The sequence below is a fragment of the Euprymna scolopes genome, chromosome 32, assembly GCF_053919585.1.
Source record: "Euprymna scolopes isolate OS-2025 chromosome 32, ASM5391958v1, whole genome shotgun sequence".
Taxonomy (NCBI): domain Eukaryota; kingdom Metazoa; phylum Mollusca; class Cephalopoda; order Sepiida; family Sepiolidae; genus Euprymna; species Euprymna scolopes.
Window position 1 is genome coordinate 93,673,439 of NC_136513.1, and position 121,896 is coordinate 93,795,334.

At 34.6% G+C, this 121,896-nt stretch overlaps 2 protein-coding genes across 2 annotated transcripts; one reads left to right on the forward strand and one right to left on the reverse strand.

Annotated features, from left to right (window-relative positions):
* Positions 1-25,840: 25,840 nt before the first annotated feature.
* LOC145256501 (26S proteasome regulatory subunit 10B) lies at positions 25,841-59,994 on the reverse strand. Its single transcript, XM_080115466.1, has 11 exons — positions 59,663-59,994; positions 51,888-51,967; positions 47,879-47,918; positions 46,565-46,685; positions 43,759-43,873; positions 40,185-40,334; positions 35,657-35,842; positions 34,794-34,914; positions 31,094-31,174; positions 27,825-27,896; positions 25,841-26,040 (listed from the first exon to the last, which is right to left on the reverse strand). The coding sequence occupies exons 1-11, from the start codon at positions 59,760-59,762 to the stop codon at positions 25,922-25,924; spliced, it is 1,185 nt and encodes a 394-aa protein (XP_079971592.1). The 5' UTR covers positions 59,763-59,994; the 3' UTR covers positions 25,841-25,921.
* A 9,003-nt stretch (positions 59,995-68,997) lies between these two features.
* LOC145256503 (uncharacterized) lies at positions 68,998-119,368 on the forward strand. The gene is made up of 4 exons (XM_080115467.1): positions 68,998-69,448; positions 78,273-78,521; positions 97,577-97,784; positions 104,344-119,368. The coding sequence occupies exons 1-4, from the start codon at positions 69,323-69,325 to the stop codon at positions 104,964-104,966; spliced, it is 1,206 nt and encodes a 401-aa protein (XP_079971593.1). The 5' UTR covers positions 68,998-69,322; the 3' UTR covers positions 104,967-119,368.
* The last annotated feature ends 2,528 nt before the right edge of the window (positions 119,369-121,896 follow it).

A 121,896-nucleotide genomic window follows, 5' to 3' on the forward strand; every position in this document is an offset into this window, starting at 1 on the left:
ATATTAGTTGGATTCTTCGGATTACTTTTCCTATCTTGACTGTTTTTGTTTTTTTTTTTACGACATTTGCGTCCGGGTAACCTCTGACCTTCTTAAGGTGTATCTTGTCGAACTCGGGAATCTTTCTGTGGAACTCGAGAATATGCATGGAATTCCGAAAGCAGAGACCTGTCGCGTAATGGATAAAGTACTAGGTAATTCAGTTGTAAGTTACACTCTACTGGAGGCTAAAACTTCAATCCTCGGTGTGGGCAACACCTAAACTACACTTTCAAATTAGTTAAGGTTTCTACTCAGTCATGACTGACTGAACAAGAAGATTCTACTCCCGTGGATTAAATAAATGGTTTCGTTTAAAATTCTGTGCAAATCCTCAAGTTCGACAGAAAGATTCCCGAATTCAGCGAGATACCTCTGAAGAAGGTCGGAGGTTACATAGACCGAAACGTTGTGAAAATCACACTTAACATGAAAATAGTAGTTTCTAATAATCCAAATAATAATACGGAGAATCAATCCTCATCTAAAAATACGGAAACAGAAAAACGCTATTGATGACAATATTTAAGAATCCGACTGGCTGTACTTTATTATGTAGAATAGGAAGAGGAAGTGAAGAAAGATAGAAGGTATTAGTTAGATTAGTTGGATTATTCGGATTACTGCTGTTGTCATTGCTGTTGCTTCTATCACTATGGAGGTTCCAAAAGTATCGCCTCCTATTTTTAACTCAAAAAGTTGAACATCTACGAAAACGGGCTTGGCACCATAAAAATGAGCGATGCTTTGTTCTCCAGAATTCATTTTACTGTCTACTCACCACCATTCTCAAGACAATTTTAGCAACGATGAGCGAGAGCCTTGATGGCTCTGTCGTAAAAGTCAGCGCCTATCGAAGCAGTCCATATTTTCACGGCTACGATTACAGTGTTATTGTCGGGGAAATGTTGCCCACGTATCACAATCAGTGGTCCGAACAAGTGGAAGTCTGATGGTGTCAGGTTGAGACTATACGGTGGGCGAGACAGCATCGTTCAGCTGAAATTTGTCACGCATTCCTGGTCTTCAAACGTGTGTGTGGCTTTGTTGTGTTGCAAACAGAATGTTTCCATTTTCTCCGGGCCTTCAGCTTTGTCAACATGTCAACGTTACGGTTAGAGTTGACAGTCAACCCTGATTCTAAAAAAATCCAGTAGGTTGACATCTTTCCTGTCCCATGAGATGGTGCACATCACTTTGCATGAAGACGTCTTCCTCTTCAACTTTTTGCTTGGGAGCTTGAGTAGTGCCATTCCATTGACTGTCATTTGGATTTCGGCCCATAGTGATCATGCGGTCCAATAATCCGTCACTGGCTTTTTTTACAAAGGGGTTACCACATATCAACGCCCGGGGGCTACTCGATGATGATGATGATGATGATGATGATGATGATGATGATGATGATGGTGATGACGACGACAATAATAAATAATAAAAGGGAAACACTACTCCATTTTAGGACGTACTTGGCTCTTATACAGATAGACGTTTGCATCGGCACTGCTGGAGCAGTAGAATGATCCAACAATTTTCCCAGCGATATTTGCAACGGATTTGATGCATGTGCTTCATTTCAGATCAAGAGTGAAAGTCAAACTAAGAAACTTGTCAAAATATACACCATCCTGAAGGTGAGAGCCGTTCAATTCAATTAGGGCTAGATGTGGCTCAGGTGTGGCTCAGGTGTGGCTCAGGTATGGGTCAGGTGTGGCTCAGAGCGTTGATGATGGAAAGAGAGAAGTTTGGTTTTTTCATGCATCAAAATTAACCAGCCACCTTTTTCCACATTGCATCATGTGCTCAAGATCAAAAGAGGGAGCATCAGAGAGACCTTGGCCGTTTCTGGTCTTTGAAGTGTTGCCATAGATCGTAGTATCGTCTGCATAAATGTTTACGAATGATCTAAGAATGGGATTCAACAAATCCTGACAAACGTCGGGGGTCCTTTTGGTTTTGCGTGAACATTTGTGGAACCTACCTTGCACACAATTTGCTGTACCCTACGGATGACAACATAATTTTCAGTGCACTGACGTCCACATTGAACTCTACATGCATTTTATTCTCCATTATCCGCCGATCAGCGCGGATAAATTAATTGAGGTACACAATGTTTTCTGTGGTAGTGGAGGTGGATGGACGTCGAAGGCACGCTTTGTCATTCACATCTTTGTCGCCATATTGAAATCGACGAAACCATCTTCTAACTGACATTAACTGCATCGGTTTTGTAAGCATTCAATAAGCGTCAGTGAATACTGATCGGTTCAATTTTTCTGCATGAAAGAACTTCAATGAAATATCTCTGCTTCCGGGGCACGTCTATGACAGGATCGGAGTTGCTTTCTTAGAGTCGAGTCTCACACCATCAATATCTGAGAGATGAAACTTTCAGGTGATGAATGCATAAATTCAGTCATCATAACAATGCCATTTTCAATCCCATTTGATCCATTCGGGCAGAATAAAAAAATATGAGGCCTTACTTTTGAAATGACCTTTGTATATCAATTATTATTTTATTAAAATGTGACCAATTCAAAAGTATTTCAAAGGGGTACAATTGTAACGTGTTACATTTTGCCCAATGTTGTATATGCAATGTTTCGCGCAACGAAACAAAGGAAAGAAATCCGACACAAGTTTTTTTTTTAGTTGAAAGAAAGGCACTTATTACTGGTCGTTCCCACACCAAGCCGCCTGACACATATTTTCCAAGCCAGCGACAATATAGTTGTCTGAAAATCTTGTTAAAAGTTTGGAAGAAAAATGTGTCTTTCATATATGTCCATTTTTTTCTCTGGCGTCACGCTCGACCCACAGCTTAGTCATTTGCATACATGTTGGTGGTTTCATTACACAATTTCTTTTTAAGAACCTGAATATGCTAAGAAATCGGCTGTTTTTTTAGAACGTTTCAGCCGATGCAATCTCCAACCTTCTTGAGGTGGTTATTTGTTTAACTTGAGAATTTGTACACAGTTTTTTTAACCATATTCTTTTATTTAATCCACAAAGGTATGCTGTTCTCATTCTGTCAGCCATGTCGAAGTAAAAATTTAAAGTAATTTTGAATCATATTCTTGCTATCGTGTGTACTAAGCATTAAATCTTTCACTCCCGGAAGAGTGAACTGATTATCATGTAGCAATTTTATCCGTTGCGTCACAAGTCCATGTGCACAATTGTAACATAATTTTGTAAATCTTGAATCTGTTCTTGTAATGTTATCTTTCAGTGGAAGACTTTCTTACAAAGTTATAGCACAGCGGATAAAAGCGCTAAGTATACTCAGTCTTCTGAGGGTTGAAAGTTTAATGCTCAGTGCTGACGACAATAAGAATACAGTTGCGAATTATTTAAGTTCTGCTTGATCATGACTGAAGGGAGCAAAAACAAGTTACGTTCGTGGATTAAATAGGGTTCCATTCGAAATTCTGTACGGATTACTAGATACGACATAATTATTTCCGTGTTCAACAAGAAGCAACCAAAGAAGGTCTAAGGTTACATTGGCCGAAAAGTTGTAAGAATAGCGTCCAAACAAAAGCTGTAAGAATAGCAGCAGTTCAAATAATCTAAATTATGCAAATGAGAAATATTTATCTAAAAATAATTCCAAACATTTTTTTTGTCTTCGCACATTTTTTTTTTTTTTTTTTTAATTTTGTCACGGCAATTTACTAGAATAAGATTGAAAAATAAAACTGACACCAATATTTTGATCCCAAACTTTTGATAAAATTGTCTCTGAGATGGGTATATTTGCTGACGACACCATGCTCTATAACATGAGGGGGAAACGAATGAACACGTAACCAAGACAATGGCGGAAACCCTAGAGAAAGTCTGTAGTGGAATGGTAAGGTTCAATGCTGCCAAAACTAAGCTCATTTGTTTAATAATTACAAGAAACCTTCTCAACCACCACTTGCAATGCTAAAGATACGCTACCTGAAAGTACTTCATTACAACTCCTTGGCTTAACGTTCCCATGAAACACGAGTTGGAACAGATGCATCGAGAGCATTGCCAAGAAGGTGGGCTCTCTATACCGTGCTAGAAAGTTACTTACACCTGAAAGTATCCTGTACCTCTACAAGGCCACCATTCGCCCACGTATGGAGTATTGTTGTCATATTTAGGCTGGTGCATCTGCTGCTAGTCTCTTGCTCCTGGACAGGGTTCAAAAGAGAGTCGCCAATCTGATAGATCTTGAACTGTCATCTAAGCTTCAATCTCTGTCATATCGACGAAATGTTGCATCTTTCTGTTCCACAAGTATTTTAATGGTGGATACTCCAACGAACTACAAGCCCTTGAATCCCCTCGACGTAAATACCCCCGACAAACCCCCGGCAAGCAGTAAAGTCCACCCCTACTCAGTAGAGGTCCCTACTCTAATAGTTTCTTTCCCAGAACTGCTACATTTTGGAATTCCCTTCCGGGTCCCTGCTTCCTCAACTGTACTGACATGCAGAAGTTCAAGTGTTATGTAAACAGACATCTTGTTGCTCAACCCCCTACATAGTATCCCTACAATTTATGCCCCTGATAGGGGTCCCTTACATCAAAGTGGCATTGTGCCATGTTTGGGGTAAAAATGTAATAAATAAAAAAGTAAATAAAATAAAACGTCCACATCAAATGCATTATAAAACTTATCTTTTTCGTTTTCCATAATTGGTGAAAGTATTGTGCCATTTTGATAATAAGCTCTGTTATAAATTAAGGTGTTGGCATATAATTATTAAATAATTGTGCCATTTTTTATAATAAAACCTATTATGAATATGGGTTTTGCATAGCATATAATCGTGCCATTTTGATAATAAAATCTGTTATGAATATGGGTGTTGGCATATAACAATTTAAGAATTTTGCCATTTTGAAAATAATCTCTGCTTTAAATAGGGGTGTTGGTATATAACTGTTTAAGAATTGTGCCATTTTGGTAAAAAAAAACTGTTATGAATAAAGGTGTTGACATATCATAACTATTAAAAAATTGTGTCATTTTGAGAAGAAAAAAATGTTATGAATAAAGATATTAGAATATCATAAATATTAAAGAAGTGTGGCATTTTGATAATAGACCTTGTTATGAATAGGGGTGTTGGCATATCATTTCTACACATGGTTTTATCTTCATTCTTTTTAACACCGTTGGTCGTCTATTGATTTGTATCGGTGTATCTTCTGTTAATTCAAGACGAATAAAATTCATGCATGCAAACACCAGAAAACTCGTTGGTGATTTAAAGGTTTTATTGGGGAGAGAAGATTGGTAGAGAGACCAAAAAATTAAATCTCAGCAGCGACACTGCTGTTTTTTAACGGGGGGCGGTTACAGCGTTGACGACCGCGACTCTCCAAATTGTAGATTCATGGTAATCTCGGGAAGACAAGTAAAGACAGTAGTTTTCTGCTGCATTTCGTTTTGATTCAGGGGTTAAACTCGCCCCCAGATACCAACATGGAAATTTCTAAGACTCGGCATGGTACAACACCTAGCCTTTTCAAATGGTCACCCATCCGATACTGGCCAGACTCATTGTTGCTTAACTTCAAGCAAAAAGGCCCGACAAATAAAATTAACGGTATGTTCTTTAGGAGCACGTTTGAAATAAATGTTTTTGTTTAAAGTAAAACTGCACCATCGTATTTGACTTTTTAATTTTAAAATTAAATTCGAGCTATTATATAAAAACATAATTAATATTAAATCCACGCTAGGTTCTCTACAGTGCAATGTAGGCTATAATATATTGTGGACTAAGATGAAGCTTCCACCCAGTGCACCACGATGAGTCCCCAATTAGAGCATGGCAATCAATCGATTTGATTGAAAAATGGCTATTTCGATGACAATAAAAATATGGGAGTGTGAAACATTCGCTGATCATAATTCAATCCCGGGCAACATCGAGTCTCCCTGCTAGTCCTTTATAAAAATAATCTAAAATTAATTCCTTCCAACGTATTTTTCTTACTTCAAAATTGGTCGTCGAAAGGACAGTCTTGAAAAGATTCACTTGATTGAGGCATTGTTTAGCACGTCTGCTCTCTCGGCTTTCTCTGATGCAAACTGTTCACATCTCTGTGTCCAACATTCAGCACAATTTTCTACTAATAAGCCAACCCCTGCTTCCTAGCGTGTTTTGTCTTGGGAACTGACTCTTGACCCTATCGCCTCACTCGCTGAGTGCACTGGGTCTTTTTCCGTTCGCCGCCAGAACGTCTTGATGTCTTAATGAAATGCTCTCGAAATTTATGCTAGCTGACTTAATGTCTACCTATCGACGTATGGCCCTAATATATAAAAGTAATCCCTTTGAGGATATTATGCCCGAAGACGAATATACGTGCATATGTGTGTAGTACGTGAATGACAGAAAATAGTGGAAACAGTGAGGATGCCCCGAACTGACTTGACGTCGATAATTTATTTTCAGGGTAACAGCACATAGAACGATACAAATTATATCAATCAATCTTAGTCCAATATTGATTGAGTTTGTGTGTCATGGCTATCACAGGCGAACGTAATAAATCGTCATCTTAATTTACCCGGGTTGAAAGTCATCCATTTGATGGTATCTGCTAGTTTCTGTTTCGTCCCGTCCTCGCGTCTTCATCCGAGAAATTACATAAGAGGTAAGAAAAAAAGAGTTAACTCTCTTGATCATAGTTTTAACAAACCTATTCATCTCTTATTGTTGTCCAACGTTTGTTTCCATAATATTTCAACTTTATTTATTCTTATGAAAGACCACTTGTGTAGTTAATAACCTATCACTTGTAACGCAATATAAGCAGACGTATACGTTATATTTTTAAACAGAAACGGAGGCAGGAGTTTCCACAATTAGAAATGTTATTATATCCACTGTTTTTTTCGACTTAGATTTTTGAAAATGCATACGAGTCGTATTTGAAAGATACTGAAAACTCCAAAGTAATAAATAAATAAATAAATAAATAATAATATTATTAATAATAATAATAATAATAATAATAATAATAATAATAATAATAATAATAATAATAATAATAATAATAATCTGTACTATTAAAAAAATGCTCCGCCGAGGTTGCTCCAGTTGTCTTCAAACTTTACAACAAATGCTTTAACGAATCTTACGTTCTTGATTGCTGGAAAACTGCTTCTGTGGTACCAGTTTTCAAATATTCTGGCGAAAAAACTGACCGATTAAATTATCGCCCCATTAGCCTCCTCCCACTTTTCGCCAAAATATTTAAGTCCATAATTAATCAAGCTCGTCCATCACCTTACAGATGCTAAGCTTCTGTCCGACCAAAATATGAATTTAGGCAAGCCCTTTCCACAGAAGATATCCTAACTGTAATCTCTGAACGTATATACCATTCACTGGACAAAGCAGGGGAAGGTAGAGCGGTAGCCCTAGATATATCTAAGGCTTTTGACAGGGTATGGCACGATGGTCTTCTCAGGAAAATCAGATCATATGATATCACTGGACAAATACTTAACATAATTAAATCCTTCTTAAGTAAGAGAAGAATACAGGTTGTCCTCGACGGTCGTACATCTAAACAATATGATATAAATGCTGGAGTGCCTCAGGGGTCTCTCCTTGGGCCTTTATTATTCCTAATATTCATAAATGATCTCCCTGATAAAATTGTCTCCGAGATGGGCATATTTTCTGACGGCACCACGCTATATAATAGGCACAAGGGGAAAAGACCTCTATAGCGGAATGGGGGCATAAATGGATGGTCACATTCAATGCTGCCAAGACTAAGCTTGTTTCCTTCAATAGTTACAAGAAACCTTCTCTACCACCAATAGCAATGGCCAATGCTAGCGAGAGATCGATAGTGGGCGGCTGTTGCAAATGTTATCAGAAGAGGTGGAGAGCACTGGAAAACTGGGGAGACTTGTTGTTACTCAGCTTCCAGAGAATACCGCAGGCTGTTTTCAAGGAGAGATCCTTTGTGATCTGTGTGAAAGCTCATTGTGAGTCAATAATAATAATAATAATAATAATAATAATAATAATAATAATCACGAGAGATAATAATAATAATAATAATCACGAGAGATAATAATAATAATAATAATCACGAGAGATAATAATAATAATAATAATCACGAGAGATAATAATAATAATAATAATCACGAGAGATAATAATAATAATAATAATCACGAGAGATAATAATAATAATAATAATCACGAGAGATAATAATAATAATAATAATCACGAGAGATAATAATAATAATAATAATCACGAGAGATAATAATAATAATAATAATCACGAGAGATAATAATAATAATAATAATCACGAGAGATAATAATAATAATAATAATAATAATAATAATAATAATAATAATAATAATAATACTAATAATAATAATAATAATAATAATAATAATAATAATACTAATAATAATAATAATAATAATAAATAATAATAATAATAATAATAATAATAATAATACTAATAATAATAATAATAATAATAATAATAATAATAATAATAATAATAATACTAATAATAATAATAATAATAATAATAAATAATAATAATAATAATAATAATAATAATAATAATAACAATAATAATAATAATAATAATAATAATAATAATAATAATAATACTAATAATAATAATAATAATAATAATAATAATAATAATAAATAATAATAATAATAATAATAATAATAATAATAATAATAACAATAATAATAATAATAATAATAATAATAATAATAATAATAATAATAATAATAATCACGAGAGATAATAATGACTAAAACAGCCACAAAAGGTAATCGATATTTCATGATTGAGAAAACAGCTGTAAGTGCAAAATTCGGTCATATTGCCCTTTACAAAATAACTGCTTAACAAAAGGAATCATTCAGTAGACACAATACTTACACATGAAAACAAGATAAACAAAACATTATGGATCTGTGGTAGAATTAAAGGCCAATGTTATCATAATCACATTAATTACAAATAGACAAATACAAAACATGGCTATCGAATTATTATTCGGATCCTAAAGAAAGCCGGAAAATGTGGATAGTTTATCGGTTCGTATATATTATGTTTGAGCGAGAAACTAGAAATATCAAATTCAAGGATGACAAAAAAAATACTAAATCATAGAAGCAAACTAGCAACAAACAGTGTACACAGAAAAAACTTTACGATAACTAATAAATTAAAAAGAATAATAAACGGTTAAATTTAAAACTAATGCACGTAAAAATTAAATCAAAAGTAAAAGTAATTAAAGCAAAGGTTTGTGTAGAGTTAAAATTATAAATCAAAAATAAATCTACAATAGGGATAGTTAACATTAAAAACTATGTGGCACATAAATTTAGTTTCCACGTGTTAGAATAACTTCATTTGACCCACTTCAAAATGAGGGGCACAAAAATCTCTATTAAACAAAAATAATAACGCCAATTAGCTTACCAAAACAAAGGAGTAATAAAACTAACGACTCTGATTGGTATGTAACTGGAGCTAGTCTATAATATAAAGGACAAAAATCTGTTTAAATGTATGTATGTATGTATGTATGTATGTATGTATGTATGTATGTATGTATGTATGTATGTATATTTGTTTGTATGTCTCGCAAAAACTTTTGACAGAGGTGACGGATTTTCACGAGATTGGTATCATTTTGAAGCTCGACCCTTCGACAAATATCGAAAAATTGACCCAAAACATTAATTTCTTCACCCTCAACTGGACACTTTCTTACAGGGAGGGGTAACAAAAATCGTTCCTTCATGACAATTTAGCCAAACATGCATGCGCAAAAAAAGTTATTTCTTGAATTAGTTTAAATATTAGAAAAACGACCTAATTTCGCTCACGCGGTCATAGCCCAGTCGGTATGGTAGCAGCATCGTTACCTTAAGATTCCACTTCTAGCCTAGATATCAGATACATATTTTAATATTGAAAACAGGGTTATTTATGCCATTTTTTTCGTTCGTTTTTTTTTTTTTCATTTTTTTTTCCATACGTTCGCTGTTTTCTTTTTTTTGTTTTTGTTTTTCGATTTTTTTAAGAAGTTTTAACAGCATTAGCTTATTCTTTATTTTGCATCACGTTCGCTGTTTTTTTTTATATATAACATTTAAACAGGATCATTACGTTCGCTTATTCATTATTTTCCATTTTGTTTTGATTTACCCCACACCCACACACACCTCCAAACACCCGGGCAACGCCAGGTACCCTCGCTAGTTACATATGAAAAATAACTGTAAAATATATAACATTCATTACCTTAATGATTTTCCTTAGAATTGAAACATAAACGTTTCGATGTAGCTTACTTGGCATGAGTATATATTAATATCACTAAATGGGTAAATAGATAAGTCAGTCGGAGTTTTTACATAAAACCAATAGATATTTGATTCTAACTAGCCAGCTATCTGTGTGCTTTTTCAGTGTGTGTTGTTTACATAAATGTAATAAATTTCAATCTAATTCATCGATTACATATTTTATCCAGGCCGATATTTCTTTCGGCAGCATACCTTACACGAGATTCGCAGTTTATTTTCATCTGATAAGTAACATCTACGATGACCAACTGTTATCGCTTCGTGTTGCAAACGGCTGTTCATTTATAATTAATCTAGTTGCGTAGTTATGTACATATTTCGCTTAATTTTAATTGATATTTTCTTCTCTGTTTATCATGAATAAAACTGTGTGAATTACTATTTTATTTTCGTTAATAATATTCATACTAACATTGTATTATTAAGTTAACAGATTAAAAAATATTTCTTACGCCGTGTCTGCGTTTTTTTTTTTGTTGTTGTTGTTGTTGTTGTTTATTTTATTTTATTTTATTTTTATTTTTATTTTTTGTTTTGTTTTGATTTTTTGCCTCGGTGCGTACGTTGCACATAAAACAACAAACAAAATTACTAAGATTTCGTATTCCAACGTATATTGCTTTCTTTCATTTTTCATCAACCGATCCTATCTCTCCGATTTATTAAAACAAATTATAACTTCATTAACACACAGACAACACACATACAAAACATTCACTCTGACTACAGCTGGGTGCTTGCCCAAAATTCGCTTTATATTTCAAAAAAAAAAAATGAATCAGTTTTGGTCCAGAATTTCCCTATATTTAAAAAAAAAAAAAGAAAGAAAAATATTTATGGTATACATACCTGTGATGAAAACTGATTAAATAGTTTTATTTTAATAAAGAAAATAATTTTTTAAGCGAATTTCAGTTTTTCCAATATCCTCCTACTCCGCTTCCATGTCAAGAACGGCTTTCTAAAATTTCGTGACTTTAAATTATTTTGGGTTCTCTCCCTTGTCCCCTCAGCTTGTTTTCAAAACGGTATCGCGTCGGTTAGATATAGAATTTGCTTAACTTATTTAAAAGTGAATGCACTTGATCAATTTAGCTGATGTTTGGAATATGATATTTTCCTTTCGTCACGGGTACGTACATAAACACAGATTATTTGTTAGCCATCATTCAATTCCGGCCAACGTCGGGTCTCCTTGCTCGTTTAAAAATAAAAATGCTTGATGAATTTACCGAATTTTTTGTGTACTATATTTGCTTTTCCGTTACGTTACGGTATTTTTCTTTATTTTTTTTTTTTTTTTTTTTTTGTTATGTGGGGAATTTCTGGACAAGCACGGACCACTTATTGTGCGTGTGTGTGTGTGTGTGTGTGTGTGTGTGTGTGTGTGTGTGTGTGTGTGTGTGTGTGTGTGTGTGTGTGTGTGTGCGTGCGTGCGTGCGTGTGTGTGTGTGTGCGTGCGTGCGTGCGTGTGTGTGTGTGCGTGCGTGCGTGCGTGTGTGTGTGTGTGTGTGTGTGTGTGTGTGTGTGTGTGTGTGTGTGTGCGTGCGCGCGCTCGCGCATGTGCCCTTCATTCCATATGTGCGTGTTACGTTAACAGTTAACCAGACGCATTATTTCTACCTTGATTTCGACGATGGGGAGAGAAGGATGGAGAGGGAAGAAAAGCCCTTACACCGTCTGCGACGACTGTGCGTCACCTGTGTATGTCTACCAAGACTTAGTATTGCTGCAACGATTGATGCATTTTGAGGCGCTTTCATTTGCTCGTGTGTTCATTATCTGCTTTAATTGCTTTTGTTTCCTTTCCAGATTTGCACAAAAAAATTAAACTTCATCACAATAAAACCAAAAAGTCAATCGAACGACAATTGTTTTCTATGCATGTATGTGCGTATACATGTATGTGTGTGTGCATGTATTGGTGTATGCATGTATTTATGTATGTGTGTATTTGTGTTTGCATGTATTTGTGTGTGCATGTATTTGCGTATACATGTATATGCGTATACATATATGTGCGTATACATGTATGTGCGTATGCATGTATGTGTGTGTGCATGTATTTGTGTATGCATGTATGTGTGTGCATGTATTTGCGTATACATGTATGTGCGTATACATGTATGTGTGTGTGCATGTATTGGTGTATGCATGTATTTATGTATGTGTGTATTTGTGTTTGCATGTATTTGTGTGTGCATGTATTTGCGTATACATGTATATGCGTATACATATATGTGCGTATACATGTATGTGCGTATACATGTATGTGTGTGTGCATGTATTTGTGTATGCATGTATGTGTGTGCATGTATTTGCGTATACATGTATGTGCGTATACATGTATGTGTGTGTGCATGTATTGGTGTATGCATGTATTTATGTATGTGTGTATTTGTGTTTGCATGTATTTTTGTGTGCGTGTATTTGCGTATACATGTATATGCGTATACATATATGTGCGTATACATGTATGTGCGTATGCATGTATGTGTGTGTGCATGTATTTGTGTATGCATGTATTTGTGTGCATGTATTTGCGTATACATGTATGTGCGTATACATGTATGTGCGTATGCATGGTGTGTTTGTGCATGTATTTGTGTATGCATGTATTTGCGTATACATGTATGTGCGTATACATGTATGTGCGTATGCATGTATTTGTGTATGCATGTGTGTGTGTGCGCATGCAGAATTGAAACATAAACGTTTCGATGTAGCTTACTTGGCATAAGTATATATTAATATCACTAAATAGGTAAATAGATACATAGATAAGTCAGTCGGATATTTTACATGAGATTAATAGATATTTGATTCTAACTAGCCGTGCAGCGAACTTTTTCAGGACAGGTGCACAAGTGAAAAAAGAAACGGCAAAAATATAGTATTGAATGTGAATTAGTGGAGCACAGGCCTATAATACATTCCTCTGAAAAGGGCACTTTTAAAACAGGATTAAAAGGGGCAGGTGTATGGGCACCCTAGCACCCCCTCTGCACGTCTCTGTGTGCATGTATGTGTAATGACATGCCAGTGGCATTCACCATAAGCGGGTTGAACCGGCTTCCCATGTAGGAGGAAGTTTCATGGGAATATTAAGTTCACAAGCGGTCTCCAATCGGGTGTATATTCCGTTTAAAGGAGATGAGGACGTTAAGATTATGCAGTTCTTGCAAAGAGGTGTTGATATATATGTTTGCATTTTTTCTTTCACAATATTTTATTTTGTCTTACATAAAGGTTCCAATCAAAATTAACTGTCTCTGATGAGTTGTTTGGTGTCCATACGCCATTCAACTGTAACAGAGCGCAGACGCGTGTATGGCGGCTATATGCAAATACCGAGCCGCGTGCGAAATGACGTCACGGTGAGGAAAAAAAAAATTATAAAAGGAGAAAGAGCACGTTAGAGACGTGGGTGACGTCACAGCTGTAATGAGAAGTCATGCATGGCAGGAGAATGAGGAATAAAGAAAGGTCTTTTCCTCTTTCCAATTATTTGTCTCCTTTGCAACTGAGTCAGCAACGTGTGGGCCTCGGGTGTCTACATATTAACACATGTGTAACGTTACACAACGAAACACATGTGTAACGTTACACAACGAAACACAAGTAAAACATAATAAAACATTATGAAAAAATATAGGCATATATATCTTTTGTTTTTGGAATACAAACTACTGGTATATATATACTAGCAGGGAGAACCGACGTTGCCCGGGATTGAATAATGATCAACGAATATTTCACACTCCTATATTTTAATTGTCATTGAAATCCGTGAAATCGCCCGCGAGGAAGCTTCACATGCTTCCATGCAGTAACTTAGTCCAAAATATATGTTATTCTACATTGCACTCTAGAGAACCTACTGTTTCTTTTATAAATTATTTTATATAAACTTCTTTCCGGTTAATGAAAAGAAACAGTAAAACATTTACGTGTGGAGTTTGTGCTTACTGACCAACTTATGCAAGAAAAAAAAACGTAAATTTTTAAGTCTTATAAAATTCTTTGCAGTTAATGAAAAAAATAAAAAAAAAATTACGTGCAGAGTTTCAACCTACAGATCAGGTCATGCAAAAAAAAAAGATACGTTATCAACTTATCCCCAGTAGAATTTTCATGGCCTGTTGTTCTATCTTTGTTGCTAAGCGACGATGTGGAAAAAATGGTTTTACCGATGATAGATAAATTAAAATAACGGTTTCGATTATCAGTAATTATCGCAGGTATTCTGATGTATATAGTATATGCACTAAGATGCACAGCATGCAACAAATCCTACATAGGCGCCACCAAAAATTTCAGCAATAGAGTGGCATTACATAAGAGCAACATGAAAATTGCAGATAACAGAACCTCTATGTTTCAAAACACGTACACACATGCAGTGGAAACAGCTTCAAAATAATGCCAATCTTCCAAACAGACAATTATTTTTATTTACTTACACAGCAAAAAAACTTCATAACAAGATCCACTCCTGAACTAAACAGAGCCTAATATCAACACACAAAAACATGAAATGCTGAAATGCAAGGCACACTCGCATGCACATCCATATACATATACACACCCACACATAAATCAGAACCGACACATTAAAACACGCGCGTGCGCGCATACAACCACACACAGACACAACACCCCTATTTCTAATACAACACACTGAACAATACCAACCCTACTTAAGCTCGAAACCAACAACACTAGGAAACACCTAGAACCATAGTGTAATATCTATTCCAACACTTGGCTCCCCCTTCAGTCAGTGGAGGAGAAATCTCTCATGACTGAGATAACTATCATCCCTTCTATCATCCCCCTTCCATACCTATACCCCTCCAATTGGCTCCTCCCCTCTGGGGAACGAGATCTTCCCCACACTAGTAACCGATCCTGGGTCTGGCCATACCCACATGGGGAGACAAATAAATAGAAACATTAAAAAATCCCCTATACATATTTATAAATACACCCCTCTATCTAAACAAACATAATATAAAGAATACCCGAACAGTCTAAGACTGAAACGAAAAATCACAATACTAAAATCTAAGAATCCAAAAACTAAATATCAAAATTGAATGAAAGCACCCCTACCCTTATTTCAGAAGAGCTGGTTCTCCTCCCCCCCCTCCTCCTCACACATACATATTAGTAACGACCTTGGATCACAGTTACCTTCCTAGGGAAGCAAATAACTTCATAATACTATAAAACAGTACACACATTCTTCAAACCAATAAAAGAAAACACACACACATCCTACCCTAAAGGAAAAGAAAAAACACAAGCAGAAAGAGAGAGTGAGAGAGAGAAACACAAGACAGGAGTGACCACAATGCAAGAAAACAGTAATAAAAATTGAACATTCCAATGAATAATAGACACTTACACGTTTCCACCTTTTGGAAACATTTCAAATGAACTACGAAAATGCTATTTTTACATCTCCAACACATTTTGAAAATAATTTCTGACGAGGACGCTTCACAGAACTTCTGAAATGCGTTAAAAATGATTTCAATGATTTAAAAACATTATTACAATGATCTAAACATAATTCTCAACGAAAAACCAAGACACGGAATAAAAAATACACATTGTTGGTGACCACCCCCTTATTTAAATATATATATATATATATATATATATATATATATATATATATATATATATATATATATATGAGGAGTACATTGTAGTTTACTTGAAGCATTGTGCGGAATCTGAAAGGAGTTGTGCTTGAGGCTATGAAAATGCAGTCTAGTAAAAAAAAACACTGTTAGGTACAAAACAAGGTAGGTAAAACAAATTATTATAATATCGAAAGATTTCAATAATTTTCAATCATAAAATATTTATTTATCAACATACTGTGTCGAACCAGGATGAAAATGCGGTGTTAAAGTTACGATTAGTTGGCCTTAGAGAAGACATTTTGTGACAACAGTAGCGAGATGCCGAAGACATCGATTAGAATAGCCAGAGTATAAAAACCCATATCTGCAAAGAGATTGAATTCGGGGTCTCATTTTGTTAATATGTTGGGCGAACGGAAGTTAGTCGCACCATATAAGCATTAGTGGCGGTTATAAGAACTATGCAACTAAGTAAGGGCAACAATTCGCCATATGGTTATTATTAATCTGAAAGTTGCTAGCGGATTGTGTTTGTGTGTGCGAGCTTCTGCTGATACCAGAATTTTGCGAATCTGTTTCCTACAATACTCCCCTCCAGACAGTCAGAGACTAAAATAAAGGGTAAACAAAGGTGAACAATTCGGCATGACGTAGCACATGTTTTTCACAAAGAAAAACGAAAAATTAGGTGTTAAAGTCTGCATATTTGTGAGACAAATGCCACTACGAGTTATGAATAGAGCAAGTTCTGGTGAAGGAGCAGAATCATGAACGGGTCGGATAATAGACTCTGAATCAGAAAAACTGGTTGCATTAGGTGTGAAATCTGATGAGTCTCGTTTGTCAATGCTGTTGGCGGTTGATAACAACGTATTTATCAGAGCGTTCTAACACTAAATATGAATACAGATGAAAACAAACTTTGCGGATTGATGATCAGGCAGATAATTGCAAGGTGTGTGTGTGTGTGTGTGTGTGTGTGTGTGTGTGTGTGTGTGTGTGTGTGTGTGTTAAATTGCACTAACCCCATTTGACTTTAACCGGCTTCCTCGAAAGGAGAGGAGATGACGACGTTAGTTTTTTTTGGGGGGTGGGGGGAGTGCAACTCTTGCAGGGAGGTGTCGACGTCCTCCTGCATACAGCGCCTGAAATTCCCAAATTGGTCACCCATTTTAGATATGACCAGACTCAACGTTGCTTAACTTCAGTGATCTGATGGGAACAGGTGAGTCAACGTGATTATGCCGTATACTAGTTGAGGTATACAGTATTCGTTACATTGTGAGTTTCAGATGAGCTGCATAACTGGGGATGGTGGCAGGTATGGATTGGATGGATCGGTCATCCATCAAAACTCGCCGGGTAAGCAAAGAGGAGTTCACAAAACCCATTTTAGCTTGTGTAGCATTCAAGTCTTCTTGATTTTTCTTTTTCAAAATTTTCGAGGTACACCGCATTTTCAGGGGAAGGAAAAAGAAAAAATATGTAGAATCACTTGGTGTAGGTATGTTTATACTGGAGCCAGAAATAGCAGTTTCGCAGTCAAACAGGTTCGCATTTTCGTTTAATAATTTCTGAAATATGGATGGGTATTTGTGTTAGTTATTATTAAATATTCAAGCATTTATCGATAAAAAAAATTATATTATGTATTTCACTTTGGCGCAATTATAATTATTTAATTATTTATGCATATTATATTTACTTCTGTATTGTTTTAGTAATAAAATCTAAGGGAAATAACTACTGTGGCAAATTTCGGAATTAAGTAGAGTTATTTCCCCTGTGTGATATTCTATACATGTTATAAAACTGTCATTTCCGTATTTCTTGTCCCCCCCCCCTGTTTTATTTCTCTTCTTTTTTTTTGTTCTGTGCCGATAAGTGCAGGAAAAAAAAGAAAGAAAGCAGATCAAGAAGAAGAAGGTTTAAATTTACAGTAAAACCCCGAGATACGGTGGCCCTAGGATACGGTTTTTTATGGTTACGACGTAGAATGCGATGTTTTTCCGGTCCCTGTTTACGGTATTTGCCCCGCCTTACAGTGTTATTTATAATGTTATTTGATTATATGCATGTGCATTATATACTGTACTGTATTTTGTTACTAATTTTTTATGCCGTATCCCGGGGTTCTACTGCATGTGTCATACTCTTCAACTATTTGTCTCTGCAGTTTAACGTCTGGGTATCTTAGCCAAGTCTGGAATTAGTCGTCAAAACTTTAGAATTTCTATTAAATTATAGAAGTTATTTAGTTCTCTCCCACCACAAGAAATGTGACACAAGAGGCGGAAAGTAGGATTGACACATCATCAGCGCCCCTGTAGAGGAGCACTCTAACCAGCAAAAAGTCCCCGGGCACCCCCGTCGGCACTTCCCGATAAGGGTGCCTCAGGCGATTACCAATAAACTAACCCCTTCTCAAAGAGAGAAGGCAAAGCCTGGAAGGGTGGACCTCCTAGAACTGCATACTGCAATCATCAGGAACATGTCATTACAAGAATCTCTGTTGATTTTGGGAGTTGAAGCTAAAAAGTTTTATCCGTTTTGTGTATTCTGTACAAGTAGCTTTTATTTTTAAGAAGTGTTAGGCTGTATAAAACTCAGAATTAACGCCACTGTGGAGTGGTTTGTGGAATTGTGGATCACTATCCGTGTTAGCTTATGTGAAGGCAGACATATAAAAGAAACAATTTTTTTTTATGCAAATGCACAATGGCGTGAATGGATTTATAGGATTCATGGCGGAGTTACCAATTTGTAGGTCCTGACTGTGGAATCACTAACTTGTAAGGGTGTTAGTCGTCGTTTAACAATTCATAATCAATTTTTAGGACCGAGGTTGCAGATGTCACAATGTTATTGAAGTCGAAAGTAGTAGGGTATCCAAGGGACCGTTAAAGGTAAATTTAACGAGATCGCCGATTAATAGAAAGGTTTCATTAATTCACATCCTTATATAAAGAAAAAAATATATAATCCAGAAAATAACGACACTGGACAAAAAACTCGAAATCATTGTATCAACATGAAACAAACAACATTTATTTACGTGTCAAAAATATTAGTTCAAATTGTTCCAACATAAGTGTTTTCTTGTGTGAGATGTTCATAATTCAAGATTAGCCAAATAAGGATTTCGTGTGAATAGCACGAGGTTTGAAATTACTGATTTTTATGATCAGAGTGTCATACATGGCTTGGAATTAATGCGATTATTTTTTAGGAAAACAGTCCGTATTCTTGCACGTGAAAGCGTGTGTTTGTGTTCATCTTGTAAGAACAGTAGGTCGAAATAAAATTGTTTGAAAAGGAAGAATTAAATTCCCATTCGATGTGGTAACTTTCCATGATGAGAATTAAGGTTCGTGTGCATGATGCATGCAAAGTCATGTTGGGTGATTTAAGGTCTCAAGGATGGAGTTTCATCGACATGTGTCGGACTGGAAAAATCTGAAGAGAAACTGAGTTGATGGCAGCGGTGAAGGTTACTTGTAGAACTGCATCCTGGACTGTTTGTCACGCATGGCTTGGAATTAATGGGATTATTTTTTAGGAAAACAGTCCGTATTCTTGAACGTGAAAGCGTGTGTTGTGTTTGTAACAGTAGGTCGAAATAAAATAACAGTCCATAATCGGTCCTATATCCGATGGTGAGGCCCCAGCTTGCGGGCTTTGGGGAGTATGGAGCCACCCTTTAATTGCCATTGCTCCCAGGTCCACTCTGACCCGGACTGGTAGTATCTGTTAGGGTCCCAACTATGGATTAAATAGAAACCGACTTTAAAAAAAAAAACAACAAAAAAAAAGCAAATATACTCTATTAAAAAATTATTCTTCAAAATAACTGGATTCGGCATTAAATAACCTGAAAAGGCTTGATATGCCGTAAAACAAAAACAACCAACAGTCCACAATTATAAGAGGGAAAGTGTGCCCGTGTTTGTGTCCATCATATAAGGGCACTAATTCGAAATAACATTGCTTAAAAAGATTTCAATTCCCGTTCGATGTGGTAATCTTCCATGATGGGTGTTGAAGAGAAAAACCGGTTGGATTTTTGTTAGTAAAATCAAGACGGGGGATTTTAATGTCACCCTTTTGACGGAGTTTCATCAACACATGTTGGACTGGGAAAATCTGAAGAGAAACTGATTTGATTTTTGGCGGCAAATCTTTATATATAGATGTTCTCAAAAGTTCCAGTCAGTTTGTTGTTTGTATCAAAAATTATCTACTCGATCAAATTTCATAATTTTTTAGATATATTATTATTATTTTCGCGGTGACAATTATCTATGAAATATTGTTTTTAATTAAAAGGACGCATTTAAAAAATTACTGCTGTAGTTTTTCTGCAAATAAGCACCATTATTTTCATTGGCAGTTTTGCACCGTCTTTAATATTCCCTTACGAAGATTAGAATCAAGATGTGTAAACAACTAACATTATGACAATGCAGTTTTGTAGAAAAAATTCTTGCGTTTTCAAAAGAAATCAGATCTAAGGGAGATAACTCACAAAGGCTTCATTCCCTTGAATTATGCATACGCACATAAGTAAAACGCATAATGATAACCAAATATTTTATCGCTAATGATTTTATTATCTTCAATCTATATCCCCCAATGTTTGCAAAGGACTTGCCCGGAGCTGCAATCTGCAAAAGGATTTTTTTTTTTTTTTCATTTGTTTTTTTGGGGTTTTTTTTTGGGGGGGGGGTCAAATTGTATTCCTCTTCGTTATTGTGGCGATATTCCAAAATTGAAATATTGAATTTCAAGTGAAACCAATGGTATCTAATGAATTGTCATGTCGCAGTAATTTAAATATCCAAAAATTACGAAAAACAATTAAATAAAAAAATTATTTATTAATGAAATTAGTTTTTGGAAGATTTCAAGTGTGTATATAAATTAATACTATCAAGTCAGAGGAAATTACTTGGTCTGTCTTGTTACAATTAATGGTGGATGTTACGCGATCATCTATTTGTATAAAATACATGTTTTATGTAATACTGCAGTAATCTATATAATTATAAAACTCAAATGACCTTGTAACGCGTGTTGTAACCCAACATCCGGTTTACGACTTCCGGTTACGCATGCATACATAAATAATCAATGCAACAATAAAACGTATTGTTTTACTGTGTACGTTTTCAGCATCCCAATTGTTCGTTTTTTTTTTTTGTTGTTGTTGTTTTACGTTAAATTATCCAAATAAACAATTGTTAATACTTTCTGCATTTTTTACATCGTTCATTTCCGTATTACGTTTAAGTTTAACGCAATTTTCTTACAAATAAATCTACTTTAACCTGTTAATAACCATAAGAGGATTTTACAACGACGATTTAACCACCACCTTCCCTTTTTATTTATGCTCCATTTTTTAATACACCTTTCTTAAAAAGCATTCATACATTTTCTTCTACACTACCAACATAAATAATCCTGAAAATATGTTTTCTTTAATTTGCATTACAAATAAATAATTAATGCGACAATAAAACATTGTTTTACTGTGTACATTTTCAGCATCCCAATTGTTTTTTTTTTGTGTGTTTAAATTAAAAGATATATCAAAATTTGAATTTAACTTTAAGTATTATGGTATCTGTTCAGTGCACATTTACCTATAAGTATGGCAAACCACTTATAATTCAATGGCTGTAAGTTTTTTTGTTTTTTTTTTCAAAAATAAACAATTATAAACAGAACGACTCATAGAAATCTATCTATATTCTTTTTCATTTTAATATATTTTCATAGAAATTTTTCTGTTATGTCAACAAAAAACTATTTTCTTTACATCACAAGTGTCACGCTCATACATTAATTCCATAGCTAATATAACATACTGACCTAACGGGTCACGGGTAGTCTAGTATTTAACTAATTGTGACATGACAGGTAGATAATGTAGGACCTACAGAGGAGTTGCCAATTTGTTGGACCTGACCGTGGAGTCACTAACTTGTAAGAGTGTGAGTTGGCAGTCACCAATTCATAATCGGGATCTATCAATTTTTAGGACTGAGGTTGCAGGTGCTGAAATTTCTTGAAGTCGAAAGTAGTAGGGTATCAAGGGACCGTTAAAGGTAAATTTAACTAGATCGCCGATTAGTAGAAGGGTATCACCAGATCACATCCTCACATACATCAAAATAAAAATAGAAATAACTCTGGAAAATAACGACACTCGACAAAGAACTCGAAATCACTGTATTAATATGAAATAACATTTATTTACGTGTTCGGAATATAAGTTCAAATCGTTCCAACGTGTTTTCTTGTAATGAGAGTTTGTTATGCAGGATTAGCTAAATGAGGATTTTGTGAAAATAGTACGGAGTTTAAAATTACTGATTTTTATGTGCCCAGAGTGTCACACGCGACTTGATATAAATGTGATTTTTTTCTGAGAGAAAAATGAACAGTCCACAATCATGAGGGCTAAAGCGTACATGTGTTCACCACATAAAAAAACAGTAGTTTGAAATGACATTGTTTAAAATGGAGAATTAAGCTACTCTCATTGAATATGGTAACTTTTCACGATGGATCTTGAAGAGAAAAAAACGGTTAATTTATGTCTGTATCACACGCAAAATTTATGATGAGCGTTTTACATCTCACGTACGGCACAATCACGTTGACACACCGGTTCTTGCCAGATCACCAAAGTTAAGCAACTGAGCCTGGGTGACCATTTGGGAAGGCTATGTGTTGTATGTACCTTCTGGGAAGGTTGGACATGGGGCCAGCACCCTCACCCTGTAAAAAGAACTCCTTGCTACAAAAGCATCTACAAAAAGTTGTAGATGGCCTATGCCCCTCCAGGGGCTCCAGGGCTATGGATGGATGGATGGTTTTGCATCTCAAGGACAGAGTTGCCTTCAGTACGTGCTGTGGTTGAAAGTTTGGAGGGAAAACTGATTAAATGGATTTTTTCTGGGTATTCTCGGCATTGCTGTTTTACTTCTAAATAGATGAAGTCCAGTGTATATAATGATCACGGGCAGCGGTGAGGGTTACTTGTAGAACTGCATCCTGGACTGTTTGAATTTTGGTGGCCAAATTCTCGTATTGCAATGTTCTTGAAAGTTCCAACCTGTTTGCTGTATCTCTACGTACAGAAACGTAAGTTCCTTTTTTTTTTTTTTTTTTTTCCCCCCCCCCCATGCATGCAAGTGGCTTAATCATGACGTGTCTTTGCGCATTCTGATACACGTGGGTGTTGAAAACAGTGATTGCTATGAAAATGGATTTGTTCTAGCCGTATGTAACGGCCGCTACAAAATCATTGTTTATTGTTGAAACAGATAAAAATAATAAGCAGTTGTTTTTTTAAATGAAAACTCACATTTTTCGGGTGTCGGATTTTGTTACAATAACGGAGAACCTTTTAAAATAAATAAATGAACAGAAAAAACACAAAAAGCAAAACTAAACTCGCTTTGGTATGTCTCACTGCATTACTTTTTCATCGTGTTTGTATTCAAGGTAGCAGTAAACCTTTTTTTTTTCTGTTTACCAAACGAGGACTTCCTCATAGTCACTTCAACTCCATCCTGGTAGAAATCATGGTACTTTACATAATCAGGCTTAACTACTTTTGTTTTTCCAGAAATGTGAACCATACAAGAGGTGTTGTGGTTTCTTTAAAAGTTTGTAATGGGTCAAGAAATGTGCAGTCCTAATTTAACAAGATTACCCATCGAGACGTAGACAGCTGGCTCTCAGCATGAGGCTAATTTGCACTAGGATTTGCTTACACTTTTTTTTTTTTTTTTAATTTTTTTCTGACCAAACAAGATGCATTGCCACTGAAGTTTAAGGGGTTGCTGTGATAGGGTCCAGATTTATAAGAGCAATTTCTAGTCTCAGCAATGAATGCTAAAAACACAGGCCAAACTACCAGCTCCATATTTGTCTTCAGCGTTGTAATCCATGACTTGAGTTTGGCTGTCTTTGCAATTCTTTCAGCCAATGAATGCAATTGCAACCATCAACTTAGAGATGAATTTCTCCTACGGCCGTCAAAGAAGGTGTCAAAACCAGCAAAGTTTTCTCTTCAGAAAAATTTGCATGATCTAAGTGGTGCTGTATCATGCACAATTGATGTGCTTTGGATTTAGTCCGAGGCAGATGCGTAAGATGTGTTGCAGGTGGTACATGTTGAAGCGTATGGGTGTGTGAAGAGCTCTTTTATGCAGTGGTGTTGTGCACGTGTACAGTATATCGTCAATTTTGTTACGAGTTAAATCTCTTGTCAAGAGCACAATCTACAGGTAATACTAAGTACATAATGAAGAATTATTAAAGATTTCTACCCAGTCATGGCTGACGGAATAGGGACCACCCAAGAAATAGACCAACCTTTAAAATGTAATATCTTCTTAGATACGAGGTTCCATGCTGCAATTATAACCCACTTGAGATTTTGTAAAAGTAATATTCATACTAGATGAGGCAGGGCCTTATGGTCAATTTTTTTATGTCCATAGATAAACAGTTGATAATCTTGAGTGGTCTTACAGTATTATTTACACTTTTCAAAATAAAAAACATGTTTTAAATGCAAGATGTGATTTTGTTTGGAAGGAAAATTCATTTTGTTACAGCAACGACTGAGGTACACAATCGACACGTAGGCTAGCATTGAAATTCAGCTTCGAATCTACATGAAGACAAGCAGATGACTATGGCCTGTGCAATGAACATAGACGTACAATTATATTTGTAATCTTTAGTCTTTACCTTGTTAAATTAGTTTTTGTGGGCAACATAACCGCAGTAGATTGGAAATCAGAATTTATGATTAATTTTTGGTTTTAAATTAATTTTTTTTTTTAATTTTTGATATTCATTTCTATTTCATCTTTAAGTTAAAAAAATAAAATTTAAAATTGTTGAAAATAAACATGAATTATGTTTCATACCCATGGCACAATGGATAAAAGTACTAAACTATAAGTGACAGTCTTCTGGGTGTTGATGGTTCAATTCTCAGTACAGTATTTATATAATTAAGAATTAAAACTTCTTGTTTAAAAAAAAAAACAAAAAAAAACTATCTTTGCGCAGATTTTTTTTTCTTTTTAACAAATAATTAAGACGTTTTTTCATTAAGTATTTAAGCTTTTAAACAGTAAAGGCATAGTGCTGAACTGACATCTCTTTATTTTGCCAACATGTTGAAAAGGGAGATAATTACTTTAATGACAACCTTCTTCATAAGGTTAGAACACCAGCTAAATGTAAATTTTTTATGCTTTTGTTTAGGTGTGTATGCAATTACTGGGATTGATGTGCAATATTTTGGATTTGGATGTTCTTTCTCTAATGAAGGTTGTTTTAAAAGTAAGTTTCTGAAGTAATAGTGTTTTTGAAAATGAAGTCACAATTAATTTCTAAACTCAGTCATGTGATGGAATCAGCACAGTCTACTAACATGGGTTTCAAAAAAGATTTTTGTTCAACAACTCTTCACAGTTTAACAAGATGCACCTGAAGAAGATCAGAGTGACATCAGCCAAAAAGGTTGCGAGAATAACAATTCAAGATGAGAATAGCATTCAAATGATGCATTACCGAAATTTATTTTTTATTTTTGCATGAAAAAAATAAAATAAAAAAACTGATATTGTCTCAGAAAAGTAAAAACCAAATAAAATCTTTAAACCCCAAAAAATCTTTAAATCGAAAAAAAAAAAAAATCTTGAAACCAAACAAAATCTCACACAAAAAAATGGTAAAGTGTTTTATTGATTCAAACAGAAATGAAGCGAAATGGTGTTGAGCCAAAGAAAACAGATTATCGGCAAAAGTTTACAAAGGTTTGTAATCCAATTTGGATTCCAAAACTTTGTTTTCAGCCACCTTTCGAACAGCTTTCATGAAATCTTCTTCAATGACGGCATCTCGTTCAGCTCGGATGGTAAACATGCCTGGAAAAGAAATAAATTCATGTACAAAAATAAATTTAGAAACTTCAACCGAAAATTAAACATTTTAAAGTATAAATAATCGTTATATGTATCGATAGGGAAATGAACGAAAAATCAAAATGTAAGAAATTAAATTATTTGATGCTTGTGCAGTTTAGTGATATTTTACACCAACGCATTTCAGGTGAAAACATTATGTACTTACATGTACATATTCAAAAAAAAATTTTTTTTTTTTTTTTTTTTTTTTACACGGGAATCACTACTTATCAAGGCCTGGAGGCCACTCGAGGATAGATAAGGGTTAATGGGTATACATTAGTCAATGTGATTATAGCATAGTAACCATAAGTAGTGGGAATTTTGTAAATTGGATTACTTAGGGGGACGGTTCATCAAGAACTTGTTTACGTTGGACTTGAAGACAATCAGATTTTATTCAGCTGGAAATCAGGCAAACAGAAGAGAGTTCCACAAGCGTGCAGTTCTAAGAAAGAAATTTTATCGCGGAATCTACATTTAGGTTTAGGTACGGATAAAGAGTGTGAGAAATTATTGATAATGGTTTTCGCTAGACGAGTGTTTTTTGTGAAAGTTTGGCGAGGGGGGACTATAGATTGAAGCTCAGACGAGCACTTGCCGTGAAAATAACAATAAAGCAGAGACAGGCTTGCAACATCTCTTCTGCAGGGAAGAGAAAAGGCACCCTCCATTAGGCTACAAAGTCTATTTTGAATGATGTCAAGGCAGGATAAGCTGCTTCCAGCAGCTTCTGCCCAAATCCAATGTAAACAAGTTCCTGTTGAGCCATTCCCATAAATAAAATTTTACCCAATTTACACCATTAACAATTACTAAACTACCACTTTACATTCATTAACCCCTATCCTCAAGTGGCCTTAGGGCCTTGATAAGTGTTGAATCCCTTGTAAAAAAAAACAAATCATATTCATAAGCAAATTTTAAATTTTCACTATTCACCAATAAGAAGCATTGCCACGATACATTCGAAGTAGGTAGGAACGTTATAACAACCTAGCGAAATAATCAGACAAAAACAAATTGAAAAAGTGCTTCCCATTAACTTGTCTCCTCATGAGGGCAACTTAGACACAAGGTCGATTTCTAATGTGGGTTGGTTGTTGGTTGGTTGTTTTACAGCATAGCAACCCTTTTTGGGTTATTTAATGCTGAATCCAAAGATTTTGAAGAAAAATTTTTTAATAGAATATATTTGTTGTTTTCAAGTCGGTTTCTATTTAACCCATAGTTGGGACCCTAACAGGTACTAATACTCCGGGTCAGAGTGGACCTGGGAGCAATAGTAATTAAAGGGTGGCTCCACACTCCCCAGAGCCCGCAAGCTAGGGCCTCACCACTGGATATAGTTTTAAGTCATATCGAGGACCTTCTAATGTGGGAGAACATCCAGCTCACAAAAATGGGGAACTTTAAATCGGGACAAAAATTAATATTGCCTCAGTCTATAAGGATTTCTTTTTCATGAAACGAGGATAAAAGTGATACCGAATCAATTTAACGTCTTATCAATTTTTGGACTAATTTCTTACATCCACTGTCAACATTGCTAACATTATTTTCGACTTTTCATTTTATTGGATTTGTGATGATTTTAACTGTTTCTATAGCCAATAATAAGCATGAAACTAAAATATAAAGGATAATTGTGAGAAAGACAATACTTTGAAATTGAAATGTTTGTTCAAATAAATGAGCTTATATAAATGCATGGTTTCGGATGTCATGGAAAAACTTATACATACCAGCTTCAGTACACACATTTCGTAAATCAGCTCCATTGAAATCATCAGAAAGTTTTACGATAGCTTCCCAATCTAAAAGAAAAAAAAACGTTTAATCAAATTGAAAAACAAATCGGTTTCAGATTTGCACGATAAGAAAAGATAAATTTGTATAGTTGTGCATTTAAGTTGAATTTTCTCCACATGTAACAGAAAGAATTTAAAAATAAAAAAGCAAAATAATTTAAAAGAGAATACACTAATTAATTGGCTTTTTCATGGCATATCGATTCTGTAAGGTCATTTAATGCCACGAAAGTTTATCGTGAATTCTTATGTGTAGGTTATTTGCAGCAGTATTTATTTTTAACATAATGCTAAGAATATTTGGGAGGTAAAAATTTTTGTTGTGTTTTTCAAATTTTTTGTAAAGTCTTGCAACTTTCAGAAAATTGAATAAATTGTCTCGAACGTTGTTAAAAAGATTCATTTTGTTTAGTTTATTGTATCTTTATTTTTTCATCGTATCTTTATTTGGTTTGTTGGGAGATCTTTACAGGCACTGAGTGCATGTTCAACAGTGATATGTCACTGATATGCTATGCATATTAGAGCTTCTTGTCCTTCAGGAAATATGAATGGCTGATTCATATTCTTACTAATATAATCTCCACCCACGCGTCTTTTGTGTCCTGGTTGCCATTCATTTTTGATAAACGTTATGAAATGTAGTTTATTTCTTGGAAAAAGATCCCACATGCCTTGCCGTTTAGTTGATATTTAGTTTCCAATTTTTGTTTCATTTACGAACATTGTACACAGTGCCTTTAATAAGTTTCCAGACTTTTTCATATGGGCACTTTTATTGATAATACACACATGAAACTCTAGTCTCCTTAGAAGTAATCTCCTCCGGCTGCAATGCACTTGTACCATTCCAATGCCTTCTGGAAGACCCAATAGAAGTCATCTTGTGTGAACATGCCAATGACTCTCGTCACAGCCTCTTTTATCTCCTCAGTTGTCTCATAATAACAGCCTTTAAGGTTTTCCTTGAGCTTAGTTAATAACCAAAAGTCACAGGGAGCAAGATCTGGACTATATGGAGGGTGGGGAACCGTCTTGATGCCCATCTTGGTCAAATAGTCTGTGACCTCTAAGTACCCTTGGGACAAACTTTGCACAAATTTTCTGTATCTTCAGTTCTTTCTGAATAATTGTGTGTACAGTTCCCACACTGACATCAAATTGTGCACTTATTGTTTCTATAGACACACAATGGTCCTTATCCATGAAATTCTTTATTTGGCCAATCAACTCTGTTGTTCTGATTTCCTTACTCCTTCCATACCTCTCATCATCCCTCGTAGACTTCTTGCCTTCCTTGAATCTCTTATGCCACTCAAAAATGCTTGATACATGCAAGATGGTCCAAAAACAGTCTGAAGCATTACATACGTTTCTGTGGCATTTTTTCCAAGTTTAAAACAGAATTTTTTTGCACATTGTTTTTCTAATATATCCTCACATCCAGATTGCATTTTTGAAATTCACCAGCTGTGACAATCAGGCTTTAGTAGAGTGTATTGCAATTCCTGCTGTAGCTGTTCATTTGAACCTGAAATCATAAAAATTGGTCAGTCATCCATAAGGTGTATAGCAATAATACTGAATTTTCGAAAGTCTACTCCAATTTCAAATGCCTGTACAAAAAGTCTGGAAACTTATTAAAGGCACCTTGTATCTCCCTATCTTATTGAAGGCACCTCGTACAATGTTTATAATGTGCTGGTTTTTTAAAACAGCAGATAAATAAAAAAATATGCCACGACTGACGGCATTTTCTAATTGTCAGAATTTGTAGCGATTTAGAATTTCAAAATACAAGAATGAAATTTGTTGGTAAATAGTTGCACGATGCTGCGTAGTTGGCATGCTTAATTGCAATACATGCACATGACAAGTCTGAGATGGGAAGTATATCTGGCTTGGGGCTTGACTATACAGAATTTGATTTCTCCACTTAGAAAATTGATTGCTGTGATTGTGGGCCACTTAAGACTTTACAAAAATTATGCTCCCTTTGTTACAGCCGTGACCAAGCCCATGGTTGGTTTTGAAATCACACACCAAATTCAGGCAAAGACAATGAGCAGACAATCACAGCCTGTGCAGTGAATGCAGATAAATGTGACTTCACAATTGAACATCTCAAAATAAACATTTTGAAATGGTAGCTATGTGACACTTACGTCACCCGCGCGTCGTCCAGTGGTGGAATGACCCCGGTTGTCGGCTCTGATGTTTCCTCAGCGATGATGTCACGGCCGGTTTCCTAAAACAGACTTATCATGCAGAAACAATCGAAGGGACCAAGTCAATAAGCGTTTCTTTTTGTTTAAACTTCTTTGTATTCAATCAGGGTACAATCGCAGTTAGCTGTTTAGTTAGGGACTGGCCACTTGTTAACTGCGAGGTTTTCTCCTCTCTCTCTCCGACAGACAACTCAATTATCTACGTGACAGGGACAGTCGATGGGGGAATCTACGTTCGTCGGACCCAAGGAAGCAAGGCTCTCTCTCTTACTCTCTCAAGGCTCGCTGCTTATATTGTGGGGGCGTGGACTGGGTCTCTTCCCGTTTCAGGTCGTTGGCCAATCAGAATTAAGGGATCACTGTCCGTCAAATCTTCGCCAGGCGGTATATACCCAAAAAAGGAGCTGCCTTTCTTTCTCTGTTGGCATTCGGTTGTTCCCTAATGGAATTTGACAGGACATAAAAACAGAAATGCCTAACTTAATTATTTTTGAGAGGACATAAAAACTGCTGAATCCGATTCCACAAAGGCCACGCGCCTTTTCAATAGGGTCACGTGTCGCCCCGCTGTTCGGCGACTGTTTGCCCCTGTAGATCGGAATTTCATTGGTATCCTCGCCACCCACGGGCTGTCATGGCCAATTTAACGTCATCACGTTCTTCCACCATAAGCTACGATCTTATCTTTTTTTTCTCTTCTTTTCGTCGTTTACAGCTGCCTGTTTTCCCTTTCTTTTTCCACGGGTTCACCGCTACTCTTGGCCTTTTGGTCAGGATCAAAGTGCAGCATCTGTTCTTCGGATGCCGCACTTCCATTTCTTGTTCTCTTTCGGTGGAGGAGAAATCCTTCACGACTGGGACAATTCTTATTTTTGTACCCTTGAGCGTCTCTCAGCTATATCCGGAACTAAAAAACTTTTCATGATACAGAATTCAAAAAAAAAATATCCACAACAAAAAAATATAAATTCGTACCAATTTCGCCTTGTTTTGCAATTGGTTGTGCATGGATTTTTAGAATTTCAAGACGAGCCTGTTCATTTGGTAATGGAATTTCTGAAAAAAAATAAAATAATAATTTAGAGTTTAAAAATATAGATAGATGGAAATCATTATCATCATGGTTTTTAATCACTCCTGAAGAGAGAGCCCCATCCATCCTGGTTGCCTTCCACCTTATGGGGGTCTGTCATGCAGGAGTTGTGCCACACTAGGTACTGTGGATTGGTGACGCTATTTACCCATAACTACATTACCACGTACAAGTGCTTGGTATTCCAAAATGGTCACCCGTCCAGTACTGACCAGATCAATGCTGTTTAACTTCAGTACCATACTTTGGAGTAATTGTGCGAATTTGCTAAAAGTGCTGTTTTGGCAACCATGCATATAAAGAGAACTATTTTTAGTTGGTGCAATTACCCCAAAGTATAGTACTCTAATGGGAATTGGTGTGTCAATGTGATTATGACGTATATGATGGCGGAAATATTCATCTCAAATCAACATTAATAGAATCAAACATCACGGAATTTGGCCTGTCTGCTTTTTGCTATTATTATCTGGTATCTTGGGTGATTCAATGATCAGTGATCGACTCAAATCCAAAATCAAACGTGCAATCTGTTGTTTTGTATGGCTCTCGATGTATTTCATCAATGAAGAAAACTGGCAGAAGACTATTAGACACAGAGAGGAAAATGTGTTGGACTTCGGCTTTGACCAGATTCAACTATGTCTGAAATACCAATATTCACAACCGTGATTGCAAGAATTATGAGTGAATGGAAAAAGTTCATGAAACTTCTGCCATTACTAACCAGCAACGTGTTACCACTGTCGACCAAGGGAAGAGTCTATGAGGCATGTGTATGCGATGCGATGATGTACGGAAGTGAAACCTAAACAGTGAGAGTTGAGGACATATGCTGCATGGAGAGAAATGATACGAAAATGATATGATGAATGTGTAATAAGAATCTTAGACAGGCTTAGATCTGATAACCTCAGAGGCAGATTACTGGACAGTATAATGAATCTGATTCGGGAATTTAATGTGAGAAGATATGAGAAATTACTTAAAAATGATAAACAAAGCTCTAATCTTTCTCCTCCCCCCCCCCCCCGCTACTTACAAGACGTAAATTATATAACATGAATACAAATGGTTTACCTTCGTTTGTGTTCGCTTGAGCCTGCTTTGATTTCAGAACGAAAAGACCTTAGTCCAGAGGGCCCATTGTTGAGTGAATGTTGAAAGATATGGATATATTTTATACAGAATTAATAGTTTGTGACATGCAAGTGTTGGAGCCTTCTTGAAGTTGAGGATAACATAGAAAATGTGCTGCACACAAACAACAATGTTATATATGAGGGCCCTGCAGAATAGTCTTTTAGAACTAAAGGCTAGATTTCTAGTGTTTCCATGAAACTGCAGGTATCGATGGACGATCAAATTAATGCGTGTAATGTTATTGAAATAGCAAATATTTTCATAAAAGAATGTTAGAAATAAGCTTATGAAAATGATTTGAAACGATAACAGAAAAAGGTCACAATAATAAAGTAATTTGGAATATAGGTTAAACAAAATGAAATTGTTACAAATAGTTTCAATAGATTTGTCAGAATAATATTTACAATAACAAAAAAATTGATCTTTTGACGCAAGGCTGATGAAAACAAACAGTTTTGTTATATCTAGAATTTTGCAGACAGGCAGTAAGGGAGTCCAAGAGGCAAGCAGTTGAATTCAAGCTACTGAAGAGCTCACAAGAAAATTATCGTTTGAGTTCTGGCAGCTTAGAAGGGACACGTTCATAAAGATGTAGAAATCTAGAGACGTTGCCAAACTCCAAGGAAAGCATGGATGCATGAAAATAAATAAAATACAACCTGTTGTCATGTTTTGCCTTTTGTCTATGAGAAAGTCTAACGTGTAACAAACGCACACACACACACACAGAGGAGACAAATAGAAGTATTTTATACAGTGAAGAGAACAGATTTTACATCACAGAAACACATATGGACGTCCGTATACACACACACATGCACACACACACTAGATGATGCTGCCGTAACATACAGACATGCCACATATACATTTAAAGAAACCAGTGACGTCTTGTATACAAAGACGTTATGCAACGTATACGTTTGGTGCCATACGTAGGCATTAACATCCCACTATACTACAACATGAAAAATGAATTCCATACAGGCCTTGGGATGAGACGTTGATACCCGACACCAAGATCTCAAGACAGAGAAATTTCACCATGATATAGCCTTTAATAATCGTGTATGGTGGCGGAAAAGATCTCGACTTCACTGTATGGGATAACCTTTATCTGAACATCAATTTTTTTTTTTTTTTTTTTTAACATTCAGAAGAAATCTCTTGTTGTGCTTTAACAGAAGCTTGGTAGTGGTGGGATTTCAGATAACTTGCTTGTTCAGAGTCTCAGGTTGTTTGACCATGTACAGCATGCCATCTTGTGCATCAACTCAATAGCATAAATGGACACCCCAGGCGTGCATAGAAGATCAAGGAGAATTTGGCTTCAGTACGTAGAAAGTGACTAGATTGCTTGCAATATGGTTGGTATGAACCCTATGGATCAGGTTGCATAGTGAGCATTAAACATTGCTTAGTAGTGCTCATCTTGGAGTCCGAGAGACTCTCAGCATTTTAAGTTCTTTATATTTTCAAATATTTATTCATAGTGCTTGATTTGATACTTTAATAGCAGAAAATTGTTTGGTTTTTAGCTTTGCAGAACATGATTGAGTTTTACAAAAGAAAAAAAAAATAACATCAATGTTGTTTGATGCAAGAAGTTGGTATCTTCAGACAGCCTAATCTGGTAGTATCAGTTAACATGACTGGTGTCAACCCTTTGGATTGGACCACATATAGAGCATGGTGTCGCCCGTCCTGCAATCAGAGACGTTCACAGCACTTTAAATACTAAAACCAGATGAGTTTAAGAGTAATAACAATATGGAGGAGCCACAGCAATAAGCACCCGAAACCTATTCAATAGTAAACATAAGATGTATGCAAATTTAGGCGCTAACATGACTAGAGGTAGCAGTATAAAAAGACGTTTATTTTGTGCATGCGAGGTTGCTGTCAGTTGGAAAGAGGACGAAAAGAAAAAATATGATGACCGATTGGCAAAGAACAAATTGAGTGCTAGAAGAGAAAAAAAAACATTTCGTCAGAAAAGAAACACAAGCACAACTTCAACGTTGTTTATTCTGAATTCTCAAGAATTTACATGACTAAACTAGGGATTAATTCCAGGAAAAAAATACCACTCGGTTACAAAAAAAGACTATACACAATCTTTCAGAGAGATATCAGCCACATTGGTGGGCCTCCATCCAGGTAGCTGGCTAACTGCATGCATGGCAGATCTTGCTCGAAATTGCCAAGAAACTCTTGCACGAAATCAACTGCAGAGCTTCCATGCTATGTAATCTTTACAGTAGTTCCCTCCAGGCTAACTTAGGTCAACTTCTTCCCCAGCTTTTTTTTTTTTTTTTAAATCTCAATATACCTTTATGGAACTATTCAAGTATACCATAGCAAACGCAGAAGAAAATGACAACATTTTAAAGAACAAGGGAAAACAATAATCATAGATTTGAAAAAATGAGTTACCAATTTTCCTATCAAGACGACCAGGGCGTAATAAAGCCGGATCAAGTGTATCAGGTCTGTTGGTTGCCATGATTATTTTCACTTGGCCAAGTGCATCAAATCCATCCATTTGATTCAATAACTGAAAAAATAAAAAAAATCCATTGATGATTGTGGTTTTGCAGAGAAAAAACATTGTTTGTTTTAACAAGTCAGAAATCAAATGAACGAGAGAAAAAAAATATTTGGATAAAAAGCAAGCATTCTCCCTTCAAGGCCAAGGGAAATAACTTTTCTTTTTTTTTTTTTGATTGATATGACTAAACTTTTATATATTAAAATGTCACATTTGGAAATCTTGTACTCATGAATCTGAATTTCTTTTGATCATTTACATTTTTTTTTTTTTTTACAAAGTAGTCACCACTTATCAAAGGCATTTCCAACTAGGCTACAAAGTCTATTTTGAACTCTGTCAAGGCAGGAACAAATGTGGCAACAGTACTCCATCCTTGGATGTACTTAGCTCTAATATAAGTAGAGAATTGCATCAGCAGTGAGATATCTACTGGAGTGGTAGAACGATCCCACCATTTTTCCAGCGACCTCAGCAATGGATTTGATGTACCTGTTTCATTTCAAATCAGGAGTAAAAGGTCAGACCAAGAAGCTTGTGACAACATGGAGCTTTCTCAAGACAAGAGGCATTCATTTTAATTTCATTTTCTTCCATTAATTATCTTCTGCCTTTTATTGCTATTTACCCTTCCTCCCACAATTTAAACAGTTCACACGCAGATTAAAAGTGTGTACGCTGACAAGTGCGGCAACAAGAATCTTCATAATGTAGAGATGAATAAAGCAGCGATGAAATATAACTGTACCTCCATTAGAGTTCTTTGAATTTCTCTGTCAGCTGAAGTTCCCTCTGAGAAACGCCGACCACCAATTGCATCAATCTCATCCATAAACAAAATACACGGCTCGTGGTCACGGGCATAGGCAAACATTTCACGGATAAGACGAGCACTTTCACCAATATATTTGTCAACAATGGCACTCGACACAACCTGGAGAACAAGATGATCACATTTTAACAATGAAAAATAATTTTCTCAAACAATTTGGAATTAAAAAAAAAAAAAAAAAGAATTTACAAAATAATAAGTGTATAGGAATGTGAAAGGAGGGGCTCTTAAATATAATATTTTAATTAAAAAAAAAAAAAAAAACAGGACTTGGGTGCCATCAGCAAGAAGCGAGATCAAAAGCAAAACTTTGTAAGCAAAAACAAAGAAAAAATGTGTGCTGGGCACAAATTCGCATGACTTAAGTTATTAAGCGAAAGTGTTATCGATGGGACCACAAGGACACAGATGTTATTACAGTAAAAATTTAGCTTTTTAAAACAGAAGAATGTAACAATGGTTTTCAAACCATGTTGAAAGCAAGATTTTCATCCAACACCTCTTCAAACAAAACATTTCTACACAAAATAATTGCAATTTTTTCCAATTTTTCGACATTATGTGTCCGAGAGATTGCTCCTTCTAACAATACCACATCTATGCCTATACGGTGTTGATAACAAAAGTTTCTAGCAGACTTACAAACACACAGACGTTTGAGATTTATATAACAGATATTTTCAATCGTTTTTTTTTTTGGGGGGGGGGGGACATTGGCGCCGTGCTATCACCTGAACTTAAATGATAGGGTTGCTTTTTTTTTTTTAAATTAGAGGACAGGGACCACAAATGAGAAATGACAGCTGATAAATTGGAAGGCGCCAAAGACGTAGTAGGAAGTGATTTCACTGAAATCAAAGATGGATGGTATGTTTTATCCAAAAACAGATACAAATCAGAAATCTGCAAACGTAAACTCCACAATTTATTTGCTTGTATATCTCAACAAATTCTGTAATTTGTTGTCAAAACTTGGGGATCTCTGTTAAATTCTTAACTATTCTATGTTGGCACCAATTTCATTTATATTTTATTTATTTAATTTTTATTTAATAATTTTATTTTATTTATATTTAATAATTTTATGCTAATTTTCTAATGAACTCTCATCAGCATGGATTAAAAAGAACACCTTTAAAATATTTACATTGAATCTTAAGAGATATTAATTGCTCTCCAGAAATGCATCTTTTATTTTTGATTGGTGTATGATACTAGGATAAATATACGATATGCCAAAAAAATTAATAAAACTAAAGGTTCTAGATGACAAAATTTCAAAAATTGCAGGAATGTATATTTTTACTAGTATATCCCTCTCCTAAAAAAAAACAAAACAAAAAAAACACAGGAATCCCTGAGAGGATGGTATCCTAATCATAGAACCGACACTACATTACCTTATCCCCAAAATGCCTGGGAGGATGGTCTCATGACAGCAGAACAAATACTACACTGGCATCCGTAATGGAGTATCGAAAGATAATACGATAGTACAATCAATAGAAGTAATAGCATAGTTTCGGCTTCAGAGAAACACATACCAAATCAATATCTATTATATAAAGAGTAGTTGGGTTTTTTCTTTTTGTTTTTCAATTTCTTATTTCGTTCTAACTAGTGATGGGCATTCTACCAGATACGAGACCTTCGCCTGCTTTTGTATACATTCCAACCAAGAGATCTTTTTAAGATTTTAAGCATCCCTTTTAGTGCGATTACTTCAATTTATCTTACACTTGGTTCACTGGGTATATTTGGCAGATAGTTTTTGAAATTATTTTTTCACAAGTGATTGCTCCTCTAATTACTCGAATGATGAAGATCTTCGTAAGATTCCAATTTCTTTTCATGTCACGCATAAAATGTTGGTATTTCATTATCATTTCCCTCTCAGCTCTTCTTAACCCAGCATGATTGAGGACACTAACTTCTAAGACTGTTTTTTTTTCTCTCCTTGTCCCATATCAAAATATCAGGTTTAATAGCTCCATTTTCTAGGTACGTAACTGTTGGAATTGCATACTAATAATGGTGTACGATTTATTTCTGGTATATGTTCGCAAGAGTTGTTGCAACATTTGTTATTCAACTTTTTAACTGGTTTCATTTTACTTCAGTTGAAGTTCTCAGAAATCAAGGGACCCCTTCCTAGGGAATAGTGTGTATGTATGTTCAGTTAAAATTTTTAAAACTACAAAAGTTGACAGTCTTAATCAGTGTTGCACTGGATGAATAATATCCAAAATTTAGAAAAAATTATTAATAGCTCTTTTACCTTAAATTGGCACAGATTTTATCACGGTGTCAGTTTTCCAACCATTTTCATGTACTAAAGGCAAGTAACTGATTTCTTCTTTATCTCTAAATGATTTTTTTTTTTTTTTTTTTTTTTTTACAAAGGTGGCCACCACTTATAAAGGCCCGGAAGCCACTCAGGGATAAGGGTTATTGTAAGTACAGTACGTTAGTGTGGATATTTAAAGTGTCTACTTAAGGGGTCGGTTCATCAGGAATTTGTTTACGTTGGACTTGAAGACATCCAAGTTGTAGTCAGGAGGGAAGCAGGCAGACGGAACAGAGTTCCACAGGCATGCAGTTCTAAGAAAGAAGCTTTGTTCATGGAATCTACGTTTTGATTTAGGCATAGATAAAGAGTGGGGAAAGTTTTTGACAGTGGATTCAGCTAGACGGGTGTTTTTTGTAAAAGATAGACGAGGGGGGACCAGAGATTGGAGTTCAGACGAGCACCTGCCATGGAAATAACGATAAAACAAAGATAGGCTTACAACGTCTCTTCTGTGGGAGAGAGGTTGCAGGGAAGAGAAAAGGGCATCCCCCACTAAGCCACGAAGTCTCTTACTCCTTGGGAAATCAAAATAAAGGAGAGTTGTCTGTATGTGTATATGTCAACATCAGGTAGCCCTGCTAGTTAATATTAGATGAATATGGTTTACCAAAGAAACTGATTTATCATTTTGGTTAACTTTGGCCAAACATATTGTTTCATTTACAGTTCCTTTGGTCAATACTTATAACTTACCTGACATTAATGATTTAGCATTGGACAATGTACATAATTTGTCTATGAAATGGTAAAATTTTGTTTTAGATATACAACTGGAGATTTTTACCAGTTTTGTTCATCGGAAAACACATTTACAACTTTATCTACATAAATAAAACTGCGTGCGTGTGCTTCACTCTTAAACTACTGGCCACATAACACTGAAATTAATAGGAAATAGTAATCATACGCAAGGATGGTTTATAATGAGTAAAATCTTTGTTTGGATGAATAATGCATACAGAAATATGTCAGCAAGTTGAAATGCAAAATGTTCATTTCAACTGGCTGACATTTTTCTATTATTTTTGTGCATGCGCAAATTCATTCATAGCTTGAAGTGGTTTGATTTTAAATCTTTCTTATCTATCTGACGATAGCTTAAACAATAGGGAGCACAGTTTTTGAGATCAGTACTTTATATTAGATACAATATAATATTCAATAGAGAATTGGCTCTGTGATAATAAATAGAAAATCTGCATGAATTAAAATATATTTAAGCATATTTTACATTTGAGCAAGGCCGGGCGTCCCTTGCTAGTGTTTTGACAAAATTACAGCCTATTTCAGTATGCTTTTTTGATCACAGATGTAACTCCACTTTCAAATTATCGATGTTAAAAGAGATTCATCTGAATAAATTTGAATATTCAATATAGTTTAAAAAACAGGCTCCTTCAGTCTTTGACAGACTATGGATATCCATGAAGTGGTGCCTACATGTGACATCTTTTGTGGCAGGAGGTGCACAATCTCCAACTACACCTCTCCTGAGTCGACATTGTTAAATATCCGTGGCAAGTGAAGTGTATTTACAGGACGACTGGAAACAAATGCCAAGATAAGTGGAGAGCACATACAGTGCCTAGAATTCCCAAATGGTCACCCATCTGGTATTAACCAGGCACGTGTATATATATATATATATATATATATATATATATATATACAAAAAACATTTTTTTCATCAATCAATACACTACCTTTTTTTTTATATTGAAAGTATTGATTGCTATGTTTTAAAGAGAGGAAGACATTTGATGAAATAAGTCTTCTACCTCCCTTTCCCTATAAAGTATAATACATATTTCTAGGGAAGGGGAAAATAGAGATCAGATGAGGCAAGATGTGATGGCGAGAAGAGGAGGAAAGAAGAAATAAAAAGAGGAAGAAAAATAAAATTTAAAAAAAAAAAAAAAAAAAAAAGTGAAATAAAATCCAGAGAAATAGGAGAAAAATAAGGACACAGAGCGATTTTTCTTATTATCATATAAAAAAAAAAAAAAAAAATTTTGTTAAAATACTGATCACTAACATCCCCGGGTTTTGAATGTTAATTTTTTTCCTATAAAGTTATTTTTAAATTTAACTCACTTTTAAGAAGTTAGCATCAAGCTGGCTAGCCACTGCTCGTGCTAAAAGAGTTTTGCCTGTTCCTGGAGGTCCGTAAAGTAAGCAACCTTTTGGTGGAGTGATTCCAACACGTTGGAACAATTCAGGATTCATAAGTGGCAATTCAATAACCTTAAAGACAATAAAACAAAATATGCTCAGTGATATTTTTAAATAATGTCAAGAAAAAAATGGTCAAAATTTAAATTTCATTAAAATACAGCTATAATAAAAAAGAGATTGAAGTTAATAAAAACATTGAGTTAAAATTTGTAAATTTATAACATTGTATCTTGTAAAAAAAATGTAAATTCGTAAAATTATATATTGTAAAAACTGGGGTGCAACTTTACTCGTGTGTCTTTGAACAAATAAATTTCAAATAAAAATATGTACTTACGTGTCATACTGAAATTAGTATGAATTCCAAAAATTCCAAAAAATGGTTCAATAGAAAAATAATTATAAGTAAAAACAAAATTTTTCGAAGTTGCTAAATTAACCCTTTAGAAAATCAAAATTAGAGATAACCATACTTCACAGATGACATTATCTTTCAGGTTGACCATCTTGCTTCTTCTCAATAATACTGCACACTTTTTTCGAAAATCAGCTCTAGCTCATCTTCTGGACCAATTTTCATAATTTTTTAATTTATACTAATTACGACATGACACGTAAGTATGTAATAATATTTTTCCTTAAAATGCCTTTGTTTGAAATTACACAATTGGGTCGGACGACACACTAAAGTTGCACCAAAAATTGTAAGCTTGTAAAATTACATATTGTAAAAAATTGTATAATCTTTCAAATTCTTGGTCCAAATGGGTTAAATTATACTGTGCAACTTTAAACTAACACTATATTTATTCATAAACTCAACATACACATGAATTATTGATCACAACAAGTACAATTATTTATTCTACTTTTATTTCATTCAAAAATACATTAAACTACGACATGTCTTTTAAGAAATTCTTGTATAATGAAAAAAATTAACTTCTTTAATGTCGATATTATACTTATTATATAAAAATCATGAATAATAATTTCATAAAGAGATTTATATTTCTAATTTACATAAGCACAGATACATATAAATTAGATACACATGCTGAAAAAAAAAGTCACATTTTTTCTGAATGATCAGAGCGATCGATGTTAAGAAACATTAGACTGACTACATCAACAGAGTAAAAAGCCACAAAAAAAAAAAAAAAAAAAAAAAATGCATAAATTACTTAAAGGTAGGGTGACTTGCTCAATTAATTATCAATTAGGGCTAATAAATATTTTTCAAACATAACTCAATCCCAAACTAAAGTATATTTTAGAATGCATTTTGTGTTATTGAAGTATATAGAAGAGACAGTGCTTCTATAATATGGAACACAGGTAAAAAAAAAAAATAAATAAATAAATAAAAATCATATTTCAGACAAAAACTTTTTGATATACTTATGTATCATGCGAAAATAAGTATGCTCGCCAAAAAATAGAAAAAATTAAAAGTCAATTTTTATATTTTGCCGATCCACCATCTTGGTTAAATGATAGACCGACTTATCTCCCCCTGATTTACAGGATTTCCACTCGTATCAATGGTGGAGGAAAATACAAAAAAACGGATTTATACGTTTAATCAAAATTTTACTCAATAATTTTCCATAATTTTTGGTGTAGATCCCTATTTTTACCTGATACATAAGTATATCAAAGTATTTAAGGGGACGGAGAGGGAGGGGGTCATTTGTAGAAATGCGATTTTTGCCTGTGTCACCAAAAAGACTTAGGGGAAATAAATGTCGATTAATTCACATTTATTTGTATTATTTAGATTCTTCAGACAACTGTTCTCATCTTGAGTTATTTTCATAACGTTTCAACTTTTTTTTAGATGTATCTTGTCAAATTCAGCAATCTTTCTGTCAAACTCAATAATTTGCAGGGGACATTTTATTTAATCCACTTTCCGTCAGATGGTTAAAAGTAATTCATAATTGTATTTTGAATGCTGCCCATACTGAAAATTGAACCTTCAACCCCCAGAAGAGTAACTTTTATAATTGAATTATTACAAACTACTCTATCCACTGTGCCATGAATCCTTTCGGACAATTCTAGTATGTAAACTTATATTGTTTTTTAAGTATACAATCTTACAACTTACACATCAATTATTATTACTACATATTTCACAGACACATTTTTTTTTTTTCGAAATTCTATGCAGATTCTAAAGTCTAACAAGATACATTTGAAGAAGATCAGCACTTACATCGACTGAAACGTTGTGAAAATCACACTCAAGATGAGAACAGTAGTTCGAAGAATCCAAATGACATGGATAATCAATCCTCATCTCAAAAAAATTCAGAAACATAATTCACATTTAGTATAATAGATTAAAACCTCCAATAAAACATTGAAATACTGAAATGTTTTTATAGCAAAAATATTACATTTATATAATAATGCCAAACAATTTTGCAAAATTATTTTTCAGTGATTTTTAATACATGTCATGCCACTTCATGGTCGTATGTAAAGATGAAATGTTTCGACTTATTTTAAAATGAATTGTACCAAAACAAAATGGTCATTCCATCGATTAAAACAATTTTAAATAAGATTTTTAAAATTTTATTTTTATTGAATTGAAGAATATTTAGCTGACAAGAAGATAAAGAATAATTGTTTTAAAAAAAACATTGAGTTGATACAATTTTAAATAAAGAAAAATAAAATTCATTAATTTATGATTTAGCTGATAATCATTTTTATGAAAAAAGTCACTTTTTTATTGTTAATAGTATTCACCTTGACAGACTATTATTATTTCAAAATGAATATTATTGTATTATTTGAAATATTTGGACTACTGTTCTCATCCTGAGTGACATTTGTACAATGTTCCAGCCGATGTAACTTCTGATCTTTGTGTGTATTTTGTTGAACTTGGGAATCTGCACAAAATTTGGAACAGAATACTTTATTTTATCAACAGAGGTAGGATATTCTCGTTCTGTCAGCTATGAACGAGTTTAAAGTAATTTGCAATTGCATACAAAACATCACCCACACTAAAGATTGAACCTTCAACCTCCAGAAGAGTGTCACTTACAAATGAATTTTACCTTGTACTTTATTCATTATGCCACAGGTACTTGAAATTCAATGCAGATTCCTGACTTCGACAAGAGATATTTGAAAAAGATCAGATTAAAATCGACCAAAATTTTGTGAAAATAAGACTCGAAATGAGAACAGTAGTTTGAATCATCCAAATAATCCAATTATCAATCATCATCTCAAAACATCAGAAACGTAAAATAAAAAAATATCATTAACAGTGAATTATATAGATTGATGAAGAAATCAGCATGGAATTTCTATGTTTTCAATAATCTTGCTGCGGTGAAATAATTTTTTTATTGAAACTGTATAAACTTTTATAATTTTACATTTTTACATTAAATTGGGATTTAAAACAAAAATAATAAATGCCATAAATTGTGGAGAATTTGTGTAGAAAACTAAGGAAATTTACCTCTCGAAGTTCTCGAATTTGTTCTCCAAGTCCACCAATTTGATTATAACTGACTTCTCCCGGATCCTCAACGGACATATTATAAACCAAGGGATCAACTTCTCGTGGAAGGTATCTGCAAATTTCAATTAGAAAAATGAGTGCTTATTTTGAATTATACCTGATTAAAAAAACATATACAGAAAAATCTTTATGGCGTATGTACTTATCATGGAATGAAGATGTCATATTCCAAAAATTACATAAATAGATCAAGTAGGTTTTTTATTTTATTTTAATTAAGAAAATCAAATTTCAAGATTTTTAGTGATTAAAAAGTTGTTATATAAAAGTGAAAGTGTGTGTGTGTGTGTACTTTTTTTGTATGTCCGGCAAAGGCTTCTTTTGGAGGGCTCGGAGGGAGGGGGGGCTACCATTTCTTACAACTTTTTATATACTCCCTAGATTATAATATCTCTGATTTAAAAAAGGAGGTTGTGTCTATCTTTTATTTGAGCGACTTTTATGTTACAAAAATTTGCGCTATTTCTTCCTCTCACGTGTTTGTTCGTGTTTTTTGTATATAAAAGTGAAACTACAGAAGCAAAGTCATGTTCTCGGCCTTTCGTGCCATGACGTCCAGAAAGCAATGAGCTTTGATCAATCTGGGGGAAAACCCCTCATATCAGACAATTGCTATTCATTTGGACACTCCCTTTTTTATGGGGAGCTGGTTTTCCCCAACATCTTGGGGAAACAAACAAATACGCAGAAAGCTTCAAGCTTAACTGGCCCTGCATGATTTAATTTCTCTATGGCGTGATGTTTGAGCTAGAAAAGCAGACGTTCTTTTATGCAACTGCATTTTTTAATCGTTTAATTTGAACATTTTCACTTCCTCTGCCCTCTTAGCGTAGCGGTAACATGTCACTTTTTTTTTTGCGACTTCACCTCAAGGCTTCGGGTTCGAGCCTACCTGCCTACCAAAACTTTTTTTTTCCCAACACACACACCAACAAACACCAAGGCAACGCCAGGCACCCCCGCTAGTTTTTAAGAAAAGCAAAATCTCTGTAGTAAAATTGACTTGTTATCCTTGAATTTTGGCAAAATTTAAAACAATATGGTTCATCTCGGCTTACTCTGCCTCCTTCATAAAATTTAATTTTCTTGATTAAAAATACTTGATCAATGTATGTGATTTTTAGAATATGACAATTTTGTTCTGTGATGAGTACATACAACGAAGATTGTATTTTTGATTTTTTAAAATTAAGTGTAATCTCTATATAAATAAAATGAACTCATTTTTTCCCCCGTCTCATTTTGACATTAATAGGATTAAAAATCAAGATATTTCATGCAAATATAATATGCACAAACGGCAGAACAATATCTGAGGTGTGTTATAGGCTTATTATTTCTCAAATTCCTTGATAATCTTAGATTTCTATACTTTTTCTGCTGAGAAGTCACGGCCAAAATTGGTTAAGATCAATGGAAGTGGTAAAATATTTTCTCTCTAATAAATTCCTCCTCCCCCTGCCACCACTTAACACCATTTGGGGATCGTTCACAAGGAACAGTTGAGAAGAGAACACCGGGTTGGCTTCGTAGTTCTTTCATGTGAAGTTATTTAAAATCACTAAACTAAGCTGCAGTGCTCTGTGGCGTAGTGGTTAGCGTGCTGGACAATTCACATTATATTTTCACGTTCGCGCCGACCTACCGTAGTCGTTTTTTTTTGTTTTGTTTTTTTCCTAAACAACTGGAATGGACTTTTCTTGGTGGTCGAACTGTTAACGTTGCAGATGTTTTTTTTTTTGTTTTTTTTTTCACACTTTATTTTCCTACTTTTACTCATGACTCCGGGTTTGATCCTTCCTACTTACCTACCATAACATTTTTTAAAACTCCCCCCACCCCATCCCGGAAACAAACACTCGGGCAACGCCGGGTACCCCCGCTAGTTTTAAATAAGCACTAAAAATGTTCATCTGTCAAGTGTCTACAAGTGAAATGCTTGAGGTCAACAAAATACAAAACTGTAGCTAGGAATTACGTTACTTAGATTTTCTTAAAGTCTCCATTGTTTCTGGGTTTATTCTTGCAAAACCAATTTCTCATTTTGGTTTGTTGGTTTTTATTGTGGATCATTGCAGCATGTTCTTAAGAATAAAATCAAATTCTTTCCCCAAAAATACTTTGTGTCAGAATTATTTTAAAATGGCTGCTATTCATATAGATGTTCAATAAGGGAGAGGGAGGGAGTCAGGAGAGGAAGCCTAAAAGCTGAAGTCAAGAATTCCGTCTATCTTGCTCATATGCATTCATTTGATCTCTGTCCACTTGTTCTGTTAAAAAATATATTTTATATGATGATCTGTTCTGCTTGTGAAGTGATAAAACTTCTCAAATGCATTTGTGAAGTTAGGTTGTATAAGGATGTTAACTTTGGTCAAAATTGGACTACTCCTTCTTTAATCATATTTTTTTTTATTTTTATCGAAGGCATTCCGAAGCCTATTTAAGAAACATCCCAGACACATGAAGTACATTTGTGTGAAATTTCAAATAAATCAGCCCAGCCGTTTTGGAGTCCATAGGGACAAACTGACATACACACACAAAGTGCCTTTTATATATTTAAGTAGAGATATTAGAAATAACTATTTTTTTCATAATGTAAAACAGACGATTGCAAAACTAACACTTCAAATTAGATGACAATATAGATTTTAAAAATCAAAACTAAAACTTGGATGAAAGACGTTATCTTGAGGAGATTTTTTGCGCAGAAGAAATTAAATAAAACTTTTGACTTTACCGCATGATGGTAAGTGTTGTCATATCAAGCGCCACTCGAGTACCAGGTCTCAACTTGGTTTTATCAAGCTGCCGTCGGCATCCAACCACATATCTTGGGCCATTTGTGGCTTTCACAATAACTAAACAAAATAAAAAAGAATTTTGAGATAACATTAAAAGACGACTGCACAAATCATAAGTCCGTTAAATCGGTATACATACACCAAATGTGAAGCAAAGAAATGTGTGGGATGAGCCAAAACAAAGAATTACAGCGAGATCTTTGTGAATTTGAAAACACGCGAATGCAAACATGATCTTTGTCTCCTTAAGGCATACTACCAGATATCGCAGGATATTGAGCGACTCTTTGGCATAAGACGACAAGTGTGCCAGGCTAATTAGTATTGATCATTGTTGCGGCATTCATCCCGGGTTGATTGAGCCAGCTCTTTCTAACAATTTCACCACGTCCCAAACACTGGCTGACTACATACACCAATTCAAGGCTGCTTCAGTAATGAGTGCAAGCCATTTGCGGTTTCAGAGACGGACCCTGTAAAAGTGAGGGCCCAGAATTAGTTCAGCATTCTGCTTCACTGTTTTGAGCCAGGTTTTCAGTTGGTCGTCGCAACGTTTCTTCCAGCCTGGTAGTGGTGCTGGGTTGATGACATCATGGATGAAGTCACCAGTGACAGGTTAACCAGTGACAGGTTAATTGTTGACAAGAACAAGGGTGTTGGTCGCTAGCATCAGTATTTTAAAAAGATCAACAAAAGAATTTCCTCTCCGGAAAGCCAATTTTCACTGCCAACCCTGTCTGGTGTGATGTACACCTGATCACTACAGCTGAAATCTCTTTGGCATTGCAAGCAATGCAGTCATGCAAGGTAACAGGTCTTGATGACATTAGAATCAAGGTGTGATGTTCCCAACTCTGGGATCCTTCTGTATGGCTAATGCAACTGTTCAACCAAATGATCATAAAAAAAGATCCTAGTTGATTGGAAGCGCAATGTCACAGTGCCAATCTTTAAGAGGAAACGCAGTGTCACTGAATACAGCAAATACAGATCAGTTCGACTTCCTTCACACATCATGAAAATTTTTTAGTGATTCATTGACCGCAGAATATGGACGATTTTCATGGTGACAAAAAATCAGTGCAGTTTTGTTAAGCGCAGCACCACAGGTGTCAGCCATGCAGAGAGGCAGTTTTTATCCCAACCCAAGTGCATGTTTTTTGAAAAACTGACCTTGTGCCTAACTATCCCCTTGAGCAGACAAATAAATAGAAACAGAAATATCAGATTCAAAAAGAAAAATAACTTACATTTTTCTTCAGTTAACTGTTTGAGAACTTCTCCAACAATCTAAAAATTAAAAGAAAAAAAAGCGAGGTAAATAGGCAGCAACAATACCTAAGATTACGTAATTGTGTTTATCAAATATGAACTTTTTTTTTTTTTTTTTTTTACAAAGTCATCACCACTTATCAAGGCCAAGAAGTCACTCGAGGATAAGGGCTAAAGAGTGTACAGTAGACAATTGGACAATATAGTAATCATTAGTAATGGAAATTCGGTAAATTTGTTAACTTATATGGAACGGCTCATCAAAAACTTGTTTACGTTAGACTTGAAGACAACCATATTGTAGTCAGCTGGAAAGCAGGAAAACGGAAGACAATTCCATAGGTGTGCAGTTCTAAGAAAGAAGCTTTGTTCATGGAATCTACGTTTAGGTTTAGGCACAGATAAAGAGTGGGAAAAATTATTGATAGTGTTTTCTGCTAGACGGGTGTTTCTTGTGAAAGTTTGGCGAGGGTGGACCACAGATCGGAGCTCAGTCGAGCACTTGCGATGAAAATAACGATAAAGCAGAGACAAACTCGCAACATCTCTTCTGTGAGGAAGAGGTCGCAGGGAAGAGAAAAGGACATCTCCTACAAGGCTACAAAGTCTATTTTGAACTCTATCAAGGCAGGATAAGTCTTTTCTAGCAGCTCCTGCCCAAATGTGGCAACAGTACTTCATCCTTGGACGTACTTGGCTCACATATAGATAGAGAATTGCATCAGCAGTGAGATATCTACTGGATCAATAGAAGGATGACACCATTTTTTCCAGCGGCCTTGGCAACAGATTTAATGTATATGTTCCATTTCATTTCAGAATTTATTTAATTACGTTCTCTACTTTTTTAGAGCTTACGGTTCACGTGGATTCAGAAATCCAGAAAGAAATGCAAATTCTTAACACTTTCTCTAATGACAAGATTCATTCAACAGAAATCAGAAACAATAGGCAGGCTGCAACAATACACAAGATAATATAATTGTATTTATCGAATAAAAAAAATCTTAATCCTTTCAAAATTTACCTAATTATGTTCTCTACCTTTTTAGAGTTTCTAGCAAGTTCACACTGATCCAAAATCTTAGAAAGAAATGCAAATTTTTAACTCTTTCTCCAGTCATGAAATTGATTCAACACAAGTCAATCGGAAACATTCACGAAAGTTTCTTTTTTTAATAGGTTAAAATAGTTTGCTTAAAGCATTATTTAATGTGTATATGAGAAGAAATTTAATTTCATAGAAGGCAGAACAATGCAAAGGTGTGACAGATAAACTGACACAACATAAGATATAATGGTGGAGTCATCTATAAAGTTTTACTTTTATTGATTCAATTCATGTGTATATGTATAAACATACGTATATGCAGGGTTTTTTGGGGTTTTTTGTACAATATTATACATGTAGGATGTTTTTACTAGCATCACATGTTTAGGTAGTGTGTTCGTGATGTTATATTTCGGGATGCCTTCCTTTCGTCAGGTGTGTTATAAGCTTCATGGAAGGTTTTATCATAGATGGAGCAGGTCCGCAGCAATTGAAAATTAATTTTTTTAATCTGCTTCAAATGCATAATTTATTAATATCGGACATTTATTACTCAATATTATTTGCAATTTTTTTATATTAATATTAACCGTAATTATCTTTGTTTTTAGCCTTTGTTTTTTTTGCTTTGTTTTTTCTTCGTGTGGTTCTCCTAGGATCGTCTTTTATATTTTTTACTATTCTTATTTTTTTGTACTAACAAGTCAGTGCTTATCAAGACCCAAGAGCCACTTGAGGATATAAGAATTAATGAATTTATGTGGTTGATGATGAAACAACACCTTGACGATTGGTAATGAGGGTTGAGACTGTGTAGAATTTGATTATCTAAGAGGGCAGATAAACTAGAATTTGTTAACATTGGACTTGAAAACAACCACGTAATCAGCTGGGAATTATATCATTATGGTAGTATGTTCCACAGATGGGTAGTTTTTGGAAACAAACTTTGTTCATGGAAGTTCCATTTAGTTTTAAGTATACAAAAAAAAAAAGAAAAGACAGTGGTTGTAGCTAGATGTTTTACAGGGAGGAGATCTAAAGACTGGAGTTCATTTGTGCATCTACCGTAAAAAAAAACAATAGAGGCAGAAAAGAGTACTCTGTGAGGCACTTCCTCAATATGGACTGGAGCATCTTCCACTAGTCTTTCCCTCTTAGACATTGTCCAAAATAGAGTCTCAAATTTAATATGTCCCGCACTATTGACAAAACTCCAGCTCAGACAAGTAGTGAAGCCACTTCATTTAAGGAAATAACAATAACAAAAGGTGAATATAGCAAGGATAGGAGACCCCCTTAGTTTTGAAAAGACCAATTCTATAGTAAAGGGCAAAACAATAAGTAGAGAGTTCCACATTTCTGCGATTCTTGGAAAGAAAATACAATAGAAATCTGTATTACAATGAGATATCAGAATATTGCTAGGGACCACTAGACTAACGCGTCAAACAAGCCAAAACAAAGGAAGCAGGAATAGATCAAACAATTTTGAAGAACGCAATATGTATTAATATAAGAGATTAAGACAAGCAGTATAACGTCAGTGAAAGATGTTGCGGTGAAGAAGAAAGGGTAGGGCTCAATAAAATAACATACGTTTTTGCTTCAAGAACTCTCAAGTAGGGCAAAGATTCACTAGCACACATAGGACAAAATTACTCTTTACATAGTCTGATAATATGTTGTTTTTTTTGTTTTTTTTTACAAGTACTTTGATGCAATGTGCTTTAATAAACTCGCAGCACTTGTGCCCCTCAACATACACCCAATAAGCAGCAAAACCCCACCCCTATACTGTTGATGTATCTAGATGCCAGAAAGCCTTCAATTCTAATAGTTTCTTTCCATAGACTGCTGGAATTTACTATTCCCACCCTGTTTCCTGCTTCCCTGACTGTATTAACATGCAGAAGTTTAAATGTAATGTGAACAATCTAGCAGCTTAACTCCACTCAATCCTCTGCTAGACATGATCCCAAATAATAACCCTTGACATCCAAGTGGCAATATGCCTTGAGGTGAAAATAAATAATTCAAAAATAAATAAATAAAAAATACCAGACAAGTCAAGAATTGCGTTAAAAGCAAGATACTTTCCGAAGCAATAGAAAGATCCAGCCATCTTTACAGCAACCTCAGCAGCAGATGTAAATCTCCCATTTCACGTCTGGAGTAAAAGTTAGTCTGAGAAGCTTATCGAAGCAGGGGACTTATACAAAGTTAGAACAATTCATTTCAATTAGATGATTAAAATTAGGATTAGAGCATTGAAGGGAAACAATGAAAGGAGAGATTAAAAAATAATCAGCCACGAAGAATATTTACAATAGAATTGCAAAACAAAATTCTTTTTCATGCCTTTCAACTTTTACCTATCTATTCTACTTGTTCCTTCTTTAGTTAATCCTTATGTTAAGCTACTATGAATTGGGGATCATGCCTACAGGAACAATCTAAGTAGTGAGTTGAGCAGCAAGATGTTTGTTAACTTTGAATTTCTTCATCTTAATACAGCAGGAAACAGGAAGAGATTTACAAAGTGTAGCAGTTCAAAGCAAGAAACTTTAAGGGTAAAAGGCTCTATGGCATCCAAGAACCTCTACAGTAAAAACACAAAATTATGCTACTTATCAGATTAGTTAGGGTTATTTACGTCGAAGGAACACCAACGCTATAACTTCATCATAACACATTCCATTAAAGTACTTGTAAAACAAGCAGAGATGCATATTGTAGCAATGGGATAGGGGTTAAAGCTTGCAGAGGCAATTAGATTGGAGACTTTTTTCTTAAAGAACATGGTTTCTTCGAAACCAGTGAAAAGGTTGAAAGGTTTTGGGGGGGGGAAAAAAAAAATCATAGAGGATCTTTTTTGGCGTGCAAGACAAGAGACGGGCATTTTGTGATAATGTTTCACAAAATCAAATATTTACCTGGCCAACACTTTGCAGAGCTTTCAAATCATTTTCGGATTTTTCATATTGTTTTGTCAGCTCTTTCAATTCTTCTCTTGCTGGAAACAAAAATGTTTGTTTTTTTAATAAACAGAATGAATAAAATTAAATGGAAAATCAATTTCTATTTTGGATAAAAAAAATCATTAAAAAAAAAAAAAATTTGAAAGAAATAAATCTGCTGATATAATGGATATCAGCACATCTGTGCCCTTCTTCCTTACTAGATTATGATTGGCTGATAAAGCCATAAATACCGACTGGTGGAGCCACCTGGGTCGGACGTTGAAATGTACACCACAAACCTCACGCTAATAATACCACTCGTTCAATGAGGTAACCCACCAGATAATTGCACAAAACTGTAGCAAAAGCCACTCAGTGAATATATCCTTTTCTCAGCACATATCTGTACATATTGTTAAATTTATGTGAGTACCTTAACTAGTATATATACAAGTTAAAATATATTTTGAAATGTAGATCTAGCTTGATTCGTGCACAGCATATATCTTAGATAGGAGAGTTCATGTTAAGGTTATGAGGTGTTCAATTTTGGTTTAAGACATGTTTTAGGATGGGTTAACTTATAATTCTAAATATATTTATACTACCTAAAGTACCTATCTATGGGAGGTAATTCAAGAACCTAGATTGAATTAATTTGATAAGCATGGGATGGTTTTGATTGCAGCTATGAAATTGTAAGCAATATAGCAACACACATGCAAGAAAAGAAGGCAGGAGTTCACAGGTAAATAATTTCATAGGGTGTCATGAAACCCTTTAATATGTAACAATATTAACACTTAAAATAGATAATTCCTCTATATTTGATTTTTTTTTTTAAGTGCCTATTCTCAACTATGGACTATTTTTTCCTATTTATTTATTAGGAGGCCACCTAGCATGGCCTAGTTGTAAAATACGCTTAAATATGATATTTTAATTTATCGCAGATTCCGTATTATTATAGAGCCAATTCTAATACTTACTATATTGTACCAAATATATAGTAGTGATTTCAAGTTTTAAAAAACATACGACTTGCGTGCCATCAGCTAGAATTGGAACCAAAATATTTAGTGCTCCAGTATCATTCATTACCATCCAAGTCCATATATATATATATATATATATATATATATATATTGTGCCAGTTGGCACAGTTTAATATTCAAATTTAAAATCGTTAAATACAATTTAGGCGCGCAGTGCAATTGATTGTTTCAGCGCGTTAAAAAAATGAAAAATGACACTCACGCAAATTCCGGCGTGACCTTTATATACCAAAGGTGCGGACCTAGTTGAAAGCACCCCATGTGATGTCTTCCGTCCAATGGAATTCCTCCTAGGACATATTTTAAAACTGATTTTCTAGAGCTCGTTTGGAGCCGATCAAATCATATATAAACATGCACAGACACAAAATCTATCTCTTTAGTCTCTTAGCTTTTCGAGCATTCTTTCGTCTCTTTAAACTCTTCCGACTCATTCAACGCTTTCTCATTAGGACTTGCCACGCGTGCAAACATCAATTATTTCATTTCCACTGCTCCGCGCATTAATACTCTCTTTTAACAGACGAACATTAATATTGTCTCTGTTACATATTTGAACATTCAAAGAACACAAAAAAAAGAGACTCTCCATCTTTCATATGAACTCAAAAAAAAAAAAGAACTCTGAAATATTGAGAACTATGTTTTGCTTGTTATTGTTTGTTATTTCTATTCTGGAAATAAACCTCCGTTTGTGTTGCACATAAGATTTCTTATTTTTATTTTTATTATTTGTGGAGGAAGTCAGTTCCCAAAAAAAGGCCAGGCGACCCCCACAATATATAACTTGAAAAATAATGCTGTTAAAAGGTATACATGTATATTTGCACTTGCATAGAAGTAACATGTTTAGTCAACTTATGCCTGCCAAGTTCTACGTGTTTTTCAATTTTGATCCCTTAGCAGCTATTTTTACTGGTTAAAAACTGAATCACATTTGTTCTATGAGTCCAAAATGCCCTATAGATATCAAGTTTCAAGTCTGTAAACCCAAAACTGACAGTAGTTTGGTAGAGACCTTTCCACAGACAGACATGGTCATTTTTATATATATACTAGCAGGCCATTCAGCATTGTCTAGTCATAAAATATGTATAAATATATTTTACTTTATTCAGATTTTCTATTTATTATTATAGAGCAAATTCTCTATTGATTATTATATCGTACTCAATATATATTGTAATGATTTTAAAAGTTTTAAAATTAAAAAAATGACTTTGGTGTCATCAGCTGGAATCAAAACCAAAACGTTCAGTGCTCCAACTTTAGTTGTTATTTAGTGCTTCAACCATCATCTAAGTTACCACAATGAATATAAAAGGCTAAAAATTAAGCAACTTAAGGCTAAAAATTAAGCAACTTAAGGCTAAAAACGTGTATGCATGCTCTTAAGTTGTTCAATTTACTCTTGCCAGGGTCAACTGTTATTTTTTTTTCACTTTTGACTCTTTTGCAGCTACTTTTAGAAGCTAAAAACCAAATTGAAAGTGTTCCCAGGATCCAAATACCCTACATATCAAATTTCAAATCTATAGATCAAATATTCAGAGGAGTTTGGTAGCAAATTTCCGCATACACACCAGCACAGTCATTTAATGTTATATATATATATATATATATATATATATATATATATATATATATATATATTCATGTGCTAGAACGTTTTCATCCTAAATTCTACACAATTATGCAGAATGTAGAAACTGCATAAATAGAATTCAGCATAATAGTGAAATGAAACCAATCATTTAATAAGAAACCATAAAAATGAATGTAATTAATGAACACTCGTTTTTTCTAAGGTATATGTAAATTAGTTAATCTTCATGTAGTTGCTCACATGTAGATGACTGAGTATATCAAGTTTGTTTTAATAATTTTCAAATAAAAAAGTAGGCTTTTAATATCAATGTTAAAGCAAGAAAAAAACTCAACTTTATGTAGATTTATTAAAAATTATAGCAATTCTTTTTAAAATAAATATTCTGTCTTCTTACCAGTGTGACCTGTATTTATGTTATAGTACTAAGTTAACTTGGATAATATACAACTGGACTTCATTTTTATTTTTGTGGAAAACGTATGAATATCGATGAAAATTATATTTATTTCACCTAACTCACAATAATCAAAACATTCGACAAAGATATGTTCTCTTGCCCAAGCTTTTTGATTACACCATCGACTGATCAAATTGAACACATTGGCTAACTTTCATGGTGTAACACCAAGTCATGATCGACAAATACAGGATCTCATTTACAAAGGGTGTGCAATAAGTAATGCCCCTGACCCACTTCCCATAGCAGTAGAGCAACAAAACTTGGCACAGTTATTAGTCTTTCTCTACATAGGAACCACCCAGAGTTATGCATTTCTTCCATCGGTTGATGCAGCTCTGGAGACCGTTTTTGTAGAACACCCCAGGTTAGTCCTTCAACCATGACGTGACTTCAGAAATCAAGGCTGCATCATCTGAGAAACGCTTTCCTTTCAAAAACAACTTCATGGCTGGGAAGAGGTGAAAGTCAGAGGGTGCAAGGTCAGGAGAGTAAGGAGGATGGGGAAGGATTTCTTAACCACACCCCCGTGATTCTGATCTGGCGACATGTGAGTTGTGTACCAGAGCGTTGTCCTGCAAGAGGAGGGTACCTTTGCTGATCTTGCCCCTCCTCTTGATTTTGATAGCTTCTCTTAATTTCCTCAAAAGTGAAGCATAATAGGCTCCTGTAATTGTGGTACCCTTTGCCAGGAAATCTGTCATCACTACTCCGTCCTGGTCCCAGAAGACTGTGAGCATGACCTTGCTAGCGGAGGGCTGCACCCTTGCCTTCTTTGGAGACGGTGAGTCCAAGTGCTTCCACTGAATTGACTGGGCTTTGATCTCTGGATCATAATGATGGACCCAGGTTTCATCCTGTGTAATCAGTCTTTTGAAAAACTTCGACTCATCTTCTTGGCACATCTCCAAATTCATCCTCGAGCACTCGACGCGTTCTCGCTTCTGGAATGATGTGAGCAACCTGGGAATCCATCTGGCAGACACCTTATGCATATGCAAATGGTCATGAATGATAGTTTCCACAGACCCTGTACTAATCTTGACATCTTGTGCTATTTGGCGAATAGTAATGTGCCGATCTTCCAAAATGGCAGCCTCAACTTGACGGGCAAATGCCTCATCAATGGCAGAAGGGGCGGGGGGGGGGGAACAGGTCTGGGAGCTGTTTCCACAGACTTCCGGCCATGTTTGAATTCACGATGCCAGCGTTTTACAAGATCATATGATGAGGCATTATCACCATAAGTTTCTTTCATTTCATCAAACGTCTCCTGTGGTGTACGTCCTTTCAAATACAAAAACCGGATCACTGTTCGACATTCAATAGGCTCCATTTCACCCCTGACTCAGTTCAAACACCTGTAAAACAGAAACCACAATTAGTTCAGAGCTGTAATTTACAACATAACCCGTAGACATATAAATCATTGCACATGCACAATTTCAGCTAGATCCGACAACTGGAAGTTGGTCATGGGCATTACTTATTGCACGCCCTTCGTACACTGATAATATTGCCATATTGGGTGAAACCTTTGCTATAATTCAATTGGCCATTTATAAGTTGCAATCTTATGTTTCAAAGATTGGCATGAAGATAAATGCCAATAAAACAAAATTACTAACAGCAAATACACTTTCAATGAAAAACAACCAGCCGTCCTCGATAAAGAAACCCTAGAAGACCTTGATCTGTTCAAATATCTTGGCTCCATTATCATCGCAACAGGTCAAAGGGAGAAAGACATCTGCAACTGCATCAGCTTCGATTGCGGTTTTGGCCTAGAAAAGAAATAAGACTGAACACTAAAGTTAGGATCTACCAGGCCAGTGTCTGCACCATTCTTTATGGCTGCGAGATTTGGCCTATATGGACAAGTGACCTAGACAAACTGAAGGTATTTAACCATTACTGGCTATACTGCATCCTCTATGTCTGCTGACAACAGTTTATCTCCAACACTATGGTTTGTGCTAACTGCAAGAGGCACTTCGTCAAATCTCTCCTTGCCAAACACCTTTGTTGCTTCAGCCACACACTTCAACACCCAGGTGACTTCATCCGTGAACTCATCGATCCAACACCACCACCAGGCTGAAAGAAACATTGTGGTGACCAACTCAACATCTGGACCTGGCTCAGAACAGTGAAGCAGAATGCTGAACTGATTCTGGGCCCTCATCCAAGAATAGCTTATACTCATAAAAGAAGCGGTCTTGGATTGCCATGCTTGGTCAACCAGTGTTCGGGATGTGGTAAACTTGTTGAAAAGAGCCGATCCAACCGATCCAGGGTGAATGTCACAACCATTACCATGACTAATAATCAAAGAATTTTTCAATAAAAAATCAGTTCTTAATTTATGTTTAGAATCAGTCTTTGGTGTTTTTTTACGTTGGTGATCTTTGAAACCAACGCATTTCGGTTGAAAACATTATGTACTTATATGTTACTAGCTTGGGTGCCCAGGGTGTTTGGAGGTGTGTGTTGAGCAAAAATAAATAAATAAAAAGTGGTAGTAGGTAGGCAAACTCGAACCCATACCACGAAGGAAAATTAAAAATGGCGTCTGACTCTCTCTTTGACACGATAAGTTTGGGAAAAGGAGTTAAAAATTTAAAAAAGACAAAATACTGTTAAAAACCCACTGAATATATGTCAGCCTATGCCGCGGTAACATATATTGAGCGAGTTTCTAGCAGTATTTTGTCTAGTTTTTTATTTTTAATTCCTTTTCCCAAACTAACAGTGCCACAGAGAGGTTCGGGCGCCATTTTTAATTTTTCAGTACATCAGTAAACACTATGTTTTTTGGGCTGAATAAACATGTTACATTAAATAAAAGCATTAAAAAATTATCCAGTTAGGTAGAAAAGTAACTTATCTTGCCTTATGTTAACATTTATTTGTTATATATCTTTTTTGACAACTTTTTCGAATCTATGTGTACAGTAATACAAACCCAAATAAGTTAAGATAACAAAATCTTATCCAGATAGGTGGAAAAGCAACTGATCTTGTCTTTGGTAACGTATTATTTGGTGCTAATGCACTTACTGATCCGCGCTATTTTTTAAATCGTATTTCCAAGTTTAATTAAAGTTTTATACGTTTTTTGTTCAATTGTAAGGTTAAGGTATAGAATAGGTACAAAACACCCTCCCTATGTTAAGAATGGCTTTTTAAATAAAAATGTTATTATTTCAGCACGGATCAATAAGTACCGTATATTTGTTTTGTTGTTGTTTTTCCCACTTTTTCGTACCTGTCTATTGTAAAACAAACACAAAGATTAATTTTTTTACAACGTGCCCCCAGCGTATTATAAACATCCCAACCTCCCCATGGCTTTCGGAATAAACACCCCCCAACCTCGAAAGCCGTTTTTAACGTGGGGAGGTTGAGGGTGGATTCTGAAAGCCGTTTTTATCATGGGGTGGTTGGGGGTGTTTATACTACGCCGCTGGGGTAGGTCGTAAAAACATACCATTAATTCCGATAAGAACAGGAGGAATGATTTCGTTTTTGGATTGAAACTGGTATTTTTGTAAAAATCACTCCAGTCTCTAGACCGTTTTACCTCCTACGCATTTTGGACCATTAAAAGCAAACCTGTTATTCAAATCCATCGCTCCAGACTTAGGGTTAATGAAGGACATATTACCTTGACGTCAATCGTTCATTGAGGACTCAAAAATAAATCGTAATTATGCATTTATTGTAGAGCGTGTTGAAATAATATTATTTAGAAAGCTATTTTTAACATGGGGAGAGTGTTTTGTAACTATTCTGTACTTTCATCTAACAATTTAAAAAAGATATCGTAAAACTTGGAAATACTATTTTAAAAAATAATGCGGTACATAAGCATCAAATAAATAAATAAAATTTAGGGTTGTTGTACACAGATTCGAAAAAGTTGTCAAAAAACAAATATATAACAAATAAATATTATCAAAGGCAAGATAAGTTACTTTTCTACCAAACAGGATACATTTTGTGTTTTTATTCAATGTAACATGTTTATTCAGCTCGAAAAAACATACAGTGTTTATCGATGTATTGAAAAATTCAAAATCTCTCTTTAACATAGTAAGTTCGGGAAAAGGTGTTATAAATAATAAACTAGACAAAATACTATTAAAAAAAAACACCGAATATATGTCAACTTATGTCACGGTAACATATATTGAGCGAATTTCTAACAGTATTTTGTCTAGTTTATTATTTATTACACCTTTTCCTGAACTTACCGTGTTAAAGAGAGAGTCGGGCGCCATTTTGAATTTTCCAATACATCGGTAAACACTATGGTTTTCGAGCTGAATAAACATGTTACATTGAATAAAAACACGAAAAATATATCTAGTTAGGTAGAAAAGTAACTTATCTTGCCTTTGATAACATTTATTTGTTATATATTTGTTTTTTGACAACTTTTTCGAATCTATGTGTACAGTAATACAAACCCAAAATTAAAAAAAAAAAATTAAAAACGATTAGAGACGGGAGTGATTCTATAAAATTACCCGGCTGCCATGAGCGTAATCATCGCACGAAAGAGAAAAAAAGTAATTTTATAAATGAAATTGGAGTGATTTTATATAAATAATAAATAACTTACATTGTTTAAGCTTATCTTCAATTTCTTTATGTTCTGTCAATTTCTTTCTGTAATCGGCTAAAGCCTTTTCTCGGGTGCTATCGACAACAACGGACGTCATTTTGTTTTCTGTTTTTTCTATTTTCCGCAAGTCACTACGAACCGGTGTAACTGAAACGACGTCCCCTTTCGTTATTTTTTTTTTTTTTTTAATTAATTTTTTTATTTATTTATTCGTTAACTAAATTGAATTATTGAATTGACTTATATATTTGCTTTTAATTTTTTAATGGATGTAGCCATTCCTTAAAAAGAATTTTCTTTTTTATATTTAAAATTATGATAATAAGCCCGCACTAATAAATGATAGTCCCGCAGACACCATAAAAAAAGGAAGAAAAAATAACTCTAATTAAACAATTTTTTTTTCTGTTTAAAATTAAATTATTAATTTTGTAATTATATCTTTTTGATAAAAAGGAATCTCACTCGATTATTCTGACTTCCTCTTAAAAACTACATCGAAGAAAGACGGTGTACAATGGAAATCTGTCACCCGTGTATTTTAGGTCAACAAAATGAAAAAATGCTTTATGCAAATTTAGGATTGTATTTTTATTATAATTTTTTAATTTTTTAAAACAAATAGTTTATAAAATTGTTTTTACAAAAATAAATACTCAAATATTTTTATGCGTTTTGAAATGAAATAATATTTTAAACAATTAATGTATACTGTTTTTACAAAAATAAATATTTTTTTTAAATTTAATAAAATGAAGATATATTGTTCGAAAAATATCTTTTAATATTGTTTTTTAAAGAATACTTAAAAATACTCTTTGTCTATTATAAATACACAACAGAGAAAATGTTTCTTGATATATTTTTTTTAATTTAAAGTTGTAGCAATATTAATTTCCTTTCTTAACACTGTTGCAGAAGTGTTGCGCGCAAATAAACGAACCTTTCTTCATTTCACTTTTCCTGACGCAGTTTGCAAAGAAATGTGTTTTGTCAGCAACGACACAATTTCAAATATGCCCACACACTTTTCTCAAACAACAAAAGTAAAATGAACATATTTTTGGCGTACATAGTTGAAAGCACCATCACATGACACAAGTAACAAATGATAAAATTAAAAAGATTGTCTTTTTAACGCTTTTCCAAAAAACAAAATATCAGCAGTAGCAATCGTGTTCTGGGGCCCAAAATGTATAAAACAGTCGTCTATGGAGAGATTTCAGCTTTTTCCCCTTTCAGCTCGATTTGACGACACAACAAGAACATGCCAATACCACCAACACCGTCGTACACACGCCACGCGGACACTCAGAAATCACTTGTGCACACATGCATTCTTTCTGCACATCTTCTAAATTAATAACAACGAATCACTTTCTTCTCAAATTACTTTCCTCATGGGACTTCGTCAGATGAACACAAACTTTAAATTAATCTTATTTTCACACAGGACTTTAACCTCCAAAACTCTTTAATTCCACAAAGGATTTTCACCTAACATTTTAATCATAATGACTTCGAAAGAACTTTCACCAGTTGGACCTTTGTGTAATCACATTATTATTTTTTTTTTTTTTTTTGTTAAAAAATAAATGCGGTGCATTCAAATCAGAAGGAGTCGTTTTGTTTCATTCCTTTTTTTTTGGGGGGGGGGCAAAGAAATTTAATTTTACTTAAACTTCTGAACCTCTACAAGGGCGAGAGTATGAAGCCGTCAATCGTCCATACAATTAATTACAATTAATTACAATTAATAAAGTAAACACAAGGCAAAAACATAATGGCAAAGAAGGATTAAACACACAAATGATCGGTTAAAAACACAAATGATCGATTAAAAACACAAATGTTCGGTTAAAAACACAAATGATCGGTTAAAACCACAAATGATCGGTTAAAAACGACGCGCATCGTGTTTTATTTTTACCAAGAAAAAAGGTCAAATATACGGTAATGGATTACAAATCAGCTGAAACAAGAATGGGTGTCTTAAAAGGTCAAGATTTTGGGGGCTTGTGATAGGAATGTAGCAGGAGGTTAGTGGGCACTGGAACAAGTAACCAGACGTCAGTGGCGCTGGGGAGCTGCTGAAGTGAGCTAGAAGCGCTGCAGGAGTAAGCTGGAGTCGCTGGGAGCTGCAGGAAGTACTTGGAGAGCCGCTAGAGTCACTGGAAGCTCCAGGAATAAGCTGGAAAGCCACTGCATGAGTTGCTGGAAGCTGCAGGAGGGAATTGGAGTTATTAGAGAAGTGCTGAAGTGAGCTGGTGTCACTGGAGTCACTAAAGGCTGCGAGGCTTGATCTACTTGACTGGGCACACAAAATCACAGTTAGAAAGGCTTCTTGCTCCTTGCCATTCTGACCATTTCCTATGAAAACTGCTTGTTTTATAGAGAGTTGTTTATGATACAGGCTCTATGACCAGTGATGGTGTTGCTAAACAATGAATGACTATAATTCATTTCACACTGTATTACTTACAGGTAAAAGTGTCTTTGGTGTTTATTTTAATTTAGGTTCTAAATAATAGTGTTTTGCTTTCGCTTAGTTTACAAGTTTTCTGTGCTAGTCTCTCACCTGAATCACCTCGTGCTACATCTACTATTAGCCTTTAACTACATCCACAAGTTTGCCTGCAGATCTCTGTAACAGCATTTCATTGGCTGTCTTGGTGGTCAATCATAACTTCACTGTCAGGGCGTCTACTGTCAATAAGCAAATGCTAAATCTCTCTTGATATGTAGTACCTTCAAATGTCACTGGAGTGCCAGGTTTACTTCTTTCAATACTGCATCCAGTTCTGGCAGGTTGATGTGCTGCATATTATTCACTGAGCACAACCACCTCACATCCCTGATGACTGATCCATCAGCCTCTAGTGCATGCCCAGTAGCAAATGAACATATACCCAAAACTGTAAACTCACTTCCGTTCACATGCTAATCATCTTGTACGAGATCGTCCTGATGTATCCCATTCAGAGTTCTTATCAGCTTATTCCTGAGGGGATGGAGGAGTCATTTGCTTCATCATCCCAGCCAGTGGTAACTTTTTGGCACCATGTTTTATGTATGCTGTAGTTATGCAGAGCCATCTGTAAACAGGAAAATGACCAACCAGTTTTCAGCATACTGAAAAGATCATTTACCATGTCATTACTGGTGGAGATTCTGGAGTATCTACTGCTCATATCCATTCCTCTACCACTGTCGCTGTGAATGCACAATCCAGGCACATGCTCCTTCTTTAAGCTACTCAGGAGATTAACAGGCCAGTCCAAATTTTGACAAATGTTCCTTCACTCGATCTGCAGATGCAAAATGTAAATTGACAAAAATGTTGTCAACGTTCTGTCCCCATCTGGCACCAATTGAAATGAATGGCTCTCGTCTTGGGGAGGCCTCATGTTTTGATAAGCTTCTGGGCTTGACCTTTACTCCTGATCTGAAATGGAACACATACATTAAATCTGTTGCCAAGGCTGCTGGAAAAATGGTAGGATCCTTCTGTTGATCCAGTAGATATCTTAATGCTGATGCAATTCTCTAACTATATAAGAGCCAGGTATGTGCAAGGATGGAATACTGTTGCCACGTTTGGGCAGGAGCTGCTAGAAAGGACTTGTCCTCCCTTGATAGAGTTCAAAATAGACTTTGTAGCCTCGTAGGAGATGTCCTTTTCTCTTTTCTGCAACCTCTATCTCACAGAAGAGATGTTGCGAGTTTGTCTCTGCTTTATCGTTATTTTCATGTCAAGTGCTCGACTGAGCTTCAATCTATGGTCCCCCCTCGCCAAACTTTCACAAGAAACACTCGTCTAGCTGAAAACACTATCAATAATTCCCCCAACACTTTATCTGTGCCTAAACCTAAACATAGATTCCATGAACAAAGCTTCTTTCTTAGAACTGCACGCCTGTGGAACTGTCTTCCGTCCTCCTGCTTTCCAGCTGACTACAATCTGGTTGTCTTCAAGTCCAACGTAAACAAGTTCTTGATGAACTGTTCCGCTTAGTTAACAAATTTACCTAATTTCTATTACTAACAATTACTATACTGTTCAATTGACTACTGTACACTCTTAACCCTTATCCTCGAGTGGTCTCTGGGCCTTGATAAGTGGTGACGCCTATGTAAAAAAAAAAAAAATGTATGATGACATGATTCATTGTACTGGAAAATTATTGCATCTATATGAGATCACATCATCATCATGTTCAAGTGAAATTAAGGCAACACCTTTGCCGCTTCAACATGCTTGAAAGGCTCACAGTGATTTGTGCATCTGAAGACAGGCTTTATTCATCTCAAATATGGCAACATTGGAGGCTTCATGCCACCATTCCCACAACTTCTGTTCACATCTGCATTCGTAATAAAAGCATCAGCAAAGTCATTGAGCTCTCTGTAGTCCCTCACTTTGTTATTGTTTATCTATATTGCCACAATTAATGAAATTAAGGTCTTAACCGGACCTAGTTCTTTTTTTCTGGATATGGCACCAATCATCCATTTTTCAGCCATCCAGTTCTTTTTTGTATTTGACCTGAATATGCTTAGCCACAGAGTACTCCAGTACTCGATTCTTTAGTTGTCCTGGTGTCTGTCCACCAGTTCATTCCATGAGATGGTCCAGTCTTCCTTCTGTTGGTCAAATATGACACTGAAATCTGGCGCATCGATTTTGATCAAAGCACACCTGGATACGTTCTTTATAAGGAAGTGACCCTCATCAGATTTAGTCAGATGTATCCCCCACCAAACGATTTGATTGAAAAATGGGCGATGTCATCGATTTCAATGAAAATAAATTATGTGGAACATTCGTTGACTCTCGTTCAATCCGGGACAACATCAGGTTTCCCTGCTATTATATATATATATATATATATATATATATATATATATATATATATATATATATAGTATTTGATGAGTAAATGGTAAATGGTAAATGGTAAAAAACCTGAACAAAAGTGGTCAATATTACTATAGAGCAAAATATATTTATTGCCATTTTTAATCTGCAAAGTCTGATGAAACTATTGGATCATTAATTCGATTTGGTATTGGAAACATATGTAACTAAGCAGATTAAAAATGGTAATAAAATAAATAAAAGTATGGGTTTGTATTACTGTACACATAGATTCGAAAAAGTTGTCAAAAAACAAATATATAATAAATAAATGTTATCAAAGGTAAGATAAGTTACTTTTCTACCAAACTGGATATATTTTTTGTGTTTTTATTCAATGTAACATGTTTATACAGCTCGAAAAACATGCAGTGTTTACTGATGTATTGGAAAATTGAAAATGGCGCCCGACTATCTCTTTCACACGGTAAGTTCGGGAAAAGGTGTTATAAATAATAAACTAGACAAAATACTATTAAAAACCCACCGAATATATGTCAAGTTATGTCACGGTAACATATATTGAGCAAATTTCTAACAGTATTTTGTCTAGTTTATTATTTATAACACCTTTTCCCGAACTTACAACAACAATAACCAAGATCTCTCCAAGGCTCTCTCCTCAAACCTTTGTCATGTGGTGCAATGGGCTAAAAAGTGGCTCGTGAATTTTAACGCATCCAAAACCAACCTTTTATCTTTTCATCATAAACGCTCTGATCCTCACTTGGCCCCAACTGAGATGAATCGTTCTCATCTAAAAGAGGTTCCCTGAAAATGATTATCCTCTATCTGTGCTTAAACCTAAACAAATTCCATGTACAAAGCTTTTTTCCTAGAATTGCCCGCCTGTGGAACTCTGTTCTGCTGGCCTGCTTTTCAGCTGACTGCAATATGGTTGTCTTCAAGTCCAATGTAAATAAGTTCTTGTTGAACCGTCCTCCTAAATAGTTTATTTCTACCCTATTTCCATCACTAACTATTACTATGCTGTTGTTCTGGTGAGTCCCATTGTAAAAAAAAAAATTTAACTCTCCTAAAACGTTAGAATGGCCTGGAAATGGCATTGTTAAACTTATATGCAAACATGATCTCCCATTGTAAATTCTAAAATAAGTATTTTTATTTCTTTTGTTGTTGTTTTTTGTGTGTTTATTTTTTGCTTTGTTTTGTATTTTAAGGAGATTGTCATTGATTTTTAGGGATGTTTTTCACGCTAGTTTTGGGGGTCTACTTTAGGGTGTTTGATAAGGAGAGATGAGATGTATTTTGGGATGAGCCGAATTCATACAAATATTTTCAGTGAAAAGGTTTTCAGGGTTTAAAATCAAATGTGAGAAAAATGAGAGACATTGTTGTACGGTAAACAAAACAAAACACTGAATTCAGAAGGCATATATTCACAAAGAGATATTTTATATGTGTTTAAAATGGAAGGTTTTAAGCAATAGAAAAACATAGAATTTCCGTGAATATTTTTAGAGTTCTCATAAAAACAAGGGGGTTCATTAGCTGGGACATTAGAAGAAGTCTGGATCGATTAAGAGCTGTGAGTTCAGGTATCATAAAAAAGAGTGAATAATTTGAATGTCTCTTGTTGCTAGGATTCCGAGAAGATGGAAATAACAAAGTCCTTGTTATTAAGGTTTGCTGTTGTCGGTGGGTGAATGGCTTTTCTTTTTTTTTTTTTTTTTACAAGGGTGTCACCACTTATCAAGGCCCAGAGGCCACTCGAGGATAAGGGTTAATAGGTATACATTAGTCATTGTGATTTTAGCATAGTAAACAGTGGGAATTTTGAAACTTGGATTACTTAGGGGGACGATTCAATTAGAACTTGTTCACATTGGACTTTTTCTTTTTTTTTTTTTCATAGGTATCAACTCAGTATCAAGGCTAAGAGGCCACTCAAGGATAAGGGTTAAAGAGTGTACAGTAGAAATTGGAAAATATAATAATCATTAGTAATGAAAATTTGTTAAATTTGATAACTTATATGGAACGGCTCATCAAGAACTATTTACGTTAGACTTGAAGACAACCATATTGTAGTCAGCCGGAAAGCAGGAAAACGTAAGACAATTCCACAGGCGTGCAGTTCTAATAAAAAAGCTTTGTTCATGGAATCTACGTTTAGGTTTAGGCACAGATAAAGAGTGGGGGGAATTATTGATAGTGTTTACAGCTAGACGAGTGTTTCTTGTGAAAGTTTGGCGAGGGTGGACCATAGATTGAAGCTCAGTTGAACACTCTCCATGAAAATAACGATACATCAGAGACAAACTCGCAACATCTCTTCTGTGAGATAGAGGTTGCAAGGAGGAGAAAAGGACATCTCCTACGAGGCTACGAAGTCTATTTTGAACTCTATCAAGGCAGGCTAAGTCCTTTCTAGCAGTTCCTGCCCAGATGTGGCAACAGTATTCCATCCTTGGACGTACCTGGCTCTTATATATATTCTGCTACTATGAGAAAGAAAGAGCAAAGATGTTCGAGTTAGCTGCTGCTGCTGCTGTTAGAGAAAGAGTAGTCCATATAAGTCATTGCATTTGTCTCTGCTACTGCTGCTGTTTAGCTACTCTTTATATATTGCATGCACAGACGTAGTTGTAGATAGATTTCTCAGGTTCAAGAGGAAACTTTTGCTGCCAGATATACCATAAAGTTATGGTTAGCCTTGCCGTAGAGATGGCCATTTCCTTGATTCTGTATTTGTTTTATTCCCATTTAAACCTGGTGGTTGGTGTTTCTGTGAATGAATTTAGACTAAGTTCGTCACTCGTAGTCCTTTTATAAATATTTTTATCACATCTTTTCGTATCTCATCTGTGAAAATCTCCCGGCATAGCTAATTCCTTGAGCAATGTGTTTTGCCTAATAATTGTTTGCTATAATGATCGTAGTGGCAGAGTGGGTACAAAATGCATCATTTCTGACAACTTAATGTGTCATTAACAGTCAATCGAATGCTGTAGTAAAGCACAGGTCAGCGCAATTCTCACGTAAGTATCAAGACTGTCATATCAGTGACTACTCCGGATGTTTGAGTGTCTTCGATCCTGTTGATGAAATCTGTGTTTTGTTTATATATCATTATAGGCTCAATCCAGATCTTATATTTCACATGTACATAATTCATTGAAAGTTATAAGGGATTAATGTTCATTTGATTTCGTATTATAATTGGAGTTTAGTGAAAAAGATTGGAAACTATAGAATAAGAGAGAACGAAATAGAGTTTCATTCTATATTAATAAACAACTTTATTTGTTATCTTCATTAGTAGCATTAGTAGAAGAGGGACGTATTAGTATGAGAGTTCAGCGTTCGTGCGTGCTTGTATTTATAGTAGTCGTGAAAAGAGTTCCTGATGTGGAGACGAAGATCAGGCTTGTTGAAGGAGAAAGAAGGGCCAAAGTCTTCAGTGTGTCTATGCATATAGGAGCATGCATCCGCTAGTAGAGACGGGACAAAGGGTGGGTGTGTCGGTGTATTGATGACAGTAGTCCTGTAACATGATGATTTATGTTCATTTGGGTACCGCATGTGGAAATAAATGTGAGTTTTAAGAGAGCTATTGTTAGCTTGTACTCATGTTTGACTGGGGGCCGAAGCCCCAGGAAAAGTCTGCTGCCAGCTGGAGCCAGTGAGAAAGAGGGTTAAGGGTTTCAGATTTCGCCTTTCATGTACCCAGTCACGTGATTGAGAGCTGGCTTATGATTGGACAAGCCAGGGAGAAAATGGATTTCAAATCTCGGGCTGCGAGAATTAGCTCCTGTCTACAATTGTAGCGAGTTTCGGTTGCTGCAAATATATCAATGAATAAAATTTATACAGATTTGCAGACGATAATGTGATGAGTTGTGTGTGTCTGTGTGTGTCTCTGTGTGTCTGTGTTTGCTAATGTTTGTGTGTGTGTGGGGGGGGGATAGATGTTGCAAAGATGGGCGACCACAGTGGGGCGCACAAAAACACCAATCTGCAGACTCGGGTCAACTGGGTTCCACTAGTTTATTGAAGAAAAATCTGGCTTTTAAAGGGTTTACGTAGCTCCCAGAAAGACCATTTCAAATAAATTGAGAAAGTTTTCTGATTGGTTCCAAACATAATTATTTGTTTTTATTTAGGATGCGCAGACTATATGCGTACAAATGCGTTTATGTATTTTGATTTTATATGTCAATGTGAAAAAATCAACTAGTTTTTTTTTCTTTTTTTTTTCGTGTTTTTCAATGTGTTTGCATGCAATTGCCTAAAAAGTAGTACCTCATTTTATTTATTTATTTTGTTTCGTTTTTCTTCATTTTTAGCAAGTTGTTCATTGTGATTGCATGTAATCGCCTAAAAAGTAGAATCTTATTTTTGGAGAAGTGATTTAGCAGAGGGTGATAATATGTCATTGTGCTCTTTGTTTTTTGTTGTTGTTTTTTTGTACTTTATTCGTTTTTATTTTTATTTGTTTTATTTTTGTTTTTATTTTTTATTTGCATGTTTTTCTGGGCAAATAAGTGTAATAAATAACACCTAGTCCGGGATTGTAATACAAAGAAGAGGTTTCAATTTAATTTTAATAGGAACATTAAAAAAAAAAAAAACAATTTATAATCTAAGCGAACGTTAAGTCAATTTCGCCCGTCTGTTTGCCGTGTGACGCAACTAAACAATTTTGCCAGTTCGTTTCGTTTCTCTTGCACAATCCTCGTTCCGGTTTTTATATTTACCGAACTGCGCAGAGGCGAATGAAAATTACAATGGCCGCCGACGAGGATGCGAATTCGCATATTAATATCCTAAACCTCCCAAAAGAAGTCTTCATCAAAATTCTTTCTTATGTACGCTTTAAAGAAGTCAGCGAAATTCGACTGGTTCGTATGAATTCATTTTCATTGTTTTTATTTTGATGCAGAAAAACGAAATCACATATTTATAACATATTATATATATATATATATATATAACGCATATTTAGTATTGTTTATTTTAATATTTTGACATTTTTAATAAGTAGTTTTTGTGCATCTCTGTTTACCGCGTTATTCTTTAAATAGTATTTCAAGTTAAATTCAATTTTTACGACATATTTGTTTATTAAATCGTTAGGTGAAAGTACAGAATAGTTCCAAAACACCCTACCTTCCCTGTGTTAAGAATGGGTTTCCAAACAAGAACGTTATTTCAGCTCGTTTACATATATGTACCAGTTTGTACCACTACCAGTCCCAGGAATTGTTATATTTGTTCCACAATCAAGCAATTTTAAGTTTCCAAATAACTGATTACATCCACATAATCTAAAAACTATTTGCATAAAAAAATATTAATTCCCTTTCTTACTCTCTTTGTTTATTAATTATGTCAATGTCTTTTTATTGTTTGTTATTTTGCTGTATTCCTTTAAAAAAAATAAAGCTTAAAGATTTTGAAATATATTTTGGTACTCATGCAGAGAGTGATCCGTGCTGAAATAATAACGTTATTATTTAAAAAGCCATTCTTAACATGGGGAGGGTGTTTTGTATCTATTCTGTACTTAAACCTTACAAGTGAAAAAAAAAAACATATCATAAAACTTTAATTAAACTTGGAAATACGATTTCAAAAATAGCGCGGATCAGTAAGTGCATTTAGCACCAATATATTTTTAAAAAGGTACGGTAAGTCTGTGGAGCAGTGGAGCAAGCACTGGAGTTGGAGCAGTGAGTGGAGCACAATAAAAAAAGTAATGTTATTTTATTTAACTTTTTTTCTTTCTTTTTTTTCAAAAGAAAAATATGCTTGTACAGTTCAGCCCCCATGGCTGCAGGCTGTTTATATTGGCTCGCCGAGCCAGCCACGTACAATCGAAAAGTGACCGTACAAAATGAAATCGGGGTTCCCGAAACGTAAAAAAAAAATTTAAAAAAAAAAAAAAAAAAAAAAAAAAAAAAAACACTTACATTGTACTTTATTTATGGGCAAACCAAAAGACTCCCTGACTCAATCTGGAGCAGCAGCACACGTTTTCACTCATCTCGTCATTAGATAAACACGATATCAGGTAAAATTCGGTGGCCATTTTGTTTTGTTTCAGTTTTTTTTTTTTCGCATAATGTTGATATTTTTGAACGTGCTTTACTCAATTTTAGATGCATAATACTAAAGGGATTTTTAATGGAAACGACGTTACCCGGGATTAAATGAGGATCAATGAATGTTCCAGACTTCCAACACTTTTATTTTCATTGAAATCACCCAGCTTTCAATCAAATCGGTTGTCTGCTCTAGTCGGAAACCCACTTCACATACCTCTCCGCTATAACTTAGTTCATAATACACTATGGTCTATGTTGCACTGTAGAGAATCTACAGTTGATTTTATAAAATTATATATGACTTGAATTAAGGTTTAAAGTGCAAAAGTCAAGTATCATGGTTCAATTGTGAACCATTTCAAACGTGCCTTTGTCTTATCAAAGAATCTAATGTTGATTTGGTATTTCTACACTTATGTTACCATGCTGAAATAACATTATTTAGAATAGAAAGCCATTCTTAACATGAAGAGGGAAGGGTGTTTTGTAATTATTCTGTACTTTCACCTAACAATTTAATGAAAAAAGATATGGTAAAACCTGAATTTATTGTGAAGATATTATTTTTAAAAAAACTAGTACAGTAACATAAGTCTCGTTGATATTATGTCGTAACCCTTTCGGTTTTGTAGTGATAAAACGTCTCAAATGCACTGTGTGTGTAAGGGTCTTATTTTTGATTATCGATTTTTGATATTTATTTTAGGTATTTCGACACAAAACCTATCTAAGAACACTCCCAGACACATAAAGTACGTTTGTGTGAAATTTTTTGTAAAAAAAATCGGCCTAGCCGTTTCAGAGTCCATAAGGAATGAACTCGTACACTGACACACACAAAGTCCCATTTATATATACATGTTCTTGCTTTCTTCCATGACGGCCATCTTTATATTTTGTTTTCATTATTAGGAGTCTCACCACGTATTAAGGGCCACTCGAGGATAAGGGTTAATGAATGTAAGGTGGTAGTGTAGCAATCGTTAATGGTGTAAATTGGGTAGAATCTGATTATTTATGAGGACGGCTCAACAAGAACTTGTTTACATTGGACTTGAAGGCTACTATGTTGTATTCAACTGGGAAGCAGGACAGCGGAACAGTGTTCCACAGGCGAGCAGTTCTGGGAAGGAAGCTTTGTTCATGAAATCAGCATTTATGTTCAGGCACTGATAGAGTGGGAGAAATCGTTTATAGTGGTTGTTGATAGTCGAGTGATTTTTTTTTTTTTTTTTTTTGTGAAAGTTTGACAAGGGGAAGAATAGATTACCTGAAGTATTAAAAAGAAAATTACAAAACAATTTTGCGTGTCTGTGCATGTTTTCTCTTCTGAATATGAGAATGAAATTAATAATTTTATTTGCTAATAATCGTTAAAAATGCAACGAATCTTACTAAAAATAATTTAATTACAAAATTTGGTCCATCAGAATATATTTCACAGGGTTCTACGGACAAATTTATCTTTAGTTGACCTTTGACAAGTAAATATTTTCATTTACTAGCTAAATAAAAAAGTTATTAGCCAAACCCACATGATTTTTAGAATATGACATCTTTGTTCTATGACAAGTACGTACATCATAAACATTTTTTTTTAAGTGTAATTATAAATATACACAGAATTTTATGTTCATACTTGAACGTATAAACATTCGAATTTCCTCAGATGTTTTTTAAACAGCCATTGTTTAAAAAAATTATATTGTTTTGTTAAACCTTTTATTGTTTAAATAATTTGACTTTGCTTGTTTTATTTAAAAAATATGTTGAAAAGATATTTTTCACTCGGTAGTGAGCTTTGCAGTGTCAGTGAAGGAAATACAATCGCCAAAAGATAAGTGTTTCATTATTTCTAGTCACCACTTTGAAAAATCACTTGCAAATGTGACTGTCTCATTCGCAAAGTACAGCCCTGTTTAAGTTTCTTAATAAAGAAGTCAGCCATTTTAATTTTTTGTTTATAGTTAAAAAAAAAAAAAAAAAAAAAAAAAATGACATTTTGTTACCCTTCAAATTTTGAAAGGAATTAGGAAGCCTTTAAATTCATTTGGATCTTCCGAACTTCTAAAACCAAACTGCGCCAATTCGTTAATTCATACGCATCAATTCCAAGATCCACACATTGTTTTTTTTGTTTTTTTACATTGTAGTCACCACTTATCAAGGCCTGGAGGCCACTCAGGGATAAGGGTTATTGCGTGTACAGTAATCAATGGGATAATATCATAGTAATCGTTAGTAATGAAGATTTGATAAAGTGTCTTATTTAAGGGGGCGGTTTATCAGGAATTTGTTTATGTTGGACTTGAAGACATTCAAGTTGTAGTTAGGTGGGAAACAGGCAAACGGAAGAGAGTTCCACAGGCCTGCACTTCTAAGAAAGAAGCTTTGTTCATGGAATCTACATTTTGATTTAGGCACAGATAAAGAATGGGGAAAATTATTGACAGTGATTTCAGCTAGACTGGTGTTTTTCATGAATGATTGACGAGGGGGGGGGCAGAGATTGGAGCTCAGACGAGCACTTGCCATGGAAATAACGATAAAACAAAAACAGTCTTGCGACATCTCTTCTGTGGGAAAGAGGTTGCAGGGAAGAGAACAGGGCATTTCCCACTAAGCCACAAAGTCTATTTTGTAGTCTGTCATGGCAGGATAGGCTGTTTTTAGCAGTTCCTGCCCAGATGTGGCAGCGGTACTCCATCCTTGGATGTACTTGGCTTTTATATAGATAGAGAATTGCATCAGCAGTGAGATATCTTCTGAAGCGGTAGAAGGATCCTAACCATTTTTCCAGCGACCTTGGCAACAGACCTGATGTATGTGTTCCATTTCAGGTCAGGAGTAAAGGTCAATCCCAGAAGCTTATCAAAACATGGAGCCTCCCCTAGACGAGAGCCATCCATTTCAATTGATGCCAGATGGGGATCAGATTGTTGATGATGTAAAGATAGGAGCTTGGTTTTAGATGCATTAAAAGTAACCAGCCACCTCTTCCCCGACTGTACCACGTGCTCGAGATCAGAGGAGAGAGAATCAGAGAGAACTTTGTCATTTACGGCCTTTGATGTGTTGCCATAAATGGTTGTCATCAGCATAGATGTCAATGAATGATTTAAGTATTTGTTTTGGGAGATCATTGATGTAGATCAGGAAGAGAGTTAGGCTCAGGATGAACCCCTGAGGGACTCCAGCATTAATACTGTGGGCCTCTGATTTCTGCCAATCAACCATTACTCTTATGAACCTATCAGAGAGAAATGATTTAATAATTGAGAAAACATTTCCTGTGATACCGTAGCTGGAAATGTTGTGAAGTAGGCCCTTATGCCATACCTTATCGAATGCCTTTGATATGTCAAGAGCAATTGCCCTAGAAAGGCAGCCTTTGTCGAGAGATTCACTGATCCTATGAGATATAATTGTTAGCACATCTGTAGATCTGACAGAATGGAAACCATATTGCATGTCACTAGGAAGGTTATTTCTGCTGAGGTGGTTGACTACTTTATTTAATATGGATTCCACAAAAGATTATTTCTCCTTTAAAAAAAAATAAATAAAAACCAAATAACCAGATATGAATACATATCATACGAGACACTTTCACCAAGAACATTCATATTCCTTAATTTTGGAACATAAAAGAAACATCAAAACATTTTATATTTTATATTGGAGTCAGAATAAATAAATATGTTTTGTACAGTTATGTGTCGTATTTCATTACAAAACAAACCTGAGGTAAAACCTGCATATAACCACATAAACTGACATCATATTAGTTTATGTGCTTATATGCGGGTCCATTTTGTAATGAAATATTATGGAATTAAACTGTATCCTATATCGCCTGCCTTGATAGAGTTCAAAATAGACTTCGTAGCCTCGTAGGAGATGTCCTTTTCTCTTCCCTGCAACCTCTATCTCACAGAAGAGATGTTGCGAGTTTGTCTCTGATGTATCGTTATTTTCATGGAAAGTGTTTGACCGAGCTTCAATCTATGGTCCCCCCTCGCCAAACTTTCACAAGAAACACTCGTCTAGCTGTAAACACTATCAATAATTCCCCCCACTCTTTATCTGTGCCTAAACCTAAACGTAGATTCCATGAACAGAGCTTCTTTCTTAGAACTGCACGCCTGTGGAATTGTCTTCCGTTTTCCTGCTTTCCGGCTGACTACAATATGGTTGTCGTCTAACGTAAATAAGTTCTTGATGAGCCATTCCATATAAGTTATCAAATTTACTGAATTTTCATTACTAATGATTACTATATTTTCCAATTTCTACTGTACACTCTTTAACCCTTATCCTTGAGTGGCCTCTTAGCCTTGATAATGTAAGTCCTGTGTGTAAAAAAAAAAAAAAAAAAAAAAAGTTAACTTTTCTTCCCATTATCTTTCTCTCTTCTGCTTTTAACTCCTTGCACCCAGCTCTTTGCCAATTGAGCTTAGGTTAACTGTTGACTCCCTGTGTTATTTCTATGCTAATACAGCAAAGCTGAGTGATTCTTCCGGTAACAAGGAGACCGTCGAGTTTGTCCAATTACCAGGGGTCCCCCTCTTAGATTGTTTTCTTGCAAAAAAAAAAACAATGTTTTCGCATGGCACTTTGCGACTTTGGAAGAGTTATGTAATCTGGCCTGCAAACATGTGGCATGCAGATCCACTGGTGCGTAGATATGTCCTAGTGCTCATGAACCGACCCCCATCCATGGCAGATAACTCCATTGCCTTGTGGACGCCTTGGGAAAGACAAAGGCCAAGAGAGTAAACCAGACGTAAATCCGGTTTGGAGTCCCGATAGGAGAATCGTGAAACTCTGCAACACCTTTCCGGTAACTCCTGTTTCAACACCTTCCATAGCTTTATGTAACCTGCCCAGAATATACCGACAATAATGCTGCGCCTATTCTGCATAAATGCGGAAATATTCCTATAAATACATTTTGGCTTAGTCTTATTGCCCAGTTTAAGTTAAAAAAAAAAAATGTGAGGAATCAGAAGAATTATGTATCGTTAGCTACTATACTGAGATGTAGTGTAATGGATTGGGGCCCTGTGATGGCTGGCGAGTATGTTAGTTTGATTAAATATGCAGTTTGCATTTTAAGCGTAAAGGTGTTAGAATAACAAATATTTGACAATAATGGAGTTTATAAACAAATAATAACTGGGCTGAATTAAAAGAATACAAACAATAACAGTCAGAGGACATTAACAAACATTGGCCTTATTTTTTAAAAATGTCAAAGATGACACAATTGTAATTCCGGGAGAAGTCAAAACGTTGTAAAACAAAGGAAGCAGCTTATGATATAGTTATGAAAATCGGCGAGTTAAGATTAGTCAGTCAATAATGTAATCAAATCAATTGGAGTATGTTTAATTGGATCCTCAAAGACTTAGAAAGATTGTAAAATAAAGACACTTAGAACTGGAATAAGGATATCTTGTATTAATTCACATGTTTCTCAATTTCAGAGACATTTATTCCAGTGTCGCTTTGATCCCAAAATGAACCAAGAAAATAATACCTCAGAGGAATCAAGTGTTGCTTCAGCTTCCATTTTTTTGTTTCAGGTTTTCAATTTTGGCTCATTTCATTTTCCGTTTCGAATCACAGCGTTTCACATTTTATATCAAGTCATAAGCCCAAAAACTTATTTATTACCTTATGTTTAGATATTTAAAGTGTGTAATTTTTCAATACAAAATGTGTATTCCTCAATAGGTTTTAACTCAAAGATTCTCCATATAATAATGTTTAAAAAAAATTTTTTTAATGGCTACGCAGAATTTTTTTCTTGCAATAAAGTCACGCCGTTATTTGGTGACTTTTTTGCATTTAGACCACCAACTTGGATGGATTCAATAAATAATAATCTATATCTATAAATATAAAAGCAAAAATGTATGTTTGTTCGCTTTTTCTGTATGTCTACAAAAGGCTTTTTTCAGAGAAGCGGTCGCTCGCTTCACAACTTTTTAAAGCTTTTTATATCACATATAAATCATAATATCTCAGTTAACAACGAAGCTCGCCTGTCTATTTAATTTGCTCGATTTCGGGAAGATAAATATTCAACATTTGTCGCTAGCCACATGTGGGTTAGTCTTTTTCCTATAACATCTTGGGGAAAATAAAAATCCCGCAGTCAAACTTGACCTCATTAACTCATTAAAACGGGCACCTGCCAAATCCAAGTAATTAAATAAATTCAAACTGGTTTCCGTTAGCATCTCGCGGTGGGGCAATGGTTAACATTGCACTTTTTTTTTTTTTTTTTTTTTTCACACTTTAATTTACAACTTTGTCTCAACGGTTCGGGTTCGATCCTTATACTTACTTTTTTTTTTTTTACCCCCCCCCCACCACCACCACCAGAGTTTCCACACACACCTCCAAACACCCAGGCAACGCCGGGTACCCCTCGCTAGTATATATATAAAAGGCAAAATGTGTGTGCACATTTTTTGTATGTCCAGCAACCCCTCCCCCTCCCAACATGAAAAATAAATAACCTTGTTTCACTTTGCCCCCATGGGTAAACAAATGAATACAACGACTAATCTCTCCCTTCTTTTTGACGAGGAGAAAATAAGAATTCCTGACCTAATAGCTCTCGTACTGTCTGACAAGCTTCAGCCCCTGTCGCATCATCGCAATGTTGCATCACTGTGCTTGTTTTACAATTCGTTCCACAGAATGTGCTCCAATGAACTTACTGCACTTGTTTCGACTCCCCTATGTAAATACGTCTGACTTACATGACTAACAGCAAAATTCCCCCTCTTCACTGTAGAGGTATCTAGATGCTAGAAGATCTACTTTAATAGCTTCTTTTCTTAGACCACTTCCTTTTGAAACTCACTTTGTTTTCCAGATAGCACCAACAGGGAGGTGATGCTGGTCTAGTGGTTAACGGTGCAGACTGACAACCCAAGTGTGCCAAGTTCGAACCCAGTTCGTTCCACAGAAACGCTTTCACTTTAGAATGTTGGCAACCTTCACGTCGTACCTCCCACAAGTACCCGATATCCTCCCAGAAAGAATTCTTAATAGAAAGATATCAAGGAAACGAATGCCAAACCATCATGCAGAAATTTAAATGTGATGTGAACAAACATTTTGCTGCCTGATTCCCACCCAGGTTGCCTCTTATAAATCTGGGCTCTACCACAGTAACTCTTTACACCTCAATGGCCATATGCTGCGGTTGGGCTTTCTCTTAACAAGGCATGAAGCCACTTGATGTAAGGAGCTAAAAACAAAAACAAAAGATGATTATCACAAAGACAAGAGATGCCTATTGACCTTAGTCTTGAAACAGGCCAAAGTAGGAGGAAAACAGTCCGCGGAATGAGAGTTCTATAAGCCTGCAGTTAATGGAAAGAAGTTACTGGAATAGGAAACTGTATCATAATGAGGTATCAAAAAAATGGATTGGTGAAGACCACTAGACCAAAGCTGGAACAAAGGAAGCAGAGAATGGATCAGACAATTTTGATGATCACATACCATAATAGTATTTTTCTAGATGAATATAAGTAATGAACGCCAGTTATTATGTAAGGTTTTTAAAAAAAATTTTATTTTTTTTATTTCTCAGGTGTGTCAAGCATTTAACAGAGGAGCGCAAGCCGTCCTTAACCAGGGCTTTGCAAGAGTTGACAAATATCATGCATTGGTGCAAAGGCAGATTAAAGGACAGCTACCGCGTCGGGAATCGGAACGACGCAATCATCATTTAGCCAGACATGTCGATATATTATCGGCAATTGAGACTCGCTTATCATTACTCGGAATGACTTACCTCCGTTACATTGAAATGGGTCTTTGTTGTTTTATTCCAGGAAAGGTAAGTTTTTTTTTTTCTTTTTGCTTTAATTTAATCTTCAACACGATTTATAATTAAGAAAGTGATACAAAATGTTTTGCTAAAATTGGTATAATTTGAAAAAAAAAATACTAAACTGAGATTAAGATTTGTGATAATAACTGATAATTTTTTCTTTTAACTTGCCCTAAGCTATGTTTATCTTCTGTTCTTTCTCCACTAGAATCTTCCGACCACCTCGTTGTCTCAGTTAAGATAAAAACAAAATGTAATAAGACTTCGACATACCTCTCCATCGTACAGTATGTCGATACTCTATGGCTGACTGGGATAGCTTTCGTACATTTATATCAGATTTACCTCTGCGTTCCATGTTTGAAAGGAATGTGGCCTCTATGGTATCAGACCTGACAGAATGGTTAATTGTACGCATAGACTGCTTCATACCCACCTCCCAAAATTCCAGCAAAACCTAACAGCCAGTCGTAGTTCTCTCCAAAATGTGCTGCTACCATTGCGCACAGAAATCACTTTTTCCGTTGCTTCAAACATAATTGATGTACTGAAGCTAAAGGCTGTCTGAGACGAGGTCCTGGATATGACCTAAAACTATATCCGATGGTGAGGCCCTAGCTTGCGGGCCTTGGGGAGTGTGGAGCCACCCTTTAATTGCCATTGCTCCCAGGTCCACTCTGACCCGGAGTGGTAGTACCTGTTAGGGTCCCAACTATGAGTTAAATAGAATCTGACTTTTAAAAAAAAAAAAATATACTCCATTAAAAATCGTTCCTCAAAATAACTAGATTCGGCATTAAATAACCTGAAAAAGGTTGATATGCCGTAAAACAAAAACAACCAACCAATCCTGAGACGAAATGCATCTAACATTGATGCTTTTTGTTTTTCTACTTCCTTTTGCAAAACTTAATTATGTTCTGCAAAAACAAAAACAACAACAACCCACTTTTTCCTTCTTCCCATTTCCCCTTTCTCTTTCTATCTCCCCCACTTCCTGACTGGTTTCCTAACTTAAAATGTACAAAACATTAATACTGTAAGCCTTTTCCCTCTCCCATTGCAAAATTCATTCATGTTCTGCAGTGCAGGGAACAAAAACGATAAAATCAACTATAAAACAACCAAACTAAACACTACAAACTATCGATTGAAAATACAAAGAGCTTGTAGAATAAAAATCTTCTACAAAATAACTGGATGCAACATGAATACTATTTCCAAAATAATTTGATTCAGCATTAAATAACTTGAAAAGGCTTGATATTCTGTAAAACAAAACAACCAACCAAACCTGAGACTAAAGCTGCCTTCAGGGCTGCCAGCAACTACTATAAAAGAGTAATAAAGAACGCGAGATAGTTATATGCTCAGTCCGTTAAGTCCAAAATCGCTGAGCAGCAGTGTGATTCCCACCAGTTTTGGCAAATAGCAAATAGAATCCTGAACGTGTGCTCTATCCCAACTATCATCAACGGACCTGAGGTATTCTTGTCAGCATTGGACAAAGCTAAACTCTTTGCTAAGAACTTTGCAGCTAATTTTATCCTATATGATCAGAGTTGCCCCCCCCATATTTCCTCCTGTGTCTGAAAACACGCTATGCGACATACAAATATCTGTGTATGATGTTGCTAAGCTAATCAAAAACCTTGATTCCAGTAAAGCAACTGGCCCAGACAACATTCCTATGATAGTGTTCAAAAAACTTCAACCAGAACTAGCTCCCATGCTTACAAAGCTGTTTAAGCATTGTCTTAAGGAGAATTGCTTTCCAACACCCTGGAAAATCTCATCAGTATGTCCTGTATTTAAAAATTCTGGTGATTGGTCATCTTCCTCTCAATACAGAACAATCAGTTTCCTGTGCGTCATGAGTAAGTTGCTGGACTCTGTGTTAAATAGAGTAGTAGTCAACCACCTCAGCAAAAATAACTTTCTCAGTGACATACAACATGGTTTCCGGTCTGCTAGATTTACAGCAGATGTGCTTACAGTTATATCTCATAGGATTAGTGAATCTCTTTCGAGAGGCTTCCTTTCTAGGGTAATTGCTCTTGACATATCAAAGGGCATAAAGGTCTACTCCACAAAATCTCCAGCTACAGTATAGCTGGAAATGTCTTGATTATCAAATCATTTCTCTCTGATGGGTTCATGAGAGTAGTGATTCCCTGTCTGGAATCAATTGAAATGAATGGCTCTCAGGGAGGCTCCATGTTTTGACCTTTACTCCTGATCTGAAATGGAACACGTACATCAAATCCGTTGCCAATGCTGCTGAGAAAATGGTGGGATCATTCTACCACTCCAGTAGATATCTCACTGCTGATGCAATTTTCTACCTGTATAAAAGCGAAGTACATCCAAGGATGGAGTATTGTTGCCACATCTGGGCAGGAGTTGCTAGAAGCACCTTATCCTGCCTTGACAGAGTTCCAAATAAACTTTGTCGCTTAGTGGAGAGTGCCCTTTTCTCTTCCCTGCAACCTCTTTCCCACAGAAGAGACGTTGCAAGCCTGTCTCTGCTCTATTGTTATTTTTATGGCAAATGTTCATCTGAGCAATCTATGGTTCCCCCTGGCCTGACTTTCATGAAAAACACCCGTCTAGCTGAAAACACTATCAATAATTTCGCCCACACTTTATCTGTACCTAAACGTAGATTCCATGAACAAAGCTTCTTTCTTAGAACTGTACGCTTGTGGAAGTCTGTTCTGTTTTTCTGCTTTTCAACTGACTACAATATGGTTGGCTTCAAGTCTAATGTGAACAAATTCTTGATGAGCCGTCCCCTCAAGTAATCCAATTTACCAAATTCCCACTACTAACGATTACTACAACATTTTCCCATTGACTACTGTACACTCATTAACCCTTATCCTTGCATGGCCTCCGGGCCTTGATAAGTGGTAATTCATTTATTTTTTTTTTTTTTTTAAACTGGGGGGGGGGGGTCATTCCAGACAAGGCATAAAGCCATCTGATGTAAAGAGCTAAAAAAAAAAAAACTACTTCAAGATCAAAATTTGCAAACCATAAGTGTTAAGGAATAGATTCTGACTCAGAAACCAGCAATTCTTCCCTCTTTGTCAGAAACATCACTCCTGGAATGTGAGAACTAAAGGACCAAAGAAGGGAAACTGGAATTACACAGTTGCCGAAAATAAATCCAAGATCCACTTTCTTCTCTCTTTAAATTATAACGTTTAGCTTATTTGATCATTACCAAATTCCTGTCCTATGAAACTTGAGATCACCTGAAGATATGTACTCGGGTCTGAAATTATGGTATGTTTTTTACTTTAATTGCAACTCAACATTCAGTGTTAAATTGGCGACCTTTGAGTTTTTGGGTATGCTGAAAATGAATATCAAATTTAAATTTGGCACAGATAAGTAGTTTTTCTGAATATTAAGATATTTATTATACAATGTAATCCATTGTTTTCATTGGTGGCCATATTTTTTTCCCAACTGAAAAGTACTAATGTTACAAAACACCCCTCCCCATGTTAAGAATGGCAACGGCCACTGAAATTCATCAAGAAATACATCGAAAAAAAATGTCTTAATATCCAGAAAACTACTTGTTTGCCCCAAATTTGAATGTGATATTTCTTTTTAGCAGACTTGAAAATCTTTAAAAGTCAATTTAAACATGAGTGTTGAGTTGCAGTAAAAGTAAAAATTTACCAAGATTGCTATGCACTTTTTTCCGAAGAAAGTACCAACAAGAAGTGAGTTTCATAAATGTACAGGAAACTATGAGTGCAACTCTTACTTACCTCAAAACACCCACGTGTCTGCGGATTCTGTAGGGTTAGGCTGCTGAGCACAACCACCTCACATCCCTGATGACTGATCCATCAGCCTCTAGTGCATGCCCAGTAGCAAATGAACATATACCCAAAACTGTAAACTCACTTCCGTTCACATGCTAATCATCTTGTACGAGATCGTCCTGATGTATCCCATTCAGAGTTCTTATCAGCTTATTCCTGAGGGGATGGAGGAGTCATTTGCTTCGTCATCCCAGCCAGTGGTAACTTTTTGGCACCATGTTTTATGTATGCTGTAGTTATGCAGAGCCATCTGTAAACAGGAAAATGACCAACCAGTTTTCAGCATACTGAAAAGATCATTTACCATGTCATTACTGGTGGAGATTCTGGAGTATCTACTGCTCATATCCATTCCTCTACCACTGTCGCTGTGAATGCACAATCCAGGAACATGCTCCTTCTTTAAGCTACTCAGGAGATTAACAGGCCAGTCCAAATTTCGACAAATGTTCCTTCACTCGATCTGCAGATGCAAAATGTAAATTGACAAAAATGTTGTGAACGTTCTGATCCCCATCTGGCACCAATTGAAATGAATGGCTCTCATCTTGGGGAGACCTCATGTTTTGATAAGCTTCTGGGCTTGACCTTTACTCCTGATCTGAAATGGAACACATACATTAAATCTGTTGCCAAGGCCGCTGGAAAAATGGTAGGATCCTTCTATTGATCCAGTAGATATCTTACTGCTGACGCAATTCTCTATCTATATAAGAGCCAGGTACGTCCAAGAATGGAGTACTGTTGCCACATCTGGGCAGGAGCTGCTAGAAAGGACTTGTCGTGCCTTGATAGAGTTCAAAATAGACTTCGTAGCCTCGTAGATGTCCTTTTCTCTTCTCTGCAACCTCTTTCCCACAGAAGACGTTGCTAGCCTGTCTCTGCTTTATCGTTATTTTCATGTCAAGTGCTCGTCTGAGCTTCAATCTATAGTCCCTCCCTTGCCAAACTTTCATGAGAAACACTCGTCTAGCCAAAATCACTATCAATAATTTCCCACACTCTTTATCTGTGCCTAAACCTAAACGTAGATTTCATGAACAAAGTTTCTTTCTTAAAACTGCCCGCCTGTGGATTTCTCTTCCGTTTGCCAGCTTTCCAGCTGACTACAATCTGATTGTCTTCAAGTCCAATGTAAACAAATTCTTGATGAATCGTCCTCCCTAAGTAATCCAATTTACAAAATTTCCACTACATCTGTTTACTATGTTATAATCACATTGACTAATGTATACCCATTAAACCTCATCCTCGAGTGGCCTCCGGGCCTTGGTAAGTGGTAATTCCTGTGTAAAAAAAAAAAAAAAAAAAAAAAACTAGTATGACAACGCGTAGGTGATTTTTGTCATCGATGGTTGTGTGAACTAATGCTGAAATCTAAACGATCATTTGTAGATTAGACAATCTTGCACTGAATATAAGCAAGTCATTTGCTTCAGTCAAATTTCTCAGAAATCAAGGGGCCAACAACATGGGGCTAACATTTGAACTCTATATGAGATACGTAGATATTCAAATGTTCCATTAAAGTTCTTTATCTCTCAAACACTGAGTTAAAGAAATTGAAAAGATAATTTTCCTCTCCCCAATTAACCATTTTCATCTGTTGTATATCTTTTGTTTTGGTTTGTTGGTCTTACTAGATTCCAGAACAAAAATTTATCTAGTCTGGTGGAGTACCCAGCTTCGTGCTATTACTTCGGGTAACATCACTTGGAGAAGGTGCACCATTCCTCATGAAAGCTAATGTGGGTTAGCCATAGTGAGGAGATCTTATTTGGGCTGCGAATACTATGTGATTTTGAATATTTGGTCAGGGTTTACTTTTATAGAAAAGTATCCTTATGCCAGGTTGTTCTGACAAACCCCTGTACAGAGAGACCTTAGACACTGGAGGATAGTGTCTAGTAGGCATTCAAGTTCGCTCCTTTGAAAAATGGGTGAGTTTGTGTTTGAGGAAGTGAGCTGTGCCTATGTGCTACATTGAAGCATGCTGTATTGTTGGAAGCTGAGAAAACACGGTTAAGATGCGGTATGAATTACATTTGACTCCAGCAAAGAGGATGCTGTCAATTCCTACCATCCATATACGAAGTCGACTTTTTTCTTGCTCTGGCATTGATATTAAAAGCCTACTTTTTCTATTTAAAAAATATTGAAGTGAACTACTTAATATAATCAATCATGGATATGCGAGTGACTACTTGAATTTGCTCCTTTGAAAAATGAACGTTAATTAATTACTCATTCATTTTTTTATGGTTTCTTATTAGATGATTGGATTCATTTCACTAGTATGCTGAATTCTATTTATGCATAGTTTCTACATTCTGCATAATTGCGTAGAATTTAAAATTAAAATGTTCTAGCACACAGAAAATTTTCATATTCCAGAAGCCAATTCTTCCCTTTATAAACAAACGGTTACTAAAATTAAAATATGGTGTCACTAAGACACATTATTACGCCCAGCATCAAGTTCCTTTAATGAATATATTATAGTCGTGTGTGTGCATGCGTATGATATAAATCCCTCTAATAGTGGCTTTGTAGCTGTCAGACTGATGTTCCCTATTATTCTAAGGGATTCACACCGTGTGTAAAGGGCTTACTCCTCTCCCCCTGCATGTATTTTCCTTTGCTACTGGTTCTTATTATAGTATGTGCATGCATGTGTTTGGTTGAGCATACGTTTGACAATACGGGTAGCCCTGTTTTTATTTATTTATATATATATATATATATATATATATAAAGTGATATTGTTGATGTTTGTTCGAAAAGTCTCTACTAAGTTCCTATCTAAATGTTTGGTTTACAGAGTCCATCCATCTAGCGCAGCCGAGATTGAACTCACTCCGCAAGTTTGTAGTGTAATTCAAATCTTGTCTACAGAGTAGAAATCTGATATGTAGGGGATTTGGGCCTGTAGCATATTTGGATTTGATCTGGTAAAAATACTGATAAGGGATCAAAATTTAAAAATAAAAAATCATTGCCCTTCACCTGGTGTAAGTTGGCTACGCATTTTTTTTTTTTTTTTCTGTGCATGCGTTAATTGAAAGTTCTAGGTTGAACAACGTTATTTTGTGCAATTTTTGTACACGGATTTAAGTCCTACACTAACAGATAAGGCTGGAGAGTTATGTTTTGATTTTGATTCTAACTGATGACAAAAAAGTCATTTTTTTTTTTTTTCTTTTGAAATCACTACTATTTATTAGGTCTAATATAATAGTTCATAGAGAATGGGCTTTATAATCATAAAAACGATAACTGCAGTAATCAAAATATCATATTGAAGTATATTTTTTGACCAAGCAATAACGAGCAGCCTATTAGTTTTCAATAAATAAATGTATTATAAAAACAAATCAAAATAAAAGTTTGCTCTGCTTGATTCCAGTGGCAAGAAAAAGTTCCAGATGGCTGGAAACAATGCTGGGATGAGTGAAGAGCACATACAGTACCTGGTATTCCTAAATGATCACCCATTTAGTATTGATCCTTGCTTATTTAATAATAATATCGCTGATCTAACAGGAACTGGTGTCAACGTGATTATGCCATATATTTACGGAGCTAAAAAATAAGGAGCTACTGCGAGACCCAGCTCTATTGGCAATCATAAAGGGTTATTCCAGCCCAATTCATCCAGCCCCGACACACCCCCTCTTGGATTTTTTTCATATTTACACCATACAAACTTTGGGTTAAAACTAAGAGAAATCTGCAATTTCAGCCCAGTTGGATTTGAGGAACATATTTTTTTTCACAGTCGGTTTCGCCCTGGAAATCAAAAATTGCTATCTCATGACATAGAATTTTCGACCCCCAGCGTTTTACAAAATTTGCATTTTTGTTGCAAAGAATAAAGCTCTGGGGCTAAATATTCACACAGATAAGGTTTTGAGGGCAAGGAATCCAGAAATCATGGTTAGAAAGATGGCAAATGAGAGGAAGTACCTTATTTTTACCATTTTAGGTGGTACCGCAGCACTTTTTTAGAGCTTGTTTGGGGCGATATTTTGTTGAGAAAAAAACATAACTGTGGTGCTTTGCCAGACTTCTCCTTTGGATTTTTAAAGTGACTTTAGGTTGGAAATTACAAAATTCAAATAAAACCTTTCGGCATATTTGACATTTCAAGACACTAAAGCCTCAAAATTGGCATTTTTATAAAAAGTTAAGGACTTTTTGGTGAATTTGGCAACAATCTAATCTTAAGCTATCATCAATATCTAGAGCTGAAAAAGGACTTGGATCGACCCATTAGAGCCCATTTTCATGATAGAATGTCAAATTACATCATATAAAAGGATATGGACAAAAAATAGTCGAAAATAAAAGACTGATGCATAATCTAGTTTATCGTAAGAAAAACTGTCAAACGAATATAAAACAGACATTTGTTATAACTCCAACTATCGACTTAATCTGTCAAAATAGTCCTGAGTCTTATTTTTCTCCTCCTCGGTGATGAAATATGTTCTACCATTCACTGAAATACTTGGGGTCTGCACTCTCATAACGACCTTGCTCAGTGGAATATAGCCTCGATCCCTATTAGTTGGCCAGTGGAATTTATGTGATGGTCCATGTGGATGCAGGAAGTTGCAAGTAAGATCTTTCTCTTCCCTGTTGTCACTCTCAATCAATGCTAACCACCAATATCCATCAAAAATGGAAGTAATGTAGTCATTGCATTTGAGCAACTCCAGAGTTTCATCTAATGGCACAGGCATGTCCAGGAAAGAATGATCGATAAAGATCGTTGTGTCAGCACTCAATTGCTTGCCCTGAATATTAAACTGAGAAGCTGGTTTGAAATAGTGACAGCTCCTTGTACCAGGCACAGTATCTCCCAGTTTATATCTCATTTGAAGTTTCTCTCGAACTGAAACCATGTCTTCTTTGCCGATCTTTAGAAACATGATACCAGTGATCGATGATCTGCAAAAATCTGCAACAGCATGAAAGGTGAGTATTTGGTCTTTTATTGGCCTTTGCAAGCTGGCACGGAGAACTTTGCGTTTGACAGCCCCACCAATTCCATCACAGGGTGATTTGCCATGGCTAGTTGCAAAAAATGCCCAAGTTGCATCAATTCCAAAATCTGATGAGTGATGGCAAAGGTTAAGAAATGCTTTGAAGTTTTTATATTGGCCAGCGCAGCCATCGCTGAAGTACTCTACACTCTTGATCCAGGGAAATTTCTCTTTGATGTACAACATCACCATTCTTTGTAGTTCATGCACAAAACAGGTGTCATGCTCAAGGTCATCTGAAATGATGCATAATGAGATCTGTTGAAGTTTTCCATTGTTATCTTTGTAATAAATTACCACTGGATGCATGGTACACTGGTCTTTGTTCTAGTGATATCCCTGGATCTCATCTTGCACCACGTAGTGATAATTTTCCGCAAAGTCCAGGAGAAGGATACATTCGGTCTCAGTTATTTCTTCTCTTTTTTAGATACTGAGCTTGGCGCTTTGCTGTGAAGGAATGGGTCGTTAGATTATCAACATTGTATACCAATATCTCTATGAAGTCATCTACATCAGCCATCTGTGTCCATAGCATTGTCCTATCCACACTCTCCCACCGATTATATGACATCTCACTGTCAATTTCCAATTCAGTAAATTTATCTCTGATATACTTCTCTAGAGCAGGGAAACCTGGGCCTTTAGGACAACGGTGGACCATACATTCAAGACTATCGGTGTCGCAAACTACCAAGGCCATCAAATCTATTTAAGTGATATTAGAATTGGGACTTTCAGTTGGTACATTAGCAGCACTCTCATCTCTGGATTCTTCAGCTTTCCTTCTGAGCTGAGTCTTGACAGTTAAAACAAAGCAGTCAACAAGCAATTTGCTGTTTTGATGGTGGGTGCAAACACAAACTGAATGAGAACCTGATGTCAAGATGGTGACACACCATTTTAGACGGAGCTCACAGAACTTTGAAAGACCTATTTTGTGTTCAGGATAGCTTTCTTTGTAAGCTACATAAAGCTCTTTAAGATTGCATAATAGGAGCTGTTTCTGGACATGAACTTTGTTACCGATGCTCACAAAATCTTTCGCTCGAGGCATTAACCGTGAGAGTTCATCGTCCTCATAGAAAGCCAAGACAGAATTGATAACCTCTTTTGAGAGACCTCTCCCCTTCTTCTGTGGCAATGAAAGAATACCTCGATCCTTTTTCAGTTGCCGTGCTTCACGTACTATATATTCAGAGACATTGAAATATTCAGACACCTTTTTTCGAGACCAACTTTCCAGAGCTAAAGTCATCAACTGGATCCTCTCACTGGTTTTCATTTCTTTATTCTCAAGTTTGGCCTTCATTGCATCCAACGATCATCATCCTTTGCCTTTGCCACTAAATCCATTTGACTCGTTTGGCTGCTAATAGGGCTTCCTAATTCAGGGCTAGAGATGTTAAGGACTTTGGCAGCTGCCTCTACTTGCATTTCATAGCTTCTTTCTAATGTCTCTCTGACAATATTGATTTTTGTATGCTTCTGCATTCTACCGGTTTTTATAGGGGATATATCAAACATCATTAGAATGTCATTCAGTTTCTCTCTCTTTTGCTCAATTTGTGACTCATTTTCAAGGTCTTGATTGTCACTTTCTTCTGTTTCACTTGGATCTTCTAACTTCTTGGCAGCTGCTTCACAGTGACGGCAAAGCTTCCAGCCAGGAACAACATGGTAGCCCTTCTGCTTTAGCATCTCAGCCATGTCTAACTTGATAGCACGATCACCCTCTATCTTCTTTTTGTGCTTCAAAAAGATGTTGCAGCACTTTGTATATTTTTTCTCAAAGTAATGCCCCAAATGAGGTTCGTGATACCTGCAAATGTTAGCAACAGTTTCATCAGTGAGTGTGACACCAGCTCTTAATTTGAGCACAGTTCCTACATCATGCTCTAATGCAGTTATTGGTGTTGAAAATGGCTTCAGATTGTGGTGACATGCACTCTTCATTAGTAATCCAAACGAACATTGAGGAGCACTTGTCATGGATGATGTATATCCTCCCTCTCGTTTCCTTGATTCAGAAGACATTCTTAATTTATTGCTCTGGAATAATTATTACAATCTGATAATAAAAATTATAATAATTCACAATGAGCAGAATATGCAATACTCAACTGCAACATTAAGAGATTTACAGACAGTATAATACACAAATAATGTAACAGTAGCACATTCTTGATCAGAAACAAAGGCACTGTAATCAAAGAAATGAAATTTGCAAAAAGTAATATCTATCTTCTTAGTTTCTGACCATTCAAATTTGATAATGAAAAAAGAATTTCTAAAGTGTGAAATTCAACTGTATGTATTTCAAGGTGCTACAGAACTGCAATTCTGGGGTATAAGAAATTCTATTTTAACCATTATTATGCCTTGAGGTAATAATTTAGTAAGAAACCATAAAAAAGTGACAGGAAACAAACTTGGATTATTGACAAACTTAGAAGTTCACACCAAAGAATGCATTATTAGATCAATGCAACAAGTAAATAGCCTGAAAGAGAAGAAAATTAATCATAGCAGCGATGAAATATAACTATGAGACTATCATAACTAGCTAAAGAGACACACCCATTTATCAAAAAGGGTTTCATGTGAAAGTGTTTCTATGCTGAAGATTACCCTTTACAAATATATATCATGTTTTTGAGAGCCACAAATGTTGACTTCCCTGTTTGTCTTTGACAGTATTTAACATCACGCTCAGGTAATAACTCTGAACAAACTGTGTTGAAAATGTATCACCAGAAACAGAACAAAATTGATCAATCAAAAACATAACAGCAAAAAATCATAGCATGAATTCTCTACTTCACAACTAAAGTAATGCCATTTTGAGTGAAACTGATCAAGAAAAAGTATACCGATTTGAATCAACATGAAACAATCAGAAGTCAATGTAGTGTCTTTTGAGTGAAACTGAACAAGAAAAAGAACATTTAAATCAACATTTGAAAAAAGAAGCATAGGACATTATTCAGGTATCATATCATAGAGGAATTTGCTCTGACACTCAAACTTGATTACTCAGGTGGACATGATTCTGAACAGCTTAAATGCATTGATTGAAAGGATTTGCTGATTTAATGGTTTAGAAACCATGATCCAACTGTCCAAAAATTATGAACTGCACGGCACGATTGTATGATGTGTGCCTGAAGGTATAAATAAAAAGCACAATATCTTATTCCCACTGACTTTTTGGTAAACTGAGTCGACTCTACACTACCCCTAGTCACAATTCATGAACACATACAAATTAAAGAATACTGTTATCATGATCAGTGCTATTCTACTGCACATTTTCAATTAGATCATAAAAGAGAAAAGGAAAGAGAGGGTCAGCATGATAATGAGCAGAATGTTATGCTTCAAATGAAAATGTGACTTCATTCATATCTGAATGTTACCTTACATCTTTCCTCTAAATTTTAAGCTGTTGCTATCTGCAAATCAAAAGATAATGGCCAAAAGTTGTTTTTTTGAAAAACTCAAATGTCCAAAACTTGTACATAATTAAAATTGCTGTCCAAATGTCCATATGTGTGTCAAAAATCTTTTATTTTCGACTATTTTTTGTCCATTTTGACTGTGAAGTAGGGGTGCATATCCTTTTATATGATGTAATTTGACATTCTATCATGAAAATGGGCTCTAATGGGTCGATCCAAGTCCTTTTTCAGCTCTAGATATTGATGATAGCTTAAGATTAGATTGTTGCCAAATTCACCAAAAAGTCCTTAACTTTTTATAAAAATGCCAATTTTGAGGCTTTAGTGTCTTGAAATGTCAAATATGCCGAAAGGTTTTATTTGAATTTTGTAATTTCCAACCTAAAGTCACTTTAAAAATCCAAAGGAGAAGTCTGGCAAAGCACCACAGTTATGTATTTGGACAGCAATTTTAATTATGTACAAGTTTTGGACATTTGAGTTTTTCAAAAAAACAACTTTTGGCCATTATCTTTTGATTTGCAGATAGCAACAGCTTAAAATTTAGAGGAAAGATGTAAGGTAACATTCAGATATGAATGAAGTCACATTTTCATTTGAAGCATAACATTCTGCTCATTATCATGCTGACCCTCTCTTTCCTTTTCTCTTTTATGATCTAATTGAAAATGTGCAGTAGAATAGCACTGATCATGATAACAGTATTCTTTAATTTGTATGTGTTCATGAATTGTGACTAGGGGTAGTGTAGAGTCGACTCAGTTTACCAAAAAGTCAGTGGGAATAAGATATTGTGCTTTTTATTTATACCTTCAGGCACACATCATACAATCGTGCCGTGCAGTTCATAATTTTTGGACAGTTGGATCATGGTTTCTAAACCATTAAATCAGCAAATCCTTTCAATCAATGCATTTAAGCTGTTCAGAATCATGTCCACCTGAGTAATCAAGTTTGAGTGTCAGAGCAAATTCCTCTATGATATGATACCTGAATAATGTCCTATGCTTCTTTTTTCAAATGTTGATTTAAATGTTCTTTTTCTTGTTCAGTTTCACTCAAAAGACACTACATTGACTTCTGATTGTTTCATGTTGATTCAAATCGGTATACTTTTTCTTGATCAGTTTCACTCAAAATGGCATTACTTTAGTTGTGAAGTAGAGAATTCATGCTATGATTTTTTGCTGTTATGTTTTTGATTGATCAATTTTGTTCTGTTTCTGGTGATACATTTTCAACACAGTTTGTTCAGAGTTATTACCTGAGCGTGATGTTAAATACTGTCAAAGACAAACAGGGAAGTCAACATTTGTGGCTCTCAAAAACATGATATATATTTGTAAAGGGTAATCTTCAGCATAGAAACACTTTCACATGAAACCCTTTTTGATAAATGGGTGTGTCTCTTTAGCTAGTTATGATAGTCTCATAGTTATATTTCATCGCTGCTATGATTAATTTTCTTCTCTTTCAGGCTATTTACTTGTTGCATTGATCTAATAATGCATTCTTTGGTGTGAACTTCTAAGTTTGTCAATAATCCAAGTTTGTTTCCTGTCACTTTTTTATGGTTTCTTACTAAATTATTACCTCAAGGCATAATAATGGTTAAAATAGAATTTCTTATACCCCAGAATTGCAGTTCTGTAGCACCTTGAAATACATACAGTTGAATTTCACACTTTAGAAATTCTTTTTTCATTATCAAATTTGAATGGTCAGAAACTAAGAAGATAGATATTACTTTTTGCAAATTTCATTTCTTTGATTACAGTGCCTTTGTTTCTGATCAAGAATGTGCTACTGTTACATTATTTGTGTATTATACTGTCTGTAAATCTCTTAATGTTGCAGTTGAGTATTGCATATTCTGCTCATTGTGAATTATTATAATTTTTATTATCAGATTGTAATAATTATTCCAGAGCAATAAATTAAGAATGTCTTCTGAATCAAGGAAACGAGAGGGAGGATATACATCATCCATGACAAGTGCTCCTCAATGTTCGTTTGGATTACTAATGAAGAGTGCATGTCACCACAATCTGAAGCCATTTTCAACACCAATAACTGCATTAGAGCATGATGTAGGAACTGTGCTCAAATTAAGAGCTGGTGTCACACTCACTGATGAAACTGTTGCTAACATTTGCAGGTATCACGAACCTCATTTGGGGCATTACTTTGAGAAAAAATATACAAAGTGCTGCAACATCTTTTTGAAGCACAAAAAGAAGATAGAGGGTGATCGTGCTATCAAGTTAGACATGGCTGAGATGCTAAAGCAGAAGGGCTACCATGTTGTTCCTGGCTGGAAGCTTTGCCGTCACTGTGAAGCAGCTGCCAAGAAGTTAGAAGATCCAAGTGAAACAGAAGAAAGTGACAATCAAGACCTTGAAAATGAGTCACAAATTGAGCAAAAGAGAGAGAAACTGAATGACATTCTAATGATGTTTGATATATCCCCTATAAAAACCGGTAGAATGCAGAAGCATACAAAAATCAATATTGTCAGAGAGACATTAGAAAGAAGCTATGAAATGCAAGTAGAGGCAGCTGCCAAAGTCCTTAACATCTCTAGCCCTGAATTAGGAAGCCCTATTAGCAGCCAAACGAGTCAAATGGATTTAGTGGCAAAGGCAAAGGATGATGATCGTTGGATGCAATGAAGGCCAAACTTGAGAATAAAGAAATGAAAACCAGTGAGAGGATCCAGTTGATGACTTTAGCTCTGGAAAGTTGGTCTCGAAAAAAGGTGTCTGAATATTTCAATGTCTCTGAATATATAGTACGTGAAGCACGGCAACTGAAAAAGGATCGAGGTATTCTTTCATTGCCACAGAAGAAGGGGAGAGGTCTCTCAAAAGAGGTTATCAATTCTGTCTTGGCTTTCTATGAGGACGATGAACTCTCACGGTTAATGCCTCGAGCGAAAGATTTTGTGAGCATCGGTAACAAAGTTCATGTCCAGAAACAGCTCCTATTATGCAATCTTAAAGAGCTTTATGTAGCTTACAAAGAAAGCTATCCTGAACACAAAATAGGTCTTTCAAAGTTCTGTGAGCTCCGTCTAAAATGGTGTGTCACCATCTTGACATCAGGTTCTCATTCAGTTTGTGTTTGCACCCACCATCAAAACAGCAAATTGCTTGTTGACTGCTTTGTTTTAACTGTCAAGACTCAGCTCAGAAGGAAAGCTGAAGAATCCAGAGATGAGAGTGCTGCTAATGTACCAACTGAAAGTCCCAATTCTAATATCACTTAAATAGATTTGATGGCCTTGGTAGTTTGCGACACCGATAGTCTTGAATGTATGGTCCACCGTTGTCCTAAAGGCCCAGGTTTCCCTGCTCTAGAGAAGTATATCAGAGATAAATTTACTGAATTGGAAATTGACAGTGAGATGTCATATAATCGGTGGGAGAGTGTGGATAGGACAATGCTATGGACACAGATGGCTGATGTAGATGACTTCATAGAGATATTGGTATACAATGTTGATAATCTAACGACCCATTCCTTCACAGCAAAGCGCCAAGCTCAGTATCTAAAAAAGAGAAGAAATAACTGAGACCGAATGTATCCTTCTCCTGGACTTTGCGGAAAATTATCACTACGTGGTGCAAGATGAGATCCAGGGATATCACTAGAACAAAGACCAGTGTACCATGCATCCAGTGGTAATTTATTACAAAGATAACAATGGAAAACTTCAACAGATCTCATTATGCATCATTTCAGATGACCTTGAGCATGACACCTGTTTTGTGCATGAACTACAAAGAATGGTGATGTTGTACATCAAAGAGAAATTTCCCTGGATCAAGAGTGTAGAGTACTTCAGCGATGGCTGCGCTGGCCAATATAAAAACTTCAAAGCATTTCTTAACCTTTGCCATCACTCATCAGATTTTGGAATTGATGCAACTTGGGCATTTTTTGCAACTAGCCATGGCAAATCACCCTGTGATGGAATTGGTGGGGCTGTCAAACGCAAAGTTCTCCGTGCCAGCTTGCAAAGGCCAATAAAAGACCAAATACTCACCTTTCATGCTGTTGCAGATTTTTGCAGATCATCGATCACTGGTATCATGTTTCTAAAGATCGGCAAAGAAGACATGGTTTCAGTTCGAGAGAAACTTCAAATGAGATATAAACTGGGAGATACTGTGCCTGGTACAAGGAGCTGTCACTATTTCAAACCAGCTTCTCAGTTTAATATTCAGGGCAAGCAATTGAGTGCTGACACAACGATCTTTATCGATCATTCTTTCCTGGACATGCCTGTGCCATTAGATGAAACTCTGGAGTTGCTCAAATGCAATGACTACATTACTTCCATTTTTGATGGATATTGGTGGTTAGCATTGATTGAGAGTGACAACAGGGAAGAGAAAGATCTTACTTGCAACTTCCTGCATCCACATGGACCATCACATAAATTCCACTGGCCAACTAATAGGGATCGAGGCTATATTCCACTGAGCAAGGTCGTTATGAGAGTGCAGACCCCAAGTATTTCAGTGAATGGTAGAACATATTTCATCACCGAGGAGGAGAAAAATAAGACTCAGGACTATTTTGACAGATTAAGTCGATAGTTGGAGTTATAACAAATGTCTGTTTTATATTCGTTTGACAGTTTTTCTTACGATAAACTAGATTATGCATCAGTCTTTTATTTTCGACTATTTTTTGTCCATATCCTTTTATATGATGTAATTTGACATTCTATCATGAAAATGGGCTCTAATGGGTCGATCCAAGTCCTTTTTCAGCTCTAGATATTGATGATAGCTTAAGATTAGATTGTTGCCAAATTCACCAAAAAGTCCTTAACTTTTTATAAAAATGCCAATTTTGAGGCTTTAGTGTCTTGAAATGTCAAATATGCCGAAAGGTTTTATTTGAATTTTGTAATTTCCAACCTAAAGTCACTTTAAAAATCCAAAGGAGAAGTCTGGCAAAGCACCACAGTTATGTTTTTTTCTCAACAAAATATCGCCCCAAACAAGCTCTAAAAAAGTGCTGCGGTACCACCTAAAATGGTAAAAATAAGGTACTTCCTCTCATTTGCCATCTTTCTAACCATGATTTCTGGATTCCTTGCCCTCAAAACCTTATCTGTGTGAATATTTAGCCCCAGAGCTTTATTCTTTGCAACAAAAATGCAAATTTTGTAAAACGCTGGGGGTCGAAAATTCTATGTCATGAGATAGCAATTTTTGATTTCCAGGGCGAAACCGACTGTGAAAAAAAATATGTTCCTCAAATCCAACTGGGCTGAAATTGCAGATTTCTCTTAGTTTTAACCCAAAGTTTGTATGGTGTAAATATGAAAAAAATCCAAGAGGGGGTGTGTCGGGGCTGGATGAATTGGGCTGGAATAACCCTAAAGAAAGACCTGCTCGTCTAAGGGACATAACTCTACTCTTACTAAGAACATTCGAGCAAATGTAAGAAAAAAAATGAGAAAAAAGACAAACAAAAAAATATTTTTCAATTACTTTATTTAATGTAACAAAAAATTAAAAAAAACAATGAGTAAATATAAAAATAGGAGTGAAAGACCTTCGTGAAAATTCAGATTTTAATGATTTTTGTAAAATGTTAACAATATCAGACTTTTTTTTTTTTTTTTTTAAGTATTTTAAACACATTTTAGGGATCATAATATCGGCATAACCTTCCATTTAAAACTGCAAAATATTTCAGATTTGCATTAAATGTGATCTTTACTCAAACTAAAATACCAAGTATACAAGATTATCTGAATTTTAGTATTTTCTGAAGACCCCTTAAGCTTAAGCATTAAATTTTAGACATTTCCTACAATCGAAATCATTTATTGGATTTTGATCAAAATATGAATAAGGAGTCTAGACATAAGGTTTAGTATCATTATACCTTGATTTTAATCTTTATAAGGGGACATAAAATTGGTGCAAAACTGTTCATGTTGGGATGAATATTCTAGTTTTTAACAGAATCCAAATATTCCATATGTAAAGTTTAAAATCTGTGGTCATAAAAATTCACAGAGTAGTTTGGTAGAGACCGTTCTTCAGACAGACAAGGTCATTTTTATATGCAGATATATTGAAGAGATGAGGAATACAAGTTACACATAACTTTATTATATCATCAGATTAGTAAGGAAAAAAGAAGATAAAATGGAGAGAAAAAAACCTGTTTGGGTCATGGCATTACAAAACTAAATGCTTTTCATCAAAAGAAGAGAAAGGCCAACATTATACAAAATATAAATAAAAGTTAGCTTAAAAACATTTGGAACTGCACGCCTGTGGAACTCTGTTCTGTCTGCCTGCTTCCCACCGGACTACAACTTGGATGTCTTCAAGTCCAATGTTAACAAATTCCTAATGAACCGCCCCCTTAAGTAAACACTTCATCAAATCTCCACACTAACGTAATGTACTTGCAATAACCCTTATCCCTGAGTGGCTTCCGGGCCTTGATAAGTGGTGATCACTGTGTAAAAAAAAAAAAAAAAAAAAAGATTAGAAATAGAGAAAGTATATATTAAGAAATATTAAAAGAAAATATAAAAAGATAAAGATATATTCATTATTAGCTTCATCCAATACAGATACATATTTAAGATAAGCATTTTTAAATTCTGATTAACAAAATGTCGGCCATTATATATTTGTTTTTTGTTTTTTTCTCGTTTTGTTTTTCAGGTCCTCGATGAGTTATGTGATATTCTACGTACGCTTCAGTGTACGTGGCAGCTTCCACGTGCTCATGAATTCTTGCAAGAACTCAGAGATATATCTTCCATGGCGATGGAACATTTTGAAGAGAAAATTTTGCCTTCGTTAAAACAAAAAATGCCAAATGTTCGATTAACACTCGGCAATTTTAACGTCAACACAGAATCTGAAGCCGGTAAGGAATAAATATTTTTGTTAATCACTGGGGAGGGGTAAAGGAGGCAATTATTTGTTTGATAAGTGAAGTTGAATTAAAAATTTATAAATACTTCATTTTATAGGAATGCATCCCTATAAAATAACTATTAACCAAACACATAGCACGGAATAGAAAACAAAACCTCTTTTGTAAAAACATCGAAAAGGTTTATTTCAACGGCAGAAAATTGGACAGTGTCAGGGTGAGGAAAAGGGGGAGTTAAAAATTCTTTGGTGTTACAGGTTGGCCAGCAGTTACTTTAGCAAAGGTCGTCTATGCTGGAGTGTCCAGTGGACAGGGACAAAAGAGAGAAAACGAATAGCGGTCTTTTTCAATGTTTGCCTACGTTCTCTCTGCTGACTGACCATGATTCCCAAAATCGTTAAAGAAGTTCCTTAGGGGACAGATGAAATCAATGCACTCTAAGTTGATTGGTCAGTGTGTGGTCAAATTATATGAACATTGATTCGGAAGAGTAAATAGATCTTTATTTTATTTGTGAGTGCTACAAGGCTAGAGGAATAGTTAGCTGAAACGTCATGAAACAACCATTAAAAAAGATGAGAATAATAGTCCGCAATAAAAATAAATTAATATATATAATACTCATTTCAATAATGAATTCCAATTAAAATAATATATAGACCATTCGGTATGGACCAGACCATGGAAGATCAGATAATAAACGTGGATTCATAAAATCAAAAAGTCCAACCTTGATCGCCCTTTGGGGTCTGTAGCGAAGTTGATAGACGTTGAATCTCTACGGTTCCAGATTAGCATTGTCTGAAGATAGCAGTTTCAATCCTACCCAAAGCCGACCAGAGGCTTACTTGGCCAAAACATCGTGAGACAACAACAACTACGGATGGCAGTGATTGCTGAGAATGCAGTTAGGAGATTCGGAGTTCCTATCCGTCGCAGTTACCACCTGACAAAGGCCAGAGGAATAGTTTACCGAAACATCGGGAAACAACAACAAATAAAGATGAGAATAATAGTCCGCAATAAATAAATTAATATGAATAAAACTCATCTCAATAATGAATTCCAATTAAAATAATATATATATACAATCCTTTGTTTTTTCTTGTTTTTTTTTTAGTTTTTATTGAATCGTACACCAACAGTGAATAGAATAAACACTCTAGAACACAAATTAGATGCTTGATTAAGCTTCAGTCTGTGGTTTGCTCTTGTAAAATACTAACAACTCTTTTATCTATAACCGTTGGAAATAGTTATTTTTATTTTGCAATTTCATCCCAAACGAGGTACAGTGCCACTTGGATGTAGGGAACTACAATTTGGGACCTAATTTGCAGAGATACATTTTGTCGATGGGACAGAGGTTGGAATTTGGTTAACAGAGCAGGACCTATCAGGTTGACGATTCTTTTTTGAAACTTTTTACGAGTGAGAGTCTAATAACAGACGCACCAGCATAAATGTGGCAACAATGTTGCATACATATGCGAATGGTGGCCTTGTAAAGGTACAAGATACTCTCAGGCATAAGTAACCCTCTAGCACGGTAGAGGGAGCCCACCTTCTTTGTAGCAGTCTTAACAATGCCCTCAATGTATTTGTCCAATTCATGTTTCCTGTGAACGTTAAGCAGAGAAGTTTGAATCAAATACTTTCAGGTAGTGTATCATTAGCCATGGCAATCAGTGGTTGTGAAGATTTCTTGTAATTATTAAAGGAAAGAAGCTTAGTCTTGACAGCATTGGATGTTACGATCCATTTATCCTTTTATGCCACCGTTCCACTACAGACTGGAGATCTTCCTTTAAAGTTTCAGCCATTTCCTTGCAGACGTATTCATTCTTTTTTCTCCTTGTGTCTGTTATAGAGCCTGGTGTCATCAGCAAATATACCCATCTCGGAGACAATTCTATCAGGAAGGTCATTTATGAATAATAAATGGCCAAGGATCGACCCCTGAGGCACACCCACATTTAAATCATATTTTGACGTACAACCATAGCGGACAATCTGGATTTTTCTCTTAAGAAATTATTTGTTTTTTCTCACTCTGTTGTCCTAAAGCTAAATGAAACTTCCACAAGCAAAATTTCTTTCTGTGGAACATAGTAACACAGGTCTGCTTCACACCTGACTACAATATGGTCATTTACAAATCCAAATTCTTGTTGAGCCATTCTTTTAAATAATCAAATTCTGTTTATTTACAACCATTGTTACTGATTGACATGGTGTTGTCTTACTGTCCACTCATTAAGCCTTATCCTCGAGTGGATTTGGGCCTTGATAAGCAGTGACTCATTCATATATAAACTATATAATCTTTTGCTCTAAATGAGTCCGCCATGTCCACATTTAGAGTCGGCTCAACCTAGTATGATTGTAACCGGGCAGAATTTTATTAATTATGATAATTATTCTACAAGAATTTGTTTAAATTGGATTTGAAAGCAACCATTTTGTAATCAACTGAGAAACAGGCCTGTGGTATCGTCTTCCACAGACAGGTTGTTCTTGGAAAGAAACTTTTTTCACAGAAATTCCATTTAGTTTAAGGTACACTGACGGAGAAAGGAAAAACCCGGACAGGATTGATAGCAAAACAACCTAAGCAGGAACAGTTTCCAAAAAATAAGAATTGAGTTTATGTTCTTTTTTGTTTCTTTTCTCTTTTGATTCTTAACCTTTATGACCTGAATTGTGATGTAGATGATTACAAAAATATTTATTAATTTTGAATGGCGCCATACTGAATGTAAGCAATAGACAGTTGCAATCTGGAAGTATCTGGCATATACCTAGATACTGAACTAATATGTACAAGGCCTGTTTGAATCCATTTTCACTTTATTTGTCATTATGTTAATTTATTTACGACTGAATGAATTAGTTCAACCAGGTCATAAAGGGTTAATAAGGAAAGACAAAAAATGAAATTTTGAAACGCGTCCCAAAATCAGAATTAACATAGACAAATGATTGTTCATTATCAAATCTTGTTAAAACTTTTTGACCAAGATGAGCATCAAGACAGTTGTTCACTTTTCCCGTAGTCCAAACCTTGCTTCCTGTGACTTTTGGTTATTCCCTAAGCTCAAGGAAAACCTTAGAGGCTGACGTTATGAGACAATTGAGGAGATGAAAGAGGCTGTGACGAGTGTCATTGGCACTCTAACACAAAATGGCCATCCAGAAGTTGTTGGAACTGTACAACAAGTGCATTGCAGCCGGAGGAGATTACTTCGAAGGGGACTAGAGTTTCATGTGTGTACTATCAACAAAAGTGCCCATACAAAAAATGTCTGGAGACTTATTGAAGACACCTCATAATTCTATGCTAATTATTATTAAAAATCATGAACCTATATTATCAGAACAATACATATTATTAAAGTGTATATATACTAGGAGGCTGTCTGGTATTTCCCAGTCGTAATATACACTTAAACATGATATTTTAATTTATGCAAATTGCATATTTATAATCATAGAGCCAATGTTCTATTGATTATTATATTGTACCCAATATATAGTAGTGATTTCAAAAGTTTAAAAAAAAATGATTCTAGTGTTATCAGCTAGAATAAAAATCAAAACATTTAGCGGTCCAGCCTTAGACATTACCGTTTGAACTATCGTCAGATGGGTAAGAAAAAATTAAAATTTAATCAATTTTAACATAAATGTATATTTGCGCATGTATACAATAGCACCTTAAGTCAATTTTATGCCTGCCAAGTTCCAGTTTTTTTTTTATTCCTTAGCAGTTATTCATACCAGCTAAAAACCAAATCCAATTTATTTTGCCTGTCTGAATACCCTATAAATTAAGTTTCAAGTTTATAGACCAAAAATTGACAAATGAGTTTGGCAGAGATTGTTTCACACACACACACAGACAAGTTCACTTCTATATACATATACTAGAACTTTTTATCCTAAATGCTACACAATTATGCACAATGTAGGAAATATACATAAATAGAAGTAGGTGTAATAGTTAAGTAAAATCAATCATCCAATCAGAAACCATAAAAAAATGTATAATTAATCAAAGTTTGTTTTTCAAAGGAATATGCAAATTAGTTAACCTTTATAAAGTCGCTTGCATATCCATGATTGAGTATATTAAGAAGTACATTTTAACAATTTTTAACGAGATATCAATGTGAGTGTGATTTAAAAAAAAAAAAAAATTAAAAAATAAATAACTTTAAATTTTAATTACTTTTTACCATATTATCCCATTCCTTCATTTTTATTTTATATTTAAATGTTAAGCCAGTTTTTTTATATATGCATTTTGTATAATTCTGGCCCTTCTCCTCTTCTGATGAGAAGCAGTTAGCTTTGAAATGCCATGGCCTAAAGAGTTTTTTTTTTTTTTAAATTTCCCCCTTAACTTTTTCTTATTGTTCTGCTGATATAATAAAGTCATATCTTTTATTCCTCCTCTTTCATTTATTATATATAATATATATATATATATATATATATATATATATATATGTATAAATAAATTTGCAAAATCAAGACAACCAAATATAAAATAACATCATATGGTGTATTTCCTTATGCATTACAATTGTTTCGTAATCATTTGGACAAATGTATCATTTAAAAATATTCCAAAATAGCTACTCTTCAGACAGCAAAATACATTTATTTTACATATATGAATACATTCATAATCTCTATTTTAAGGGATTAAGCAGTTAGACTCCCCTATATGCCAATTTTTATATTTTATTTTTGTTTTTTTATTTTTCCGATTGTCTTTGAATTGATTATTTAACCCACTTTCATTAAGTAATAATAAAAAAATGTTTTGGTAGGTGAGTATGAGAATCGAACCCGTACCCTTGAGTTTGAAATTAACGTGTGAAAAAAAAAAAACCGTGCGATGTTACCATTGGGCCACCGCGACATACAGCGTAGACGTGTTTGAATTTATTTATCTAACTATAACTATAAAAACAAGCGTGCGTAATAAAAGTTAACTTTGCTGCTTCCATTTGACCTAATTAAGAAGGTCAAATAGAAGTCAAGCAGCGTCAGTGTCTGAGTTTGTTTATCGAAATTTGACTGCCTGATATACAAGATTGATCAAAGCTGATTGCTTCTGGACGTTTTTCCCGGCGTAATGCCGCGAACACGTCCGTTTGAGTTTAGTTTCACTTTATTTATACTAAAAAGCCCAATCAACACGCGAGAAGCCAAAATAGCAATAATTTTGTAAAAATCGACGTAAATAAATCTATACGCTATGCGGTTTCCCAATTCCTAGATATTATTATATAGGACCTATATACACAGTTTTAAGCGATAGTAACGACCCCGGGAGCGTGTGCGAGAAAAGCCTTTTAAAGACATACACGAAATGGTCACACACATTTTGCCTTTTATATATATAGACTAGCAGGGCTACCCGGCGTTGCTCGGGACCGTATAAACAATGAAAAAACAAAAGCAGATATTGAACATATGTTTTATTCTTAGGGGAGAGGAATCTTTCATCTCAAGTTTTAGCGTTACAAACAAACATTTGTCTTTTATATATATAGATAATGACAGGTTTTTTGGGGGCCCCCCTCGAAGATAACTGATCAGTTGACCAACTTCTAGTGGTCCGTTTGACGTGAAATTTCGATATTTGTCATCCGGGTGATGGGGCTTCGATATGATACCAAATTTGTCAAGTTTGGTTCCGTCTTTCAAAAGTTTTAGCGTTACAAACAAACATACATACATACACACAGACGTTTGGCTTTTTTTATATATATAGATAATAACTTTATGTCGTAAGGGAGATAACTCTTTTCCTAAAATTTATCTATTTATCATTTATCAAAATTACATGTCTTCTTACTTTAATATTTTGACTTTAGTATTTATTAATCGCTTTTGCTTAATTTTAAACTGATAGTTCTAACCTTATCGTCCTTGTATCAATTTAGGTTTAGTTTCTCCATTAGTTTACTTCAACTTTATATTCTGATTTCATCTATTTTAGTCCATCATAATCTGTTCATCTCCATATCTCACAGTTAATGTTCGATTTGTTTTATTTTCTCTTGTGTTATTGAAATTACTCGGGTGTTAGTTTATTACCAATAATGATTATTAAATTTAAATATATTTCTATTTCCCTTATTTAGGTTATAATAATAACATGTATAATGAAATAAGAATTACAATTAAGTTTACCAAAATAATCCAAAATAGCAAACTTAAAATATGTTATAAATATTAAAGACTCAATATTTATAAAGTAATCCTAACCAGATGTAAAAGCTCAATGAAACCAAATAGGAAATAGAGTTTATAATAGGAACAAAGAATTAATAAATCATGTTGAAAACACTTTAAGAAGAGTTAAAAACATATTTAATTTTCAAAAAGGAGACACAAATTAAGTTATGTCTTTTTTGAAAGTAAATGTTTTTAACTTTTCTGAAAGTGTTTTTACATATTTTATTAACTCTTTGTTCTTATATATATATACACACACACGACATACTAACCTCTGCTACATTTTTTCTTGCAGGTTCTTCAAGTGTGATGGTCCCTCTTAATAGTTCTCATTCTGGAATAAGATCATGTTCCCTTCGTGGTGACATCACTAACATAAACACACTGATTCGATCGCAGGGCAGTAGCATAAAGAGTTTAAAAAGAGACTTGTTTGAAATGAAGAGTAAATTCACTTTGCAGCGTAAAAAAATGCGACAAGTCTCACATAAATTAATGGTGCAGAGAACGCGAAGCAGAAGCCAAACCAAGTGCATTTCCGATTTGAACACTCGCCTTCTTGAAGAAGAACGCAAAGTTGCCGAACTCAGCAGCAAATTGCTGAGTCAAGGGAAAACGATGACGGAGTTAAACGGCCGCGTCGATGACCAGGGTCGAAAAATGGCCGAGTTAAATCAAAAAATTCATATGTATGAAAACAAATTTAACAAAATTGCGAGTTGCGAGGATTTCAAATGCGCTGAGACGGAAGACGATCCAGACGACGGCGAAGCGGATGTCGAACCTTTGCCTGATCCTTCGTTAGAAATAAGTCCAGAGAGAAAATCTATTTCTGCCGCCAAAAGAACTTTTAAGCGGAAATTAGGCGTAACTACTAATCAAATTGAAACGCCCCCGTTCAAACTGAATAAACAATGATTTGAGGTGGAACTTTTTTTTCTAAGTTTTCTAAGAAAACTGTTTATGATTTTATTGGTGAGAAATTTTTTTAAATGTTTTTTTTATTATTTAAGTGGTACAAATGGAAACGCCAAAGTTTTAATTGACAAAAACCATCAAGTGCTTTTTTTTTTTTTCATTTTTATTGTGTTTACCAGTTGCCTGGGGGGAGGGGTCAGTTCCTATTAACTTATAGGGAAACCCTCGGCACTATTTGCAAGAACCTCTGGTTCTTGTATTACTTGTTTTGATCGGACCATTCTTCTCATCTTGCATGTTATTTGTTCAATCTTTCTGTGGTTGTAGCCTCCGACCTTCGTCAGGCGTGCTGGTCACCATCTTGGAAAAGAAATGAGAAAAATTACTGATGAGAACAATTATCCGATCAAAGTAATACAATCAGCCCTCATCTCAAAAATTCAGATCTGGTTTTCGTCCAGAATTCCCACATATTAAAAAAACAAATTTTTAAATCTCTATGATGTAGATACGTCTGTAATGTCGTATTCCAAAAATCGCATAAATTGATCACATAGTTTTATTTTTAACTAAGATAATCAAATTTTATGAGTAGATAAAAAGGGACTGCCTCACATTGCCGTCTTGAAGAAACAAGGACAGATAATTCCACAATAATATAGTATTCCCTAATGGTCAGTAATCTTCTAGTAGCCAAGCTCAACATTGGCATTCAGATTTGCAAGATCAGCCTTGTAATGCCTACAATTTCCCATTAATCACTTAGAATCATTTAAAAATAATTTTCTTCATAAAATTTAAATTACTTGATCGGTTAACGTGATGTTTGGAATATGATTTTTGCATTTTGTCACAGGTGTGTGTATTATAAAGATCTTTCTATATTTTTGTTTTTTAATGTAGGGAAAATTCTGGACAACCATCGAACATCTTTTTGTTTTCTATACATGTTGTGTGTAATACAATTGCATTTCTCACATTAAGAGCAGAGACATATATATATATATTATAATAACAGAATAGCTACATTTAAACTTCTAAATATTTTTTCTTGCTAAATTCTTTTAGCATTTCAAAATTTTGAAGTATTTTTTACAGATCTGTTTCGTTACATAGAAACAATCAAATTATGCCAATATTGAATCTTTTCGTGCATATACTCTTCAGAAAAAAATAGAAATTTTCTGCTTAGAAAGAATTTTTCATGACAAACTAATGTTGGAAAAAAAAATGGCGTGTGTGTGAGTTCCTTCTCTATGGACTCAGAAATGGCTGGGCTGATATTTTTTTTAAATTTCACACAAACGTACTTGATGTGTCTGGGAGTGTTCTTACGTAGGTTTTGTGTTGGATAAGTATAGATAAAAAAAAAAAATTTGATTAACACTTTTCTACAACCTAACACCACAAGTGCATTTGAGAAATTTTATCACCACACAAGCAGAAAGGCCCAGTCTACAAAATCAGTTGTAGACGCTTTTATAAGAGAGGAGTGTATTCGAAATGAATGGTTCTTTTTAGAGCACAATTGAACATGATACTTGACTTTTGCATTTTAAACTTCAGGTGAAGCCATTATTTATTGATAATTTTGTAAAATCATCAATAAATCCTCTACAGTGCAATGTAGATGACAATGTATTATATACTAAGTCACTGCCTGCGGGGAGATATGTGAAGCTTCCTCCCGGTACACTGTGGGGGGAGGGGTCTAACTAGGGCAAGCAACTAATCGATTTGATTAAAAAATGGGTGATTTCACTAATTTCAATTGCAATAAGAAGTGTGAGAGAATGGAATATTTGTTGATCCGCATTAAGTCCTACACAACATTAGATCTCTCTGCTAGTATGTGTATATATATATATATATATATATATATATATATTTAAATAAGGGAGTAGTCACCAACAATGTGTATTTTTTAACATTATTTTATTATTCCGTGTCTTGGTTTTTCATTGAGAATTATGTTTGGATCATTGTAATAATGTTTTTAAGTCATTGAAATCGTTTACACGCGTTTCAGACGGTCTGTGATGTGTCCTCGTCAGAAATTATTTTCAAATGTGTAAAAATGGTGATTTTCGTAGTTAGTTTGAAGTTTTTCCAAGGGGTGGAGGCTTGTAAGTGTTTATTATACATTGGTATGCTGAATTTTTATTGCTTTTTTTATTTGGTTTGTCCAGGGAGCCGTTGACCTCGCTATAGTCAGTCGCTATCTCTTTCTGCTAATGTATACTCTTCTGTTGGGACAATTAATTGGAATCTGAAAAATAGGAACTTTTTGTGGTATTAAAATAGGAAAAATTTGTGTCTATTTTCCTATGCCAAAATCGATTGCTAATCTTTTTTTTTTTTTTTTTTTTTATCTGTTTTTGTTTAAAACGAAATCTTTCACTGCTGGTATTAATACGTAATAATAAATATTTATTGATTTTAAACTACCAGAGAAAACGAAGAGATACAACCCCCCCCCCCCCAGCATATTTTTATGTTTGAGATAATATCTACATATTTCAAAAAATACTTGGCCTTCGGGACAAGATCAAAGTGTAGTATTTGTTCTTCAGATGCTGCACTTCAATTTCTTGTTCTCTGTCAGTGGAGGAGAAATCCTTCACGACTGAGACAATTTTTATTTTTGTTCCTTTTCTCCACGTTAAAAACCGACCCTGGTGTCTAACTCTGTCCTCGTGGGGAGGCATTGTAAATAGGAACACTATAGTTAAATATTTAGAGATTTATAAAGAATCCGAATTCAGTAACATTGTGCAGGATCAGGAAAACTATTTGAATCGTCCCATCATTTCTAAATAATAGAAGAATATTCATTACAGGACGAGTAAAATTGGTTCTCCAAACAATTTTGCATTAATTTCACGTTCACGAAGATTAAGATCAAAATATTAAGGCATGTGACGATTTATGTCTAGAATCCTTATTCAAATTTTGACTACTTATGTCTAGAATCCTTATTCAAATTTTGATGAAAATCCATTGCATTAATCTTTAGAAAAAATCTAAAATTTCAAGGCTTAAGCTTAAGGGGTTTTAAGAAGTAATTTATGAAATCATAATTGGTGTTTTGATGATTATGGATCCAATTTCATACGAGTCTGAAATATTTTGTATTTTTAAATATGATGACTGTGCCTATAAGACCCTTTTAAGATAGTCAAAAGAAACTGAAATTTGGAGAATATTTATGAATTCATGTCTAATACTTATTTCTAAAATTTCCCAAAAATTTGATTTTTATAAAGGCTCTCGCCCTTTTGCATAAAACTAAATTAAACTATAGCACATTACGTACTATTAATGTACCTAGCAACCATGTTCCAAAATTGATGACGATCAGTTAATTAGTTTAGGAGTGAATCCTATACATAGAAATAGATAAACAGCTGAAGTCTTGCTTTGTTGAGATGTCTTTTGTTGTTGCTCAATGGATCGTGACATCTCTGTTTCTATCTTTCCTGATAGCATCAGTTGTGAAAGTTATTAAAAATGACAGCCTAAAATCATTTGTGGTTTAATAATATATATACATTTTTTTAAACATTATTTTTCTTCTACAATATACAGTGTTGGGACGATTAATCATCTATTTTCTTTTTTTTTTTTTCCTGATTAAAATTCAATTTTCTATTGATGCTGCTGGTAATGATAAATATTTATTGATTTTAAACCAAAATCTATCGATCATCCTTCCTCGGGTGTATTTTTACCTTTGCAAAAATATATTCACATATTACATACGGTAATCTGAAAATGCAAAAAAAAAAAAAAAAAAAAAAAAAAAAAAAAAAAAAAAAAACACAGCAACTATATAACTTTAGAGGTTTTTCAAAGAATCGGAATAAAGAATTTAGAACAGAATCGGTAATCGAATTGCAACTGCGGGAGGGGGGGTATTAGAATCTTCTCATCATTAGTGCATAGATATCTCCAACCTATTCCTGTTGAACCAGCCATTCAAAACACGCCTGTGCTTTTTCTCTTTTTCTTTGCCCTGAAAAAAAAGAAAAGGATTTGATCAGCTTATCTATTGTATGTCGCTATCAACTTTCTGTCTGATGCAATATTCTGACACGCAGCTTTAACCTTAAGCATTTCCCTTCTAAACGAATTTTCCCCTACTCTAACCTCAGATGGAAAATACCACTTTAATCATTATTTTCACCCACCCACATATAATCTTGCTACATATGTTGTTGGCATTCGTGCAATATAGTTAACAGCTCAAAAATCTAAAAGAAACAAATTATACAACACAACTTTTATAAAATGCCAGAAAAATTAATTTTCCACCAACCTGTATAGTCTTAAAGATCTGAAACTGTTTTAAAGTTTGTTTTTGTTTCAATATCAGATGTTGTTTATATCTGTCTTTTAGAGACAGTAAAAATCCAACATGGCCGAAATAAACAAATTTGAAAAGAACAAGTTTAGGTTTATACCGGTTTCTTTAACTTCCACTTCGCCTTTGCATGTTGTAAACAAATGAATAATAAACATCAGTTGTTTAGGGGGTCATAAAGGCGATTGTTTTCCTTTTTTTTTTTTTTTTCTTTTTCTTCCTTTTTTTTTTTTTTTTTCTTTTTCTTCCTTTTTTTTTTTTTTCTTTTTCTTCCTTTTTTTTTAATAGATTTTTTTATAAAGATTTACTTTAAGAATTTTTAGTATCATAAATTTTTGTTTTCAAATTCCTTCATTCTCTCTCGAAATATAAATTATTGTAACTAGCGGGACATTGAATCTTTTTATCATCAAATTAAAAAGTTGACCTTAAAATGAAATATAAATTCAATTCTAAATTGTTGAAAGCTGAATCTTGATGAATAATCTTATTAGTATAATTTTATTGGAATTCAACTGTTGAATTTTAACCTGTTATTTTTTTAATGTTAAATTAAAAGTTTTCATTGTGAATTCAACTTATTCCAATTTCTAATCTATCGTTTTTGATTTTAAATAATGTTGTCGTTTGAAAGTAATATTTTAATTTGAATTTCAACCTTTTAAATTTGAGAATAAAAAGGGTTAGTGTCAAGCGAAACTCACAGAAACTGGTATAAACTTGAATGCTGTTCCTTTCATGTTTGCTCATTTTTGGGGTCTTTGAAACCTAATTGATCCAAAAACGGGAAGGGGGAAAAAAATGAACAAATTTTTAAAGAAAACAAAGAGAAAAAAAAAAAAATGGGTGCTTATTCAGATTGGCACTTATAACGATAAACAAAAAAAATGTTGTACCTACTTGTCAAGGAATGAAGATTTCATATTCCAAAAATCACAAAAATTGATAAAATATTTTTATTTTTTTTTAATATTTATGAAAAACAAATTTGCCGATTTTTTTACCGATAAGTCACAGATGAGGTCATGTTTTCTGGAGAACATAATAAGGGAAGGTAATTAGTGATTATTTTGACTGTTTCCATGTGCAATTGGGTTGTCTGCCCTTGTCCCCTAATTCGTTAATTGTAATATGGACACTTTTTCACCCTTATTAAAACAGTAAAATTTATTTTTCTTGAATAAAAAAAAAACTACTTGATCAAATTTTTCATCTTCGTCGCTGGACTAGTGCATACATTATACAGACATCTCTGTAATTTTAAAAATTTTAATCGACGTCATAAGTGTCACTCTGAATAGGCACCAAAAAATGTCTCATTATGGGAATAGATTTACATTTTCCACTCCGTTATTCATTGGCCAGATTTTTGTGTAACGGAATGGAAATATATTTACAAATAAATACACGTTGCTTCTTATTATACGCTAGAGGATGACTGACTCATTTGTTATGAAAATGCATCAAGATTTTCATCCAGAGATGAAGCTGGTTTAAAAAGTAAGATTTTTACTCATGGTGGAGTGATTGTTGAAACTCCCAACAAAAGGCAATTTGGTAATATCATTTTGTACAAATAAGATTCTCTTTTTTTTTTTTTTTTTTTTAACCTTTTTTACTTTTCTTTTTTGTTTGTTTTTCAAAATCCATATTTTAATATTTACGAATGAATTAAAATTTCATAAAAGTATATTTATAACTTTGTATATGAACTATTGTATGCGTCTTAACAAATGCTTAAAATGGAATTATTTCTTTAAATTCAAAGAAATTATTTTTTATATGTAAATATTTCACAGTATTATTGCTATTTAAATGAATACAAGAAGGAACCACTTATGTGAAAATTAGCTTCCAGTTTTTTTTGTTTTTTTTTTCTTTAACTTTCAAACTTTTTTAAACCTGTACCCTAATCCCCCACCCCGAAAAATGAAGAACCACTTATGTGAAAATTAGCTTCCATTTTTTTTTTTTTTTTCTTCTTCTTCAATTTTCAAACATTTTTAAATCTATGCCCTAATCCCTCTCAAAAAAAAAAAAGAAAAAGAACCACTTATGTGAAAATTAGCTTCCGAGTTTTTATTTTTCAACTTTTGAACATTTTTAAACCTCCCCCCCCCCCCCTAGGAAGGAACCACTTTTGTGAAAATTAGCTCCAGGGTTTTTTTGTTTTTTTTTCCTCAACTTTCAAACATTTTTAAACCTTGTCTCCTCCCCTGTCTCTCTCTCTCTCTCTCTCTCTCTCTCTCTCTCTCTCTCTCTCTCCAATAGAAGGAACCATTTTTGTGAAAATTATATCTTCCAGGTTTTCTTTTCTTCGACTTTCAAACATTTTTAAACCTGTACCCACTCCTCAAAAGAAATAATGGTTTAATGTTTTTAGCACAAGATCATCCCTATAATGCAACTGGTGTTTTTTTTTTTTTATATTATTATTGGAGGTGAGATGAATTTTCTAAGATAAAGCAGTTAAAAACACAAAAGAAATTCCCCTATGAAATTAATTTGATAGTTTTGTACGTGTTTCCCATACAAAATAATAAAAATCACATTGAATTACTTGATGAATTTGCTGAACAAATTTCTAAGTGTTTGAATTTGTGTCTAGCTAAAAGTCAAAAACCTGATATTTTTTTTTTTTTTTTTTTTATTCAGTCTCTTTGGAGTTAACAGAGATAAAAGTATGGGAGGGAGGGAAGTTTTATCCTTGAAGAATCTTGAGTTTAGTAAAATGTGCGATTAGAAATTTTCTAGTGTAATAGCCGGGGAGGGGAGTATATGTACAGAGAGATGCTTTCAAAGGATATTGCACACACTTTTCTATTTTGCTGTCCAAGCCCCTCCCGGACAACACCAGTAACCATACTAGTTAGTTAAAGATAAGTTATTTTTTACTTTTTGGTGCTTCTTAATAAATTTGTAAATATTTTCCATTCATCTTGTATATAATATTAAACATGTTTCAATTTTATCTATTTTTGTTTTTACCAATAAGTCACCACTTACCAAGGCCAAAAGCCACTCGACGACAAGGGTTAATGAGATTGTCTTTTGGATAATCTGGACTACTGTTCTCATTATATATAATTTTAGTTTTATGAAATCTTTTGAGATGAGGCTTCATAATTTGTGTATTGACCCTTTTGCGAACTGTTATCCTTATTTTTGTTGTTGTTTCACCATGTTTTGGCCAACCATTCCTCTGGCCATCTTTAGGTGGTTAACCGCAACGGAATAGTGATGCTGAGTCTTGTAACTGTATCCTCAGTAATTACTGCCTTCCAAAACATGGTGAGACAACAACAACTATGGAAGGCAGTAATTATTGGGGATACAGTTATGAGACTCAGCATTTCTATCCTGTCGCGGTGAATCACCTGAAGAGGGTTAGAGGAATAGTTGGCTGAAACGATGTGAAGCAACGACTACTATGAGGAGAGGACGACAGTCAACAAAAGCGTCGATATACATACAGTTCTCATCTTGGAATTTTTTGCTCACAATGTTTTGGCCAATGTAAACTCCATCATTCTCTAATTGCGAGTTTCTCTGATGTATCGTTATTTTCATGGAAAGTGTTCGACTGAGCTTCAGTCTATGGTCCCCCCTCGCCAAACTCTCACAAGAAACACTCGTCTAGCTGAAAACACTATCAATAATTCCCCCCACTCTTTATCTGTGCCTAAACCTAAACGTAGATTCCATGAACAAAGCTTCTTTCTTAGAACTGCACGCCTGTGGAATTGTCTTCCGTTTTCCTGCTTTCCGGTTGACTACAATATGGTTGTGTTCAAGTCTAACGTAAATAAATTCTTGATGAGCCGTTCCATATAAGTTATCAAATTTACCGAATTTTCATTACTAATGATTACTATATTGTCCAATTTCTACTGTACACTCTTTAACTCTTATCCTTGAGTGGCCTCTTGGCCTTGATAATGTGGCGATGCCTGTGTAAAAAAAAAAAGAAATTGTGGATTGTCAAACTCAGGTAAAACTGTATGGAATTTCAAATGGAACCCTTTATTTAATCCTTGGGAGTAGCTTCCACATCAGCCATGACCCGGTAGAAGTGTTAACTAATTCACAAACGTGTTATTATTTAAGACGTCTGCTTGGTCATGGCTAACAGAATGAGAGCAAGCTATCCCCATGGTTTAAATAAAGGCTTCTGAAGAAGGTTGTAAGTTACATCGGCTGAAACATTTGTAAGAATAATGTCCAGAATGAGAACAGTAGTCCACCTGATACAAATTGTTAATCCTCATCTCAAAAAATTTGTAAACAAAATTCTCAACTAGATTAATATGGTAATGGTTTTTAAAGTTTATTTGGTTGATTTTAAAGCATACTAAAATTCTTTTTCATTAATGAGTCACAACTTATCAAAGCCACTTGAGGATAATGGCTGGTGAGATTGCTAATTGGTGATAAACAACACTTCGAGAGGATAACTGTGAATTAGATTTGACTTTCTTTAAAATTATCCCCTCATGTTTGACGAAGGGTGATTTCCCGAAATATTACAGTATGGATACTCCATCTGACCATGCTGACGAAAATAAGAACACAATCACAATATAATGTAAAATATAAAAAAATAATCACACACGAATAATGTATTAATAAAGGTGAATCTGCATAGCTTATTCCACCATTATATCTAAATTTGTTTCAGTTTGTCTGTCCGTTACACCTATGCATTGTATTGCCTTCTATGAATTTAAATTTCATTTATATCCCTGCTTTATTTTTTTCTATTAGCAGTGTTCATAATAATGTCAGTATTTATAATTTTCACAAAATAAAAGTGTGCTTCTATAAGAGTGCACTATATCGACCTGAATGTGCCCAGTGTGCAAACGGATTGTAAATGGCTAAGCCATTGCTGAACAGTCAATTAGTATCTGCATTTTTTTAATTTGTTTTTTTTTTTTTTTTTACACAGGAATCACCACTTATCAAAGCTCGGAGGCCACTCGAGGATAAGGGTTAATAGGTATACAGTCGGTGTGATTATAGCATAGTAAACATAAGTAGTGGGAATTTAATAAATTGGATTACTTACAGGCACAGTTCATCAAGAACTTGTTTACATTGGACTTGAAGACAATCAGATTCTAGTCAACTGGAAAGCAGGCAATCGGAAGAGTTCCACAGGCGTGCAGTTCTAAGAAAGAAGCTTTTTTTCATGGAATCTACATTTAGGTTTAGGCACAGATAAAAAGAGTGGGAAGAAATTATTGATAGTGGTTTTGGCTAGATGAGTGTTTTTCGTGAAAGTTTGGCAAGGGGGGGGAGCATAGATTGAAGCTCGGCTGAGCATTTGCCATGAAAATAATGATAAGAAACAGGCTCGCAACATCTCTTCTGTGGGAAAGAGGTTGCAGGAAAGAGAAAACGACATCCCCCACTAGGTTACAAAGTCTATTTTGAACTCTGTCAATGCAGGATAAGCTGCTTCTAGCAGCTCCTGCCCAGATGTGGCAACAGTACTCCTGACTTAAGTTTAGGCAATTATCCCTGCACCCTTCCTTTCTTAAGATTGTGTTCCATAATTTTATTCAAGTAAATAATTTAACAAGTAAATCAATTTCTATTTTGTAGCTTTTTTTATATATTGCCTTTTTTTATTCAATTACTTTTATTTAAAAAAAAAAAATTCAATTTTATTTAAATTAAAAAATTTTTTATGAGGAAGTGGGGATCTAAACTCTTCCTACGCATAACTTAACCTGGTTTTACACTAAATATCAAAAATAAAGGAAAACTCTGTATGATGTGCATACCCATGACAAAACAAAATATCATATTCCAAAAATCATGTAAATTGATCAAATAATTTTATTTTGAAATTAAAAAAAAAAAAAATCAAATTTTATGAGTAACAGAAGAGCGGCTGTCTTGTCTGCTATTTTGCAAACAGTCTATTAAAAATACAAAGGAAGATAACTCAATAATTCAAACTTGTGAGATTTATCTTGTAATGCCTATGAATTCCAATTAATTGCTTAAAATGCTTAAAAGATTATTTTTTATAGAACCATATTTTTTTCGGCCAACTTTCAAATTGCAAACTGTTGCAGCCATTTCTAGTTTGGTTCGTAAATTGCATTAACATACTTTAGTTTCGTCTGCCTGTTTTATTTATTTATTCTGCCAACTGTCAAATTGCAAACTGCTGCGGCCATTTCTGGTTTGGTTTGTGAACTACAATCGGAAACATTCAGGTTGATATGGGTTCCCTTCTGTAAAAGCACCTGTACCGAATACGAAATACTTAAACTGAAAATAAAAGAACAATTACTATAAACATTAATGTCAAAATATGATTAACCAGTAATAACTAGGGCTATGACAACAGCATATTCTTTTCCTTGTTTTGATTCTCAGGTATATATCCATTGATATCTTATGTGTTTATATGTAGAGTGATGTGGTTCTCGGTTGATTGTGTCTAACTGTGTCGGACATATACTCGAGAGTCAAAACAATGAAAAGAATATGCTGTTGTCATAGCCCTAGTAATAACCAATCTCTGTCTTCCTGAATCAAACTGAACAAATATTTGAACAACTTGAAACATAAAAATACTGGATTCAGTATTAAATAACCCGAAAAAGGGTTGATATGCCGTAAAACAAAACAACCAAAGTAAACACCGTCTTCCCTTGCTCACTGGTCAGAGGTCGAGAACAGACAATCCCAGGCGAATAAACCTCTCCTTGTCTTCAACCATTGTCTCTTGGTCTTTATTTTCGGAGTATAAACGAAATTGTTTGCAGGTGGCATGTCCTCAGCTGGACAGGATCCATATAAGGATTGTATGTCGGATCAAATATTCAGCAAACTGTTATGAATGTTCATGTATTTTAATTCTTTGTTATTAATGAAGCATTACAGCTCCCCTAAAGGAGAGGTACATGTAATAGTGGGATTAAATTTAAGTAAAATAGGATATGATCTCAAAATAAATGGAGACTATTACCAACAGGTGTAGTCTGAATAAATTAATGTTCGAGTCGTGAAGTCAACTATATGCTGCCAGGTAAGCTAATTTAATAGCAGTGAGATTATCAAGTTCCCTCTTGTAATTAGATTTTTACTTCAAAATCGGTGTTGCATTCAGTTTTTTTTTTGTTTTTTTTTTTTTTTGCATTCAGTGGTTCCATTCATTCTCTGGAGCCACTAAATGTAAAAAAAAAAAAAAAAATCACTAAAAATAAAAATTTCAAGGTAAAAAATAAGTCAATACGTGTTAAATGAGTAGCTTCTGACCCAGAAAATTGCAATTCTTCTCCCTTTGTCGGAAACATCGCTCATGAAATGTAAAAAATAAGACAAAATAAGGGAACCAAGTGTTGTGAGACAGACGAAAGCAAACAAAGTCCACTGAGTTCGATTTAAATTTTTTTTTTTTTTTTTTTTTCAACTTTGTCTCCACATCTTAAAAGACTAAAAAGAACAAAATGGCTGATAACGAATGATCAATTTAAATTTATAAAGATTTAAAAACATATTTTTTCCTTTCTTTATTTATTTCTTTATTTATTTATTTTTGTATAGATTTATTTACAAATAAAGGTTTAAAAACATATTTTTTCCTTTCCCAAGACCAAAATAATTTTTTTTTTTTTTATATAGATTTATTTACAAATTGTTTATTATACCAACCAACCTTCGCAAAAAAATATTTTTATTTAATTCATAGAAAAGATAAAACACAAAATAAGTCAACATTTTTTTATTTTGTTTCGAAGACAACAAGCATTCCTCTATTGAATTGCAGTTGAAAATCTTCATTTGAGATGACTTGAATTGTGAAAATAACAATGTCCGAAACTGATTCTCTCCCTTGATAAAAATCTTTTTCTTCATCTGTCGAGGATGCTACCATTTATTTACTTTTTATTTATTCTTTTTTTTATTTATTTTTTATTAAAAATTGAATTGATGAATTCTTCATTTTTTTTTCCATTTTTTTTTTCTTTACCTGTTTTTACCCTTCATTTCCCCTTTTTTATATTTAATTTCTTTTCAGCTACTGGAATTCTATAAATATATGATATGCCTTAAGTTTACATAAAAATTTGAAATTTTTGTTGTAATTTCCTCTTTTTCTTTTTTCTTATTCATAATTTATTTCATCTTTCTGTTTCTGTACTAACAATTCCGATTTAAATGGCCAAAACCAAACATTTGAACTTTTTTTTTTTTATTTAATCTTAATTTGTAGGTTAAGATCTAATATTTTTGCCAATTTTTACATTAAGTTAAATGATTTCTTTTATAAAAAAAAAAACAATGTCATGTTTGCTTGAAGCATTGTCTAGTGTGTATATAAAGGAAATTAAAATTTATACAAGGCAATATAATGTAAAGCTGTAATATATAGCCATAATATGCACATTTGAATGTCAAACCCATATTTGACGAAGAGTGATTTCCCGAAATATTACAATACAGATACTTCATCTGACCATACTGTTGCGATTAAAAACATGATACAAGTAAAATATTAAAAACACATATAATGTAAATCTCACCTGTCTGTTTAAATGTATGTATGTCTCACAAAAACTTTTGACAGAAGTAACGGATTTTCACAAGATGGGTATCATTTTGAAGCTCGGCCCTTCAGACGACAAATATCGAAAAATTGGCAGAAAACATTAATTCCTTCACCCTCAATTGGGCCCTTTTCTACAGGGAAGGGGTTGCTTTTTTCGCTGATATTTTTGAAAGTCATCCCCACTTTTCGATTGTCTAGCCTTAATTTAAACCTACTTCACTTCCGGCTTGTCGATAGGTGCAACAGCTAACGCATCACGTTTTTTTTTTTTTTTTTTTTTTCACTTTCTTCCTTTGTAGTATGGGTTTGAGCCTGCCTGCCTACTACCACTTTTTTTTTTTTTTTTTTTTCTTAACACACACCTACAAACACCTGGGCAATGCTGGGTATCCAGGCTAGTGTATTAATAAAAGGTGAATTTGCATTGTCTTAATTTGTTTCAGTTTGTGTTGATCTGTTTCACTTCTGCATTATATTGCTTTCTATAAATTTAAATTTCCCTTGTGTCCCCGGTTCATTTTCTATCGGCTGTGTTCATAATAACGTCAATAATTTTCACAGATTTAAAACATTCAAAATCTTTTGTTTTGGATTTGATTTTTATTTATAGGTTAAGAAGACCTAACATTTCCCCCAATTTTTACATTAAGTTAAACTATTTTTTTAACAACAACAAAAAAGGTAATGTCATTTCAATCAGAAAGTGCGGCCAGAAATGGTCAAAAACACAGACGCCTATATTTCTTAAAAGAAGTTTATCATGATTATTTTTTTTAGCTTACGTTTAAATTTTGATTGTGTTTAAAAGATCAAAGTTAATCTCTAAACGGAAAAAATGTATATTTACGTGTTAAAAAAAAAAAAAAAATGAGAAAATAAAAGTTTATTTGAATTTCAAGTTTGAAATTTGAATGAATCAACTTTAAAAAATATCTGAAAAAATAATTATCAGTTTTTTAAAACTATTTCAATGATAATTATTAAATTAAAATCTTAAGATACCGAATTAAAAGAAATACATGCATACCTTTTTTCTTTTTTTTAAACTATTTCAATGATAATTATTAAATTAAAATCTTAAGATACCGAATTAAAAGAAATACATGCATACCTTTTTTCTTTTTTCTTTTTTTTTAAACTATTTCAATGATAATTATTAAATTAAAATCTTAAGATACCGAATTAAAAGAAATACATGCATACCTTTTTTCTTTTTTTTACTAAAAAATGCATATAAAAAACAAACAAGAAGCAATTAATGTTCAAGAAGCATCAGCACTCAAATGTAAATACAAACTGACCAATCAAATTTCATAAAAATATGGATGAATATTAATTGTATTCGTTTACTTAATTTTATTGCAATAAAAAAGGAAATACTCATTTAATTAAAATATTTTTGAAAATACACAAGAATTTATTTATTTTTCTTTTTATTATCCAATAAAATTATTGGTGACAACTATTTACCAATGTTTTTTTTCTTCTTTAGAATTTGAAATAAAATATAAATAAAAGGTTGTTCAAAACTTTGTATTTTTCCAATACAAACTGCATCCATTTTAGCAATTACATTATTCGATTTATTCTTAAATTTTATTATTCATTAAAAATTCTCTTCCCTACAACCTCTTTCCCACAGAATAGACGTTGCAGGCCTGTCTTTTCTCTATCACTATTTTCATGACAAGTGCTCCACTGAACTCCAATTTGTAATCCTCTCTTGCCAAATTTTCACAAGCACTCGACTAGTTATAATCACTATATATCATTTCCCCCAAACTCAGATTCCATGAACAAAGCTTCTTTCCCAGAACTGCTCGCCTGTGGAACACTGTTCCACTGGTCTGCTTACCGGTTGAATACAACATAGTAGCCTTCAAATTCAATGTAAACAAATTCTTGTTGAGCTGTCCCCATAAATAATCAAATTCTACCCAATCTACGCCTTTAACGATTACTACCCTACCACCTTACATTCATTAACCCTTATCCTCGTGTAGCCTTTGGGCCTTGATAAGTGGTGACTCCTAAGTAAGAAAAAAAATTAAGATAAAACAATTGTTTATTAATGATTAAGTAATTCAAATTTGAAAAAAAAAAATTATTTTTTAATGAAATTTATAAACTTATATATATATATTATATATATATTTTTTTTGCCGTTCTGCCTATTCATACTTTTCCAAATTAGTCGTTAGTAGAAATTTTCCCATTTTAAAATGTTTTTTGTCTTAGTGATCCAGGACCTCAATGTTTAATAATTTGTTTTTTCGAAATTATGAAAAAAAAATTATTACACTGATGTTTACACGTTCATGCATAAAAGAGAAATATTACAAAACCACATTAAAATTTCTCAAAAACTGTTATAAAAATCACATGAAATATTTCCTGCATTTATATTATTTTTTTGGTGAAAAATATTGAATAAACAACGCTTAATTCAATGATAATGTCGTTAGTTCAAGAAATTAATTTTTCTTTGAGTTATATTTCATTAGCACAGACCTTAGGGACTTTTTTTGTAATGTTCGTAAAATTTTTTAATTTTTAACGTCTATGATGTTTTAATTTCATAAGAAAACAAAGCAAAAATAAATATGTATTTTTAAAAAATCTTTTTTAGTATTTAAAACTATAACTTTAGTAAAGGTGTTTTTTATTTACTCAAAATAATATATTTCAACTAAGAATTAAAATGTATATATACAGGGTCGAACAATAAAAGTGTCGCCCTAAAGAAAACAACACTACAGCTTTATTTTAAAACTTTTATTGAAAAAAAATCAATTCAGGTAACTTGATTATGTAGTAAAGCTGACATCTATTCAATGTAACCGCCTTCAGCTTCAATCATCACCTTGATATGGGTCCAGAACTTGGAGAATGCCTTTTCCACAAGTGCCGGCAAGAGCTTTGCGAATACTCAGCAGATGGCGGCGATCAATCTGACTTTGGTGTTGTGGGAGGTCATGTTGGTGATGTTCTTGATGTATGACCAAAGGAAGTAGTCCAGCGGGTTCAAGTTGGAGGTAGATGGGGGTCAGTGAGAGAAGGGTACAAAGTCGTGGCACTCCTTCTGAAGCAAAGCCTAAGTCTCTTTGGACTTGTGGGCCAGTGTCGAATCTTGCTGCCATCTGATTGCACCAGGGGGTCACCACACCTTTCAGCACATCCAGGTACATTTTGGTATTGACTTTCAAGCAGACTTCAAAGATGTGAGGTGGTATGATGTGGCCCTCACTTGAAACCACACCAAAGACCATAACCGTGGCCAGAAACTTCGTTAAGCTGCGCTCTCAAGCATTGAACCATCCTAATTTGTACTTTGAGGATACTGGTCCTGTTGTCATAATTAGGATCGGTAGGAAGCACGAGTTTGACAGCAGTTCATCTCCGATTTTGTTTGTTGAATATTGTGTCATTTTCAGACGTGATAGAAGGCTTCTATGATTTGTACACAACTGGCCAACTAGTAGATGATTTGCAACAAAAAAAGAAAACCGGTTTTCATCAAACGGAAATGGAATCATGTCATCATTCCACCCTGTGCAGATATATATATATATAATTTTGTTACCCGTGATTTATACGAAGTTGGAATGGGTTTGCTCATCAGCTGACGGAAATAATCAGAAAAGGGCAGCCAAACGTTTGTCAATTTTTAAAACACTACGAAAAAAGTAAATGTTAATCTAACCCCAATCCTAACCCTAAACCTGAACCTGTATGATTAAAACTACATTTTTATTTCTTTCAATTTATGAAAAAGTCGCCTGCTTAGATTCATGTTAGCTAAAAACCGACAGCACATTCATTCCAAACATTGCGATCGGCCTTTTCCAGTTATTGATATCAGCTGCCAAGCAAACCTGAATAATTGTGATCGTACAATGCATATGCACCCAATCTGATCAAATATTATTTGGCCTCCTTTTGGTTCCAAGAGACAATGGATACCCCTTGTAAGGGTATCTACATGCAGTCAAGAC

Coding starts and splice junctions, on each gene's coding strand:
- LOC145256503 (XM_080115467.1), top strand. CDS start 69,323: ATGAAAATTACAATGGCCGCCGACGAGGATGCGAATTCGCATATTAAT. Junction 78,522..97,576: donor GTTGTTTTATTCCAGGAAAG/GTAAGTTTTTTT, acceptor TTTGTTTTTCAG/GTCCTCGATGAGTTATGTGA. Junction 97,785..104,343: donor CAACACAGAATCTGAAGCCG/GTAAGGAATAAA, acceptor TTTTTCTTGCAG/GTTCTTCAAGTGTGATGGTC.
- LOC145256501 (XM_080115466.1), bottom strand. CDS start 59,762: ATGACGTCCGTTGTTGTCGATAGCACCCGAGAAAAGGCTTTAGCCGAT. Junction 35,843..40,184: donor TTGATGCTAACTTCTTAAAA/GTGAGTTAAATT, acceptor CTTGTTCTCCAG/GTTGTGTCGAGTGCCATTGT. Junction 26,041..27,824: donor AAATGTGTGTACTGAAGCTG/GTATGTATAAGT, acceptor TTTCTTTTCCAG/GCATGTTTACCATCCGAGCT.